A 112089-nucleotide genomic window follows, 5' to 3' on the forward strand; every position below is an offset into this window, starting at 1 on the left:
TGTAAGCAAAAATGTGCCATAAATGTACTATGCTATAATTATAGTTTATATGTTTGCATTCTTTTGTAGCATCATATACTTGATAGTCAATGAGTTAACTGAATATGAATATTTTTTTTTTATGTAACGAATTGGTGCTGCTGATGTCGTTGTTATGTTTCCAGTGTGCCACGTCTTATAAGCTGTGATTTTTAGTGGAACACTGTTTTCCGTCGTTTTGATTATTTACTTGTTTGTTGCCATGACAAAATGAATTGTTTCTTTTTATGACATCATTCGTGCATGTATACTTTATATTGCATTTGAGGAAAAAAAACTGCCCTTATCAGACGAATGAAAGACAAATCGACAATTTGTATACCGCTTTCAATCATGTTCTCTTTTTCTTTTCTTTTTTGATGATGGAAGTAAATAAACTATTGAATTGAATTGAATTTTAAAAATACGCTGTGGATATGTAATTTTGACATTTCACAGGTTTCATGAGAATGATACATGTATTGGTTGAATGCAGCCTTCAAACAAAAGCCAGCACGGAGTTAGCTCCGATACATTGCCAGTGGCGGATCCAGAGGGGGGCGCAACCGGCGAACGCCCCCCTTTATTTTTCGATAAAAACAAAAGAAACAAAAAGAAAAAAGGAAATGAAACCCGGAAGTGGCACCAGAAATATTAGTTGCGCCCCCCCCCCCTCCTTTACAGAATTCCTGGATCCGCCCCTGCATTGGTACAAATTTTGATATGGCTTTTCTTTTTCCACAGTTATTACCATAATTCGCTTTCAAATCGACATACTGTAGATATAGTGCGTATATAACGCTTGTCAAAAAAAAAAAAGAATACAGTATAGGCACCAAGAATTCATGTTCAAATAATGAATGAACTTTGATGCAAGCGTATTATAGTAGACCAGGTGAAAGAATTAGAAGAAAAATGGTCCGTCAAATACTCAGAAACACTGGGAAGCATCCCATTGTTTCGCATCGATCATTATACGTTAAAATCAACATTTTCTATTAGTGATAATAATTATATATGCAATGGCGATGCAAAGCTTGCTGTCAGGTGGATGTATTATGGCTATCATTGCAGGCATCATTTATAGGGTCACATGAATAATCATTATATTACAGATTATGAGATTTCTTAGTGAATTCAAAAACTAATATAGGGCCTACTGCTTGTGCACATGATCTGTACTCATTAATATGGAAACTGAAACTCCACAGTGGCTTATTAGCTGGATGACGTTGATTAGCCACGTTCCGATCTGCCAGTCAAAGCGCGCAAAATATCATGAATATATTTGGTCGATTTACTAACATATGATATATGCAACCATTGGCCCTGAAAAAAGGGGGAAAAGAAAACTACTGCGTATATATGCATGCTTGCACTATGATAAAAATCTGGAGCAAATGATATTATAATTATTTCCTTTTCTTCTTGTGCTTTAATTCTCACAAACACGTGAACTGGTTTCAATTTGTGCAACATTGGGAATAAACGTTTTGTTTGATTTTACTTCAGTTTGAATGAAATGGAGCAGCTCCATGCTTTGACTGATCTTTGTCACATTTGCCATATCTTAAATTGGCAACGTAAGATTTGCCCACTTTCTCATCTCTTGCACAAGTTCTATGTTCAGTCACTAGTACGTGTTGCTGCTAGTGCAGCTTTCCCGTACGTTTTTTAGCGCGTTGTTCCGACCAGCTGACGAAAACCAACTTGGGAGGACAACTTCATTACATCATTTTGGAAATGTCCATCTGCGCCTTAGGTCGTGTACTCAAATTGTTCCGAAGAATAGAAGACTACTACTCTATTTTATACATGCCTCTTTCGAATCTGATCGAGAGGAATGATGGCCACACTCACAAAAAGTTCACATTCAGGGACTGAAAATGGGACGACCAAATGCAATGGAGCGCATGAAGACACTAACGGTTCCACGCAGTGCCCCCAGAAGCCCGGGGTGGGAACGGGCGAGAAACTGGTCGTGACCGTAGGACGATACTGGAAGGCCTTGAGGCCGTGGTCTTTCAGCGCATCGCTTACCGCAGTGTTACTTGGATCAACACTCGCGTACAAATCCATCGGAACATTGAATCCCATCGTCTGCCTTGCCTCGTCATTTGCTGTGCTGTTCGTCCACGGCGCTGGCAACCTAGTGAACACATACTATGATTACGTGAGAGGAGTGGACAGCAAGAAGAGTGATGACAGGACACTGGTCGACCGTCGCCTGGAACCAAACACTGTAGCAACCTTTGGAGCAGTCTTGTATGCGCTCGGATGTGTTGCCTTTGTTGTTGTTGCTGCCTTCTCACCGGCAAAAATGGAGCACATTGCTCTGCTTTATTTCGGAGGCCTCTCCAGTTCCTTCTTGTACACGGGAGGAATCGGGCTGAAGTACCTCGCTCTCGGAGACATTGTCATCCTCATCACGTTTGGGCCTCTGTCAGTAATGTTTGCATTTGTCAACCAAGTGGGTCAGTTAAACATTAGCCCTCTGTTGTATGCGATTCCACTTGCACTTAACACGGAAGCCATTCTTCACAGCAACAATGCACGCGATATGAAAGCAGACAAGCGGGCTGGTGTGATTACGGCAGCCATTTTGCTCGGAGAAGCCGGATCATATGCCTTGTACTGTTTTCTACTCTTTGTGCCGTATATAACATTTGCCGTCGTAGGGCTCAATTTCTCGATAGGTCTCTGCCTGCCTGTACTGACCCTTCCTATGGCTTTTTCACTTGAGAAGAAATTTCGCCAAAGAAGACTGATGAAACTGCCACAAGATACAGCCAAGCTGAACCTGCTTTTTGGGATGTTGTACGTGATCGGCTGTTTTTGTGCTAAAACAGGGGCATTGCCAGGATTATAGCATTTAAGGATTTAGAAATTTCTATCACCCAGTCAATTAAGGAGACTTTAAAACTGCAATAGCACTCAATGATATTTCAGTATTTCAGTCAATCATATGTTTTATTTGTAGAGTACATTTGTAAATTTATGTGATGGTAAAGTACGTCTTTAAATATCAACCAGATGATGTGCACTGGAAAATGCTTGCCCTGTTTGTCTATAATTATAAAGTGCTGAACATAAGACTTCTTGTGATCAGCTTATTTCAGTCCGGGAAACCCGCTCATGAGGACCGCCCCCGCGTACGAGGATGGTCCCTCCTCATGAGGACCTCCCCCCTCCTCATGAGGCCCCCCGGGGAACGCCTCATGAGGCCCCCCCTTCACTTCTTATTCATCTCACATCTGACGTATAAATTGTCGCAACTTTGCACGGTGATTTTTTGTTACACACACATGTCCACTATCCATGATGAAAAGAAGAAAAAATCCTGTCTGTTTTTTTTTTTTTAAATCGAGTTTTAATCACCCGATGCAGAGCGCCCATCAAAACACGGGCGCCAACGCGTTCGCACAATGCAAGACTGCCGCACCTAGCGGCCTGATCCGACTAAATATTTTCGATGCTTTTTTCTGCGGCTCTCACCTCTCCGCGCACGAATTAGCCTCGTGAAGCTGAAGTCTGACATCTTTTTACACAAATTCGTAACGAGAAAAATTAAATCAGTACTAACCTGATCTTGTCCATATATTCCAAATTACTATTCCACACTGATAGAGTAGGTGGGTAGATGACATACTCCAGTTTGTTAGCAAAATAATCACTTTGTAGGTATGACGAGTTCACTTTCTTCGTCAATTCCGCCCACGATTCCGCCGTTTGGGCGCTTTTTCTGGAATCATCCCGCGACGCGACGTACGTCGCATACATCACGCATCCAGCACATACTAAGTACCAGACTGGTATGTGCTGGATGCGTGATGTGATGCGACGTACGTCGCGTCGCGGGATGATTCCAGAGAAAGCGCCCAAACGGTAAGCGGGCGGCGGAATCGTGGGCGGAATTGACGAAGAAAGTGAACTCGTCATACCTACAAAGTGATTATTTTGCTAACAAACTGGAGTATGTCATCTACCCACCTACTCTATCAGTGTGGAATAGTAATTTGGAATATATGGACAAGATCAGGTTAGTACTGATTTAATTTTTCTCGTTACGAATTTGTGTAAAAAGATGTCAGACTTCAGCTTCACGAGGCTAATTCGTGTGCGGAGAGGTGAGAGCCGCAGAAAAAAGCATCGAAAATATTTAGTCGGATCAGGCCGCTAGGTGCGGCAGTCTTGCATTGTGCGAACGCGTTGGCGCCCGTGTTTTGATGGGCGCTCTGCATCGGGTGATTAAAACTCGATTAAAAAAAAAAAAAAACAGACAGGATTTTTTCTTCTTTTCATCATGGATAGTGGACATGTGTGTGTAACAAAAAATCACCGTGCAAAGTTGCGACAATTTATACGTCAGATGTGAGATGAATAAGAAGTGAAGGGGGGGCCTCATGAGGCGTTCCCCGGGGGGCCTCATGAGGAGGGGGGAGGTCCTCATGAGGAGGGACCATCCTCGTACGCGGGGGCGGTCCTCATGAGCGGGTTTCCCGGACTGATTTTATACGAGATAAGCAAACATTGCCAAAGTTATTTTAAAGCAAATGTAGGTGGCAGAAATCAAAACTACATACGGTACACGTATTGTATTGCAGAAAAATATTCATCGTATTGTGCAGATGTATGTGTGTAAACAAGTATTTATTTGCTCCTCTTTTTTTTTCTTCTTTTTTGAAGACACCATGAAATCTTAGCTGATACTGTATCTGTCTCGGATTCAATACAATCTGCACGTACGTGTAAGCTGGTAATCTGTCATTTAAATTTTATAATAAAGATAAAGTATGTGAGATGAAAAAGATTGAAAGGGGAGTGCTGAGTCAAAATGTTGGAAAGTATCAACTCGGTGTACAATTACGATATGCAAGAACAGACCAGTTTCCTTTAACAGTATCATGTTGTACACTTGTTTTGTGCAATAGAGGGTATGTCCTCTTGGTGATCAACAATAGCCTTGAACTTTTTGCTGAAAATATCTGTTTTGCCAACAGAAAAATAAGTTTTGTGAGTATCTTTATTCAAATTTGTTCCTGACAACCAAAGCTTGACTGAAACAGCAACAACCAATTCATGCACACAGGAATCCATGAATTTGAAATGCCTTTTAGTACAACATAGATCAAAATAGAAAGCCTTGTTACTAGTCCTTGTGTAGGTTCTCAATAGAAAAATAGCCCCCCCCCCCCCACACACACACACACTTTTTTACCCCAGAAGTGGCACAAAAAAAAAAAATAAAATGACACCTTTTTTGAGTGCAGGAAGGCATTCGTTTTTGCACTGAAGGCCTTTGTTGTTGTTGTTTTTTTTTGCTTGTTAGCTCATGAAACCTGGAAGTGGCCCCACCCCCCGAAAAATGTGGCACCAACCATGCATTGTACATCACTCATCCACAGAGATACTGTAGACTAGGTGCAAATAGTGGATTCTGAGTAGTCATTACAGTTGTACATGTAGAGCTGTCAGCCAAAAACATTATCATCTATTAAAAGTGATTACCTTGAAAACTGGTCTCATGTAAGGCTGTAAATTGTACAGTAATTGTTTTGCTCACTGTCTGTAACACAGGCGTATTGATGTCATTTAATACCGTACTGTACATGGTGCTGGAGATGACCTTGTGTATTGATTAATTTCTACTTTGTACTCCTGTAGGCCTTTGCTCTCCTAAGATGTAGAAATCACATAGCACAGGCATAGAAAGTTAGTCACAGCAGCGTGATAGGTACGTTACATTGTAGCAACTGACTGGTACACATACTACTGTACATGTACAATGTGCATTGGTACAAGTATGTACTCCATCATAGTAGCTTTCACATTGTGGTCACAGTGTGGTACATAGCGTGTATAGCTTTGCATGATTTAGAGACGGCAGTACCATTTTGATGTCCTGTTGCATGTTTTATGAGGTATGAAAGGAAATGAGATTTAAATAGCAATGCCCACTTGTTCTGTCTCAAAACCTGGTGGTAGAATGACTGATTTCCTAAAAGGATTATGCTCCAGTGCCTACATGTATTAATCTAGAGATGATAGTTTGTAGAAAGGAGGAAGTCTTTGTGAAGACACTGCTCTGTTTTTAGTGGATAAAGAATAAAAGAATGTGGCCATGTAATGTTCTATGGACACTAGACTGTCCATCCCCTTGTTCAAGTCCAGTCATCTGTCATGTAATGTGATGCCTTCTTCTGATGGATGATAAACATCAATTGTTGTTTATGTTGTGGCAAATACAATGATGGAATACATATTGGTATATGATATGTTATTGCTCTGTATTGTATATTGTGTTGTGGTCCTGGAATCTCCACTGTTGAATGTTTGATTCTGTACGGTACCTGGTAATGATTTTGCTGTGTTTAATCTGTGTTTAAGCTTCATCTGCATTTAAATGTACAGGAGGAACAGTGTATGCATGGACATGAAAGGGTGAAACAACAAAGGTGTGAATGCATGATCTATGTTTTGTAGGTCAATGGATGCACATGTACCAAACTTCACTGCCTCAGCTTCAGTTCATAAACATCTATCCATAGCTTGACATGTACAGTAAGTATTGTGGCACTGAGAACACTTTGGTCACTCTCTACAATTTTATTCAGCCTTACACAGTCTCTGCAACCCCGTACGAGTGCACAATGTAATCACAAATTAATGCCAAGACCTCCCTGGACATCCTGGCACATTTCCACAACAGAGGGAGTTCGATGAGGCTTTCTTTGAGTTTTTTTGGAGGAGGGGATGAGGGTGGGGTCAGAGTAAGAGTCCAGTTTGAATGAAAGCAGGACTGCCAGGTCTCACAGATGGAGCATGATACTACATAGCACATTTTTCCCCCCATGCAAAATTTCATACTGATCACACAAAATCTAATGTTTGAGAGGAAAGTGAACACCTTTTGCAATTATAAATTACCAGTCTCTGATCAATCAGAGGCTGACCTCTTCTTTTATCTTATATTCCAGGAGAAAATTTTAGGTACATCCATTGCTTCAAATCTTTGGACAATATATGCCTTATAAATTGCTATGATTTTTGAGACTGTATGGACCGAGTCTACACATTTGTATGTGTATGCCAAAAACAGTTGCAATGCATAGAATGCACGTGGCTGCACCATGTTAGAACGAAAAGTTCAGTGGCCCCATGATACCCTCATTTCCTCCCACCCCACCCCCTCATCACATGACTCTGAAGTCTTGTTTAATGATGTGGAATCCCAAATAGGAAAAAGAATGATGTTTTCTATGAAAATAATACCATGACAATATAACCCCACATTGACAGTGTATAACGGTGTCCTGTAAGAGACACTGCATTTAAATGTACAGGTACATTACTGGCCTATGGCTGATGGACAAACATGCAACATTCTGGCAATTTTCCTATATTGGTTTGTTGCTATGGTTTCACAAAAGTCGTGTGACATTTTGATTGTTGTTTTTTAGACTACACCACTGTAGATTCACCTTTGCCATGTTCATTTCAAAGTTGTCACTGTTAGTGTAAGTGGCAGTAGGGCACAAGGCTTTCTGAACTTTTGAACCAGCAAAAAAACAAAAAACAAAAAACTTTCCAGTTTTATGCATCACTGAACACAGTGTGGTTACAATAGCTCTCTCATTAGAGCTCTATACATGAGACATCTTTGGGTTTGCTATAGAATTCAGTGCAATGTCGATGATGTGAATGCATAACATGTGAGGTCGTGTATATATATTTCAACGTATAAAGAAACCAAAGCTCATTTAACATCCTTCTTCCGGTAAATTTGATGAACCATTGTGATGCAAGTACATACAATGTACAGGGGATGTAGGGCCTACATCTGGAGGTCAACCCCAAAAGGTGTTTTCCCCTGAGTGGTCCAAGACCAGGATATCGAATGAAGAGGGAGGAAAACAGAAATGTTTTTCTTTTTTTAATACAACATCATGAGAAACACATGCAATCAGCTCAGATAGCTCATCCTATGTACAATGTATGTAGTGTATCAGCCAGCTTTCACTATTTGCTTTTGCAGTGGGTGTATGCACTGTACACTTTTAGCAGCTTAAGCGTGCACCAATTCTTTCAGATGATCAAGCTTTGAACTCCCACCAGTATACTTTAAATCGGAAAATAAAATAAAATCAAACATCACCATGTCATCACCATATATCACTGACATTAGACCCCCCCCAAAAAAAAAAAAAAGAGAGAAAGTGTCAGACTCTTAAAGTTTCACAGATTTTGTCAAATACAGTGTACTCCAATGACAACAACGAAATTTCTTGATAAAGTAAAATTGCAGGTCCCCAAATTGTTATGTAAAGGTATTTCATTTGTTTAGTTTTAGATAGCAAAATTGCAATATCATGAAAGAAAATTGCCAGTCCTGACTCAGGGTTTTGTTATAATGAAAGTTGCCTACAGTGGTGATGACAGTCACTATGACCCATCATGTAGCAGATGAAGAGTTTGTTCACAAAAACCGATAAGTCCATATTTGCCAAATGGAGATATTTGCGATTAGAGGTCAAGCAAAATAAAGAGAATAATAAGAAAATTTTTGATTGTTTTGACCATAACTTCAAAAATGTACCTTTATATGTAGTGGCCAATATATCATTTAAAAGGTATTATTTTGTACTTTATGACAGAGACCGTACTTCAAAATCTTCAAAAATGGACAAAATCGGTTTTTGCGAACAATCTCTTCAGATGAAGATTTCTTTAGGTGATGAGTTAATCACCCTGTCATTATCCTAGTACATGTACTTGCTGCCCATGAATTCATTTTCATTTATGGATGCAAAGAGAAGATGCAGTATACCATAATTTGCATCAAGTCATTCTGTGGGGACATGTCATGACTGATGACTGGGGGAGGGGGATACTTGAACTGAAAAAAATTGCAGATACATAAACTTGAAATGTGCATACAAGTCATGTAGGCCTACTATAGCCAGTGGGAGAATTGTAAGGCAATCGCATAAGCCAGGGGCAGATCCAGGAAATTTGGAAAGGGTTGGGGGGGGGGGGGGGCGCAAACAATATTTCTGGTGCTATTTTTCTCTTTATTTCTTTGTTTTAACAACAAATAAAGAGGGGGCGCACCCGGTGCACCCCCCCCCCCCCCCCCCCCCCCGTATCCGCCACTGTAAGCAGCAGCTTATAGTAGATGACAGTGATCGTGACTAAAATCAGTTTATTCAGAATACATGAAAACCTTGCAAATTTTATGCCCTTGAAGCTACGTACATCTTGTACAATATTAATCAGTATTGTTTAATAGGCCTAATGCTGCAGAACAGTCATCTTATCTTTATGTGCTGTTCCTCATCAATTAATTGAAATATGTATCAGACACAGAATCCCCACTTGTGTAGGAGATACGCCTAGCCATTTTCGTATTTCAACTAGGCACCTAGGCCTATGTTTATTTTGTCTCCATGATACCTGTGTATTATGAAATTTCAGGAAAATATCAGTGTGCTTTCCAGTGTAAGACTTTGGGGTTTCAGTATGGGCTTCCCCATTTACTTTCATTTTCACTTTTAATTGATGTGACTTGATACGATTGCAACATAGTTGTAGTCCTACCTTGTATACATACTCAGTACATGTATGTTAATGTGATGCGGAACATATTGGGGGGAGGATCGAACAGTATCTGACATAATTGAGCTCCTGACCTGTAACTAATACATTAATTATCAACAGCAACAGTTGATGCGATTGAAGGAAAAAGGAAGGAAGGAGTGACATCCAACATCAAATGAATTTACATTGTACGTGTATTTTGGTAGGGCCAGTTTACACGCGATCCCATGATACACAGATAGGTGTAACCCTGCATTATCACGTGAATGATGTACAAACACAAGCATTGGTAGTGGGTTTAGGGTAATCCCCACTATAATAAGACAGCTCCTTTGTTTTAACTATCAGATACGAATAACTACCACTTACTGGTGTCGCTGAAATTGATTAATACGTGTCCAGTTCGTATCACGTGTTTCTTCGTCATTGAGCCACTTCGTGTGTTTTTTTTTTTTTCAATGAGTATCTTTCTCACATATGTTTCTCAGCGCACAGCTATTAATATTCAAAATCATTTTCCAGGAAAAATGTCACCCCCCCCCCCCCCGAAAAAAAAAACCATATGTACTTTAGGATGTACAGGCCTACCTGCTTAGTATCTGCACTTGGAGAGATAAACATTTTGATACAGACATATGCTAATAATTTGACACTCAATTTCACTGACGTTTAATACAGTGTACCGCCAAGAAATGTTCCCCGAGTGTTTCTCCGCTCTTATTGCATGCGTTGAATCTGCGTCTGTGTTTGGCCGAAACTTTACCCTGTCATTATGTTACTCTCCCTCACTGATGTGAAATACTCACTTTCTCAAATCCCCCTTTTCTTTTCAAAGTCCATAATCATAATCCGTTGATGTTATCAATGTGCATATAATATATCCATAATATGCCGTTGATTATAAATGTCATATTTGTTATATGAGTATTATTTATAAAGACTCGGTCATTGTCAGTCGTAGAATGAGTGTGGTTGTACAGTGACTGTTTTATCGGATTGTATTAATTGATACAATGTGTCCGTCGGTTACGGTGAAATACTGTATACATAGGAGCTTTGCAATGCGCAATAGTAATATATATAGGCTATATATAAACGATGAGTATGTGATCATTTTAGAATGGTTTGATTTGGTCTACTAAAGAATTGTGTAGATATCCCAAATGTGGAATATATAAATGTCATGTATGTGCTTTCCGAAAGCAATCATTAAAATAAACGAAGGATTCTCGAGCTATATACTTCTATAGTTATACGGCTTGTTCTTGAACTGGCTGGTTCTAATGGAATAGTGCATAGGTGGCGACTAGCGGGATTAGGGGAATGCAGACTGTTTTAATATTATTCCCTTTCCCTTGATTCCTGTCTTCCCCTTTTTTCCTTCCTCAACCTCCATCTTCTTTTCGTCCCGTTTTTTCCTCTTCTTCCCTTTCTTCCACTTCTTTCGTCTAGTTCTCCTCTGTCTCCACCCTATCGCTCCTCTTTTTCTTTTGATTTTTTTTTATTCTTTTCTCTTTTTTTTTTTTTTTTTTTTTTTGGGGGGGGGGGGGTAAACGAGAGTAGGCCGACATGATTGTATTCCTTTCTAGCATAATACATGACGTGCGATATTTCTACTCGTAACATCAGGAGCTTCTAAGTCGCGGGTTTTTGGTGTGTGTGTGTGTGTGTGTGTGTGTGTGTGTGTGTGTGTGCGCGCGTGTGTTCGTGTGTGTGTGTGTGGTGGGGGTCGGTTAATTTCAGGTATTTTGGCAAAATGTCAAAATCCTACTTTGTTGGCGAATCGCCGTAAAGCCTACTTCCTGTATCAAGCAGCAAAGCAGACTACTTTCATTTGTGAGTCGGTGCATGGTATATACAGTGGAAACTCGATATAAGAAGATCGAATATTTCATTTCATTTTCATTTCAATTTATTTTCATATTTCTCACATATATCACAATAAAGTATATAAATACGAAAATTATACAAAACATAATTTAGATGAGACTTCATCAGAATGTACAGAAGTTTGATTTGGTATAAACACGAGGTCTGTATGCATGCGAATTAAACTGTGGTCATAATGCGAAAAAATATGATGGGGCCTGCGTAAAAGCATTAGCTTGGACAGCCGCAGGTCCCGTGAGTAATCAGATTAGGGGAAGTTTAAAGTACGGATGTTTTTTAAGACCAACTATATCTGGGGAAACCAATTAAAACAAACAAAACAAAAAATCCAATTAAATATATGTCACTAAATAAAAATACAGAAAACAGAAAGTATATACCGGTAATAAACTACCTGATATAACAAACCAATTTCTCCGGACCCAATTAATTTTGTTTGCTTATTTGTTTTTAATTCCGTCTTCAGATTAAAAAAAGAAATACGCACAAGTTGCATATACGTACAGTATGAAGAAACGGGGGGGGGGGTTCATTATTTCCTTTGCTGTGTTCTGTCAGTGACTACTGATATAACAAAATATCTGATATAAAGAAAAAATTGTCCTGGCCCAAGTATCTCGTTATACTGAGTTTCTACTGTATTTGTATTAGTCTCATGACTAAGTTGTTATTGTATTCTTAATGACCGCAGTTTACATACTTTTTCGGTTTAATGATGTTTAATGCCGCAACTATTCGCCAATGAGGAAGTGCGAAAATCAATGTAAACATACCGCTTCATGTTCAAGTTGACAATGAAAACAAAATAGAGGCAAATATAAACAAGCAGAATGGGAGAAGTCTCATGAAAATACGTAAAATAAGGAAGATGAATTGGAGAAATTTCACAGGTTTTCACAAAAGCAGTCATATAAAGTGTTCATGTTTATGATCACAAAATACTGTGAAGTGATGATCCGTGAGCGTCCCACGCGCCTCCCATATAGAATAATTCGTTTTATTCAACACCTGTATTATTATTCAAATGAAGTTATTGTAAAAATGTGGGCAATTATTACTTTAAAGGAAATTAGGGTGTTAGTGAGATTTTAATCGACTAATAAATAGTATGATTAGTGAGATTTTAATCGACTAATAAATAGTATGATTAGTGAGATTTTAATCGACTAATAAATAGTATGATTTGCAATACAATTCAGAGGGGAATTTGAAATGACGTCACCACTCCCTCTATTTCATATACGCCATAATAATAGTTCGTCAAAATGACCTTCAACTTGATGATTGACGAATTGCCCCTGATCGACGTAAACAATTAAGAGCCGATTAGTCAGTGTTTATAGTAGCCATGATTTAAACAAATCATGGGCATTCATATCCTGGTGGGATTCGAACCCACGACCTCTTGATTGCTAGACAGGCTTTACTTTTGACTACCAAGCTTCCTCCAGTACTATTTATCGTTTTTTTATCCCTTTGTAGCAGCTTGTACTGCATAGATCTATTTAAATTGATGGATCTTGCGTCGAGTTGGACAGAAAAAAAAATTAATGAATACATATGTAAATGAATAAATGTAACACTTTCGTAATTATCAGTCGGCTCTCGAAAACATGAACACCACGAAATACTAGCTTATGCCCACACTGTTGCGACCAAGCAATCATGAAGTATGTGAACCTTCAAGATCTCATAAAGTACCTTTTAGGTTCGGGTCATGTGGAAAATTTAACTCTTCATTTCGCGTTCGATTACTCCCTGGAATTACTTGCTATTGCAGGTGGTGAATACTTGTCATCATGACGTTTCTTTCTGCCTTTTCGGTGAGGTTTTTGACTTTTGAGGGTTTTTTTTTTCACGCGCAGGATATTGACGAAATTCAGACCAACTCATTAACAACAGGAACGACAAAATGTGAATCGAAGTTAGGCTACACCCACCGCAATTCCCCTGGTGCAGGACTCAGCGAGCACGCAGACAACCCTAGCTGCAGTCCAGTGGGAATCGTCCCCACTGGCCGGAGCCCAAGGACCAACAGATGTGCTCCCGCAACCCGCAAAGACTCAAGGGTTCTGAGTCACTTGTCCTTCCTTGTTCGAGGCTGCCGAGCAAATCGAGGAAATTAGACAGTCTGTCTCGTCGAAGTCGGTCTCACTCAAGTCGAAAAATTGGATAGGTCGAAGAAAGATTCCACCCTTGGTGGATACGACCATGTTTCAATTGCATCGTCAACGGATTGTATGAGTCGAAATTCACGTAACCCGAAGGTTTTTCTCAGGCCCCTCGCATCCGACTTAGGCGAGGTTGACTGTAATTCGAAGGGACGGGGGAGAGTTCTTCCCAAGTATAGACGGTGTTTGAGCGGTTCCTCACCAGTGTTTGAAATTCTTCCGAAGTCAGGTCTCTAAACTTTCTTACTTTTATACATTTTCTCCTCTATCCGACTGCTCCTACCACATCCCCCACCCATCATCAAAAGCTTTTTGTGTCAGTCTATTCATTATGATAAGAAAATCAAAGAGAGAGGGGTGGAGGCGAAGGGACCCCCCCCCCCCCGACCTGGTTAACTGTATATCAGTATTCAAATTTATATCCCCCACCCCACAATAAACGCGTAAGGATATGTAAACTAACTTGATTAGCTTTTAAAGTTATGTAGTTCTTTTCTAATTTGTATTTTGTGGATGATCTATATTGTATACTATAGGGGCCTATACTCTCTAAAAGAAAATCGAGTGAAAATTTTCACTCTAAAAAGAGTGAATACAAAAAAGAGTGAATTTTGAGTGAAATTGGAGTGAATTTTGAGTGAAAATGCTCATTTTCACTCATTTTGGAGTGACGTCAGGGATCACTCGAAGATTTTGGAGTGATCCCTGACGTCACTCCAAAATGAGTGAAAATAGATATTTTCACCCAAAATACACTCCAATTTCACTCAAAATTCACTCTTTTTTGTATTCACTCTTTTTAGAGTGAAAATTTTCACTCGATTTTTTTTTAGAGAGTACTTGTTTTTATTGGACGGACAAACTGAAAAACACGTGACTGATGCTAGGACGTAAAATGAATGAATGAATGAATGAATGAATGAATGAATGAATGAATGAATGAATGAATGAACGAACGAACGAACGAATGAATGAATGAATGAATGAATGAACGAATGAATGAATGAATGAACGAATGAATGAATGAATGAATGAACGAATGAATGAACGAATGAATGAACGAATGAATGAATGAATGAATGAATGAATGAATGAATACACTTTATGTACCAGCAAAATAAATGACACACCATTGTTACGATGTCGGCCAAGCTTTCTGAATTTCAGGATCAGCCTTACCTTAGTATTTTCGCGTGCATAAACCTGAATAATGACTGGATTCGACCAGATTAAAGACTTTATAACAAACAAACAAACCAAAAAAAAACTGTCCATAATGCACATCAATGTAAAAATTTTCAATAAGTGACAATGAACTCGGAAAGGAAACCGCAAATACCGCGGACTTTCGATAAACAACCGACGCATGCGTAACCTTCATCTCAGATCACTTACACGGATCTTATTTCTTCTCGGAAAACCCGTACGTGTCTTTTCCTTTTTCTATTCTTTTTTTTTTTCCATTTCCAAAACAAAAGAGAAAAGGAAAGAACACGTCCTGTTTTGAACATGTTGAATCATATACACTATAGCCAAGTCGTCAACCATGTTTCCGTCGATCTTTTTGATAAGATACATTCAGTGACTGCTTGACTCAAAAGGTGCATACATTTATGACTGTGTCCTGTAACTGTCTTCCCGCAAAGTTCGGTTTAGGTAACCTTGAGATCTCAAGATATATCCAGTACTTGGATGTGCGCGCATGCGCACATGAATATCTGAAAGCCAGTTCGGTGTCGAAGACCTCACACTTGGTATCCGCTATCGCCATCCCACCCTGCCTCCCCTCCCCCCCCCCCCCCCCCCCCCCCCCCCACCCCGGGAGGTGAGGTACCTCCCTGCTTCTCCCACGCCAGTCTTCAACTGCCCCCTCCCCCAACACAAACAGACATCTCAGGACCTTATCAGCCATTTATAACAATGCACAGACATCGCGCGATAACTAATAAAACATTAGGCATACAATTAGCTTGAAAATAATGAAGGAGAATTACTATTGATAGAAATCGACAAAATCTATAGAAGGCTCAAAAAAGCAACTTCAGAAAAAAAAGGACTCAAGAAATGTTGAAAACGACTAATGCCACTGAAATAATTGATTTACAAACATTGCTTGAACCAACAGAAGTTTTTTGTTCAGTGTTTTAAAAAAAGATTTAAGATTGCCGCAACTTAAAATGAAAGTTTTAAGTTGTCTTATTTCCTGTAATCAACGAGCCTATATGACACGTGGGCTCACTGCTGTAATTTTTCAAAGTAATATTCTGTCTTCTGTCGTAAGTGGGGTAGTTGCAGCCATCTTTGGCCTTTTGACGAGCTCGAGTTTTTCAAGGGCAAGACGCTTCAGCAGATACGGAAACGGGAAAGGAAGTGAATCAGGGCACGTTCTGTAATACCGCTATGACAATCTGCTCCATGGGCCACGGAACGATCTTTAATCAATATATCGGGGGTAGAGGGGGGGGGGGGGTCGTGGTAGTGTCAAAGGATACCCCCTCCCCCCCCCCCTCCACCGCTTCGACAAGGCAGGATGTATTTTTAATCTTTTCGGCTATAATCATTTTCTTTTCTTTTTATGAGCCAAAAATGTGTGTGTGTGGGGGGGGGGGGGAGGGGGTAACGTTGCCCCTATACTGTTTTGTATCAGCAAAGAAGCCAAAAATCCATGCATCTAAAGAAGGAGGTTGCTCCATGATGCCTTTTCAATTGAAAACATTTGAAAAGTAACGTGATGGCGGTTTTTATATCAAACGCTCTAATACTAGGCCTAATGTAGGCCTATCTTAAAATCCTTAAGTGCATAGCGCTGAAATGTATTTCGACCAAAAACAATTAAAGGCTCAGGTCTACAAAGTCACATGGCTTTGTAAGTAATACTAGAAAATGTCACTAACATGTTTAAAAGTATTGCAAAGTGCATCGTCATAGATTATCAAACATGGAAACGACGTAAAACATAATACGTGTTTTAGTCATCTTAACTAAATACACTTGTACACTACAAATCAATTGTTATTTGCTATGAACGATTTATTGGCCCTTGGCCCAAGATCAAACGTAAGTCCAAATGCTCTATTCTGGTTGGTTGAAAATCAACTTGTGTATGCTTTACTTGACTTGCGCTTGATCGGAACTTTTATGCAAAGGGACCCTGGAGCGTACTGCTGAGCTAAGTCTCTGATGCACTGAGCGTTCTCTGAACGTAGAGGGCGCATTCTGCTTTTGCAGCACATGCGTGTCTCCTCATGATATTGGAGTCAATGGGCCTGAGCTTTCGATCCTAGCAGAATCTTCGTCAGAGGCAAAAATGACAAACAGGTAGGTAGAGCAATCATAAGGACTTCGCATAACAAGAATAGTCAGGGACAGGCTAGGGACACAGAACAAAGAAAACAAAAGGAGAGGCCGGGTAGGAGGTCATGGGCACGGAGCCCAACAGGTAAAGGGAGGGGGATTAGAGCTGGAGGGTGGACAGACAAAAGGCAGAGGAGGGTCAGTAAGGATCTTGAGGACCATGGGGGCAACCATTTAAGGAAAAGGATGAATAGGTAGGCAACATCAAACAAGATAAGGAACAAAAGAGGGATAAAGATATGAACTCCTTTCCTTTCTTTACAGATTTTATCCCTCTGTTCTTGTTGTGGGCAATAGCTGCCTGTTTGTCATTTTGCCTCTGACGAGGATTCTGCTAGGATCGAAAGCTCAGGCCCCCTGACTCCATTTTACTCCATTGGCTCGCCACTATTGGATAAGCAGTTTTCAGCAGCTTTTTTTGCTACACATAATAATATTCCGAACAAGTTAGAGTCAGCTTGGCTCGTTACACTTGTGCGACAGAGAAAACAAATTAGTGGAAGTAACTGACCTTTTCGGATGTCTATAACGTCTTATTCACAATCAAAGTTGATGCCTTCCGAACTTATTGGTAAGCGAAAGATTGGATTTTGCAATTTGATGCTTATGACCATTGATTAGCCTAATTTGGAGCTCTCTTAGGCAGGGCCATCTGAAATCTAATAGCTATTGTTTGCTTGTGCACAATAAAAAAAAAAAAGACCTGCGCCATGTCCAAGATAAGATGTGCGAACTGGTTGCCGGACTCGTGGACGACGTCGATGAAAAAAAAGAGCCACACGATTCTATTGATGAACACTTATATTTTGTCGTTTTAATGTGTAACAAAATGAAGACACCTGCGGAGGAAAGAGTTGTCCTGTATGAGGCCCATGCACGATACTACTCCAAATTTTACTTCGTGCAACAGCTTCCCCCCCCCCCCTGCCTATAGTCGTCAACTTCTGTAATCAGCAGTTATTAGTACGGATGCTCTCAAGACGTTTGTAACATTTAACCTGAAGGAAAATATGAACACTTTGAAGGCATTACAAGCAGCTCTACTAGTAAAAAGCGATTAAGATGTGACTTTGTCGGACAGCCAAAAAACAAAACAAAACAAAACAAAACAAAACAAAACAAAACAAAACAAAATACTTGACAACAGATTTGTATACTGTCTTGATTTTCCGTTCTTCATGCATCCGATAATTTCCGATACATCTCGTTAAGCCAGATTATCAGAAAATCCAGTTTTAAATGGGAAAAAAAAAAAATCTCGGAGAGTTGTGTTCGATAGAGCTCTGCAGGAACTGTGGTTAATCATAAAGCTACCAAAGAGTATACTCCATGGGTTAATATTGATCACAGAAAGGAGTTCTTGTGACATGTATTTCGTTTCATTTGATAAACATGGACATGATTATCTGCATGTTACGCATATTTACCAGATTGCCATTGTAGGTCATCTACGACCCATCGATATCACAGCTGCAGGTGTCGATGACGCCAGAGAGAGAGAGAGAGAGGGGGGGGGGGGCAGGTAGATGAATAGAAAGAAAGATAGATAGATAGATAGATAGATAGCTAAATAGATAGATAGAGAAAGAGATAGAGAGATAAAGAGATATATAAAGAGATAGACAGTACATAAATAGATAGATAGATAGATAGATAGATAGATAGATAGATAGATAGATAGATAAATAGATAGATAGAGTGAGCGATAGATCGAGGAAGAGATGGATAGATAGAGATAAATAGTAGATGGGAATAATGAGTAAATGGCTGTAAAGATAGATAGGAGATACTGTAGAAGATAGATGATAGATAGATAGATGGATGAAAGAAATAGATAGTAGATAGATGGATGGATATTATATAGATAGTGATAGAGAGATAGATAGAAAAATGGATAGATAAAGAGGGGGAGAGAGACACTAAGATAGCATTTACCTTAGATTTGTAGACCCACATGACGCATGGGCTGTTTACTCACGAAAACTTCTATTCCCACGACAGGTCGTTATAGTCAATGACTATACCCCAATTATGCCATCGTCATTAAGACGAGTTCTCGAACGACGAGCAGTTAACAGGGACAAACACAGAACAATAATCCCTTGAGTTCAAATTTAGTACTTGCGCCCTTCTTGACCAAAGAGACGAAAAAAGGAGTGCATATGATTCAAACAATTTAGTATTCATGAACTCTGAAATACACAAATCATACATTTTTTTCCCCGGTATCAATTATTTTTTTCTCGGTTAATGAGCGACACGTTACGTCAAATGTGTTTTCAAAAGACTTTTGCAGGCAGTATGCCTTGTACGCCATTTTCATTTTCAGATTCCGACGCGACAGTTGTGACATTAAAGGTCGAGGAATTTGTGGACCGACATTCCGTAATCTTCTTTGAATAGATCCCTTATTATGTAGCCTGTCTTAACTATTGGGGCGCCGTTCATCTTATAATTCACCAGTTCTCTCATTATCAAGCACTTAGATTGCTTCAAGATCATCAGTTTTCATCGGATTGACCCAGTTGTGAGTGAGTGGCTGATGGTCCCAATTTGATTCAGCCTGTGAGGATGCCCTGTAGCGGAATGCATTCTTTTAAACCTGCGTATAAAGGTAAAGAAGTTGTTGACGATTACAAAACGAAAACAAGTCGATCGCATCCGTAACTCATTCCGTTCCAAAGCAAAGTGTTGTTTCCTCCATTTTACAGCGTAATATCACTATCGAGCGGAACACGATACGTATTGATAAAACTTCAAAAAGAGCATCTCTGAAACTTGTTGTTGTTGTTGTTTGGGTTTGATTTGACGATACCAGTGTGACATCACAATGGAAGGCTCATGCGTTTACATTATCACAGTTTTTACTCTGCAGTTGGTGATTGGCTTGCCGGCTAACGCGCTTATTGTCGTAATCTTCTCACGGAGACCTTCTAAGACGACCACGGACTACCTCGTCATCGCTAAAGCCGGTGTCGATTTGATAGCTTCGATCGTGGCCCCAATGAACATGGCCGGTGCGACATCCCAGTCGTATGGAGGAGATTGGGTTAGTAAGGCAGCGACAACGATCATCAGCGAGTTCCTCTGGTATTCATCGATGTCATCGTTCGTGGTCTTTGCCCTCGACCGTTACGTGGTCCATTGCAAGTCAGCTGAGGTGACATCGTCTAAGCACGGAGCCGTGATGGCGGTGCTAGCTTATCTTGTTTTTTCTTTTGTGCTTACGATGATCTCGACCCTGGACGGAACGTCCACGAAATTTTCCGCTTCTGATGTCGGTTGTCTTCATCCATTGTCTGAAGTAAAAAACGTTGCCGTCTGGGTGAAAACGACACTTTTCATGTTGTCGAGTGTAATCACGGGAGTCCTTTACGGCATGATTTACCGCAGTATTCTGGTCTGGACCCAATTTCGTTGTAGGTCTTACGGCGGAGAAATTGACAGGAATCTCGTCTATCGTCGCCGTCGCACTCTCTCTGTCATTAACGAAAGGAAGAAGAATTCCGCACACAACCCGACAAACGTCACGCTGATCGAAGTCGAACCGGCATCGTCATCGATGGCAGTAGACTTTATCGTACACGGCCACGAAGACGAAAGCGGAAGAACGCACAGAATGCCGGATGTTGAGAATCGCGCCGACTTGGAAGTAGACTGCCGCGCCAATCTTCCAGACTTCCTTCTAAATGCTTCAGACGACAGCAGTACACGTGCACAGTCTTCATTTATACACGACGACGCTACACAGTCGACCCTAGAGCACGGTCGCCGCTCCCAACCAAGCGCCGATCCTCCGCGGCGCCCGAAGACGAGTAGTGTACATGGTCGCGAAAGACGATCCATTTCCGTGTCGGTCGTCTTAGACAGAGGCGTACGGTCTTCGAGCTACGCGCATTGCGACGCGTCGGTCAGCAGCAGTCGGTGCGCAGATACGAATCCGCTGCCGAGTACTCGTAGTCACGATCGTCCGCAAAACCACGATGACCAGGACGGAAAACAAACCACTACAATGCTTTTCGTCGTCAGCATCCTTCTAATCGCCTTCTCTTTCCCCACTGTTGTCTTTTATCATCTCTCTCCCTCAGTCGCTCGTCGTACTTCATCCGTGATGTCTGTTGCTATGACTCTGCCTCTCTTGCACCACTTTACAAATTATTTTGTGTACATTTTGATTAATCGTCAATTCAGGAAAGAAAGCAAGGACGTTTTGAAACAGCTGAAAAGGTCTTGGAGGCAATGAGATTACCACCCCCCCCCCCATCTCAGATTTTTGCTTAGCTTCTAGCACAGATTTGAGCAAAAGTTATGAGGACAATTGCAAAACTTCGTTTGCAGTTAGGTTTTAGTGTACCAGAATTGTTTCCTCGACAAGGCAGGCATGTAAGATGCAACATGCATCAGTCAATTGATCAAACTGTAAATCAAATGTACCCAGATTTTCACCAACAGGGAACGAATAATATTGTATGAGCGGAAAACGTGAAGTCTTTATATGAACTCCAAACGCACTGGTACCGTTTCAAACTTTCACTTATTATACAGTAGTTCTATGATTTGTGCCATAATAATCATAAAAATATGCATTGTGTTTACCATGTTCATGACAGCAACGAATGCATGTAATCATAATTTTCATGATTAACACATGCTCCGTCACCGTCCACATATCCTATTTGCAAATGACCCGATCCCACATTTTTGTTTTCCACAGGAAAGAGAGAAGGGCCAAGAGAGAGAGAGAGAGAGAGAGAGAGAGAGAGAGAGAGAGAGAGGGGGGGGGGGGAGTGAGCAAGAGAGAAAGAAAGTCAAATTTAGGTATTTGGTTGTGTTGATGATTTACAGTTATTCGATGTCATTTGTCGTCAATTAATAGTTTCTTTCTTTCTTTTTTTTGGTCTATTTTTGTCCACAACTGCAAAGTTTTATGAATTAATGCCTCGCTTAAAATGATAGCAAAAGGGTATTATTTTAGGTCTCACTTATCAGAAGCACAGTGCATTTACGAGTGAGACGTAACTTTCCGATAAAGCACAATCTGTAAGATAGCATAATAAGTGATTTATAATGAATGTAAGTAGATCAATTCGGGTTTTTTTTTATGACCCTAAAAGAATACATCGTTCTTCGCCGGCTCCTACAAAGATGTCCCACATGCTAAGACGTTTGCCTACTTGTAAGCCGACATTGAAGTTTCCACCATCCCGGGCTGATTATGTTGACACTTTGAAGATACAGTACAATGTATTTAAGCTGCATGATAATACACTACATGTACTTGTCAAATAGTTTTACCAATCTTAATTGGAGTGTATCGTTGTTGGACAAGACAGATCCCCGGATCACTGATAATAAGTTCACATTTTCTAACCCTTGCATCGGGGTCATGTAATGAGCTCTAGACACTCACGAGTCACATGATCCATGACGTCATATGGCTAGCCATTGAAAAAGGCCCATGAGTCATACACCCATGAGTCTTATACATGTAAAACACATAGTGTTTAGTGTTCAGCTCGTGGGCTGTATGACTCGTGGGGTCGAGGTCGTGACGTGCACCCGATAAGCCTTGCCCGAAAAAAAAAATATATATATATTTCAGGAAAGACATTTATACTCGTGCAGGTGTAATTACGCTCAAAATACTGTTAGATAATATCCCCGGGATGATATTGCTCAAACTGCCACATAAAGGGGTATTATTAATCAAATCATCAATACAATTGGATCGACTGCCAATGAAGTTATATTTCAATTCAGAGCGTCTTTGCCTGAACGATAATCGTGATAATTTTCGTCATACTGAATTGTCATTTCAGTAAATGTAAAGATACTCTAGTACATTGAAACCACCTTGTGATGTTTTATATCTGAATACTATTCTCCCTCTTCCTAACTGTTATTGCATGCTGGTTAACAAAACCATTTATTTAATGAAACTGAATAAAAATGTTTTCAAGAGGCTATTTTGTACACTCAGATCACATACGTCTTGCTTTCGTGAGACAACAAGCTTCATATCTAACGCTGTTCCCTCAAAATCACAGGGGAAAAAGAAAATACTTTTCAGGCAAGAATGACCCGCAGCGTCCTGGTGAAGTGTTTTTTTTTCAAATGAAACTAATCATTGCTCACATTTCAGCCAGATTTGCCGTCGGTGCATGTTAATCTTAAGCAAGGCTCCACATTAACTTTTATTTTTGGTGGCCCGATTACCAAAATCATTGATTTTTATTTTTTGGTGGCCCAAAAGTAAAATCTGGTTGCCCGAAAAAAAAAATCAAGAAAAACTAAATTGGTCCTACTAAACGTAGAAAAATAAATATAAGTACATGTATTACTGAAGTGATACAAGTACCCATGTCTAAAATATAGGCAAACATCCGACTTTTTTTTGGTGGCCCAACCGGGCAACCAAAATCTTCATTTCTGAAATTTTGGTGGCCCAAAGTGCGTTTTGGGGGCCCCGGGGCCACCGGGCCACCGTTAGTGTCGAGTCTTGTCTTAAGGATTGACGATTTATGGATGGAACTCAAGATTTAAAGGGGATGGCTAGTAACTGATCAGTGGGAATCAGTGGGAATGCTGGGGGATGATTGTTCCCATTCTTGTGGGATTCATTTAAGAGTACATTATATATCTATTGTTGTGTGAGAATTATTTGCTTCAGAACGGTCTCATATTCATGTAATGTGCAGTTAATGCCCCATCACTGTACAGGCATGCTAACCTGGAAACATTTTTTAACTGCACAATTCTACAAGTTGGCTTGATCTATATCATAGTGTGTAGCCGTATTCACATACATGTGTATTTTCCTAATTTACCTAGGGGATTGGTAATAATTGTGATATTGACTGGCCTTGAGGGAGATGCCAGATAAATATTGCCCGCACTGAAACAATATTTTCTGGTATCTCCCTCATAGCCAGTCAATATCATACAAATGTCTCCTCCGTGTTACATTGGTGCAGTTCATTATTCCGAGGGTTCCTCAATCCCAAAAGGAAATAAGGTTAGTTGTTATAAGTCTGGTTTATCCGAAAAATGAAACAAGGTTCGTCATTCCGAGCGTTCGTCAGTCCAAAGGTTCGTCATTCAGAAGGTCCGCAACTACGCATCTTCGGATTAACAAGCATTATGTACATGCATTTCATTTTTTGACAAACAAACCTTGTTTCATATTCTGATACGATGAACGAACCTCATTTAATTTGCGGAATACCGCCACAAATGTTCGGACTAATGAACACTACTTCCACTTTTGGATGAACAAACATTTATAGGGAAAAGGAATTTGTGTGTTTGAATAACGAATCTTTGGAATAACAAACCTTACTTCATTTTCGGATTAACGAATCTTCGGAATAATGAACATCACCTTATCTTACATCTCGGTGCATAACCTTGATATGATGTGTCATTCGAATAAAACTCTGTTTGAGGCTACGCTGGTGTGAAAAATATCTGCTTTTGAGAATGATAGTTCAATCTTCTTTTCGTATTAAATCATTGTACAGTAATTATATACGGTATTCAAATGCATTAACACAACATTTTGCAATTTCACTTTGACATACCACAAAATGACACTAAAAATGTTTCTGTAATCAGTATACGGCTTTAATGTCCCCGAGACATTCATGTATTACGACAACGGAACAATATTAAAAACCGAGGCAATGCAGGCCTTTGTATTGACAAGTGCATTGTACATGTATTTCAACTTTCTCGCACAGAAATATAGAAATCGATTTTGTTTTTAAGATCAAGATGTATAACATACTATGATAAACTCTGAGCAAAGTAAATGCTGATAAGTAATGCTTTCCACAATAATATTATGCACACGCACGCAGTGTCAAGTCTATGATTTTGCATTACACTGTATACACTGTTCAATGTGACCCGATTTTGGAGTCGTAACACGATCACAATACATGTACTTGCACATACAACTGTACGTGTATTGTAATTTTATCAGAGCAGTGACGAAAAACCTTCGTAGGCCTATTAAAATCACTGTATTACCCACCCCGTTGTATTGCATCATACGAAAGAAGAAGATTCTGAAAACATAACAGTGAAATACAGTACTACAAACACAGGGCATTTTGGTCACACTTCCGTGTTGTTCATGCTCTTTTGGGCTTTGCCACATGATATGCATCCTGTCACGACCGATATTCAATGCGCTGATAGAAAGTGGCTTCGCTATTTCGACCTTAAACAAGCCAAATTTCGAGTACAAAGGTGAGGTTTAAACACTACTAATTAGGCAAACATTTTTAAGCATGGTTTGTTTCAATACAATGACGGATCATGCATACTTTGCTAAACATGATTTTTTTTCCTCTGTAGCAATTCAAAACAGTTAGAACTTACTTATGCTCTGAGAGAAAGAGAGAGAGGGAGAGAGAAAAAGGGCAGCAAAGTTCTTCAAAAATATGTGTATACATGTAAGACTAGCAAACAAACGACGATTGTGATTTTCTTTCTTTTAATCTCAATCGAGTCAAATCGGAAAGGTTAGCTTGGCAAGCTATGGATGGCTAAATGCTTGGTTTTGCAAGGGTAGACACACACAAGACTTGATGTGTGTGTCTGTGGGGTGTAATCTCAGGACTGCAGTACATGCTAATCATACAGAAAAATGAAGATGCAAACGCATTTGAAGCGAGGTTAATTTACATTGTAATCTAACATCAGACTGATTGCTCAGATAAGAGCACACATATTGACTGCCTATAGCCTAATCTACATCCATCTGATAGCCCCCAAAATGTAATAAACAAAATATCCCATTTATAAGTTTAAATACACAAGTATCATTTATGTGCCCATTAAAATGTACTGTTTTTAATATTCCCTGGTATACTCCTATTAAGATTAATTAAGTTAATACTCCTTCCATTTAACCCTCTGAGGACAATGATCTCATAAAGCAATTGACAATGTACAATGTACAATGTACAGTATATGCAAACAATAAACCATTGTTCCTGACCGAGATTATTCTTCATGAAATGTACAGTAAGACAGATCAATCGCCAATAAAATATTTGCATACCATTTGTCAACAAGTAAATGTTATACAGTAATAATTATATCAAAAGTACATTTTCACTCATCTTTTGTGGATTGTGGACTTTCAGTTGTCTGATTAAGTGTATTTCCGCCTGCCCTTTCATAGGATGGGCCGCTGTAGGCAGTCACATGGTTTGAAATATGACAACAACTCCAGACTGAATTGCTCTAAAGAACTTATGAAATCTTGTGGAATGACTTGAGATAGATTCATCAACATTAAAGACATAAAAAAAGTCCTACCAAATATGAGTATGTACATGTTTTCAGTGTGCAGGGATTACATGAATCTGGCAAAATGAATTACTCCTTGAACAGATCGCTTCGTCGATCAGGATCAGGACGAAAAAGGCGAGAAGGTAACTTGCATCATATAGTCATCTTGAAGCCAAAGCAAGTAACAAGTTTCCCTCTCGCCGTCTTACACCAGAACAATGTACCTTGGTGAATTTGAGCATGAAACCCTTTGGCCTTCTCGTCCTTTCCTTATCAAGCACGTGGATGCCTTTCAGGAAAGTTGTCATCTCAACTTTTCGTCCCGAAGAAGCCATCCGAGCGAATTTGAATGAGATGCAGCAGCACCCAGGCATTACATATTCAGCACATCATCTTCTCATACTTTTGTCCTGAACACAATGCCCATGCATACACAGCAAGTTGAGCATCTTAAGATTAATTTGGTGATTTAGTTGGCTTTGAGTACAAATTCTAATCCACACGACTGATTTCTTTCTTCATCACTGGCAAACCGCACAATATTGCTGCTGAATGTGATGCAGTTATCATAGTTTCAAATAGCAGACATCCTATACAGTAACGATGGCAAAATAAGATTCAAATGCGACTGTAATTTTTCCAACAAGTTTATAAGAACTATCCCACCTAATCTCCATAATTAGTCTCGATCAAATAAATAACTTTACATCTTCATGCAAACAAATGATATATTGTAAGTGCTCTCAGGTTTTAACTGTATGCACATACACACATAACCAAATAAGATTGCCAAATTCTACAGCCTCTGTGGTTTTACAAAGCAACAGTGTAACTTCCAAACATAGTACAAAGATTCATAAATATGACTGCTAACATGTTACTATACACAATGTCAACTACACATACATGTACTTGCATTTGAAACCATATCACACATCCACTCAGGGTGTGTGAGAGATAGAGAAAAGAGATCCAAAACATAAATACATGATTATTGCCAGTTGAGTACTGATATCTTTCTAAAGTAAGCCTGCCTAGCACTGCAAAAAGTCAAGACAACATGATATCACAGCCTCTTAAAGCCACCTATGTGTACAAAATGCACAAAAGAGGAGAAAAATTGAATCCCTTTGTCAATATATAACATAGTGAAATCAGGGATATGTAGAAATATAAGTGTGTCAAAGCGATTTAACTATGCACGATTTAATAATTTCCAAAGTCAAGTCAACCATTTTCATCTTTTTAAACTAAACAGACACTAATCAACACACTCTGGGGTGCATATAAGAACCATTCCTCTAATTTACTAAATTAAGAGATACTATACCCCAGGACATATTCCTTACAAAAATGCTTCTCTAAATGTATTTAGTGAATGCAGAAAAAGTTGTAAAACATGTTACAGAGAGAAGTTTCAGTTTGACTAAAACAGTCTGTTCTATCTATTCAACAATTATGAATTATTTTGCATTTTCTGACTGACATTGGTGTGTGTGTGTGGGGGGGGGGGGGGGAGGGGGGTAAGGGGTTGGTTAAGTTTGACTAATTCTACTTTGATTCATGCTATTCACACCTCACCTCTGTAAATAAATATAAAAGAATGAATGAATAAATAGATAATGGAAAACTGTCTTTTAGACTCAAACCAAGACCACATTAAATCATTTAATTCATATCTCTCTAGATGAATAGAAATGAACAAATAGTTTAAAAAAAAACATTGAAATGGAAATATCAGCCTCAGCGTACAAAGAAAAAAAAATCACTTTCAACTCTTAGATAAACATTCATCTATTATGTCTATGCAATACTTAACAATACAAGAATTTCATAAGACATATCTTTGTGTCGGCATTTTCTGTTGTTGTAGTTGTTAGCTTTTTGGTTCGTTTCTCTCCCAGTCATTACTGACATTTCATGAATAACAACTACAAGGGCCTAGATAAGTGGCAGCACTGCACTTGCCTTTCACAGACAAGTTTCAATTCAGCAGTCAAAAAAGAAATGATAGTTCTAGCCATGCGATAAGTCCGGTACCATAGCAATACATGATAATTCTACATATGGAAGTTCTTAAATGGAAGACAGTATAGTATATGCATAATCATTACCACAACCTCGTGTGAATATCAATTACCTGATATTTCATATTTGTCATTTCTGCATATCTAGTCACTTTGGCAATTATTATTCAATTCTACTTTCATTTTTTTCTTGTTTAACACAACAGCTGATATGCTTTCAGCTGGGGATATTTATCGACAATAGTTGGCTACAATTTGTTCCATTCCAAACACATTCAATCCACATGAATCCTGTTCATAAATAAGTGAGGTCAACGGGTCAAATTCACGTCTCAACAGATGAGGCCCTCAGCTGTCATCTCCAGGTTAGCTTTCGTCCTTTTCGACCTGTACAAAGAGATGCGAGCGGTGATTGTATAGTGTTAATTTTCTATTTGACACAAGTCATATTTCTTTGTGGTGGAAAAACATATCCAGTTTATCTATCAACTAAAGAACCATGACTGAATCTGCGACTAGATGTCACATCACCTGTACACAATTTATGTGTCATTTTTGCAACAGTTTTTTCTACAGTAGGAACAAAAATCATGATACTTTTTATGTCAACTCAGCTAATATGGGGTTTTGGTATTTTCTGAACGATTATCCTGTTGTGAAGTTTTTTGTTGCATTTTGTTTTCTTGGTCATTTGATAAGCAATAAAGAGACATCTCTGAATGATGTATACCTTTTAAAAAAATTTTTAAAATGTCACAATATTTTGCAAGGCTGAAAAACTTATGTTTCTCAACACCATGTATGAAATCTTGCAGTATAATACACATCCAAGTTTTCAGAAAGTGAAATGGAGAATACGCTCCCCTTTGTCTTGAGAATAATTTTTTGAAATTATTTTTTCAATGGTCTCGATAAATTTCCTGGAAAACCATAGCACATTCTCCATCCATCATATGGAATTGTCAAGTTACAGCAATATGATAAAATGTCTGAATTACCTACCTTTTCATCATACCAGTTTTTAAATGGAATAATAATAATAATAATAATAATAATAATAATAATAATAATAATAATAATAATAATAATAATAATAATAATAATAACAATGATAACAGTTTATCATCATTATTATCATTATCATTACTACAGTGTACATGTATATCTATAATCATAACAATTGCAATGATAGTTTTTTCTACAGCTCACAGGACCACCTTTCAGTGCTTACAGCGCTTCAAGTCAATCTTGGCATCATGAAATTAGCAAACTCTGCATTTTCACATCACATATTACATATATTGGAGAAATGCAGATATTCAATAAATCTGGACAAAATTAACAAAAACAGAAAACTTGCCTCTTTTAGACATGATAATTTCAATCATCTCAAATATAATGCCAATTGTAGGACTAAAGTTACAAATCTAGCCACTTAGACATTTTAGTTAATTCCCAAAATTCATTTTTTTAAACAATATTATGACCAAAATGGTGATTTTCACTCTACCTTTATGATTTGTGACCAAAAAAAAAAAATGCTAAAGATTATAAGAATTATAAGAAAAGACAGACATAGAAATATGACAAATGGGGATTGATGGCAAAAAGACCAGTTTTATTACGAAATTGACCTCCAGAGAATTGCCAAGGCTGTAAACCAAATTATGCTGCAGGATTTGTATGATAATTGCACTTCTGGGAATAAATTATGAACACAACTGAAGGGGGGTGTGGGTGTGAAATGTACTCATGGAGCATCAATTTTGATATAGATTTCAAAGGATTTTTTCACTTGTTTTTCACAGATATCCTCGGAATTTGTACATTTCTGCTGTTTGAGTGCCTTCATTTAACCTAAGCTTTAACACTACTTTCATCCTTTTTTTGTTTTTTTTTTTTGTTTTTTTTTTGGGGGGGGGGGGGGTTACTGCAGTTTATGTACAATTCCATCTGTCACAATTTTTTTAAAGTGGACTTACTGCCTTTAAAAATTCTAGAAGAAAAATGTGAACTGACATTTTCTTTCAAATATCAATGCAAGAAAATCAAAATTGATATGTTCTTAGAAATTTATGAAGGTCACAAGATCAATGAGAATTCAGCTTTTTAAAGAGGAAATATCTGCGGCTGAGAACCAGAAAGGCATTATTGCAATTTTGGGGGTATTGAGTTATTGGTATCATGTTGAAGAGCTCAATCTCCTTTACATTATGACGTCAATTTTAAATTATTTTCATTGGTAAAAAGTTTGAAATCAACAACACAAGGACACTGTTACACTTGATATTTGGAACAATGTTTAATCTACCCACTTTAGAGTTGAAACTTGTATTTCATAAAATTAATTGTTTCATTTTCATTTATGCTCAAATCTCAGAATGCAATAGCCCCCTTCTGGTTTTAGGCTGATGATATATTCTCAGTTTGAATGAATAGATAGTTTCTGAGATGATTAATTTTGCACATTAGTGGTTGCAAGTACAGACTATATCACATGAAACATGTTTACAAAAATGGTAAAAGCAAATATATCAGTGTTGATTAAAATCCTTCTTTTCCGCAAGCATGTTACATTACATGTAGACAATGAATGTACACTGTATTAAAGCAATATTATTATGGACACTGACACAAGACATGAAGAGAATATTAAAGCAAACAAAAGTCAGTTTCATGGGACATCACTGAAAGAACAAACAAAAGTGAGTAGCAACACTAAGCTCTAGTCATGGTGAGCAATTATTGCAACTGCAAAAACAATTACACATGGACGCTTGTACAATGCTGTTAAATTACATGTACATGAGAAACGACAAAACATGCAAACGAAACATAAAATAAATAGGAAAACACAGAAACACACTACAATACAATACAATACAATACAATATGATAAAATAATCAATGATAAACTCTTCCCATGAGGCTCACAGCACTCACAAAACTACAGAAATGGAAAACCTAGAAACAGAATTCAGACTGAAAAAAAAAAAAATTGACCAACCTTTATCAATCCATCAGTTCAGACACCACACAACAGATCCACACAGGCAATATGTACACATACGTACACAATTCATATTTGCATAATACACATACACCTGTAATACACAAGATACATACACATAAACATGCACACATACATGTTCAGAGCTGGAGATTGGATTAAAGACTACATACATAAGTTTTCAAAGCTTTTCTTTTAAAGGAGTTTGTGGATACAGACTGCCTATAAATGATCAAGGAGAGGTTGTTCAACAGCTTTGATGCAGTAGCTGTGAAGGTCCTACAACTGTAGTTGTTACCAGCTAGATTTTGAGTTACTGGGTAGCCGAGTTGAAAAAAAAAGCTTGTGATTTGATGATCTGAAATTTCTGCTTGGAGTGTACATATTTAAAGGGGTCGTACAATTTTCGTTAAGACCTAAATTCAGGTTTCTAACATTTTTTGGCGAGATAATGAGAAACCTCTTATAAAATAGGAAAGAGCATGTAATTCTATGAGGAATTCAGCGTTTATTTGATGAAAATTGGTTTTGAAATGGCTGAGACATCCAAGAAAGAGCGATTCCAATAAAGTGTGGGACCCACACTTTATAACTATTGCTTTGTTTTTCTTTGTTTTTGGATGTTTCAGTCATTCCAAACCCGATTTTCATCAAATAAACTTTCAATTCCTCTTAAAATGGTATGCTCTGTACTATATCATAAGTGTTTTCTTGGTATCTCGCAAAAATTTAAAAGCCCAATTCTCATCTCCACCAATACTGTACCATCCCTTTAAGCACTCAGTTACATGTACAGTGTATGTACCTTTGGGCATGGTTGTTGAAAGATTTATATTCAATAGTTTAGTCTAAAGCAGTTAAATAATCATACGCTGTTGAAAAAGTAAAGCTATAGTGAAGGGGATGGAGTAGAAGCTGCGAAGGATGACTGCTCCTCACTTCAAACACAAAAGACGTGCTGTCTAATTCTGAAGGCAATGCAGATGGTTTATAGGAGACTTAACCCCTTGAGGACGGGCTGATTTTGCTACAGCACATTTCCCATTTATAGGCACTTGCCCAAGTATACCCGGGACTCGTCCTCATCAGGGTAAGAAAAGAGGAAAGAAGTCTGCTACGATAATCCAGTCTGATGAGAAGAAACAAACAAACACACAAACAAACAAACACACACACATGCATAAATGCAAACACACATTACAAACAAATATAAAGAAATCGAGAAGAATCAAAAACAAACACGTACATCTAGCATGCCAGTTGGTCAGAGGTATAGGACTTTCTACTGCTGGTGGTTGGAGTATGCATGCAGGAACAGAGGAAGATTATTGGAGGCAAAAAACATAAAGTGGGAAAAGGAGATGGTTAGCATGCATAAATTCACAAACATGCATTTTTATATGCCCGATGGTATCATATGAATAATAATAAAACACAAATTATGCAAGCTGATGACATAATTAAAGCAGAGCATAGATAACAGCAGAGCTGAAGGAGAGCATTGGAAAGTGGATGCTGGCAAGCGATGGGCTTCATTAGACAAAAGAACATTGTGGTGAATGTTTTGACTGTACATTCATGGATGTCGCTGAAAAATAACAAAATAGCAATATAAAGCAATGAATAATTCTAACAGTTTGCTGCCCTCATATGAGATCAGTTGTTTTTATCTATTTAAAGCCATTTAAACTCTTGTCCACCATGAAAAGGTTAACAAAATACGAAGCATCTTAAGCAATGATATCCTTTCAGGGGCAACATATAGAGTTCAGGCAGGCCATCATCACTCGAAAGAATTTGAAAAACGAGGAAATTCTACTCTAAAGCACGATGATTTCTCTGCAAAGAATGTTATTTTGCAATTGTTACATTAAGCAGCTTTAGTATGAGAGATATTCTCTATTGAACATGTCCTCCATTATCAGAGGGGGGTGGATGTGTGTGCCAAGATATGCGATGTACCACTATCCCTTGTCGTTTCTTCAGATGCAAACAAGGGCCAAAAAGTAACTGGATGACTGTTGTCACACATGCTTCATATGCTAAATTAACCAACAAATAAGTAAGTAAGTGAATAAATAAAGATGAAAATGTGCATGCACTGTAATTACAATGTATAGTCATCTTCATGGTTTGACACCTATTTGATTTCAGTGTCATTTCATTTTTTTTTTTTTTTTAATCAACAATACCTACACCAGAGATTAAAATGCAAAAAGGATGATCATGGCATTTACATCATTCTTGACAACAGGGAATGTTCAATGTCCGCATTGAGATCACTGAAACTCAATGTGGCCAGGGCAAGTTCATCATAATATACCATACACTGTAGGACTCACATCAACTCTGTTAGACAAAGGATAAATAATATCAAATTGGAGGGGGTGGGGGGGGGGGGGGAGGGATAGAGAAGACCCATACCATCTCGGTAAAATTTCATGAGCTATGTATGATAATGGTTAGTTTTACAGGGTGAATTTCTATTTCAAAATATACCTCGTTTGGTGGCTGGGCATGCTTTCTTTTACACTGTCAGGAAACTGTATTCATTTTGTCATAGATTCAGAAAACAAATGACTTTTGAGCGGCGAAACAGGAAAAAACATTTAAAGACTCAAGTGACACAAGTTAGTTTACTGGTACACTTGCGTTTGAAACATCAACTTGTTAAAGACACTGTTGAATCTTTCCTGCATTTCAAATTTTAGGATTTATGATTTTAACAAGCTTAGTGTATCAACCAAAAAATACAGTTACGAGACCAGTAGAAAGACTGACGGTGTGCTTATAATGGTTTACTTTGCTTAGATACATGGCATGTTTAGGCAGATGTATGGCTTGAATATGCAAATCAGCTTGATGAATGGCTGGTTTTGCTGGGTTTCATACGGCTTGTTTAGCTGGATAAATGGCATGTCTTGCTGGATATACGGAATATTTAGCTGGATGTATGGCATATTTAGCTGAATGTATGGCATATTTTGCTGGATGTATGGTTTGTTATGTAAATTAGCTAAAGCTGGATTAACCTGCTTGAGGACGGTCTGGTTTTGCGACAAAACACATCCCCATGGACCCCTGCCCGAGTATCCTCGGGACTTGTTTAATGGCTGGTTTGCTGGATTCCATATGGCTTGTTTAGCTAGACTTTTTCTTTAATGGCTTGTTTAGCTGGATGATTGGCTTGTTTCCCTGGATATATGACATGTCTAGCTGGATGTATGACATGTTTAGCTGGATGTATGGCTTATTTTGCTGGATGTTGGGCTGGTTTGCTGGATATATGGCTTGATTTGGATTGACAGCTTACTTGGCTGGTCTTCGCCTCCTCGGTCAACTGGAGAGATTGCTGAAGCACAATTTATATAATGGAGTATAATTTTTTAGGCAATGATGCCATGGGTGCACATCACGAGACCGACACCCACGAGTCATACAGCCCACAAGTCATACAGCCCACAAGTCAAACAGCTCACAAGTCATACAGGCCATGAGTCATACAGCCCATGAGTTTGACAATAAGCTAACAAGGCCCATGAGACCGACACATAAAGCCCCATGTTGTACAGTGTATCTGTCTAACTCGCAGGCTGTTTTTACCTAATGCCGAACTCATGGGCTTCATTTGCCTAGTGTCGAACTCATGGGCTGTATGACTTGTAAGCTGTATGACTCATAGACCTGTTTTCAGTGCAATGTTGAACTCGTGGGCTGTATGACTCGTGGGTGTCGGTCTAGTGGGATGACCCCGATGCCACACACTATAATCTGAACTAGATCTAAGAAAAAACAAACAGACAAACATGACTATAGGAGAGCTGTTGTACTTTTTTTTTTTGTAGATTTATCTTCAAATTCCATCGCTGGCAATCTTACCCATCATGCCTCAAATTCTAACTGGTCTGAAATGGGAACAGTGTGACCAGCAAGAAATTAATTAGGTCCCTGGACACAAATTTGCATATTTTCACTTAATGTGGGAAAAAATAATCAATATCGTACTTTGTTTGCATAATATATGAGGAACATTATTGAGAGCAGCAATACAGATTCACATTGGCCTATTAAACAATCATTTGCCTTTTCGACCAGAAATGACCTTTTGAACAAAACAAAATAAAAACAAATTCGAACAAATCCAAATGATCTGGATTATGCAATGTACACTGTACTTTTAGGAGGGCTGTAGTTAATTATTATATGTGACCCGCTACAACAAAAAGGTCCTAAAGTCGCGCACGGTCGAAGCCGTGAAAATCGAGTTTGAAGTCAGAGCATTAAAATTGGTCAAAACTTACGATTTTCTGATTTTGATACATTATTGGAGTCTAACATGTCTTCTATCATCTGTCGAAATTTTGAAGCAAAATGATCAAAGGAAAGACCCAAAACTAGCGTTTTTCTGAGCCATGTTTTTTGGCGTTTCAACGAAGCAGAAACTGTTCGAAAATTTGGATTGAGCGCCACAGATAGGTTCCGCCCCTAACAACGACCAGAGTGATCTCATTGGTCAGTTTGCTGCTTGCTGCTGACCGAAGCGTGAAACTCGCACACTGCCCAGTCGACTGGTGCGTGCGGGCGGGGTCCCTGAGATCAGTGAGCGGGGTGCGCTATGCTCAGCCGCTTCTCACATCCTGGTCACTGATTGGTTGGTGAGGACACCGCCTACGCTGATGTGCTTGAATGAACTCTTCGGGGGTTGCTAGGACTTACCTTCTATCGTCCAGAGGTGAAAACTGACTTGCGTGTCCCTGTCGAGAATGCGTTGAAATGAAGACTTTTAGGGCGCTTTTCTCGAAACAGTGATTTTCCAGACGCCTCGACATGCTCTCTTTCAAACATCGATATCTCCGCAGCCGATTATTTTTATAAAATATGTTATATATCAATTTAAAGCAGAAAGATTAGGGGATTATATCATGCAATTTTCAAATAATCGACCTCCCCCGACTTTAGGATCATTTTGTTGTAGCGGGTCACATATTGCTACTAATGTTTGTGTGCATGTGTGTGTGTTATTTGAAATAATCTCAATTTACAGCATGCATCTTCCATTAACTACAAATGATTTACATTTCAATGTAAACAACTGAAAATACGGCAATTTCAGCTTCAGGCTACATAAATTCTTGCATCAAAGCTTGCAACAACTCTTCTGTTCACCCTTATAAACTCTAAATGGAATATCTCACTGAGTGGCTATTGTTTGTGAATGTAGCAAATTTTAGTTTTCATCAGGTTTTGTACTAAAACATTAGCAATCAAATTTCTCAACAGTTGCAATCAAAATCTTAAACAATTTTCATGACTGAAAGCAGTTGTTTTTTCTTGTCACAAAGAAATTTCGAACATGTTCAAAATTTCTTTGAGCAAGGAAAACTGTGATTTTCATTGTAACTGTTTACAAACTCTGACATAACCTAAAATTTGATAAGTTTCCAAAACATTCCCCTTAACTGAGAGAAGAAAAAAAAATGGTGGCTATCAATGGATATTTCATGCAAAGTGTTGAGTGATTGAATTGATTGAATATCAGCATAAGGCAAGAGTGCTTAATAGTCTTCTTCTACTTTCTTTCGTCTTTATCTTAGACTTCAAACAAACTGATGAGTTAGATGTAATGCGAGCGGATTTATTTAATGTTACTGTATGAGAATATAAAACACTGGTGTCAGTAGATCTATTTGTTGTTGCTGTAAAGAAAAAAGCACACACATGTAAACATATAGGTTGTGATATCATGACAGATATATGAAAACATGATTTCTGTCATGAAAATCCATGCAAGAATTACTGATAGTGCATGCATATCTATTGAGACGTGATTTCATGCAATCACTTCCACTGGGTATATAGGATATACCTTAACCTCCCGCACCTTAGGCTTGTCTTGAGACTTTGCCTATAAGCACAGACAAAATGGCAATATATAATGATAACAAAGGAACACACACTGCTGTAGATTACTGTATAAGTGGACTTTTTTTGTGCAACTGGTTTTGTGCTTTCAGTCTGGCAAGCGTGGTTTGAGTTTTACTGCAAAAACGTTCTCTTACAGTATAAAGACAGTGAGATTCAAATGGACAAAATGAATTCAAAGGTTTCTGAATGTCTTTTTTTTTTCAGCTTGTGACCCTTGCCATCAAGTATGCAGAAGCCACTTAAAATTTCACGGAGAATTTATTGACATAATAACATGAGTTTAAAGTTAAATATCACAAAGCATTGCATGCACAAAGATTTACACACTGGGAGATATTAATTTCCCAGTTGAAACCACCAAGCTCAAAACCCACATAAGAGTCCCAGATTAGGATTTTATACAATGGACCAAAATATCTCATTTGGATTGACCAACTTAAATCTTTTCAAGTGTAACTTACCTGGGAGAATAATTTTTCTACTTATCTGCCTATTACACTTTTAAAGTTTGGCTGTTTACTAAAAACAAGACTGAAACCGGGATAATAGAAGTTTTTCCTTTACCATATTTGGGAGACAGGTGCTGCTCCACTTGGAAATTGATAATTTGTGCACAGCATGCCTGAGTGACCCTTATCTTTATAAAAATCCTCTTTTCTTCCTTTTCTATGAAACTGCACCTCCTACAAGTTGTACCTATATATCTATTCATGAATTTGGTAGGATGGTCCAATTTGAACAGGTTGTGTATATCACCTTCAATCTTAGAGCTTTCTTTAACTACATGTATGTAGAAAAGTAAAAAAATCTTTTTTGGCCTTTCGATGTGGGTTTTGAGCTGGGCAGTCACATTTGTGATACACGTACATTGTAGTTGTTGGTATTAAGAAAAATATGAATCATGAGTGGTGTAGAAGGGTATTCATGCATGGATCCATATATCTTTCATATCACAGATGATCCACATGATAAAATGGAAACGTCTATGCCCCAATATTCACACACTGGAATTGACACAAATGACCCAAAATAAAATGGCACAGTTTTTATACAAATCCGTGATATCACTAAACATAAATACACTTCAAACATAGAAGAAAAAAAACCTGGGGTAGCAAAATTCTTATGATGGGTAGAGGTGCACATTGAATGTGGATCCATTCATTCAGCATTTTGGCATATGTTATCTTTACCAATAAATCAACATTTGATAATTACTGCTGCTACGGATGCATGCTTCACAATAACCAAAAAAAAAAAGAAGAAGAAGGGATTATGATAACTTTACACCACACATGCATGTCTTAGACTGCAACTAAGAGTAACCAATTACCAAACACTTTTTCTACTTGTCTATTGAAAGCCCACCCACACCCTCCCTTTTCTAAAGACATACAAGAAACAGCAATGGAAGAAACTGGATGAAAAAATGCCGAATCGTAACAAAATCCTTATAAATAGCAATTATATACATAACAGAGTCACAGTGTTGCTCATGATGAAAAGCCAATCCACGCCGACACAAACTCCAAAATTTGCTCAAGGCACTCTGATGTCCTATAAAACTTTAGGATAATCTATAAATCCTCAGGTAACAAAGTTGAGGCATATGGTACTATTTTGTACGTCAAGTTTATATTTCCTCAAAGTTTGACTTCAAGCACAATGTCGATCTCTGCCTATTAACTCTTAACGTGCCATGGTCGCCGAACGGCGACCTTAGTCCTGACATGCCATGGTCGCCGATCGGCGACTAAGAAGAGCGAGAAAAGCATTGATCATTTAAGTCCTTATGGTACCGTAATGCGTTACACAAAGAAATTGCCAATGATATGTACTGGTAGCTAATTAGTATAGCCATCGTTTCCACTAAAAATATGAGCATGCTTACATTGGAAAATTTTGAGTAAATACATGATTTTTCAGCTAGATGTATTTTTTTCGCGTCGGGAAAATCCTCAGCGAGCGCACCCTCTGTAAGATGTGTATGGATTAAAAGTCTCATTGGTACACCACGCGTGTGTATGCTATTGAATCTGCGTGTATTGTCTATGCGGTTCCACTCGTATTGTTCCGCTTGGACGCTGTCCTGCGGGAAGCTGCTTTGATTTTGTCCCTCAAAGAGGTTCAGCTTAGGTCAGCTAAGGTTCGTCGGTCAAGTCTTTCATCCTTTTGTTTTGGTGAACGTCACTAATCGTCCCCACGCTAGCCTATAAGTAATTGCATGCGGACAAAGGCCTGCCGATTTCAATAGAGTACCCCTCCAGTGGTCCCGTTAGACAAAAGGAGGATTAGTAGGTTCTTCCTTCTCAAGTGGACAAAAGACACTCTTGAAGGGCCCGGGACAATCACTTTAGTTTCAAATACAGGATCTGGGACTAAAGGACTCAGATTTGGGAATGTATTACTGAATCAGAAAGAGAAATTGCTAAGACAAAATAAACTGCTAGTATCTTTGGAATCATACAATTCTAGAAGGCAATTTTGTTATCATTTGAAAGAGGAGATGTTGCTCTAAAACTTTCTCACAGAGTCAAGGGAGCGTTCTTTTGAAGAAAAAACACGACTGACTCTTTTTTTCCATACTATACAAAAATTTCGAATAGTTTTTTTTTTGATGTATCAATTATTTCTGCAATATTTCAGGTTCAGATAGATATTATGGCAAACTGACTACATGACACGAAAGAACAAACATTTCTTGATATATGTTGTGTAGAACTCAATTCAAAACAGTCAATAGTTTCAGAGATATGGCGGTTTTAAATGTCATTGTCAGTCCAGTTTCGAAACGTTCTGACGTTAGATAAAAACCTCTGGCACGTTAGGGGTTTTAGGCCTGGCACATTAAGAGTTAAGTTCCAAGCTGAGCTTGCATGGCGTAAAGAGTCACAATCACTCTCTGAAAGGCAATCATCATGAGCAACACTGTCGGAAAAAAAAAAGATAAAAACTCTGACACAAACAGACAAGCACCAAAAAAAAAAAAAAAAAAAAAACTAACCACCTAAAGCATAATAACCAACTTTGAGCAAAAAAACAGAAACAAAACCATCACCACTGTTAAAGGGGAGTGGGTGCACATCTAACCGTCATACCTGGAATTCCTGCAATGCTTGTTTGCCCATGTAGGCCTCCCGCTTTATCTTCACCTCCAGCGCTTCTGGGATGTCGGGCACGACGAAGTCGATGAACCGCGAGACCCCAAATACGAAATGCTGATGGGACAAAGATCAGAGAAAGACAAGTACTACATTGATGACCACGAAACGAACAGCAGTACATCAGCTGAAAAAATTCGAACTTTCACAGTAACAGAAGAGCAAGTAACATTTGTGTTAAAATATATTGTCAGGTTGTTGCATAATGTACTTGTTTTGGGGGAATGACTGACATTCGAAACGGGGTGAAGTCCATGGTGAAGTCACAGAAATTTAACCCTTTGAGGGTGGACTGATTTTGCTAGAACACGCATTTCCCATAGACACCTGCCCGTGTATACTCGGGACTCGTCCTCAACAGGTTAAGCAGAAAAAACAAAAACAAACTGCAAAATCATAAATACAAGAAATCTTCTGCAAAGAAAGCCAAAGCTGGTATCCTTATCATCTCAGAAGGGGAAATATTTAGTTCTGACAATACAGATGCTATGATACATGAGGTTTCATTGACTTTCTTTCTTTCTTCTTTTACTCTATATCTTTACGGTAGATGACTGAACAGCATTTATGAGTGATAACCACCTCATGCATAGAATGATTTATAAATCATTGCCAAAAAAAAAAATCCACAAAGACCCCAAATTAAAGGTCCTGCTTACCTTTGGGAGCTGCAGTGATTTCAAAAATATTCAAGATATCACATTTGATGCATATGTGTAGGTCTGTTGTATCGCAAAAAGACCCTAGAGTATAAATTTTTCGCAATAAAACCTAGAATAAAAGGTGATATCAGAATTTTTCTCAATAAACCATAACTGTAGACAGTTTAGTCTGGAAACATTTTTATCATAACTATTGTTCACATTTTGTGTATTTAACAATACTTAACATCAATTATATGAATTCAAATTTTTACAGTGGTTGTTTCTATCCCTAACTGATATTTTAGAACAATTTTGAAGCACTAATGCAGGGATTTTGTTTCATCTGCAAATGTTAAATTATGCCTTTCAGAATTTCTGGGAGTCAGGTCAGTAGTAAAGGCTGAGAGGTCAGTCGTCAAGGCTTACAGTGAAGAAGGGAAAAGAGTGGAATATTGTTGAGATGCTACGATCTATATCCTCACCTCAAAGAGGATGACGAAGCCGAGTTTGACACACAGGAGCTGCCAGTAGAAGATGGTGGTGTTACCCTCATCATCCCGATAGTCTGTATACCTGGAGGATGACAAGCATGAACATATATGTGTATACAGAGATCGATGATCACTCTTCCCCGGAATGATTTTGACATTGCCTAGATCTGTAGCAATTGATACTACTTAATCATTTGCAGAACATCTCTGAAGGAGGTAACAACAGACCCAGAAATTGGTTAGAGTGTTCTTTCTCTCTTTTTCTCTGTTCTGACTACTCTTTAGTTCTCTCTCTCTCTCTGATATATATTCTTGCAATATTTTATCAGTTTTATTTGAGGGAATCAAGAAGAAAAATGATGAAATTGGCTTTCCAGGATGTTAAAGGTTTAAACACTTTCACATGATAACAGCTCTGATTTACACTTGTGCACAAATTTCTGGACAGGATTGACTTTTGTTTAAATGCTTTATCATTCAATGAGGTTTCACTCCATTTGATAAATATAACAGACAAAAATATAGCCAATATTATGTTAAAGGGATATTACAGTATTGGTGGAAATGAGAATTGGGCTTTTAACTTTTTGCAAGATACCAAGAAAACACTTATAATATAGTACAGAGCATACCATTTTAAGTGGAATTCAAAGTTTATTTGATGAAAATCGGGTTTGGAATGACTGAAACATCCAAAAACAAAGTAAAACAAAGCGATCATAATAAAGTGTGGGTCCAACACTTTATTAGAATCGCTATTTTTGTGAATATATCAGCCATTTCAAAACCAATTTTCATCAAATAAGCGGTGAATTCCTCATAGAATTACATGCTCTTTCATATTTCATAAGAGGTTTCTCATTATCTCACAAAAAAAAGTTAGAAACCTGAAATTAGGTCTCAACCAAAACTGTACGATCCCTTTAACATTCAAAATGAATCTTCTGATTGCTCAGCAGGCAGCAGCATTGAACATCATCATCAAAGGCACAAGTGCACCTGTGAAATTCTTTTATACATGTATAATACATCAATAGAAATCTGACAACTGTTTTGAATAATTACAGCCTGCTGGAACTCCAGCTCTTTAATTTCCTGGATTATATCTTTATATTAATTATCTTTTGACAAGAAGCGAAGTTTTTTTTTTACCTGCATGGTGCCTCTGATGCGTTCTTGGGTGCGTAGGCAAGGGTGAAGTTCACATAGCCATCGAGACTGAAGTTATATTGGTACTGATACAGCAACTTGGGAAGAAACTCTGAAGTAAATGCTATGAGGAATGCCTACAGGGAGAAGGAAGGAAAGAATCTGAGATGTGTTTTGTATGTTTCCAGTTAAATGTGAATAAATTTCACAAAAATATGGTCTGCTGTATAGAAGATTGGAAATTATCAAACACATTACACATACCAATGTCAGGGCAGAGTTCATTACTGACAATAAGTTTCATCATCACATATAGAGTAGAAATGTCTGAAAGATACATGGATATACTTTTACTGCACATCAACAATTCAATATTCTGTGATTTCATGAGTACTTTACCTCTCACACAGCAGTAACAGTTGTGTAGTGTCTAAATGATCCTATCACTCATTAATTATTGTAAAAAAGAAGGTACAAAAAGGACAAGCAGGCCAGCAGGAAAGATAAAGAGAAGTTTTACACTTGCAAATACACTTTAATATTTATGGGCATGTTTCTTTTTTGACTTGTTTTAAATAGAGTTACAAAGTGTTAAACTAGAAATGTCGCTATGGCGACTGGTATGCCTCCGCCATAATGCATGATTCTCCTAATAGGGCTAGATAGTACATGTGGACAATGTGTGATTACATTTTCACAAAACTGGCAAAATATTGAAATGACAAGTTTGTCAGAAATGTGTTGAATGTTCACCTTCCTTGAACTTGGTTTAATTGATGAATAGGAGAGCATGTATTTGGGGATTTAAGGACTTTAACTTGACTTTGACCCATTCATACATTTATGCATTGAGTAATTTTCATGGTACCGGTATGGAGAAAAAGTGCAATTTCTGTACTGAATAGTAAATTGTTACCATGTTCATCTGGCCTTAGACCCTAAAATTCATAAGATAATCACTTTCAGGTAGAACATGCATAGATATGCAGTAAGTTTCACGATACATTGAGCCACTTCCGAGATATGGAGGAAAAGGTTAGTTCAGCACTTTCACTTGATCTTTGACCTTTTGACCTTTGAGGCAATAAAAAAAGAAAAAGAAAAAAAACTCTCCAGAGAATTTCTATTAGGTTACACATGCATACACCAAGTGTAAAAAAAAAAAAAAATACTAATCCTGCTGGCATTGCATGAACATGAGGGAAATAGTAAAATTTTGAAGTGTTGCACTTGACCTTTGACCCCTGACCTTTGACCCCATGAACCCTACATTCTCTAGATAATCACTGCCAGTCAGTACATGTATATATACTATGTTCCATGAAGATACCTTGAACAATTTTCCAATTTACAGAGAAAAAAAAGAAGTTTTAATACTTTTACTCGACCTTTTGACCTTTGACCTTTGACCTCACGACCCAAACTTTCACCAGAGAATCTAAATTGGGTAATACATGTATACACTAAGTTTCAAGAAAATATCTTCAGGCATTGCATAGATATGGTGGAAATAGTGAAATTTTATGTATTTGACCTTGACCTTTTGACCTTTGACCTTGAGCATGTGCACCCAAAAGTTGATAGGCACAACTTCACCCCCTAATACACATACATGCCAAGTTTCATTAGGATACCTCAACAGCTTTTGATAGTTACCTTGTCCACAAAATTCATTACGGACGGACGGAAAGACGGACGGACGGAAGGACGGACGGAAGGACGGACGGACGGACGGACGGACGGACGGACGGACAACCCGAAAACATAATGCCTCCGGCACCACTTCGTGGCAGAGGCATAAAAAAAAGTGTTATAAACCCCTTAGATGACAATTTATTGTAAGGAGCGAATCTTTTCTCCAACTTCCTAAAGATTCAAAGATCTATTTTATATCTCAGTGCAAATTAACCAGTTGAGGATGAGTCCCGAGTATACTCGGGCAAGGGTCAATGGGAAATGCATGTTATAGCAAAATTAGCACGTCCTCAACAGGTTAAGTTGCCATTGCAAGAAATACAAATGTATGAATTAGTGGCATGCAATATACTGGTAAATAACAGTGGTGTATTCACCAATCATGTTTTGTATTGAAAAGGCAGCAAGGAGCACAAGTCGACCAGGTGGCACTCACATTACTAATGACCGCAATCTGTGCTGTGATGTCCAAGATGTCGAACCAAACACCGATGTCCTGGGCTCGCTCGGCCACCGGTCGCCGCAGCTCGCAGACGAACTTCTGGGCATCCAGCCGAATTTCCAGCCAGTTGTTGAGGATGGCGAAGAGCGGGGCGAGCGGGAAGGCGGCCACAAAGATGGTGATGAACCCAAACTGAATGACTGAGAGTCACAAAAGTGGAGGAGGATACAAGATTTGTTTGTTAGCTACTTTTGTATCGTTATCTACTTTTTTTGTATGATTGTCAGTTTGTGTTTGTGTTTTGTGTCCATCTTGATGTAATATTTTATATTGCCGGGGTTAAAGTGTCACAAGACTTTAAAGTTCTTTTTGTTGATCCCCATTGACATGAAACGAAATTTTCGAAGTTTGTATAGTTGTATAATATGTCCTTGTATTTTTATGTATTTTTATGACGAATGAAATAAACCGAACTGAACCGAAAGGTCATACACGGCTGGCTCAATTTTTGTCATGAAGATAGGTAATTTCGTATGGGAGCGTGATAAGCCCTGCACAAAGTCTTTTTTATGGATGTTTGAGGATCTAGACTGTAAAACATGATATATTTGCAGCATAAAAATTTTGCAAATTGGAGCCGACGACCTTTCTCGCGGCATGAAATTTATGCAAATCGCCACTGGCATCCAATGCACATTGTGTATACATAGGCAGGAACTTTTTGTGTGCATTTTAATTCTGTGAATGTTGGCACCCTCGAAATTTGCGACATTAAAATGCGTGCCAACATTCCTCGTTTTACAGGTACATGTGTCATAGAACAGGCTAAGTTGTTGGGGTGTGCTTGTTTTTAAGCAGAACAGGTGAAGCAAGACAACATTCTCAAGTTAAAATTTGCTGGAAGTTTACATTTTCCCCTAGACACTAAATTGAGTCCCTAATACATGTATGATGTGCTTTTCTATCACAGATTTATATGAAGAGTTTGTTTGCAAAAACCAATAAGTCCATTTTTGAAGATTTTGAAGTACGGTCTCTATCATAAAGTACAAAATAATACCTTTTAAATGATATATTGGTTACAAAATATAAAGGTACATTTTTGAAGTTATGGTTAAAAGAAGCAAAAATTTTCTTATTATTCTCTTTATTTTTCTTGACCTTTAATTTGGCAAATATGGACTTATCGGTTTTTGCAAACAAACTCTTGTTGATGAATACAACAGTAGCTTTTTTAAAATTTCACTATTTGTATATATATATGCCTCAGGGTCCATACATGTATATCAAATAACTGAGGCAATTTGCATTTCAGTTGGGAGCTGCACTGATATGCTGGCATGTACACACAAAATTATAGTATCAACAGCTAGCCTAATATAATCAATATTATTTTTTTGTATGTATTCATTTATTACTTTTAATGTGGGTTGTTTTGAAGTACCGGCCGGTATAGAACTGACTGTGTTTTATTGTTGCATTTCATTCTCTTAAACAAAATTGCTTCCTTATAGTTCATCCTCAGTGTAGCATGCACTGCTAATGAACACACACACACTCACACAATTTTTCTAGTTAATGTAACAAATCAATGTTGGCATCTCATGTTTCTGTTACAAAAAGGAAACAGCTTGATGAAAATCTCAGTCATCAGTCCCACTCACTCATTTCCAAGTACTCCTCAAACAGGCCTTCGTTGGGGACAAGCTCATAGTCCTCCTCCCAGCGACTGATTTCCTCCTCCGTCCCAGAGAATGAGCCTTTCACCTTCCACCGGATGTACATCTGTTTCAGCTTCCTGCAAAGGCGAGGACCAGAGAAGACATACAAATAGTGTTAAAGGAACACGTTAACTTTGGGAGCAGTGATTTTAACAATTGTTTGAGTTACATCTGATGCATACCAATATTGTATGTGTTGCTCAGTTGTATCACAAAACATCTTAACATAGACAAAAAATCCAATAAAACCTAAAGCATAAGGAGATATCACTATTTTTCTCAATCAACCATAACTATGTACTCACATGGTTTAGTCCGGCCAGAAACAAATTCATTATATTGTTGACATTTTCTATATTTAACAAGACGTAACATTAGATTATCCGATTAAAATCTTACAATGTTTGTTTCTATCCCTAACTCACATTTTCAGAACTATACGTATTTTGAAGCATTAAAACTGAGTTTCTCTTTCATCTGCAAATGGTAAATAATGCCTTTAAACACTATGTGTGCCACATAAAACTCCCTGGTAGTGCGTGTGCCACATCATCCTGAGACTGCAAGGTATTATCAGCACTTTAGGAAAACGTTCTGTTTCTTGAAGCCATGTATAATTTTTTTTTTTTTTTTTTTTTTTTGTAGAACTGTTATGCTAGACAGGCGATGAGCAAAGTTGCATAGAAAATTTCAAGCTTAATTGCTGTATAAATTTAACTCTCATGGTAAAGCTATGATTTTTTTTTCTTTTTTTTTTTTCCTCAGGAGAAAATTTTTTCTTCAGGTAATTCATTCTTGGTATAAGGAGTTTACCGGTAGTAAGTTTATGCATATCTTCCTCAGTAGATAAGGTAAGTCTGGGCCAAAAAATTTGAGAAAAATGAAAATTAGTGACATTTTGTGAACACAATAAATGGAGATTGAGCTGCTCCATGCCTACATGTATGTCACACAGAGTTGCCAGTTTGTCTGTTTTACTCTCTAAACTTTATCAGTTCATAACTAATGGGCATGTCTGATTTTCCCCCAAAATGTTCATTGATTTTCCGTTTTCATGCAAAGTAACGAACTAATATCACAATGGACTTTTCCTTTATTAAACATACCCAAGTCAGGACTCCACGACATGCCGCACCTCCAATTTCAATGTTCTATGTATGTGATAAGGACCACACCTCCAATTTGAAAGTTCTATGTGAGGGACCAAGTGTTTTTACCTCTGAAAAGGGACAGTATGATTACACACAACATTGTATGCTCAGCTTGACTCCATGATGGAAATCAAACCTGAGTCCTTTGATTGCAAGGCAGATGCACTCCTGACTACACTGTAAGTTGCATGCTGTATCACTGCCCTATGTACCTCCACCATTGCATGGCCCTGTCTCATACTAACACATCTTGACCATTGCTGTAAAAGCTGTTTCTTTTGCCGTGGTTTTATTTTCACGCTTTTCGCGCTTTGAGGTTGAACTGCGAATTTAACATCACATGAAAATGTTTTGAACTCGCCGCTTGTTACAACGCTATTGCGCACATGCACACACGAAGATTCCGCGCATTGAGTGTAATGATGGTCAACACACGAACAGCAATACTGCGCAATAATACAAGCGTGTTATAGGCCTAAAGTACTCGAGAGACGGGATTTCCGGTAAACCTGCATTCAATTTTAATTTCTATCTAATAAAAGAATAATTGGATCATAGTTTGGGTTTTCATGTGCAAAATAAAACAGTTTTTGCCGACTGCGAATTAAAACACACGCGAAAAAGTTGGCACCGATGGAAACTGCGGAAGTATCTATACGCTAAAGAAACCACTTTTACAGTACACTTTGGAATTGCATGCAGCATCCCGGACATGCAGTTGCCATGGTGACTTACGGAATAGCGACTTCCTGGACGTTGTTGATCATCTGCTTGCCGACCATGATGATGAAAAGCTGCTGAGCCAGCTCAACCAGACATCCTCCGCTCCCACACGCCTCGTCACGCAGACCAAAGAAGGTGTTATAGTTGCCAGGGTAACCCAAAAATCTGCAACACAGAAAAAACCAATTTGAAAGTTGTTGCTTGGTCACATTTCCGAGAACAATAATCACCTTATACACAGCTACCAACACGTCTGTGTACGATTTACTAATTTAACCACTCTAAGCAAAAACAAAAATTACAGTTGTTTTGCATGTAAGCACACAGCCATGCTTCATATACATGTATTCAGGGCCGGCGGAGCATTTTCAAAAGTGTGTTTGCGTGGGGGGGGGGGGGGGGGAGGGACACATTTCCGGGTTTCATGTGCTAACAAGAAAAAAAAAAAGGCGCAAAAACATAACCTTCCCGCGCTCACACTTCAACATCTCTATCTATTTCTTTTTAGTGCCACTTGCAATGTACACACTTCCGGGTTAAAAAATAGTCGGGGGCCCAAAGTGATGACACCTTATGCATTCATTTGTATGATGCACAAAAAGTCAAAAAGGGGGGGGGGGAGCCCCCCTGGCCCCCCTGATTCCGCCGGCCATGATATTTATTAAAAAAAAATACAAACATGCAGAATTTTACAAGGCCAAAACAACAGTCACATGCTTAGAAAACTAATTAAAACTTTTCTTACCAATAGTTGCAAGCTGTGCGTATGATTATCCTCATTCATAAAGTAAAGTACCGGTACAGAACTAATTTCATGTGTGAGAGACACATTGTCAATGAGTGCAATGGTCATGAAGGTAACATATAATGGCCAATTTAACCTAAGAATCTTCGCACATGAAGGAAATTTCATTATAAAGTTTTGAGATATACCCTTATCAATATGTACGGCCCTTTTTTCTCAACTACACAAAACTTACAATGCCCTTCATGCATGTCAGAAGACACTTCCAATAAGAAACAAGGAAAAGTAGAAATTACGCGGTGCGTAATATATATAACCCCGCCGGAAGTAGCATTTTGTAACAAAATGTGCAATATAGGTAAAAAATCAAGGTCAAAGGTCAAAGAAGTCAAAGGTCAAAATTCTGTGTAGAAGTTTTGAAGCCCTCACCTAGTGCCATCACATAAAGCAAATGGAATCGAAATTGGGTTAGAAATGGCGAAGGAGTAGCATTTTGTAGCCAATGTACAATATAGGTCAAAAATCAAGGTCAAAGGTCAAAGAAGACAAAGGTCAAAATTCTGTATAGAAGTTTTGAAGCCCTCACCTAGTGCTATCACATAAAGCAAACGGAATTGAAATCGGGTTAAAAATGGCGAAGGAGTAGCATTTTGTAGCAAAATGCACAATATAGGTCAAAAATCAAGGTCAAAGGTCAAAGAAGTCAAAGGTCAAAATTCTGTGTAGAAGTTTTGAAGCCCTCAACTAGTGCCATCATATAAAGCAAACGGAATCAAAATCGGGTTAGAAATGGCGAAGGAGTAGCATTTTGTAGCAAAATGTACAATATAGGTCAAAAATCAAGGTCAAAGGTCAAAGAAGTCAAAGGTCAAAATTCTGTGTAGAAGTTTTGAAGCCCTCACCTAGTGCCATCACATAAAGCAAACGGAATCGAAATCGGGTTAGAAATGGCGAAGAAGTAGCATTTTGTAGCAAAATGTACAATATAGGTCAAAGGTCAAGGTCAAAGGTCACAACTGAAATTCTGTGTAGAATTTTTAAAGCTCCCATGTAGTGCTATCATATAAAGCAAACAGAATCAAAATTGGCTCATAAATGACAGAGAAGTAGCAAATTGAACATTTTGATCACACACGGACGCACACACGGACGGACGGACGGACGCACGGACACACACACGTACGGAGCCCGTTTCATAGTCCCCTGCTCGAACTCGTTCGGCGGGGACAAAAATGTCAGGAATTTACAATGATTACCATGGGTAACAAATTAACATGAGATCAAGTTCGAGACACCTTTATCCCAGGAGGCATACTGGATAGTAAGAACCAAAGTCTTGCTAGAAAAGAATACATAAAACAATTTGAATAAGTTTTCAAAAATGGTCTACTGTCCGATGTCAAACATGGGCTAAATTTCTTCCATTCCATTACTCTATCTAGCTATAAAGTTGAAAGGCCACTACGCTATTTGTGCCTGAAAATCAGTGCGGATTGATGGTGCTAATGGATCTGTATCAATGTTGCCAGTTCAATGCAAGTCATTTTATGCCATAGACGCAGATCTGAGAGCGCTCACTATGTGATTCTGCTTGCCTGCGAACAAACATGCCTAAGCACCAAAATTTTGAATGCATTGAAAACTAGGTAACCGCTAGGCACTCCTGTGGATGCTAGTCACAGGAGGAGGTGAAGATCTCTCTAAACATTGCAATAAGGCACAAATTGCAGTCTGGGTACTAAGTTTAACCCTCTGCATGCGATGTTTGTGTGTGGAAAATTGTGCCTATTTGACTCATTGGCATAGAAAGGGTATAGATGCATCTTGATCATGACATGGCATTTGGACTATTCAAGAGAAAGGTGACGCAGCTTAATTAAACCTACTTTCCCTTGAAGAAGGCGATGTAGAAGATGGAGGAGAAGAAGTTCATGAACTGGAAGATGAACACTTTGAAGGTCAGGTTGTCTTCATACTCAGTCTGCGTCCTGTGCATTTCTGTTTAGGGAAATATTGGCAAGAATTCAAGAAAACAACAAATTAATTCCATCCATGTTATGGTTATATTTAAAATGCACAACATTATCAGGAGGGAAATTTAGGTTTATATGATAGACAAATGATGTAAAGACTCAAAAAGTGTTTTAAGAGTTTCATAAGACCCACCAGAATTGGAAACAGCGAACTACTAACGCTGGTGGCTGTCTTTATTTTTAGGAGACACCAAGATGGCTAATATGTAACAATGAAATAATGACAACTAATCCATAAAAGTCGTCATTCTACTAAGCACAACTTATTCCCCAACAGCAGCATGTGAATAATGATAGTGAATATATGTTATCCTACTGACAGACTGCTGCTGATAATATTACTACATGTATATCCACTATTACTGCTGCTGCTGCTGCTAACATTACTACATGTATATCTACTATTACTGCTACTACTACTACTACTACTATTACTACTACTACTATACTACTACTACTACAAACTACTCCTACTACTACTACTACTACTACTACTACTACTACTACTACTACTACTACTACTACAGTCACTACTACTACTACTACTACTACTACTACTACTACTACTACTACTACTTCTACTACTACTACTTCTACTACTACTACTACTACTACTACTACTATAAAACTACTACACAACTATTATACTTTACCAGTGTATTATCATTTGTGACCGTGCACCACAAAACAAACAAAAAGTCGCACCCCTTGATTTTACGTGAGGACTCAAAACAGGTGAAATGGAAGGGTCAACTACGTCAATCTTGAGTTTTTAATATTTTCTGAAAGAGCTATCTTTCTTCTACATTATTCTTCAGTTTGGGGTCATAACACAAATGGGAAAGTGAGTTTTCAGCAGTTTTTCTACAACCCCTTTTTGGGGAGAGTATAGAATGATCAGGTAAGTATCCAGAGGCCCCTTTTCATTTCTTCAAATCACAAGTACACTCTTCACTCTCAAGTCTAATAACTTTTGAAAGGATAATGCTACTGCTTTGTAAGTTGGCATTAATCATGAACAGAATGTGTTGATAGAACATGCTCAATTCCAGCTTAATCTGATAATCCCTTCATTATTGTTGCTCCAGTGGTTGACATCCTGTGTTTTGTCCCTTTCATCCCACAGCTAGCGCGGCTTGGTGAAAGATCAAGCGATTGAATAGACCCTGTACTGCAGAGCCTCTTTTCTCAGTTCACACTTTTCCAGAGTGTGTGCTTTCTTTCCAGTATATAGGTAGGTTAGGGCTGTCCATTTGAATTGAGTTTACATCGTTTTAAAGCTTAGAGTTTGTTCTTTCAGAATCTGCCCTTAACTAAAAATCCATGTCTGGTGACTTTTGTTGGTTTTGTGATGTAGGGTCACATTAACTAACAATATTATATAACAGTAGTAATTACAACAACAACAACAACAACAACAATAAAAACATCATCATCATCTACCGGTAAGAGCAGAGTTTGGCTGCTGCAACTCCTTATACTCACCCCAGTCATTGAGGATGACAGCTAGTTTCTGGTAGACCTGGCCCAGCACCATGATGAGGATGAGGTTGAGAACGGCCCCAGTCATGCTGGCTATCGTCTGGGCGTTGGGCCTCAAGAAGGCGTTCTGCGACAGCGGGATGCTCACCAGCACCCGGTACATGATGACTCCCACCAGGAAGATCAGTACGAGGGAGACCTGTGAAGTTCATAAAAAGAAATAAATCAATGATAAGCCTCAGCCTGAGGAAGCTTTAATTTCACATCATGTTCAAATTGACTTTTAACACTGATATTGAGTAAAAACGGACTACAAGATTGTAAGAGGTTTTATCAAACTCGGGCCTAATATGTGAAAATTATGGAACTTTGATGTCTGACATGTTTATGCAAAATAGTTGTAACCACATACACTGTAAATGTGCAGATTGAGGGTGGTGATATCCTACAGCACTATCACTACCTTTAAATCTACACAAAATCTCAATCATTTTCCTGATATAAAATGATAAAAAACACCTGCATCATTTGCATCAAATCTCTAGTGTGTTGCTACGTCATGACTCAGCTCTGATGGCCATTGCATATGCCATATATTTAGCGAGTCAAATTTTTTGCAAATCTGGACTTTTTGGTAATTTTGCAGTCATGGAATACAGTAATGAAGGGAGTTATGTATGAGTGCATGTCATATTCCTGTCAAAGTCTGAGTTATCAATTTTGCATGTCATTAAATTTGCAAATAGCACTCGACTCGTGAGTCTTGTGAAAACCTTGTGAAATATATGACACATACGGTGTCAGCTTGAGAAAAAAATAAATAACAAGAATACTTGAAGAGTTTGTATGCAAAAACCGATAAGTCCATAATTGCCAAATGGAGATATTTGCGATTAAAGGTCAAGAAAAATAAAGATAATAATAAGAACATTTTTGCTTCTTTTGACCATAACTTCAAAAATGTACCTTTATATGTACTGACCAATATATCATTTAAAAGGTATTATTTTGTACTTTATGACAGAGACCGTACTTCAAAATCTTCAAAAATGGACTTATCGGTTTTTGCAAACAAACTCTTCACTTATATATATGTTCATATGTTTGCAGGTGTCTATCATACGTGTACTGGCTCACCATTCCAAAGAGAACAGCGATACCGGTCAGCCATCTTCTCTTGCGCATGTCTTCCGGGAAGTAGGGCTCCATGATACCAGTGATGGGGTTCTCTTCCATGGCTGGAGCCTTGGCTGCAAACTGCGGGCGTGGTCGCTCCTAGAGGGTGTCGGCAGGGGAAGGTCAGAAGGATTGAATACTTAACTAGTAGATCAGATCATGATAGTTTAGTTATTATGCAGTCTGAGCCACATTGAAATTCTCCTCATTTTGTCCTCATCTAGCTGCGATTGTTGGGGGAGTCAACTTGGAATTTTGATGCAGGCTGGTGTACTGATTCGTAATTGGCTTGGCTCAAAACCCACAAAACGTAGGCCAGAATGAATTTTCACTTTTCTACATACTTTAAAGAGTAACTATGCTCTCAGCTTTAAAATTACATCAGTTGTTGATCTTGGACCATCCTAACCCATTCAAAAAGTGACTGAGATGAGAAAGAGTTAGGAAGTGCAGATTCATAGAAAAGGGAGGAAAGAGGATTTTAATCAAGATTAGTGCTGATATTTTACAGTAAAACGGTCTGACTCGAAGATAGCCATTTTGCCATGTAAGACATCACTGATAGCACCGATCATTTATCTCTGTCTTACGATAATAAAAGGATAAAAAATATCTAAAAAACAAAATGTTTTTGAGACAAGCCAATGTCACTAATGGAAAGAGTAGCTAGAATTAAGTAGACTCTGAAGTTATGATTGCCTATGATTGCCTATGATGTAATCTAAAATACCTTGAAGTTAATTTTTCAAAAAATTATCATTTATGCTAAATTATGCTAATTTATGCATAATAATGCATGAAATCAGACTATTTGGTATAAATCACAAAATAAAGCTCAAAACAGGCACATTTTTTGTGTTAATATTCATTTTAGTGTCCTTAGCAAATGTTATAAAAAAATTGTGATATCAGAAAAAAATTCTTAAGTATTTTATTGTTTTTTGAATTTTCTTACGTATTTCTTTGTTTTTTTTGACTTTATGTTTTCCATTGCTTTTTCGATGAAATTTGTCCGCGACATTGCTCCGAACAAGAAAATAAGTTATTCATTGATTATAATCAATAAAACACCAAAATAATCATGCTTTTATGAATTTTGTCTGTAAGCACAGTTTGCATTGAAATTTTATACGAATTCACGTTTTTGAGCAATTTTTGGTCTGACACGCATGTACATATTTATGCATAACTTCGGAACCGCGCGCCTGAGCATCGCAAATTTTGTGTCAAAAGATGCGCGAGACTCGAAAGAAAAAAGTCATGAAATGTCGTGGCGATAGCTTTATGCGATTGTGATACATCGCGCGGAACGTCGAGGGGGGGGGGGCCTTGGAGGCCCCCCCCCCCCCCCCCCCCCTGCCTAGTTAGGTTTAAAGCACTAATGCTGGGTTTTCGTTTCATCTGCAAATGGTAAATTATGCCTTTAACCCATTGAAGACAGGCGGATTTTGTTATAACATACAAATCCCACAGACACCTGCCCAAGCATACTTGGGCCTAGTCTTCAACGAGTTAAAAGGCGACACAGGCTTACTTCTTCCTCTTCAAAGTTCCAACAGTCCCAGTGATGTGCCAGGCTTGCCTGCTTCCTCTTCCAACTCTCAAGGAAAGATACCGCTGTTGACAAGGGATGAAACACACAACTCAAAAGCAACTCCACATTTCAAGGAAATAACGTCAAATAAAATGTATGAGTGCATATGTGACTGCATGACTAAATTCAATAAAATGTCACACTAAGCAATCATGCACAAAGACTAGAAATACATGAAATGGGTCAACCCAGCCAATTCTTTTACATAATTTCTAAGTTTGGAATAATAAGATGGATGGGAAATTGTCTCCTTTACAGTTTTTCTAGAACACTTCTCTTTTTGGTCTGTGTGATTAGGTATGTCTTGCAGCAGTCCCCTTTCAACCCCTTTTGAGGACGAACAGACTTTGCTGTAACACACATATTGCGTAGACAGCTGCCCAGGTATGCGTATAATATACATACTCGGGACTACAATGTTTGTCATCTGACAAACCCTTCACACACTGCTCAGTAGTTTTGAATAGACTGTACCTATTGAGTTTGCAAAATTTCAGCTTAATCTGATAATCCCTTCCTCAGTGACTGCTTTGGACTTTAAGTTATAAATGTCCTTTTTTTTCTTTTGGTCCCATTCATTACACAGTCAGAGCACCACTGGGTGCGAGATTACTCTGTAAGCACTTGAATAGACCCATGGATAAACTTCAAAGCCTCTTTCATCATCGGCAAACAACTTTCCGGAGGATGTCCTTTCTTCATTATTTAGATGGGTTAGGAAAGCCCATTTGTATTAAGGTATGCCATTCTAAATCTAAGAGTCTGCTCTTTCAGAATCTGCCCTTCATTGCAAACCCATGTCTGCCGACTTTTAGGTGGTTTTGTGATGCAGGGTCACTTTAATGATAAGCTAACTACATGTATCAGCACCTGAACAACTTTCTGGTGTTTATTTTGTCACAACAAGGTTTACTCAGTCACCACTGATTTGATTCTCTGTATTTCTTTTCTTTTATAGCAGAAAACTTTCTGGTGTTTACTTTGTCACAACAAGGTTTACTCAGTTAACCACTGAATTGATTCTTTGTATTTCTTTTATTTCAGTCAAAAGACCTCCTGGATCCCACTGGAGCTCTACATACAGGCCCTTCTCTAATGGAACCTCTCCTTAAACTCATGGGTGTTTTACTGGCTCCCATGTTGCCTATTTAAAGTGGAGAGGAAAATTAACCACTTGAGGGTGAACTGATTTTGCAATAACACGCATTTAGCAATGACACCTGCCCTGGTATCCTCGGGACTGGATTTCAACTGGATAATTGACATATTCAGCAATCAATACAAGCCTTGGAACTGAAGTCAATCAAACATTTCTCAGACAATTGGCTTTGCACACAAAACATTGGCAAGGAAGAATTGTACAAGCGATTATAGCCACATTGTTTACTGAAGTACACCTGATTATTTTGGCCACTGCTTCATACTCAGGTGTAGAAATATAAATGGTTGTATTCTGAATATTGGGCAATGCATTGTTCAAATCTGAGTGTAGTGGTTCAAAATTCATGTTCATTCCTAGGAGTGTGACAACTTTTAATAGAAGTGTGATAAATACCTAGAACTTCTACAATGTATTTCCGACAAATGTGTGTAATCTAACCAATATATGAAAGGAAGTCCAGTTTTGATTGGTGGGTTGAAACAGGAAGTCAATCTGTCTTGTTGTTTATAATCATGACTCAGAGACCCCAACCCCAAGCACCTTCTGATCTGGAGATTCTCCCGCCCGAAACCCCTAGCAAACGGGAGACTCCAAGTTGATGTGTGCGAAGCGCAAAGTTCCTAGGATTCTAGATGTTCTCTGGTGCTATCTAAGGCTTATTTTCTCAACATACTATAGAAATAAGTAAGAAATCCTTTCCACCGGGAGACACAGAGCCAGGGCGGGAGAAATCAAATCTCGAACGGGAGAACGGGAGATTGTGCAAAAATGGGCTTTCGGCGGGAGATCTCCTGGCGAAAACGGGAGAGTTGGAGTCTCTGATGACTTTATTCATGTTTAAGGTAATGTGAATGGAGCACTATGATATACCTCAATACTCGCATACAAAAATCAGGTCCATTGTTTCATGCAAAACAAATGACAGGTTAAGGCATGTAAATGAGTCACATAACAACCATTGAAAGTTACATTAATACTACCCAAAGACAAAATAAACATACAGGTGTATATCATATCACTTACATAATACTCTTTAATATCTAAAACATCACTCTATTACAATGACAACTTTGATATATTCCTCCACCAAAGTATCCCAGTAGCAAATCTCAATACAGATATCAAGATAAAACAATATGGGGAGATGAGATTAATTGCAAACATATTTTTGTTTATTCTGTTTAGACTTACCCCAAAATGACATGAAAATGGCAAAGAAAACTGTTCCTGGATTGTCAAACAGGTAGGCAATCTGAATGCAAAAAGAAAAAAAAAAGAAAAAAGAAGATAGAACATATTCATATAGCATAGCATTACAGAAATAAACATGAATTTCAGCAATAAATACATGCACTCTTGTCTACATTTTGGGAACCTGGTATACCGGTTTCCCCTAATATATCAGTTGACACCACAAGAACTGTGTATACCATGTTCCTTAAAGGACAAGTCCACCTTCATATACATAAGGATTGAGAGAATGCAGCAATATTAGTAAGTAAAACAAAGTGGTCTGAATAAAAGGTGGGACCCACCTGTTATTAGTATTGCTCCGTTTTGGGTATCTCGGCCATTTCAACACCAATTTTAATCAAATTAAAGGACAAGTCCACCTTCATATACATAAGGATTGAGAGAATGCAGCAATATTAGTAGAACACATCAGTGAAAGTTTGAGGAAAATTGGACAATCCGTTCAAAAGTTACGAATATTTTTAGTATCTGCGCAGTCACTGCTGGAAGAGAAGACTACTACAGTGTATGATGTCACATGCGTACAACTATATAAGGAAAATAAAAAGAGAATTTCACAAAACTTTACTTTTTGAATAAAGTGCACATTTCTTCGACTTGCTACTGACGTATGTTAAGGGTAATATTATTCCCCCTGCCTTCTGAAAGAGAGAAGTCGAGTGCTCTTTTGTTATGCGAGAAAAATGGAAATTTGTTGAATTTTCTTTATTCTTTCTTTATATCGTTGTACTCTTGTGACATCACAAGCTATAGTAGTCTTTTCATCCAGCCGTGACTGAGCAGAAACTTCAAAAATTCATAACTATTTAACGGATTGTCCGATTTTGCTCAAACTCTTACTGATGTGTTCTACTAATATTGCTGCATTCACTCAACCCACATGTCTATGAAGGTGAACTTGTCCTTTAAGGAACTGGTTAAGTCCATAAGACAAAGCACCTGACAGGTCTCAAACCTATTCAGGTGCAAGATATGACATGTATGCATGGCCAAGAACCATCATTCTATCTATAAAGGAAAATACAAGATGTTCCTGAGTAACAACTCACCTCAGATTGGAAGCAGGTGTCTGAGAGGTTCCAGTAGGTGCAACCAATGGACTGGTCACACACTGGACACATCTTGAAGTCCGCACCACTCGCACAGATCTGCTTCCTATGGTAGCACACAATAATAATGATAATAACAATAATAATGATGATGATGATGATGATGATGATGATGATGATGATGATGATGAAGATGATGATGATGATAATGATAATAATAATAATAATAATAATAATAATAATAATAATAATAATAATAATAACAATAATAACAATAATACAATACATTTATTAGGTGCTTAATACCGATGTTTCTAAGTGCACAATTTAACGGAAAGTTATGACAATGAAATACTAGGAACATGATTGAGGCTGTCATCTATTGAAAAAACAATTAATACACAAAGACGGATTTATTCCACTGCGCTTATATACTCTGCCCACAGTATGAATACATGATGTAAACCAATTCTTAACTTGAATGCTCAAATTTAGATCATGGCCATGATACATAAAACAGAATACTTTTTGTGGCTTTATGCATTGGTTCAGTGTAAGTCCTTGTTTACAGACAATCACGTGAAACACAGTGGAGTACAATGTAAGGTCATCAGTGATTACTTCACAAATCTAAGAGAAAATCAAATGGTCTAGTTGCACAAAAGGAGAGAGAAAGCATGTTTCTTTTTCTTCTGTTTTTTTTTAAGGCGAATCTTACCAGCCGAATGTTCCAAAAATGCAATATATCACACTGGAACTTGATTGATCCTCAAATCACAGTCTGGATACTTGTGCCTTGTAATCGTTAACCCGTTGAGGACGGATTGATTTTGCTACAACACGCATTTCCCATACACACCTGCCCGAGTATAATCGGGACTTGTCCTCAATGAGTTAAGGTGTTCAGGCACTAAGCTGTGACCTAGCTACAGTGCTGTTTTTTTTTTCTTTTGCTTTGTTTGTTTCTTTTTCTAGCATTTGGCTTAGTCCTCCAAACTTGACCTATATTTAGTGCAAGTCAACCTGCCCACTCAGGCGTATGTGTCAGCCCATCCAAATGGCCATGGTAACAATATGTGAGGCTTTGAGGGGACTGGAAATCTTGATTCAATGGTAGTTGGTTTTAAAGAGAGCTCTTCAGTGGATATATTACCAATTCGTGAGTACAGCACAGTAGGGGTTTATAGTGGCTGCATTATGAAGTGTGGTGGTTTAATTCTCTCATTTTTTCTTGGTATAATTCTTTATACTATACTTTTTTTGTAGCATGAAGTGTCAGAGACTGTTGGGAGACTTGGAGGTTTAAAGGCTGGGGGTTGTTTTCATTCTTTTGGAGCAAACGATAAAGGCTACCAGTAATCAATTTAATGCACAATCCTGAAGTCTCCATAGATGTTGTACAGAACCTTTAATTAAGTTCCAGTGGCCATGATATATGGTTTATAAACTCCTACATAACTGCATTTGGTAATCAATAAGCACTGCATTTAAAGGCATGCTTTCCTTTCAAATGATACAGATGTCCCCAAAAATGTCGATGAAAAGGAATTTAAATTCTTAAAGTACCGTATCAAACTTGAAGTCACGTACAGCTGTTGTAGCATTAGGGCAGAGTGACTTTATAATGATATAATACTAAAGTCTTGTATTCAACACCCAGATAAGCCTCTTCATTGTTACTAAACTGTTTTTCCAGAGGGCTCTACAATTTATTATCATTACCCCAGCACTGTCAGGTGCCCCATTTTACATCGGGATCAAGTGGGCGTTGAATTGAGGGTAAAAATCATCTTTCTCCAAGGAGACAAGCACCTGGCAGGACTTTTGAACTCAAAAAAATCTCTTCCAAATTCATCGCACCCACTTTACTATTAAAGTACTGTCAGTGCCCCACTCTGCTTAAAGGGCCTTGAAGCTACATGTAGGCTTTGGTTGGAGATTATGGGAAAATTCTGCAGATAGAATAGTGGGGTAAGATACAGCACTATAGTTATAAAGAAAGTGACATTACGGCATAGCTATATACTTACGCCACAGGGTTGAATGGCAGAGTGATGAGGCCATAGATGAAGATGAGGATCCCCACTAGAGATGCCGGTATCAACCATCCAGTGTATAAGCCTGTTTGGGGAGCAGCGAAAAAAACAAAAATCCTCTAACTTATTGATGAGTCATAGATTTGGACTTCATCTCTGGAGAGGCTAAGACAATGTAACATATTGGTCAACCTATTGTGGTAATGTGAATGATTTTCACAAATCTTAACAAGACAATTTCATGAATGGTTGATTGATTTTGCCATCCAGGAGCACAAGTAACAGAATGACAAATTTGTTTTATTTCTCATTAAGGAGAAATGTTGGTTATATCCTGGGGAAGATATAATTGTGAGTTATATTCATGTTAGTGGAAGCATAGTGTGCTCTTTATTTCTACACCTATATCAGCTGACTACTGAATTTGTGTGATAATATGAAATGCATGAATATTCATCATCCTCATGAATATGCATGACTCCCAGGGTAGTCATTCAAGTGTGAACATAAATGTTCATACATCACAAAAACTAAGTTCTTTGGTTGTGTGTTCATAAGTTTGTAGAATTATTGTTTTGTAAACAATGATTCATCTGTATATAATAGTTGATTTATATTACAGAGTTTATATGAAACAGTGGAGTTTTAGAGTACAATGCAAAGAAGTTTAATTGTACAAGATGAACTGTTCACTCTGTGGAGTAATATGGAACACTGGGAGAGCTTCAGTAGTAGCCAAGTACTGAGAGGTGGAACCTCCCAGGAGCTCAGGAGAGCTGAGTAAGTTTTGTAAATATTTCTTTTATTACTTCCACTACATGTGTGACTTGTATAAGAAATTAAGCACAGACACATCCTGTGTGTAGTAGCCACATACCCAGAGAAAGGTACCTAGGCATGTAGCAATTTGTTTTCGTTGTTTACAGTAGGTTCAGCTCCGTTGTGTGTGTAAGCGTAAAATGTGCATAGTGTATACACACGCACACACAGGAATGTCGTTCACTGCACAGCAGTCAGAGTGCATTGGCATAAATGTATCAATTTGAAATGTATCATTTTTAGAGCTAGGCATTCTTGCAGCATGTGTGTATGAAGTTTGCAATACACTATACACTATATTCATAATCACAGAGAGTATGTGAAGTTATGAATGAAAAGTGCAATGACAGTGTGGGAAAGAATTTGTGGCAATGTTTATGTTGACAAAAAGGGGAAAGACCTATTGCAATGTTTATAGTATCATAGTGCATTGTTGCTACTGAGTATGTTAGGATGTATACACATTATGCATAATAGTTATACAACTTGCACATTGCTAGATACGATTGTCAATATCTATATGTGATATGTGAATAATTTCTCAATATATTCTGTATAGATTTAGATGAGAAATTAATGTAAAAAATGTAAACACGAGAAATATGTGTTTTGTAATATTGTATAGATTTTACATATAGGCTTATATGTAAATTGTTATCTTTTTGTAGATGAAGGACTTGGTTACTCAGCTGATTGGAAAACCAGAGCGATGAGGAGACAGTTGGGTGAGTCAGGATGGCTCGATGGTTCATATGTATATATAGAAATTACAATGTACTTTCTTGACAGAATACAGTTTATGCTTTTGTGTTTCACAAAATGAATATGACAGAATGTTAAAGCATGTTATTGTGAAATTTTGTACAGTGTTGATGCATTGAATATCTCACAGAGAAGAAAGAATAAGTTCCATATTGTTTTATTGAAATTGTACACTGTATGAACAAAGAAATCAATACTCTTAGCATATTGTCATGCTGTTTCTTTGCCCTGTTTCTGATTTCTTTAAATCTCACAGGGGTCTATTGTAAGGACAAGGTCTCTTCTCTTGTTTAGAGGTCATCTCTTTTACGAGTGAACAAGGTCTCTTTTAGATGATCATCTCCTTTAGTGGACGTGGTCTCTTCTAGTGATCGTTGTCTTATATTCGTCTTTTAGTGGACGAGAACTTTGGATGTCAACTTTTAAAGGACGCAGTCTTTAAATGAACGTCGTCTTCAGGTCGTCTCTTGTGTAAAGGAACATCTCTTTTAGAGGATCATCTCCTTTAGTGGACGTGGTCTCTTTTAGAGGTCAACGTGTTTACCATAGTGTTCAAGCGGTCCATTGCAGTCTTCGAAACAGACTTTACCACAGCGTTTACCAATTCATATGTTTGACAGTCGTCAACACAGTCTTAGGTTTTTGTGTTACAAGTTTTGATCCAGAGTTTGTTATCAAATTGTAAATAAATTCAGCTATTTCAGTTATATCCTACATTAGAGTGAAAGTGTAGTGGTTTTACCGTCCCACGTGAAAGCCGGACTACGACACTATGTACATATATAAGTGTACCCATTCCTTGTTATGCCAGAGGTGTCTGCATGTAACACAGTCTTTGTATCAAAAACAAAAAGGTGGCATAATAAATGTTACAATTGGATCCGTAGGTATGACATCCACAAAAAAAAAAAAAAATATATATATATATATATATATATATATATATATATATATATATATATATGCCATATATTCAGCGAGTCTAAATTTTTGCGAATTGGGACCAACCAACAATTTTGTGAGTGGTTTAACTCGTGATTGTGGAGTACTAAGCTGTACTTAACAGAGAAATGTAGGGCCTACGGATGCACGTCACATTCATATTGGGATGGGAATTAATATTTCGCATGTTTTTAATTCGCAAATAGCACCCGACTCAGAAAATTGGTGAAAATAAAATTCTCGCAAAATATTCGGCACATACAGTATTACATTGAGATAACTAATCAGTAACCAGCCTACATATTTTTTAGAAAAGAATCATGGGTATATAATGTATACTAGGATGGAAAACTCACCAAGCCATGCAAAGTAGAGCCCTATCTTCTCTCCAAAATACTCCCGAATGTGGTCCAGCGGCTGGTACTTGTACCAGGTGCCCCATCGGGCCCAGTACTTCATCAAGATCTGGCGCTTGTTCCACTTCTTGACGTCCACGCTTTGGGCTGGGTACTTGACTGGTCCCTGTGAGTGTATTGAAATGAAGATTATGATAGCTTTATATAGACATGTGTAGGTATGACTATCATGCAAGGTAATGCTTACTCACGCTCACATATACATATCAGTCTTGTACAAGCATACATATATTGTATATACCCTAAAAATACTTTCATGCTATGTATCAAGACTACATATAAAACAACTGGAATTTTCATATGCCATCAAATATAGAAAGTGACAGGACAAGAATTTCATTCAAAAAACTTACACAAAAATGTGATACACATACATGTACACCTGGAGAAAAAAAAAAGTGAATATGAAAATCAGCCCCTATATCAATGCAATTTGCTAATAATCGTTCTTAAACGTTGTTGCAGGGTTTTTATATTTTTGTATTTTTCATATTTTTTATTTTTATAAGGGAAAATAGTGAACACGACATTATGGAACGTAAAACAGAAAGTTTTTAGATAGAGTGCTGATTTGAGTTTATGCTTCTAGGATGTACTAAACTGCTTCAAAAAGTGCCCAATACCAGAAATCAACTTCATATTATACCCAAAACACAAACATTGACATTTACTAGGAAAATGAATTAGGTAATTCTTTGAGGGTTTGTTATGTAAGATCCTAAATATATACCCACAAATGTGGTTGTAGGAAAGCTACTGACTTGAAAATAAGAAACAATTATCATGCCAGATGTCATTGTTCTATGTCATCGTCAAACCAGCTGTCTAGCTGCTTTTGACTATCTTTCACTGTAAAAGAGGAACAGGTAACTTGCATTATAATAGAGTCCTCTGGACTGCCAGTTTTCTTTTGTTATATCAAAACGGTGAAATATATAAAGATACAATTATGTACATGATAATTTTGGGACCTGAATTTGTGCTTTGCCTTTAGGAACAAGAAATTCGTTATGACTGTGTTCGCTATAACAGGAGTACACTGTATCAGATCTGAACCTTAACCAACTCACATTGTAGAGGGGATAGGTAGCATGGAAAACAGCAAAAAAAAAAAAAAAGCCCCCCAAAATATAGATGCTGAATTTGGGGACTTGAATTTTTACTTTGTTGTAAAAAGAATTTCATTATAATGTAATCGTGTTCATTATTGAATTGAATTTCGTATACAAAAGTAAAGTATCAATGATATCTTATGTATATTTTTTTTCACTATGTTCGGGGGAATGCACCCTACAAGCATTGCTTCTTCAGCATTCCTCCCCATCTCCTGCATTTTCTAAACTTCAAATTGTTTTGTGCTTTGTTTTTTCCACCCTATCATTTGTTTTTCCTTAAACATTATTTTTCATATTTTGTAATTGTTGACACATATATGCACTTATGTTTTCTGTGATAAAAAAATGTGTAAGTTCTGTTGGAGATGAAAAAATAAATGAATGAATAAATAAATGAACTAGAAAAGCGCTCCGAGAGCGCAGACCTCCGCCAAGCAGTTACTTTCCATCGATGATCTTGCTCTTCCATATGGAGATCAGTGATTTCCACCCACTGAAAAATTGCCAGAGATCCCCAATATAGAAGCCTTTGTTACGTCATAAACCCTCAGATGCGCGGCGCGCCTCGCCCTAGCAGAAACTAGGGCACGCACTTTAGTGCGCGCATGCAAACCTCAAATACACCCAGCCTGAACTCCCAAGTTCGTTGACCCTATCTGCCAAAATATCAAGAATCCTTCATAAATTCCCTAAAAATTCTTGGATCATTACCAAAAGTTAAGCATTTGGTACTTGTGTCATTGTCAACCTTTCCTGCAAGTTTCATCCCAATCTGTTAAATACTTTTTGAGTTATTTTGCGCACAGACAAACGAACGAACGAACGAATGAACGAACGAATGAACGAACAAACCAAAGGTAACGAAAACATAACCTCCTCCCTTGGCGGAGGTAATTATTATAACGGGTGTGCACTGTACTTGATCCGAACCATAACTGACTCACATCGTGGAGGGGATAGGCGGCATGGAAAATCTCTTCCTCAAGCAGTCGGCTGATTCCGACCTCTGCCCTCTTGCGCTTGCCGTACGTGGTGGTCTCCAGAATCTCGTTGACCACCCGGGAGCGGTCCACGTTGCTGAAGAACTGGCTCCTGTTGTCGCAATTGATGAACCTTTAAAGAGTATGGAGATAAAGGCTAACGGTTCAAGTCTCACGTCATGTCACAGTTATGATATGAGCAACGACTGGAGGTTTTGTTTCTTGTTTCATATGGTATTTCCTATTTGTTCTACATGTATATTCATATTTTGTACTAACTATACACAGCCCAAGTGCTGTAAAAACGTGACAGGGCTGTACCAGGATGGTCCACAACACAAAGCGAACGCAAAGCAAACATGCCAATCACATTGAGTTTTGATACTTGACATCATTTTTGCCACCTCAAACTCATCAAAGACAATCTTCATTTCTTGAATAGACTTCATGTCCATGTTATCGATATCGACATACACAATTCATGTTACTTACCAAAAATAAAGGTTATAAGCAGTGTGTGCGAATCTGGTACATCATCTTTCACTGACGGTCATTTTGAATAATCGGAAGTTCTCGCGATCGCAGCTGCACTAGCATGACCTTTAAAAGCACATGCAGCTCCGACTCAACTGGCATATCAAAATATTTTTTTTTTAAATCCATAAATCTTACTAATGTTGCCTACATTGTACATGCAAAATTCTAAAAAACAAATTTCTCCTAAGTCACGTATTATTTGCAATATTGAAATATATATCAATTCCATAGCAGAAAATAGTTTACTCTTCTCTCGAAAGAGTAGTGTTGCATCTAAGCACATTGTAGGTTCCATCATATTTTTTCATATTTCTTTAACATTTATGTTTATTCTCAGATTCAAACTTTTATAGTTTGACTCCCATGCTGTATATATGTTTGCAATATTCTATCATGCTTCCTTGCTGGATGTTATGTATTACTTCATTTTGTAATATTCAATGCACTTTTTTACTGAGTAATATGAAAATAAATTGAAATTCAAATTGAAAATTGAAAAAGGATTATTACATATTTCTCATTTTGTTGTTACGGTTCACGATAACGACTTTAAGCACTTGCAAAACTGATTTGTAAGTCATCATCTGTGATATTTATGTAATTGCAAAGTTTTGTGTAAATGCAAGCAGTAGGCATGAATAGATATTACCCACCGTGTCTGCCATACTGTAAAGTTGCTTGTGCAGGTTTAGTGTGCAAAATGTAGCCTACACTTAAACAGGCTGTTTGTTATCCAATGGTTAAAGCCCTCAGTGGGCCTCCAGTACTCTATCTACATACAGACATAACTTGCTAGTGCTCTTGTATTGTCGCCCCCTCTGCCCCACCCCCCCCCCCCCCCCCATCCAATATGCAGCTACAATACGTACACCATAGAGTAAACTCTCTCAGGTGTAAAACATGCTTTTCAGTAGTAGACAAAGGATATTGTGCTACAAGTAGGGATTATAGCACAACATCTCTCCTCACAGCCAGATATACATGGTCATATGACATTTTTGCTGATCAGTAGAGCGATTGCCGAAGGATTTGGTAGTCGGACCAAAGAGTAAAAAGACTAAGGAAAGTGAAATCAAATGGAAGCTTAACTTTCTATGCACCACAGTCTAAATCCCTTGTGTGCCACATCATTATGAAACCGCAATGTCATCATTCTTTAGGAAAACATTCTGTTCTTTAAGTCTATGTAACTTTTTTATAGATTTTTGTTACATAGGACATGTAATAGACAAAGATGTAGAGAAAATGATAAGTTTTGTGCTGGTGTAAATTCTATGAAAATCTATGATTATTTTTCTTTCAAACAACGAGTAACCTTATCATTTTCAAGGCATGGCTTTCGTTCACTGAAAAATGACAGAAACTTAGAATTAATTTGCAAGTGCAAGAGGTAACATTGCCTAAATTGGAATCCTGACACCAAATAATGCACAGTACATCTGACAAATAAGGGATAGGGTGTGGTGCTTTCATTGCACTGTGGTATTTGGCGATTTATTGCTCTGTTTGGGCAGCACGTTTGTACGTTAAATTTGAGCAAAATATGCAAACTTGGCATGCCGTCAACTGAGTTGAGTGTGCCAACGTGGCACATAAAGAGATAACAGACATCTACACGTCATAGGCATTGGGATTTTATTAGTGGGAATCATTTCTCGCTTTTAATAGCAGAGCAGACAACCGGCTGGTCAGATTTGGCTATAGAGCAAGTGCACGTGTGATCAAGCTAGGTCTGGACAGGCAATCGCTATCTGTAGGAAGCTGAACTTACTTGTTCAGTTTGGACTTTTTGAAGCTGCAGGTCATGTAGTCCGGTGGTTGGTTCGGTATATCCAGCCTCATACAGTTCCTCTTTATACCCATCCTTTTCAGTAACCGGTCAGATGCGTTCTTTGGCGGGTTGAGGGTCGCCTGTAATGCAAACAGATTTTTCATGAACATCTTTTAACAACATGTACACATTTTCAATCATGGATTGAGAGCCCTGTCAGCAATAGTAGTTTTAAAATGGGTCCAATGTGAAGCAAGTACAGAACATATTATAATTACTATGAAAAAAAAAAGCTTTACAGGTCGAGATTATATCATAAATATGGAGTTCAAAATTACAATGGTAAATCATAAATTTCATTAACATAACTCGTGAGAACCAAAAAATTGTACCATAACCAATGATCTAACTTAATATAATGACACAAGGAAAAAAATATTGAAGTGCCATTAAGTACAATTGTAAAATATAAAAAACTAAATACCTTGAAACAGTTACTGAATACATACTTATGTTCAACATAGAAAAGAAAACAACCTGACAAGGTATAGAAGATTATTTTGGAATACAAATCATAAAATATTTGTATAACAAAATTATGTAAACAATCAAGAGGGAAATAAAATAAGTCAAACCAAAGAAAAAAGAAAATAAATTATATCATGATCTACTGTGCTAGTAAAGGTACAATTATGGTTGAATTGATGTTTAGATTAGACATAATTTCATGCTACTTTGGCATCCATAAAAATCAGTTTACTAAAATCATTTTGGTATTCCTAAGAGATAGCAAGAGACTTAAACTGCAGGTTTAGAACTGCTTCACATGGCTCAAAGTTTTCTCTAATCATGTCTAGATGTTTTATTGTCACACATTACCAGTAATAGCTGTTTGTCCAATGCACTAGCAGATCCCAAAATCTCTAAATTAAAAGTGTCATTTGGTCTTTACAATTCCTGTACATATGTACACATTAATTCTGCTCTCTCCTACACGTAATGGAATGGCTGAAGACTTGGCAATCTGCCAGGTCAAATCTAGAAATGTACAGAATGTAAACTGCGAGCAGCCTTTGTTTTTGTCATGCACTCGTATGCACATCTGACCTTGGTTTGCTTTTGAAACGTAAGTTTTGCCATGAACATATTTTTGGCATACGGAAGAACCAAGCAAAGGGATCTTATGCAAATCATACCTAACAAAGAATGTGCGATGTATACCAAGTTATACAACCACAAACGAGAGCAATAGAGATTATATGCCTAATTGCTTGCCAGGTGCGACTATGGCACAGAGGGAAGAACTTACCATACAATCTACAGAGTGTTGTTTTTGTTATTGTTTTGTTTTTGTTTTTGTTTTTATTTTTGCTTCCACATTGTACTCTGTACATGCACAGGATTGCTAATCTCAGCTTCCGGGCTCCTGAATAGATTGTGAATGGAAGAGATAGACTAATAGGGCATGTGATGACAAGACTTAAACCAAGGAGGTACAAATTGTACTAGGTAAAGCCTATGCATGTACCTCCTTGCTTAAACTAAGAGTCAGTTATTGTTTGATGTACATTCAGTTGCTTAAAACATCAGGTACTGTAAACTGGTACACTTAAGTATTTACTACAATTTTTTTTTCTTTATATCCCTTTGCGCTTAGAATTTCTGTATTGTATGTTGATTCATCAACTGAACTACAGCTAGGGTACAATTTTGTATCTCATGCCATACAGTATGCTATCTATTTTGCAGGAAGTTTAATTGTGAATTTTTGTGTGTTCGGTGCTATTTGCTAATTAAACATGCAAACATATCAACTCTGATCCCGACATGAATGCGACACTCATGCATGTACATGTACTTGTACAAATCTAGCAGTATACAGTGATACATGAACAAGGTGTGTGATAATTCAGCTGCACTCCCGAGTTCACAAATTTATCTGCTTGTGATTAGTGAAAAAATATAGACTTGCTATGAAAAGTATATGACATATTTTCCAGACAGAGTGAATATTTTCTCTACTTAGTCAATACAGTACTGCAAACAAACTAAACCCCAGCCAGGAAAGCTAAAAGTTTTATTCAACAAGATCAAAGGAGCAGTCATAAGTCACAGCACATACTGAGGACTGAATTTCTTAAAGCTCTTCTATTGCCTCAAACTCAACAAGCATCTGCTGTTTATTTCCCCATCAATATTTGTGGTGGTATATCAAAAAAGTTTTAGATTCTGTTTACTTTGTGCATTCTGGGAAAGGTACCATAGCCTTCAGTGTGCCGATACTCTGAAGGTTTATATATTTTTCTTTGCATCGCCATATACACCATACCATGCCTGTTTTGAAAGACATTTTACAAAAGATCTATACAGGCTGAAGCGAATAACCTGAAGAAGACAGAAAAAAATCAGTTTACATTGCCGGTTTAGTGACTTTGTACAATGGTCTGCACTGAATAATCCCAGTCACACAAAAACACAAAAAAGGTGCATGCCTATACCCCATGCAGGCAGCTTTTCAAGTGGACACTTAATACCATCAATACAATTTGGTTTTGCAGTGTATTGGTAGCATATACAAAGTGTGTGGAGTTTCATAAACATCATCACAAAAATGTAGGTTCTTACAAGTATTAGAATGGACTACATTGTATTTCCATAGCCCTATCACTTTGTCCATACCAAGGATACTAAAGAAAATCAGGGAAAATAATTTATCATATCATATAACAGAGACCCTTCATAGATGGCAATACCAATAATAAAGCTGTGGTTGATGAAGGTGAATTCCTCTATTAAAGAAAATGCACAGCATTTGTGGGGCTAGACATACTGTCTAATAAAATCAGAGGTTTATCGGATCACCACGATCATCTAAATACAATTAGCATGTGCAGCTCGTATCATATTTTGTCTTCACTTGTACTCATTGAATCCCCTTTCACATTTTTTTTTTCTCTCTCTCTGTTTTCTGGCTCTACTCTGGTTTACTATCAGGAATGCCCAGTATTATAGAGACATTGCTTAAAGGCATAATTTAGCATGGAATTTACAGATGAAATAAAAACCCAGCACTAGTGCTTTAAATTAGTTCTAAAATGTGGGTTAGGGATAGAAACAACCGCTGTAAGAATTTGAATCAATATTATCAATATACTTGTTTAATACACAAAGTGTGAACAATAGTTATGATAAAAACGTTTCAAGACTGAACTGTCTACAGTTATGGTTTGTTGAGAAAAATACTGATATCTCCTACATATGTCAGGCTTTATTGTGAAGATTTTATATGGTAGGATGTTATGTGATACAACCGACCTACACATAATGTACATATGTATCAAATATGATATCTTGAAAATTTTTAAAATCACTAGCTGCTCCCAAAGGTAAACAAGACCTTTAAGGTGTGATCTTCCTTTAATATACAGGGATCAGAGGTTGACTGTAGTCATCACTGATCAGTGCAATGTGCCATAAATGAAATCTGGCAGTGGAGAATATGACAATTTCCCACAGGAGTAATGTCGATGAAACACATCCTTCAATCTTAACAGTACAGGGTATCCCATAAACCCATATTATTTCATTATTTCGATCAAAAAAAGAAGAAGAAAAGACTGAGAACGTGACCCACTGATCACTGCAGATCTTGGGTCTCATTACTCAAAGTCTGATTCTACAGCACTTTGTATTGAGACGGAACGAGTGGCATGGTAGCTGAAGGCCATTCCCCGAAGATATCAATAAGTAAATTTTGTTTGGGTTTGACAGTATTCAATGCATTGTAGATTGACAAAAATGGGGAATCTGCTGACAACAGCCTCCTTTATATTGAAGAGCATGCACACTGCAGATTACTGACAGTATACTGTAGGTATGCGACGGGACTTCGATTTTGCAACAAATCTTGTCAGAATCAAACCATCACAGTTAAACTTTTACTTTAAGTTGGACTGCTCAATTTCTATCTTTAATGTGATCTCAAATGAAGAGTAAACCCTTGAAAGTTCTGTTTCTTTGTTTGTTTGTTTGGAGGGGGGGGGGGGGCGGCAAGATCTTGACTATTGCTGGCATTTTCACAAATCCTTTGAAGCCAGTGTAAAGCTCAGTGACATTTATTCCCTGATGGGAGCTATATAATGCCTAATTATGCAATAAAAGCTTTGCCAGTGCGTTCTATAAGTAAAATGCTGCTTTGCACCAAGGTTTCCACCATAACATGTCGCCTGAATGAAAGAGCCCCAAAATCCTTGAACAATAATTGCACTCTTTTCTGTATTATGTTGTGCGAATGTGTGCTGAATGACACACAACATTTAGGTCTACCAGAGAGAGCACAGTCTGCCATATGCCCACATTCTTTTATTTTTTCCCCAAGCTATAAATGATTGCAGTGATTTGATGTAGTGTTTTGTAATCCCAAAGCAGTAACTCCAGCCACAGGCTGCTGATCAACCATTCCACATTCCACACAAAAATCACCCCTTTTCACCACACATTCTAAAATTTGAAAATGCAGGAACTTTGAATATCTGGAACTGCCAAACCAAATACAAAATAACTACAAAATAAACCAAAAATGAGTGTGTCATGGTGACTGTGAAATTCATGTTGAATCACACATAACCAAAAGGCTGTCATTTCCCCCTAATATAAAGATGAGCCTTCTCTGCCAAATAATAACCTTACCCCTACCCAATGAGGTATGCAAACTTCAGATATTATTGACTGATAAATCAATGTTAAAGGAATAATTTACCATTTGCAAATGAAACAAAAAGTCAGCTTTAGTGCCTCAAACTAGTTCTAAAATATAAGTTGGAGATAGAAACAATCAAAGAAACTAGAAATGTCGCTATGGCAACTGATGCCTCCGCCATAATGCATGGTTCTCCCAATAGGTGTATAGTATAATGTCTTCACAATGTGAGATAACAGTCTCACATAACTGGCAAAATATTGAAATGACAGGTTTGTCAGAAATATCTTGAATGTTCACTTTCCTTGAACTACATTTGCTAAACAGAAGTAAAGCATGATTCTATGAAAAATAACAACACATTTCCAACAATCAAATACTTACTCAGTTTTTCAACATTGTACCATGTAAAGGTATTTTTCGCGCTGCCAATGCTCAAGATGCCAGTGAAAGAGGTTGCTGAACTATCCCATGACCTCAAATCGATGGCACAGATTCGAGAAATGTACATTTAGATGGTAATTAATGGTGTAATTAAGCTTTCTGTCAGTTGGTGGTAACGTAAGTTACATCACGTATGTTACACTTGTGGATTAAATCGTATAAGTTAGCAACATAATAATGAATCTTTTGCCAACCATGGGTATGAGGACAATCTGCTCCATTAGTCTCAACTCTAGAACAATCATTCAGAGCCATGCACCTTCATGCTTTTTACAAAGATGGTAACGTATGTTACTTCTCTTAAATCTACCTTTTTAAAATCTATATTTGCGAGATAAGCAGTCGCATGTCTCTTGAAGCTGAGTGATAAAATATTTTTAAACATAAACTTAGACCCCTTTTGGTCAGAAAAACAATACAATTGTGTAGTACTCACTGTAATAACATATCCAAGTTTGCCGTACAAAGATGGTAACGTATGTTTCAGCAGATCTGGCGACACATTTCCATCAGGTATTTTGTTGTTACAGAATGGTTAATAGCTTAAAAAGTTGTGTTAGGTTTTCATAGAACATTAAGCTACTTTTCTGAAACTGTGAGTAGCCTTCTTGTTTATGCTCAATTTTTCTCACAAAGTTGAGAAAACATAAAAAAATATCGTTGGCGACATGCACTCTACAGCCTGTTGGCTGAACTTAACCCTCCATCAGTGGCTTAGTAGTATAATCTCGCCTTCGAAATGATTTTAGTTTTTGTTTATATGTCCCTTGGCATCATATAAAATAACAGGGGCATTTTGAAAGAGCTTTTTATCTCTCCTAGGTGAGTAGGAACATAAGCGACACGATTTTTGACCAATTGCGCCGAAATAGTGGTTTTGGGCCAACAGTACATTTAAAGGGAAGGTAAACCCAAAGAGCAATGTGGATTGAGTGAAAGCAGCAAAATTAGTAGAACACATCAGTGAAAGTTTGAGGAAAATCGGACAATCGATGCAAAAGTTATGAATTTTTAAAGTTTTGGTGTTGGAACCGCTGGATGAGGAGACTACTAGAGGATATGACGTATGAGTGGACAACTATACAAAGAAAATATAAAGGAAATTCAACAAAAATTCACTTTTCTAGAATTATGAAAGAGCAATGGACCAACCGCTTTCAGAAAGCAGGGGGAATAATTGCTACCCTTAACATATGTAAATATCAAGTTGATGGAATTTGTAATTTTCATGAAAAATGGATTTTTGTAGTATTTTCTTTATATTTTCTTGGTATTGTTGTCCACTCATACGTCATAACCTCTAGTAGTCTCCTCATCCAGCCGTTCCAACACCAAAACTTTAAAAATTCATAACTTTCGCATCGATTGTCCGATTTTGTTCAAACTTTCACTGATGTGTTCTACTAATGCTGCTGCTTTCACTCAATCCACATTGCTCTTGGGGTTTATCTTCCCTTTAATATGACATCCTCCAAATGATCACTGAGTATACTCAACATCTCCCAAACCCCACCAGGCTCAAACACACAGCCATCAAGGCTGCATATGAGAAATAAAATCTGTGCATTTTTACAACTAGGATCTTCCTGTAAATTGATAACCATTAAGATAATCACTTGAACACATATCCAATCTGACCTATAGATTTCTTCCCAAATTTAAGCTGGCAGGCATGACCAGCAAAAATCCACGAACCGGAGATACGGTTACAATCTCAATCAGGTACTCAATAAATCTTATTCGCTTTTACAGCCCATAAACCAAGGTTTCTTTGATACACAAAGCTTGGTATAGACAAGATTAATTGACTTGTCAGTACAGCTTTATGATGACAGCTAAACTGCAGAAAAGGTTCCTTTACCAATTACTACCATATGATTCTCATCAAGCAACCAGTGGCATTTGCCGAAATTTTCCTGACGAGGGGCAGAGCATACAGTCTGTAACATTGACCTATATCAATGAGCCCAAGTTCTTCACAGAACTACATCTATTCTCCAAAGAATACAGCAGTCCTTCCCAAGACTATACACACACATGATTTGTTTTTGTTTTTTGTTTTTTTGTTCATTCTAGATTTTCCTGTCATCTACTCACTATGCAAATACAAAGAAAACATAATATGAAAAGATGAATTGCATGGGTTATGCACAATGTTGGTATCTGGGGCTGAAAAAGAAAATTTATGCTCTTCTATCTGAAAGTTCAAATTCTAGAGCATGCATGTTATATGCTGGATTGAATGAATAGAGTCAAATCAGAGAATGGTACAGATTTCATTGACTTTACAGTGAGAGAATCTGAATTTTTTTTCTGTTGTTTCTCACATTTGTTCATAACATAGAATAAGTGATATTTACATGTACAAGTGTTAACTAGCATTCCATACATCCATCTATCAATCTTTGTGTGAAGATAGTAGCAATCATCGCGGCACCAAACAGCATCATGTTGAATCCCATGTCTGTGTACAAGTTGTACCTTTAACCCTTCTATCACTATCAACAATCCTGTTTCAAGATGCAATGTCCAATGGCTTTTTGAGCTGGTGATTGTGAAAGGGTTAACTTTATCATTATTGTGAAAACAGACACTTCCATCACCCACTTATTTTCACAACACTTTCTGTTTGTTCTGTGGGAACCACTTAGAGATAAATACTTTAATTTTTTTTTTTGTGGGGGGGGGGGGTGTGTGGTTTTTGTTTTCATTTGTCACATAGGCCTACAATGCATGTGATGTACACTATTTGCATGAACCAGCGTGAAAATAAATGCACGCAAATATTTCTGTTGGTTTATGTACCACTGTGTAATGTCTTGATTTTGCGGAATTAAAAACGGGCGAAATTCGTCTTACTTGGCAGAGCATGAAAAAAGTATGTGTACTCACACACACACACACACACAAAATATCCTCTTATAAAGTGGTAGTCCATTAATACCTGTTACCATAATCACACCTTCACCCCCCCCCCCCCCCCACACACACACATACATGCCACATTGGCAATGAGAAGTACAGTAAAGGTTGGATTGCCCAACCAACCCACCTGCAGGGGTGCCTTGAGACCCAGCTCCTCAGCGAAGAAGGCTAGGGTGTCCCAGGGGGCGTGCAGCTTGTAGTAGGTGATGAACTTCTTCTCCGTCTGCACCACGTCCTCCTCGATCTGCACCCCGGCCCGCTGGATGGCCTCCATGAACTTCTTGCGCCATGCCTTGTGCTGCTGCTCCTGGGCGTCCTCCTCGGTGGGCGGCAGGTTGCTGGCCCGCCGCTCGCTGCGCTCCTTCTCCTTCTTCTGCAGCTGCTTCTCGCTCAGTTTCTCCTCCTCGTAAACGACCACAAAATCTGGTAAAACAGAGCGACATCAGAATTTGTTCGTGGGAAAGTTGGCATGTACTGTACTTCGCATCTTCTCGATCAGTGCATCCATGATATCAAAAGGCATTAATTAGGTATTCAAGTGCAGTTATACCACACATTACTCATATTTGATGGACACATCTGAGCTCCATTGCACTATCATGCCTTGCCAAATATCTCTGTTCATCATCTCCCCTCCCATTTCCAGATTTCTTCAGCTGACAAGCAAAAAACAAAACAAAACAAAATAAAACACAAAAGGTCCTCAGCTCATCTCTCCCCTCTCATTTCCAGATTTCTTCAGCTGACAGGCAAAAAAAAAACAGCTCATATACTATCTCCCCTCCCATTTCCGAGTTTCTTCAGCTGACAATCACAAAAAAAAAAAAAAATGGTTGTCAGTGGAAAAAACATCGCCTTACCGCGATCACACTTCAAAATCTCTATCTATTTCTATTCAGTACCACTAATGTACTTCCAGCTGGAATAAAAAAAAGTGTGGAGGCCGAAAGTGATGACACCTTCCTTTGTATGGTGCACAAAAAGTGTGGGTTTCTCTATGATGTGCAACATCTTTCAGCACTCTTGCACTGCTTCAAACAGCAAGAATCTGCAAAGATTTGACAATCTAAAGATTATAGACAATCAACTAGAAATTGTAATGATAATTTGATACAGTTGTAATTATGACAAAATAATCATTAGTGAGCTAATACCAGTAACATCACTAATGAGTGTGAACAAAATCATAATTTTGCTGACAACATCGCTGCTGCTACTATTATTAGTCGTCATCATCAGCAATGCTGTTAATATTAGAATCTGACATCATAATTCCATTGGAAACATTGGCATAGATCTGTAACACTGCCACAGCTGCAGTAGATGTTGCAGCTATGGCAGGAAAAGACAAATCATCACCTTCACAATCATCATCAATATTACTGTGATTATCATCACCATTACCACTACTATCACTCCTCTTTTAATACTGATTCTATTTTCATAACTTTAAACTGTATTTCTTCTGCCATTTCTACAACTGTCTTTACCATTACAATGGCTCATATTGCCAATCATATTTCAAATGAGGAAATGAAATATCCAACAGGGCCACAGAAATTGGGTACTGACTTGGTGAAGAATGGTCCCAGATCTACTCACTAATCCTTTATGTTCACAAAGACAATGTTTGTGGAGTTGTATCCTCTGTTTACATGTGTCACTGGAGTGAATCACCCTTTTGCACTTTCAAATAAGCAACTAAAGCAGTCCCAATGACGAATGCCCAAATAGAATTTAATGATAGTCCAGCAGGTAAATCGGTTCTTCCAGAATACACTGACACTAACACAAAATGTCAGCTAATATTGTTAGAATGCATGTGAGCAGTCTGCATGATCAACACTATTATCATGCTCAGAAATATGATACTTCAAATCAATAAAATCATTTTTGATCATTTAATCTATTTCCAAACAATTACGAACTAAAAATGAATCACTTTTGTTAAGAAAACAGTGGACTAAGAAGTTTGATTAAGTGTCAACATAATTTTTATTTTCTACTTTGCCTAGAGGCAGACAATAGGCCCTATTTATTAAAGGGATGATACAGTATTGGTGGAGATGAGAATTTGGCTTTTAACTTTTTGCGAGATACCAAGAAAACACTTATGATATACAACGTACACACATTGTAGTACAGAGCACACCATTTTAAGAGGAATTCAAAGTTTATTTGATGAAACTCAGGTTTGGAATGACTGAAACATCCAAAAACAAAGTAAAACAAAGCGATCGTAATAAAGTGTGGGTCCCACACTTTATTAAAATCGCTCTTTTTGGATATATCAGCCATTTCCAAACCAATTTTCATTAAATGAATGTTGAATTCCTCAAAGAATTACATGCTCTTTCATATTTCATAAGAGGTTTCTCATTATCTCACCAAAAAATGTTAGAAACCTGAAATTAGGTCTCAACCAAAACTATACAATCCCTTTAAGATACTGCACTTGTCATGATATAGTTATACTGAATGAAAGTGTCAAAATATAGTACCTGGTAATTACACCAAGGAATGATAGCCTTCTTTCCAGTCTGAGAAAAGAATTGACTGGGCAGATTCATATTCTAATTAGTGGGCAGAGTATTAGAATATAGTTCAGAAAAATTGACTTAATGTCAGACTAGTTTCTTACCAATCTTTCTCTTGCCATCGTTGAAGAAGGTACCGGGATGATCATTGGTGTTTTGCTGGGTGAACAATACGGTGTCTGAAGCATTATTTTGCTATGCAAAGGAAAAAAACAAACACACAAAAATGATAACAACAAAGTTGACAATGCAAGTCAAACTTCAATGTTACAAAGATCCAACTACATGTATATCCCCTAATGCCACACAATGCATTTTTTTCAAAACATAATTGACTTAAGTATGAAAAAGCTTCCTCCTTTTTCTAATAATCTGAAATCATCAGCACCTGAGTAGATATCGTGAAGTTTTGGAATTACATGCTCTTTCACATAAAATGAGAGGTTTCTTGTTTAAATATCTCACCCTAAAATTTAAAAAACCTGAAGTAGGTCTCAACCAAAACTATACAATCCCTTTCATAGATGGACCCTGGCACTGGTAAGCACTTTTTAAAGGGTGTTTAAAAAGTCCTCAAAAGTTTTAACTGATGTTTTTGTCTGTAGACAAAAACTATACTGCCACTCAAACTCACTTTTACGAAGCAGTTAGCACAGAGTGAACAATAACAGAAAACTTCAACAATAATGCCTTCTATTGTCTTTAGCCTGTCTACAGACAGAAGGACATCTGTTAGTAAGAAGCCTGCATACCTTGCACGCATGGATTAGATATTGCCTTTTTATCAAAATGTTCATAACAACTTGGAGTACAGCTGTCCTTTCAAGCTATATTGGAATGGGTTATTTTATAAACTTCTATGGAGAATGCCACCAAAGACAAATTACTTTGATTTAATCATTGATAGTTTTGGATTAAATCAGAATAGGGGTCTACAAGAGAAGGAATGGCATTTGAATGTCGGAATGTTATCAAACATGGGCTTCGGTATACAAGGCGAGTTGAAAATGGTCATGGGACTGTGATGTCATAGCTGCCAGTGGCCCTCCATTCATTTTATTACAAAAAAAACCTGATTCTTTTTTAAGAATTCTGTTCATGATGCATGACACATTTCTTAACATTTTCTGAAAGAGAACAAAATACTCATTAAAAATGTAACTCTAATAAAAAGATTTTTTTCTACAAATTTTGTATGCAATTTATATGTGCTTCTGCAACATAAGGTACAAACAAAATGCTACAAAAGAATGTATGTCCGCTAATTTCTCCATGATGCCAAACACTTTAAACACCTTTTACCAAATGTCACTCCTAGCAAGACGAACATTAGAAATGCTGACATATGGTTGTGTCATCTGGCAGTGAAAGTGATGTGTAAATAGGAACAGTTACGCTCCATCAGCAGAGCATCCTTTGGGCGCCGCTTTGCCCCCAATCATATTTGTGAAGTGAAGCATCCTACACTGGCATCACCAGAGTGCCTTGAAAACACATGTTCTGCACGAAACTGCAAGGGGGGGGGGGGCGGGGCTGAATTTTGGAAAGGAGAGAGTGAATTCAGAGGGGGATTCCTAATATTGCTGTGCATTGACAGTCAGTAAAATTCTTTTAATTACTTGTGATTATATTCAGATACATATGTTAAACTTGAAAAATGTTTTTCTGATGACAGACTGATCTGACAAGGTTTAATGAAACCATGTCAAGTTTGGAAATCAGACAAGAATAGCAATGTTCAAAAGTAAAAATTATAATAATCTTATTAAAAAGGCATACACTGAAATCAACTCACACATGGGATAGAATTGCACTTTACCAACACCAGGATGCATTATCCATAAAAGTATGCATATTATAAATTATTTGATGTTGGCATTGTTGGTTAAAGATCTATGTAGTAATTACACCTAGTCTTCTTTTCAGACTGAAGACAGTCTTTTCCCCTGGTATTAACCTCTGATAAGGTGCAATTCCACTCTTATTTTCAAAGCAGCTATGACTATATACCTATGTTATCTTGTAATTATTTGTGTTTATACTGTGTTATATTGTAATCATACATTGTACTTAATTGTATATATGACTACAATACAATTTTGAAGTAGTATTAAAGTCAGCTGCAAATTGTATAAAATCTTTCAAGGACTGTTCTGTCCCCTTTTATGATTTTTTGAAATGTCTAACAGCCTGAAACAAGACCAAGAAGCAAAGAGACTGTAAGGCACAATACACTGTATTGCTGTACCAGTAGAGGCATTAAATCATGAAAAAGCATGTCTGAGTACTCGACTATCGGTAATACAGGTAGATCTTTCATAACTCATTCACTGATGCTTTAGTGCACAAAATCACATCAGGAATGAAAGACCAGCAGTTGGAAGGGCGCGCTTTTTCTTCTGGCCTTCACACACTGTGATTCTCACTTTACAGTTTAGTACATTGATGTATACTACAAAGTTGACTAAATTTTCCACTATCACACAAGCAGATGAGAGGCCCTCTAAATACATACTCGGGGTTCTTTTGGGGGGCAAATCAAGGGTGCATTATAAATGCTGAAGGCAGAATCAGCGTTTTGAAAAGCTTTCAAACAGGCTGATTCAAAACGGCATTCATGGGGTTACTGTACATTTTAAGCTAAATATTTTCAAGCTCAAGAAAGAGCTGATAATACCTGATACCACAAAAATGCGCTGCGTATTGTGGAAGTCCTTTTTAAAAACCCATATTGTAGCGAACTGTTCAGCATACATGTCTACTCATTGTGAACCTGAAAAGCATTGAGATGAATCATAAACTTCTGTTTGGCATTTACGCTTCCCCTGTTCATGCGATAAGAGCAAAACACTGACCGTAAATGCACAAACTTGTGCATCAAGGAATCAGCATTTTGAAACATAACTGTTTGTATCAAGGCGAGTCGGGATGCATCATGGCATATCTACATGTATATTTTGCTCTAATCCCACACATAAATGCTGATTCTGGCCCTGAAATTGAGATTATTATGAGGTTATTAAACCTCATACTGTACATATGTGGAGAGAGTTGAACTTCTATTGCTGTCATGTACAACCAACATCAGAGAGATCTGGAGGGTGGATTTGTGATACTTACCTAGAGCAGATATAGAGTGGTTTTAATACGTACAGTAGCTCTTTATCAACGTCATCAGTGCTTTTTAATAGAACCTGATGTGGGGAGAACTGAGTTTTTATCTGGCAACATGTACACATCTTGGCTGATTTGAAAGGAGGAAGGCCAATTTTGTGCAACTTCAATATTGGCCCTTTTTCAGGAAATCTCTCCTTACACAGAATAGTAAATTCATGCAAGGATTTGAGAACAAAAGCTAACTTTGCATGCCAATCTTAAAAAAAAACACAAAAACATTGTGTATGACTGAAAAAAAAATGAATACATATCTCAGCATGCATGCCTATCAGAATTTCCAATACTCACGAAATTTCTATGTACAATACCTTGTGTTTAACACCGCTTTGGTGATGTCTTTTGCAAATTTGATAAAACATGTACCAAACAAGAGAAATTGAGAATTTGCACCATTCTGAAAGTTTTCATAAAATGCTTGTCAAAACAAAGAAATAAAATGTCAAAGCAACTTTTAGTAACTGACAAATGTCTTCATTTCATATATATGCAATATATGAGCTTCCATATAAAATGGGATCTAACATCTATATAGACAAATCAAAAGTGGATATTAACCCGCTGAGGATGATTTGATTTTGCTACAACACTCATTTCCCACAGACGCTTCCCCGAGTATACTCGTCCTCAACGGGTTAAGTACACTTGCATGCAAAAGTGCTGTCACAGAGTGCAGACCAGAACATTGCATTCTGCTTCTTTACAGCAATGTGAGAAAAGTGAGTTCAGGAAATTATTTGGTCTGGAGATCTGTTATCTGCCAAACCATTAGCTGAAGAGGGCTGACTCTTCCATTTCATTGCATTCTTAGTCTCTTTGTATTTAATTCTTAGCCTCTATACTTTACTTCCTAGAAGGTGAGATATTTCATATTTTGTTTTATTTCTGCAGTGTAAAATAAAAACATTATTCTTTAACCCTTGCAAAATCATATCTAATAGGGGGATGTACATGGTCTCTTTGGGTTGGTAGGAATGGAATACTGCACAATACTGCAGATAACATCAACAACAACAAAAAAGCTGCAATTAGTGCAAACAAATACAATCAATGTATCTACGGGACACTTAAAAAAATCTTTATGATTTAAGTATTCACTTTGTATAATTATGATAATCACACGAATGACTGAAATTATACATTCATGCAACAGATCACGCAAAAACCACAAATAATTACAATAAGAATATGTAACAAAAAGGTGAAAATCACATTCACTCATTGGCTGAACAGCAATGTGGGTTGCAAATCACCAGAACGATCATGGGCACTTGATTTTGGACAGGGATGATCATACACATTTATTGTATTATGAATAGCATACAATTTCACAGTATATGTATGGAGTCAAACGACCTCTGAACAACAGCCAAGTATCCGAGAATGGTTGAATGCTGTGTATCTAGCTGGAACTGCACAGCTGCACGCAATTGTAAAGCTACCGGAACGGAATGGTTTGGTCAAAATTAACAACCAACTGCATGTGATACACATCCCCCCCCCCCCCCCCCAGCCAAGCCCATCATGATTAATCAAGTGTAAAGTAAATGCCACCAGGTTAAAATGATATATCATGGCAGCTACCATATGAGAGACTGCAAAATCGTTGTGGTTGCTGTTCATTTATTTGCTTTGCTTTTCCCTTGTTTAAATCAGACCAAGACTTCACTCGTTCTCCCATTCTTGGACTACACATGTAAGTCTACAAGTTTGCAAATTATGTACATTTGTAGGGTCCATAAGTCTCCATGAATGATAGACATCTCATGTATCACAGGTGGGTTGTACATGACAAATTGTACAAATCACCACTGTTGAATAAATGATTTATTGCTTAAAAATGAAATCTCCTCTTCTAGACATACAGCTGTGTCAAGAAGAGGTCTGTCAGGATCCTAAAAAACAATATTGCCGGTCAACTGACACTGATTTGCACTCATTCATTGCTCACTGCCAAACAGGTGGCAAACCAAATCATACTTTGAAGGGATCTTTATCAATTTGTTTAAATAAAAAACATTTATGGAAACCTATGAAATACAATTTATCCATGTTGGCCTGTATTGACTCATTAATCATAATATACCATAATCACTATTTATGTGGTAAAAAGAATATCATTTTATATGTGTCATATGTATACAGATTTGAACTTATATTTTTTTTGACCTGTTTTGACTAATTAGTCAAAATGTACCCTAATCACCACTTACAGGCTGTATGTGGTCAAAAGAATATCTATCAAAATATGCATCATATACAGATTTGATCTTAATATACTTTTTTAACCATTTTTCTTCAAATAACATGTTCTACCAGATGTATGTTTGGATTTATATGCCAACAATAAAAAGCCTCCAAACCATAATTCTGTCAACAACATCATCAGTCAATCACTGGTAAAGAGATAAAATGCACCTTCCCCTAGATAGAGCATAGCTTGTGTGTTACCCTGCAATGTCTTTTGTTTTTATACTCATATGAGTAACAATGCAAGCTACATATTGTATGCTTTGTCTAGGGGAAAATGCATTCCAATATAACTTTTGTCAATCACATCTTTACTAAGTAGCAATTAGAATGCCAAATTGGCATTTAACTTACTCAATTTCTGCAAAGCACCTGTAAGCTAGCATGTTACACAAGAGTACTTTGTTTCACATATCATGCATTTTCTAAGTGAAGAGAGTAATCAAATATTGCCTTGTTAGTAAGAACATTTATTGTGACAATTATTCATTAGTGTTCCACACATAAAAATGGGTGAATTGGCCCAGTGGGAGAGACCCACAAAGACAGGTGTTTTTGTTGTTGTTTCAATAGCTGCAAAATTTTCTACATGTTTGCTTTTCATAATTTCTGTCAGTGCACGTAGAAGAGGAGCATTCAACTTTGACGAGTTGTACTGTATTTGAAGGCTGAGGATTTCAACAGTCCAGACTGTGACCTTTACTGAAAAGTCCTTCGGTGACTTTTTTATGCTTTTTGTGATGCAAAATCTTACGGGGATCAAATACATAGTGTACACATTTAGCAACCAGGAAGCATGCAGAGTGAATAAAAACCTACATTGATTAAATGCCATTAATTATGGATGAATGGCTATGATGAAAAGCAAGAATCATTTAAGTTCTTCCTCGCAATTAATTTTTCCAATGCTATTCAAATATAAACATGTTGTGATTCAGGGAATGCTACACCTGTATAAAGGTCTTGAAGAAATCTGCACAAGGCCTGAAATCCAAAGGACATGACATTTATATATTGACTGGCCTTGTGGGAGATACCAGAAAATATTGCCCAAACTGAAAGAATATTGCCCAAGTCGAAGACGAGGGCAATATTCTTTCAGTGCGGGCAATATTTTTTCTGGTATCTCCCTCAAGGCCAGTCAATATCATGATTATTACCTATCCCCTAGGTAAATTAGGAAAATATGTGATTACGGCTATACACTATGATATAGATCAAGCCACATTGAATACCTGTAGATCATCACCAACGTGTCAAATAATTGCAAAATTGTTCATTAATGTACATCATTCAACTCCAACTTCCAAGATAAATGTAGTTGTAACAGGCAAACTTCAAACATCTGAACGTATATAACTTACACTTTGTTTTTGCTTCTGTTTCAATTTGGAGAGTTGTAATACAATGGTCACAGTGCAGTTATTGAGCATAAATGCACAAAGTACTCGTCATTGTTTGACGCGTAGTGCTGCTGGAAGTAGTCAACCTTGTATGAGTTGATTTATTGGCGTTCTTCTGTGATGCGTGTGTCCCAGATTTGTGAATGCCGCCTATCTGTGATTGACTGGAATGTTTACATCTAAAGTGAATGGCAAGACCCGGATGGAGGGTGATACGCACTAATATTGCCCGCTGACCTCGACGACTGCTCAAAATACCAACTACAATTGCCCTGCAAAACTACCTCATATATATACCTAGGTAATAATCAGTATTGTTTGTAATCACAATTATTCCAACGGACATCGATGATACAAATAGGACATACACTGTAGGGACAGTATAACCTGATCATGCTACAATGGAGGGGGAAATAGCTTCACAAGCCACGGTATTAACTGTTGTATACTACAGTAGAAGCTGTGTGACTGAGGAAATTTTATGAGTTGTTCTGACATTTAGTGATCTGGGACAATCTGTTATGATTGACAGATGATTTCATTTGATGCACTTCATGTTCAAACTGGACCCAAGCTATTAAAGATTACAGGGATGGTACAGTTTTGGTTGAGATGGGGATTCAGTTTTAACCTTTTTATGAGATAATTAGAAACCACTTGTATTCACTTGTATTCAAAATATCAATGAGCATAAAATTTCAAGAGGAATAAAATGTTTAAATGAAAATTGGTGTTAAAATGGCTGAGATATCCAAAAGCAAAGCAAAACAAAGTTGTCCTAATAAAAGGTGGGTCTCATGTTTTATAGGGACTAAAACTTTGTTTTTGGATATCAGCCATTAAAACCCAATTTTTATTAAATAAACTTTTAAATTCCTCTCCAAAGAATTGTATGCTCTATAATATTTCATAAAAGTACTCAAAGTCTCTAATTATCTCACAAAATATCAAAACCTAAATCCCCATCTCAACCCAAACTGTACTATACCAAATAATCTCTAATACTAGTAGTAGCCTGGCTTGCATGCACCTACTGCATACATAGCACACATTTTTTTTTTCAAACATTTGCAGGTCCATGCTTGCTCGGAAATATTCAGACATTAAAGTTAAACATTGCCATGTTTGAGCTTTCCATAGTACTGCATGTGCTGCAATGAAAAGTCTGAAGATTTTTGCCACCACAATGCATGCATTAATGATGCAATTAGCTTGGCAGTCTGCTATTGGCAACTTTAGTATAATATCTAATGATTTGCAATACTTGTAGCTGGCTGGCTGAACATTTTCTGTGTGGACACTACAAGAATGAATGCCAGCACAAATCAAGTGGACATGACAGGAAACATTGCAAATTTTTCTGTGCATGGTGAGCAATTCTCATTTCAAAATGCCAAAGCAAAATTTCACCAAAAGTTTCACTAAATTGTACAGTTGAAGGCTGCACTGCCCCTTTTCTGGCTATGTTAATGATGGCTCTTAGGCATAACAGTTGCCGAGCAACAGTCATGATTCTACATGGGTAACGTGAATGGTCCTTACATTACCATCTTCACATGGTTGTAAAATATGGAACTTAACCGAGTAAGAAGCTTTGTATAACAGCAGACTGTATCCTGTTCCTGCTAGAGACAGCAAATATTGATCCACACATATATGAGGGTAACTCAACCTGTTGTCAGCCCCCAAAACAGGTGGTGATCTTCCCACAGGGTCCCACTTTCCCTGGGCTGTCACTATAGTATTACAGTGTAACTACTCTAGATGTAAATCATAGACCTCTGTACATTCTCTATCTGATATGGCAAACCTCTGCACACTGTACCTAAAAAATGTCCACTACAATTGTAGATGCCACTCTACAGCAAATGCTTCGATCTATTTTTGTGTTGCATTATTCTGAGTCCACAATGCATGGACACATTTGGAAAACATTCTGTGTTTCAAAGCCATGTATCTGATCATAGTTGAAGCTTTACGCTCTAGAAATTCAGCTTACATGTATTGCAGATCTATAGGAAAGTTACAGAAGAAATTGCAAGCTTTACTGTGGTGTCAACTTTATGACAAATTTTGGAAAGAGTGTTTACAAGTACAATGCTATGAGATTTGCTGTGCCAATCGGCACATAAACGGTTTAAGGAAGTTTCAAACACATTTTGTTTTAATGCAAAATAAATGAAACAAATAACACTGGTTGCTTTTACACTTGTAAATCACATGGAAAGCTTCCTTCTTTTTTCTTTTTCTTTTTTTTTTTTGCTCAAAATTTGAACTTTGAAAGTTCATGATCAAACTCTAACTCTCTATATTTGTGGTAAATCTGCCCCTACAAGATGTATAATTCTGAAATCCCAGTAGACCTGTACAATGCTTCCCATGTTCTCTCAGACAATGTATTTACATCAATAAGAATGAATGGAAATGAACAGGATCCTATTTTACTGGCAATTATCTGCCATCTCGATCAAACATATATTATATCTATATATGCATGTTGCAATGTCCAACTGTTTTTCTTTCCATGTATGCACATGGACACTCACCAGATAGTCCTTATTGGTCAGTGTAGTAGTCTCGCTGGTTGCCCCGTACATATCCATGGGAACGGCCACACCGTTCCGCTCTGAAGCTGAGGATGACGACATGACACGCTTTTCCACTCAGGTCCGACTCTGCTCGCATCTGTGATGCGCTGTCATCCCACTATCATCCCTTTCTGTTTACACAGCTCTGTAGACATTAAAGACAAACATCAATGTGAATTCCACAATTCACACAATCATAACTTTGCAGGTCTACTGTAAGTTTACTCATGAATTCCTCTCATAGTTTAGAACTAAGTCATATCAGGGTTAGTGAGTGAAGTCTTGAAAGCATGGTAATTACCAACACATACCCAGTCGACCTATTGAAAAATATTGTGCATTCACACATTAATTATTGTCATGAATGTGTTCTGCCCACTGAGCTACATTTGTGCTCATTCCTTCACACTCGTCTTGCTTTGAATTATGGCCAGTCACCGACTACACATGAGGATGAAATCAGGACACCACACCACACTCAGCCAACTGCAAAACAACATTTTGCTTTTGAAATGTTGGTATTCAAATAAATAAAAGAATGACCCTGCATGTATGCAAGTATACCTGGGGCAAGCATTTTATCATTGGGCCCAATAGGAAATTGGGCAAAATTGTATGTTGGTAGGGTACATCAAATTCCTTTATTTCAATTCAAAACTTCTTTTTCCCTCTGTCACTTGGGAAAGTCCATATCTACATTCTTCATTACCTGTACACTTGTACAGGAATTCTTTCATTAGTTTGAAAACATCAATGGTGAACAGTATAATGTGGACCCTGATGCAAAGGTACTAAAGGCTTACCCACTATCCACATTTTATGGGATCAGGTCCCTGTTGCATAAAAAGATGCATTCAAACACAAACGAAAAGCAAACTTCTTAAACTTTGGTTAGTAGCAGCCAGTCCTTGAGTACATGTTGTACTAGGTATTCAGAGACTTTCGTTTAATTTTCCCAACTTCTTCTTCTTCTTCTTCTATAATCTTCAAAGGGCTATAAAATGCAGCCTATCACGAAGATGAATAACTTGATCTCAGCTTTTACACAACATGGCTCTGAGTTGTAATTTTTTTGCCTTGATTGGAAGATGAACTTAATACTATCATAATAATCACAATCACAACATCTACAACCTGCCATGTGTTACCCTCAGAAACCAAGAGACACAGCACTTGTTCATGATCAGCTGATGTACAGAATTGTTTTCATCTGGGACATTATTGGAAAAGTAGCACATTAAGGGTGCAGACTGTGTTAATTTTAGATAATAAACCCTTTGGAAATATTTTGGACTTTACTAGTAGGCCTACAACTTAATAGAAGAATCATCTGTGGAATATACAAATTTATATCAAAACCTCAGTTCATTTTCTGTTTAAATTCAAAAGGTGCAATAACTTTCTTGGATCTAGTCTAGTCAATTTACAGTAATACAATTTCAGAAAGTCTCATCTCAGACATTGATGTTTCATTGATTTTTATATCAACAATTTCATATTAACTGCTTGAATCCTGTAAAATTTATGTTGTCCAAGACATTTCTTCAAGTGCTATCTTTGACAAAGTTAAATTCACAACCTTTATTCGAATACAAGAGTGCTCTTCAGTATCAAATGGTAGACATCTTACTGTCAATATCACCTCATATTACTGAAAAAGTATAATAATCCTAAATGTGCACATATATACCGTCGATACAAAAACATCGATAAATATGAAATGTGGATCCTTTTCTTGTCTCTTCATAATTTTCTGACTCACACATTTAATGAATCGATAATGAATTAGTCCTGAAATCTGCCTTACTGGGATAGAATGCAAAACTAGAGTATATTATTGGTCTGCGACTAGTAGCACTAACTATCATTGAGATGTCTGTGTCATATTCAACTCGCAAATTTCGATTAATGACTTTAAATTTTACAACTTGTCTTGGTATTGGCCGACTGTTGTTACTTTCAATGAACAAATGAATAGAAAAGTATTTTTCCAATGAGTTTGTGTGGGGAAGAGAGTAAAGAGAAAGACTGCCGTTTATTGCAAGTCAGAGATGTAGCAAAATCCATGTGGAGCTGAAGGTGGCCGGAAAGAAGACCGAAACTCAGGCAAAATGCGAATTACAAGCTGTATACTTCTCGCTCCCATTAAAATCTCTGGACAGGCGCGGATGGAAGTCTGCGCTTAACATTGCGGCGCCTACTTTCCTGCCAGCAGAACCAACCTGTCAGCCGGTGGTATCACACCCACCCGCCCAGGGCGCGCCCCATCGAAGTCCATATAGCCCATCCAGTGTGTGTCCCGTAAAACTAAAAGTAACACATTTAGACCACTGCACTAAAGGAATTGTGCTGAATGAGAATTTGACAGTCTGGAAGATTCATAAGAAAGCATCAGTGAAACATAAACATCGTCCCTAACAAAGACTTACCGATTGTGAGTCGAAAGTATAAGCGAGAAAGATTGGTAATAAAAGTCCGGTAGACTCCACAACTTTCCTCAGAAATAACAGTGTAGGAACTCACACGCACTTGTTGTGTACGCCATAGCCTGTGTGTGTATGTACTCACCACTGTGCGTGTCGCTTTATACACTGACGCACACACCTAAACACACTAATAAGGTGTTACTTCATTTTTAACGCGGCTCACATCGATTTCTGTGGCTTTCGCTATTCTCGGCACACACTCTCTTGTTTGTGTCGATTCGAACAACTTGGGGAAAAAAGTTCTCAAGGTATTGTTAGTCTGCCGCCATCTCGCAACCAGAAAATGAGAATGACCCACTGACTCCCAGGGAGGTGGATCATAGAGCTCACTGAAAGAGCCCTTATGACTAAAATCCAAGGAGTTGCAGAAGGAGAAAGTTGTTTCGTCATGACTTTATTCAAATTCAAGGCAATACGAGTAGAACATACACAAAAACCAGGTCCACCGTTTCATTCAAATTAAACGAATGGCGGGTTAAAACAAGTATAAGAGTTATAAACTGTTGAAGTTTACATTACCACAATATTAATAACACTTGAATATACTACATCTTATCACACACAAACTGCCGAATATCAATCAATCAATCAAATGTCAATAACATCACTGCATTACAATGACAACAGTGATATAATATTCTTCCACAGTATCAGTACAATAATTATCACTTAGAAAATGGTAATGACAAAAAATGATACAAACATTACAAGCTTACCGTCATCATAATCATAATCATCATCTCATCTTAACTTCTCATCCGACCCTTTGCCCCATCAGAACCCCCTTCCGACAACACACCAAAAACATTTAAGCCCACCTTTACACGTCAGTGACATTTTTAAAAATATAACAAAAACACAAACAAAAACTACATCGTTCAGTTGACCCTTAAAGGTCCTGTTTACCTTTGGGAACAGTGATTTTAAAATTTTCAAGATATAACATTTAATGCATATGTGTAGGTCTGTTGTACCACAAAACATCCTATCTTATAAAATTTTCGTGATAAAGCCTAAAACATAAGGAGATATCTGTATTTTTCTCAATAAACCGTAACTGTAGACGGTTAGTCTGGAAAATTTTTTATTACAACTATTGTTCACATTTTGTATATTTAACAATACTTAACATCGATTTTACCGATTCAAATGTTTACAGTGGTTGTTTCTATCCCTAACTCACATTTTAGAACTATCTTAAAGCACTAATGCTGGGTTTTTGTTTCATCTGCAAATGGTTAATTATGCCTTTAACATTACTAGCAGCAATGAATTAGTGTATAACAGTTGTAAAGGCTAGGAAACTAACATGCGCAAAATAAGTTGGCATCAGTAAGAAATACAATTTTCTTTCTTTGAGAGAGATAGAACGTAAAGTCCATATCATTTTTATTTGTGCAGTCACGAAAAATACAGAAAAAAACCATGTTAATAACTTTAAATTCGTTCCTAAACGTTTACATAAAAAATCTTGCCATTATATCATTAAAAAAAGATGCGTTGAAATGCAGCTTGTAACTCAATGAAATCTGGCGTTTTCTTCTTCTGCAAAGTTCGTCTTGGAGCTAAACGTAAGAGCGGCGGCGATCATGGCTTCAAAGGGGAGGAATGCCAGACATCCCACTGAAATACTGCAGAACCAAAACATGTGTTTGCATGGATTGATTACGAAGAGTTGCTACTCCATGCATAAAATCATTCTAATGAATTTTGTTCTCTTGTTCGGTCCCTAGACTCATCCCATGCAATCGGACTACCAATTATGCATAATCATTCAACGTGCTTACAGGTATCCATGGTCACGACCACACCATTCCGCTCCGAAACTAATGAGGATGACAAAAAATGGGCTTCACGTTTAATGTCTAAAACGCACAAGAATAATTTGGTAGAAATATGAGTGAGCCAGATGGAAAAAGGATATTGCGATGACTGCTGATAAACGTCCTCAGAGAGTTTCAAAGAAGACAAAATAAATGCGACCATATGAACACTTAATGTATATGCGGGTAACCATGGTTATGGCAGTCTTTTGTATAAGAAAAAACATCAATATTAAACCAGTATACGACAATGGCGTTATGGGAGGGGAGTGGTCATTCATGTTAGGCCGGTTCATCACCGTGATTGCTGTTTTAATTCGTATTTATGACATTACAGGGTGGTTTAGCATAGATCTACCACACATGGACATACATCGCTCGTTTATCAATTCAAACACCTGTTTCTGTGAAAAGCGTCGGCAGGTTGGTTGTAATTTGTAATCTAACATTTTCCCATTTTTCGCACATTGTTTCAGAGTAAACATGGACAGTAATGGTAGACGATATAATTATGGCATGTACGTATGTCTTACCATTAAGCTGATCCATGCGCGTCCACAAGCGTCCACTTCAGTAATTACTAATTTTTTAACACGAAATTTGTCATGATTTGAGTTTCCCTCCCCATCATTGTCGATTTTCCAAAGGCAGTTCATAGTCTCAAAAGGCACCTCAGCGAAATAAAACCGAAATGAGGGGAACGGTTCTTTTGTCAGTGACGATGACGATTACACAGTCGTCATTTTCCAAACATCTAAATTTTATTATACTCATAAAGATGCACATAATCAGGTGGCGGCGATGCAGGTCGGATCAAAGAAAGACCTCTGTTAATAGTCCATGTGTGTAGTAGGTCCACAGGTTTAGTCACTTTTTTGTTTTAGATATTGTTTCAGAAATTGTGGTTCAACTAAAACAAACTCAATACTACTTTTACCCAAACGAGTAGTGCAGTTGATTATAAACTGCATTATTATCAAAGATTCTCCCTTTGAACCATTGTTCTCTCAATCAAAATTATCAAAAGTTGGTGATATTCATACTCTTTCCGAAAAGAAACTGTTTGCACAAATACATATTCAACCAAGTTCCTTCGGTGTTCAATGATCTTCTTATCTCTAATTCCAATATCTATCTAAAAGTCGACGTCCATCTGATTATCACCCTGAAAACCCAAGAATGATTGTTTTAGCACAGAAATCTTTAAAACATCATGGCCCCGATGTCTGGAGTTTTTTTTTTCCTGCCAACACTAAACAATGTAGATTTATTAATCTATTAAAAACAGCTTATTATATTATGATGTTAAATAAACTATACGTCTGATTATCAGAGCATGTTGCTATCCACCTGTATGCTATCATCACTATCATTAAACAAAGGTCCCAAACTGAAAGCACCTGCACAAGAAGACCATAAAAGACGCATTCATTATCACATACCCACAATATTCATCTCCACACAAACACTTCACATTTATTTTATGCACAATGCACCGCTGCACCCTTTTGTCTGATTTTTTTCTCTCTCTTCACCTTCACCCAGTGGGTAGTGACTTAAGTATATCACCTTGATATATCATACTGTTTACACAACTGTTTATGAGGCCATTATCCTCTTGAAGCGTTTGCCTGGTGGTCTCCTGTATTTCTGTTATGTTTAGAGTTACTTTAATTTGTCTTTAAGGGCAGGTACATGTTTGAATCATATCTGCATAAATATTACCTGCTCTTTTTCATTTTGCATTATCTTGGAATAATGTATTCTTAAATTGATCACTACCTGTTTAAACAGAATACTGTATACCTTCAGATTCAAGTAATATTGTGCTCAGGTAATTTGTTCAATTGACTTTGTATTTGTGCATGAAAAAATCATTAGATTATTGGATTACATAAAACCCAAACCTCGTTAACGAGGATGAGAAATCCATACCGCGATTTCGTAGGCATTGTGAAAAGTAAAAATAATGATTTATTAAAAAAAACTTGATCGACGAACTTCTTTTCGGTTAATATGATTTTTACCACCTTATGGTTTAGCGCCCTCTTGGTTAGTCTATCGGCTACAAAATTATCATTGCCACAGCCTGTAATATAACGTATTAAGCCAGTTTGCGGTTCCACTTATAGAGCATGAGCAGAAAGAGGTCATCTGTACCAGCAGAGCATGTTGGTTTTTAAATTCACTGAGATAAGCATTTGTTATATGAAGTGATCCTTATCAGGGCTGCCAACATTGGAAACTAGTTGAGAGTGAGACTCCCACAGGCCAATGCTATGATTTAGGGGTCAAAATGAGTGAGATCAATAGAAATGCATGCAAATGAAATAAAGTTTTAGAGTGAGAAAGGACCAAAATTAGTGAGTCTCAGTCTCAATGAGTGAGAGTTGGCAGCCCTGCCTTATACTGGTGCTTGCCAGCACATCCACCAGTCCTGACAGCAAAAGATTCTTTTAATATTGTCCCTATATACATTCAATGCAAAAAAAAAAAAAAAAAGAAAGAAAGAAAAAAAGTGAAAATGGATAATTTCCAAAGTGGTATTTGATTGATCATTCTGGTCACCTGGTCTTCGCAAGTTCATCCTTTTTTTTTTTAACATGACTGATGAATTCGACAAATTGTTACGTTGGGCAATTCCGTCACTTGAAAACTACATGGTGCCTAATCAACTGAGAAAGAAGAAACTTGTCATTTGAACCAATGTGCACATGAGCTACAATTAACTCCGTTGTACTGCATTGAAGGCAAAGTTCATTAAAAAGAAGTTACATCTCACAACTTGGATGTGATTCTCTTTTGTTTATAGGGTTCAATTATAAGTTTTATTGTAAGGAAGTCAGGGTTCCGTTTAAAATCATGAGAGAAATCCGAATTCAGCGCAACAGCCATCTCAAAGCTTCAGTTACGCCTATTGTGTTCAGCTCTGTTTCCATCGTCGTCGTCATCACAATCATCATCATCGTCGTCGTCATCATCATCATCATCATCATCATCATGGCATTATCATCATGATCATCATCAATGGAGTGTAGGCTGAAGGTCCTGTCGGTATCCAGGTATTCCAGTGCTTGCATGAGTATACTATATAACAAGCGTGGGCGTGGATGTCAGACAATTTCAATTTCGGTTTCAAATCAGGTAGATTTGGGACAACATATCTGGGTGGATTGGCAGATTTTTTAAAATCGATTTTATTAGCTTACAAATAGAAAGTTCTCATATTTCGCCCCCCCCCAAAAAACCCGAATAACATCAAGTACATGTGTGAAAGACAAAAAACAAACAAACATGGGATTGCGCTGAGAAGCAACTTGGACAGTTTTCACAACACTGCTCTCGAACATGTCGAAAACCAAACGAAGAGTATCTCGTACATCTCTCCGGTAAAGGTATATCAAAATTCTGAACGAACTGAGATTTCCCCCTCACTTTTCCTTCTCTACACTCTGAAATGAAAATGATTTTTATTTCACACACACTCGTTCCTTCCTGACCCTCATTTCCATGTAATATCCCTATAAAATTATATATGAAATATATATCCCCTCCCCTCCCTGCCGTAAAAGAAATTGTACAATAATTACAATCCGGGCAGGTGAACGAATATGGTTTTATAATTATGTCAGTGGTCTTATTGAAATCATCTACCTACAAACACAATCATGCTCACGAGTGGGAATGAGAATGGATAACGCCAAAAAGAAAAGAGACATTGAGTATAGAAAGAGAGAGGGAGGGAGGTCCCGAGCGAGGAAGGGATGAATGGAGAGAAAAGAATAATCCTCCAACACACATTGAATCACTAATCTTCTGCCACCTCACCACACAATTACTATGGAAAAAAAATTAATCCATTTATTCAAATGAATAGCCAAAGTATTCATTACTGAGACTACTTCTCTTCAAATCCATATTTTACAGTGACTCTGATTGACTTCTTTTTCTATTATTTTTAATGATGTTGCGCAATGATATCTGTAACACGTGTTTTGGTCCACAGAACTCTTGTGGTTTGGTCGCACACACGCGGTACACGTGTGTGTGCATACACTGCTATGCTGTACACTGTATTTACACCTGAATTGGTCTGCGTACACTCTCACGCTGTATTTTACGGCCTACAACATTTTTCGGAGAGAGTTTTCTGTGAAATGGCACAAAACACATCAAAAACCGATCTGTATGACGAGGCAGCTGCAGTGATTCAGAAGGCCAAATCCAAGGAGAAATCCCTCAAATCGATAGTATATGATAGCAACTCAAAGGTAAGGCTTGCGAGATGTCCTTTTCATGATAGTCCCACACGTTGAATATCTTGTTTGTTCAGGAAATCGTTATTTTCAGTGAGTAGATAGACGTAGGCTAGCCAGGGCAGGGCCTGTGCGTGTAAATTTACACAACACGACAGGCGTGCTTCGCACGGCGTCTGGTCGGGTTATACTGTCCCATGGTTAATACTGGCTATCTACTAGTGACATTTGTGTAATAATTGTCTTCTGGCACTGCAGAGTGAAACAAATGCCTAGCTAGACAACCAGTAGTATGCGCATGCTCCTCATCATCTCATATTCTCAGTAAATTTAAAACAGTAAGTAATTTCTAAGATAATTGACAAAAAATAATGATGATTGCAATGAACAAGGTTTTTCACTGCCGCCGATCCAGTGTTCACCCAAAAACACAACTAAATTAATTACCATTTAATAGATCTAAACAGTAAAAAAATATATTGGTGTATTAATAAGAACAGATACATTGTACTTTGCTTTGTAGGCCTAAATATAGATCATAATTGAGCTATCTCTACACCACATCTGATGTCATGATCACAGAATTCCGTACAACATTCATGGTCATGTTGCCTCTCAGCAGTTGGGTATAGATAGTATCCTTCCCAAATTAGAGTGAAAAAGTGAGAATGTAGAACAGTCCATTTAAATGTACCGGTACACGTGTGCACGTGTGTACGTAACAATAACTTGTGTATGATTTTAGTCCCATTTGTCCTTTCCAGTTAGTGCACTTGTACAGTTACAATATATGTTGTCTGCAGGTTTAATTCCTGTGTTTTCACAAGATAAGGTGTCATTATCAGCCTTAATTTTTTTTTTCCGCATACCTTAAAAAAACCCAAAAATATATACAATGTATACATGAATGTGTTATATATTATATACAGTATATATTATATATATATATTTTTTTTTTGGGGGGGGGGAGGGGGGGGGGGGGGTAATGTAGCTTGCATTTGTAGGGCTGCAGATGTCTTGTTTAATGCACTCACCATCTGTACTATAGGCCTACTTTTCAAAAATGTTCCCCAAAGTTTTTGCGTAAATTGTCAATGCAGAGACTCCAACTCTCCTGCTTTCAACGGGAGATCTCCCGCCGAAAGCCCATTTTTGCAGAATCTCCCGTTCTCCCGCTTGAGATTTAATTTCTCCCGCTTGAAATGATTTCTTACTTAATTTCATTGTATGTTGAAATATAAGCCTTAGATAGCACTAGAGAGCATAGAACCTTGGACCGCAAGGAACTTCGTGGAGTCTCCCGTTTGCTAGGGGTTTCAGGCGGGAGAATATCCCGATCAGAAGGTGCTTGGGGTTGGAGTCTCTGTCAATGTGATAATTTACTCACTGTAGAGTGTAATCAGCTTTTTGGTGAAGACTTGGTGTATTTATATCATAGTATGAAGCAATTTCTTCTGTGAGCCATGTGTATGTATTTTACATCACATCAGTCTACGTCATGAGTGGATGCTACATTAGGAAAGTCTCAAACAAGTCTCTTGTCATGAATGACCACTTTTGTCTTTTTTTGTTCTAAAGCTACACATGCAGCACTTTGGAATAATAAACTAGTCTATTCATTTGTCATTTCCTTTCTTGTGTATGACTCTCCGTCCCTCCTGCAGAATATACGCCAGCTGTATGCCCTTGTATGTGAATCTCTGAGGTATGGCAGTGTCATAGACAAAATCTTGGAAAACACTGCCTTTCTCCAGAAGGTTCCATGGATGAGTCGGGAACTTGCACTGGTAAGAAAAGAGAAATTCACAAAACTCTAAGCAGTGCAGCTTTTATGTGCGGTATTACCGGTTGTGATGTGTATCTGAAAAAAAAAAACTTTCCGTTTTCATATTTTTTGTCTTTACATGTAACTAGGAAAATTCATTATGTGTTAGCAAAGGCAGTGCATGTTGTCGAGACAGATAGTGTAATTTTGCAGTGAAGCAACTGGACTTCAGAGGCGCAAATGTGAATTTACAGTGATTAATACCAAGAGCTTCTGGGCAAGTCCAAGATAACACGCATGTTACGTATGGGACATTCAGAGACTTTTATGACCTGAAAAATAGTGTTAATGGCTTTTGATCATATTAAACTTTATCATGGTGATTGATATCTAGGAGAAGTATAATCATGCAAAAAATGGAGAAAAATGACCTTCACAATTATATTCTAGAAGAGAAAATATGTGCCGTTACGTATGGGACCAGAAAAATTTTGTTTTTTTGAACATTTTTTTCAACCTCAAAACTCTCTGAAAGTATTTCATTCTACAACTTGTAACTCACTGTGATGAAAGTCACAACACTCAAGATTATCACAGGTAAGTTTCGTGTCATTAGGCAAAAAGCTCTAATTACAGGTTCTAATTAAAGACAGACATGACGTGTTACGTATGGGACAGTTACGTATGGGACAGTTTGTCCCCCATTAGTCTGGGTGCCAAAGCCACTTTTTGGGCCTAACCTTGTTTTACCGTCCACCCAATGTTGTTTGATGGTTTGACCCTATTTCGAGGGTGCTGAATCCGAATCTGGATGATGCAACTCTTGCATCCTTGAGGGTTTTGAGATATTCAAGATGGCCGCCAAAATGGCCGCCAAAACCGGAAATTCTCACGTATTTCATTCGCAATGGTGAGAAATTGAAAACACTTGACGGTTTTACCCTATATCGAGGGTGCTGAATCCGAATCTGGATGATGCAACTCTTGCATCCTTGAGGATTTTGAGATATTCAAGATGGCCGCCAAAATGGCCACCAAAACCGGAAATTCCCATGTATTTCCTTTTAAATGGTGAGAAATTGAAAACAATTGATGGTTTCACCCTATTTCGATGGTGCTGAATCCGAACTGGATGATGCAACTCTTGCATCCTTGAGGGTTTTGAGATATTCAAGATGGCCGCCAAAGTGGCCGCCGAAATAACAGCCAATTAAAACAAGAAATTTCGATGTATTTCCTTCTATATGGTGAGAAATTGAAAACAATTGATGGTTTTACCCTGTTTGGAGGGTGCTGAATTCGAATCTGGATGATGCAACTCCTGCATCCTCGAGGATATTGAGATATTCAAGATGGCCGCCAAAATGGCCGCCAAAACCGGAAATTCTCACGTATTTCATTCTCAATGGTGAGAAATTGGAAACACCAACCACCTTGATGGTTTTACCCTATTTCGAGGGTGCTGAATCCGAGTCTGGATGATGCAACTCTTGCGTCCTTGAGGATTTTGAGATATTCAAGATGGCCGCCAAAATGGCCACCCAAACCGGAAATTCCCATGTATTTCCTTTTAAATGGTGAGAAATTGAAAACAAGTGATGGTTTCACCCTATTTCGATGGTGCTGAATCCGAATCTGGATGATGCAACTCTTGCATCCTTGAGGGTTTTGAGATATTCAAGATGGCCGCCAAAGTGGCCGCCGAAATAACCGCCAATTAAAACCAGAAATTCCAATGTATTTCCTTCTAAATGTTGAGAAATTGAAAACAATTGATGGTTTTACCCTGTTTGGAGGGTGCTGAATCCGAATCTTGATGATACAACTCCTGCATCCTTGAGGATTTTGAGATATTCAAGATGGCCGCCAAAATGGCCGCCAAAACCGGAAATTCTCACGTATTTCATTCTCAATGGTTCAAAATTGAGAACAATATGGTCCTATCCTATTCCGATTCCAAAATGGCCGCCCAAACCGGAAATTTCCACGTATTTCAATTTTAATGTTTCGCAATTGAGAACAATTTTATTGATGATTCTACCCTATTTTGATCACTGTGCTGAATGCGAATCTGGACGAAACCACCCTTGCATCATTGAGAGTTTGGAGATATTCAAGATAGCCGCCAAAATGCTCGCCAGAATGGTGAGAAATTGATAATTGATGGTTTTACCCTATTTCAGGTTTTCATCAATGGCAAAATCTAAACCCAACCATACTCTGCTGATAAACGAATGCATATTGTACATCCCAGTTTGAACTTGCTGTACAGTGAAACCAATTTTACCGGATATCTTGGAGTTTGTAAGATACAGCTGTGCCAGGAATGAATCCTGCAAGACTACAGATGAGGTTGAATATTTGAAAGATTATACTGTTTCATCTACATATCATGGATATGTTTTGAACACTAACAATCAGTGGACAAGACATACCCATCTCGATCATATTGTGATAGTGATGTAGAGAAGTTTACTGAGATTCCCAATATTACCTGTTTTAATCCATGAACAGTTTTAATCGTTTCATCCATGAACACTCACTGGTGGTCTTGATGACATTGTCGAAGACAAGAGTTGGACATTTTTATAGTTCTGCTTCAAATTTTTCTTCAATATGATGCAATATTATATATATATGGGGCGACAAACCTCGTATCTACAAAATGTCACATGTTCAGGAGAGGAAAACAAAAACAAAAACAAAAGGTAAACAAACATGGTAGCCAAAGCACTATAACAAATGAGAGAACCTTTCCTTTGACATACCATGGTAGCTTCATTTTGGGGGTAAGACAGCAAAGGTTTGGACAGGACATCATTAACTGATTATCTGTTTATTCAAAAATGTCATTTTCACTAAAAATTTTAGATACAGGGTCTTGTCGCCCAAGCGACGATATCATATATACACACGAGGGGATGGAAAAATCACAGGTAACGCGCAGTAAAACAAACAAACAAACAAACAACAACATGTAAGGTAATAGTTGATAGTCCAGTACTTACGAATATCATAATCACGCAGAGTGCTTTTGAAATTACCTTTATATTGATATCTACTATAGTGGTCATGGATGCAACCATTTCTAGTGACGTAATCAGAATATGCCACAAGTTTCATAAGAGTACGCGGCGAGACTCATACGAATACAAGACAAATTTGAACACCAAATACCAGCAGGCCATAATTTAATATTACTCTTATAACCAAAAAGGATTAACTTCACATCAGTCTGTGGAGCCCTTATTGGCTACCACAGGCATTACTTTATAACAATTGTGCATAAAGAAATTTTCAGTCCTATCTTTGTGTTTGTACGTTTCAGTATGATGTCAATATCATTTTTCTTTCCATTACGTGTTAAAGTTCCGTTTGAGACATATCGGAATATCTCAGTATATTACAATACCATTGTGACAGCCATTTTTGGATGCCATTAATTATTGGCTGATTTGACAAATTTGCTCAACCGAGTTGAATTCAAGAATACGGATTATTGCTTTTAATCATTCGTTTCACGTGATAGCACAATATTCCACAATTTATAAGAAAATATCAAGGAATTTCCGTTTATACAGGACATTTGCAAATATCTCAAAACATTCAGCACCCTCGAAATGGGGAGGGATCATCAATTTATTTTCAAATTTTCACCATTAAGTAAAAAATATTAACATTGGAATTTCAATTTCTGCCAATTATTTTGGCGGTCATCTTGGACATCTCAAAACCCTAAGGAACGCAAAAGTGGCAACAACAAAATGTCGAGGGTGCTGAATAGGGTCTCAAAAATTTCCATATTATTGACAGTTATTTTGGCGGTCATCTTGGAATTCTCAAAAAACCCCAAAACACAAGAGTTGCATCAACCAGGTTCGGATTCAGCACCCTCAAAATAGGGTAAAACCACCAATTGTTTTCAATTTTACACCATTTAGACCGAATTAGGGGGCGTACATGGGAATTTCCGTTTTTGACGGCCATTTGGGGGCCATTTTGGCGGCCATCTTTATCATCTCAAAACCATTAAGGATGCAAGAGCTGGATCCTGCAGCTTCAAATTCAGCAAACTCAAAATAGGGTAAAACCATCAGTTTGTTTTCAATTTTACACCATTTACAAGGAAAAAGGGGGTCTCTACTCTACATGTGAGTTTCCATTTTTGGCGGTCATTTTGTTGGCCATCTTTATTATCTCAAAACCCTTAAGGATACAAGAGTTTTATGAAGATTATGATTCAGCACTCTCGAACTAGGGTAAAACCATCAATAGTTTTTCAATTTCTCACCATTTAGAAGGAAATACAGGTGAATTTCCGGTTTTGGCGGCCATTTTGGCGGCCATTTTGGCGGCCATCTTGAATATCTCAGAACTCTTAACGATGCAAGAGTTGCATCATCCTGATTTGGATTCAGCACCGTCGAAATAGCTTCGAACTATCAATTGTTTTCAATTGCTCACCACTAAGAAGGAAATACATAGGAATTTCCGGTTTGGGCGGCCATTTTGGCGGCCAATTTGGCGGCCATGTTGAATATCTCAAAATCCTCAATGATACAAGAGTCGCATCAGCCAGATTCGGATTCAGCATCCTCGAAATAGCTTAGAACCATAAATTGTTCTGAACTTCTCACCATTTAGAAGGAAATACATAGGAATTTCCGGGTAATTTGGCTGCCATTTTGGCGGCCATCTTGAATATCTCAATATCCTCAAGGATGCAAGAGTCGCATCAGCCAGATTTGGATTCAGCACCCTCGAAATAGCTTAGAACCATCAATTGTTTTCAATTTCTCACCATTTAGAAGGAAATACATAGGAATTTCCAATTTTGGCGGCCCTTTTGGCGGCCATCTTGAATATCTCAAAATCCTTAAGAATGCAGTAGTTGCATCATCCAGATTTGGATTCAGCACCCTCGAAATAGGGTAAAACCATGAATTGTTTTCAATTTCTCACCATTTAGAAGGAAATATGTGGGAATTTCCGGTTTGGGCGGCCATTTTGGCGGCCATCTTGAATATCTCAAAACCCTCAAGGATGTAAGAGCTGCATCATGCAGATTCGGATTCAGCACCCCCAAAATAGGGTGAAACTTTCAAAAAACATTGGGTGGACGGTAAAACAAGGTTCAGCCTTTGGCACCCAGACTACATTCATTTAGTGTGTGAAGAACCATGTTTTGGGGTATTTTGCATAATTATTGAAGTAAAATCAGTTGAAACTACTCAAATACTGATCCAGATTGTCAAGGAAGCAATATTCCCCAAATATTCACCATCCTAATCATATTCAATCATATTTTTATATTTTTATGACCAACCTGAGTATGCATGCCCTTTGTCCCCCATTCGTTTAGTGTGTGGAGAGACATGTTCATGGGTATTTTGCAGAGTAATTTTGGAAAATACCCACAAACAAATTTTTGCATAATTATTGAAATTGAATCAGTTGAAACTACTCAAATACTGATCCAGACTGACAAGGGAACAATATTCCCCAAATATTTACCATCATAATCATATTTAATCATGTTCTATATTTTTATGACCAACCTGAGTATGTATGCCCTATTTTTATCAGGATAGTTACTACTGAAAAATTGAATAGTTTAAAGTGTTTACTATCATTGATGAAGGGCAGTTTGCCATTTCGTTTCAATAAAAAACAATTTGACACAAGAAATATTAATTTTTATAAATAAGCAATACCTGCTGCGTGGAACCCCAGTGATCGAGTAGATAGATGTCTGTCTAGCAGTCAGGTCATTGATTCGAGTCACACCTCAGTATGTGTACCCACGAATTTTGTCGTGGCTATTATTGAAACCTGAATAAGGACAATTTGTGTATCACTTGCAATAAAAAAAAAATCATTTTACTTTATTTTTTTTTAAATATTTATATCACAACCATTTCAAATTGGATCTCCATCACTAAACTTTGAATTCCTCTAGTCTTAGGATTGTATGCTTGTTAGTAATTCATATAATTGGTTTCCAATCATCTCATTAGATGTTGAAAACTGAATCCCAATTTTTCTGCAAAAAACTATACCATCCCTTTAATGCTGATTTTTCATTGTGTATTTTGCCACTTTCCCCTCCCCCTTTCTGAAAATTGTTCAGTCAAGTACATGTATTGTTTAAAGTGTCTATAACTCAAAAAGTAGCTAAAATGTTGGGACGCTTTCTTCAGGATGATTGACCATTTGTGTACTGAGAGACCTTCCCAGCTAGCTACATGCATTCACATGCATTATGTATGAGGATGTCCCATACATAACGCATTTGTCCCATACGTAACATTATTTCAATGCCTAATAAAAAATATTCCTTTTACTGTTTTTTCTTTTTTCTATGGTATTTAATTTCTCTAAACAATAAATTAGAACTTTCCAAAAGGGCATTAATATAACCTTAGCAATTTCAGAAAAAACTTTAAAAATTGACCTCAATTTGTTACGTATGGGACATCTCATGATAGGACACGAGCTAATTTGCATAATCATTTGCATAATCCCTAAATTTTCATACCAAGTTAAACTATTTGATGAACTTCTTATGTCCACATATTAATCAAATATCATTTGCTCTCCTTGGAATCAATATGAATTTTTATAAATGTCCCATACGTAACGCTGTGTTTCACATTTATGCAAATGAAGCCCTTAAAATTTGCATAAATTTATGTTATATAATTTTTTCCTCCATGGAAATCAAAACTTCAACTCATAAGCTTCAAAATGATACCAAACATGCCAATATTGAGCAAAGATGAAATTTTGCCTTCTGAGGGGACCTTATCTTGGACTTGCCCTTCTATGTATTACTAGAAGGAAAGTAAATGATATTAAGTAATCCCCAACTTTCTGTTACCTATGAAGTTAGCCCAAATGTGGAATATTGACCTTGTTTCCATTGTACCAGGATTGTTTAGAATGATTTCAGTGTATATGGGTACCAAGTCTATAAAGCATCTTGGGCAGCATGCCAAGTGATGAAGCCTACCCCCTTGCTGACTACAATCTAATTAATTACTTGTCTTCCATGTAGGTCCTCCTCTACGACTTTCTCTTTGGTAAGAAGCTCACTGGAGTGTGCTCGGGGAAATACCGTAAGGCCGTGGTGAAGCAAAAGACGGAACTGAAGGGGGAGCTCCAGCGGTTGAAGGAAGAGAAAGGCGTCCAGAACTCTAGAGATCTCCTACCAAGTGACATGAAGGATGAAAGTGAGATGTTTTGCTGGTGGGAAGAGCCTTCTTGCAATTTCAAATTATGTTCAAGTTGCACAATTTGACAGACTGGCTGCTCATGTCTTGCTTGTGTGTTTTACCCTTGCGTAATAGCCACTGACTCAATAGACGAAGAAAGGGTGTAGGGACAAAGTGCTGGAAAACCATACTAAAACTTTTTTTTTTTAAATACTTGTAGATGTGTCAGTAACAAGTGATATTCTTATTCATTGCTCCATTTTAACATCTGATTCAGAGCTGTGTAAATATTCTGTCTTCATGTCCTGACAAAGGACTTTAAAAGCACCCTGATTTGAGAATCATTTTTGCCCAGTAAGATGCATGTAGCATGCAAGTTATTTCCCTGATTGCTCCTTGAATATCCCTAGTAGCTCCTTGAATATCCCTGGTTTTGACGCATGTAGAGACTAATCATCACCAATTTTCCACCAGTCCTGATACCTAGGTATGTACGGGTCAACCTGCTCAAAACCAGCGTGGATGAGGTGGTGGATCATTTCATCAGGGCGGGATACACCTGTGTGATGACACCGGAGGAGGTAACTGTAGAGAGAAGTGGCAGCAGTGCACAACACATCAGGTAGGAGGTGACTTCTAGGGTACCATATTTTCAGGCAACAGACTGCTTCTATGTTCTGAAATTTATGGGCATTCCATTATGTCTTACAGCCTGGTACACTTGTCAGGAATGAGGGTGAGAATCAGGTAAGGGGTTCAGAAGTCGATTGGAAGAGAAAGATGAACCAGAAAGGAGAAGGTTTGAAAATCGTGGAGATAATGGAGAGAAATGATGAAGATCTTACATTCTCAACAATGTAGATCAGAAAACGAAGCAATAGAAAAACAAAACAAACAAAAAAAGGTTATAAGCTTTATATCATCTTTAACGACTGCACTTAAATCTTATTATTTTGTGACAAAGGCTTCCAAGAGGCCATATTGTGCTTATGAGTAGAATCCCAACAATCAATAGTGCCATTTTGTTTCATTTTTCTTTTGTTTTCTTTTTAAAATTTCAACGAAAAAAAGAGAAAAAACTAGAGAAGCACTCTGAGCACACCTCCACCAAGCATGCAGCTCATTTCCATCACTGATCTTGTTCTTCCGTAGAGATATCGGTGATTTCCACCCATACGTACTTATACTATAGCATGCTGAAAGTGTTTATAATAGTGTGCTGCAAGTCTCCCGATTTCCCAATATAGAAGCCTTTGTTACGTCATAAACCCTCAGCTGCACAGCACGCCTCACCCTAGCAGAAACTAGAGCATGCACTTTAGTGCGCCATGCAAACCTCAAATACGCGCAGTCTGAACTCCCAAGTTCATTGACCCTCCTGCCAAAATATAAAAAATCCTTCATAAATTCCAGAAAAATTATCGGATCACTACCAAAAGTTAATCGTTTGTTACTTGTGTCATTCTCAACCTTTCCTGCAAGTTTCATCCCTATCCGTTACCTACTTTTTGAGTTATTTTGCACACAGACAAACGAACGAACGAACGAACGAACGAACGAACGAACAAACTGACGGTAACGAAAACATAACCTCCTCCCTTGGCGGAGGTAATGATAGAACAAAAGTTTCATCAGCATACATAAAATCTGGCATGCCTATAGTTTGCACATTTTGGAACATATTAGGGATTGCATTTATTCATTTTGCTGAAATTATATTTTGTTTTAATTATGCCAATTAGACTTCTAACTGGCACGTTATGATCAGGACGATTGAGAGATACCGGATAACAATGTTTTTTTTTCGATGTTCTTGCCAAATAATCTCTGGAAAGCTAAAATGAATTAAAATACAGCCTTTTCAAAATATGTAGCAGAGCCTCAAAGTAAAAAAGCTATGATGGTTCTCACGACCTTACATTAAATTATTTGTATGATTTGCTATTTTTCCTTGTCTACATCTTCTCAAAATCACAGTTGTCTGAGTGTAAATGTAGCCAGGACTCTAGGAAAATATGACTTTGCCGCTGACTTGCACCTTGACGATGTCCTGGTGTTTGCTGCCGGAACTGACTTCCATAACCACCCCCTCTATCTCACTGGAGACATTATACTCATGGACAAGGTATGAATGCAAATAATTGGACCACATTCATTAACTATAGACTAACCTTAACCCTGTCATCAGCAGAAGTACCTTTCACATACAAAATCAGTTGCCTTTTAGATAAAAAGACAAAAAAGGGTTGAATGTTTTAGTGTTTTCGGGAAATATAAGCCCTTGAAACCTTCTTTTCCTTTATCTACCCCAAGAGTGGGAAGGCATAGTGTATATCACAATATTTTGCTGTTGTTTCAGAGTCAAAGAAGGTATCAAATACTCATGGGATTCATAGCATCTTTCAAGAGAATGTTGAATGTTGGCTTTAATTGTCAGACAAGGACAATGGTATCAGTCTTTTTAAAATCAGATGTAAGTTTAGAAAGTTAATGATGTTACATTTTTGTATGTTATTGCAGAACTGTGAGGATGGCCAAATAATACAAGGTATACAGTACATGCTGATTACATTACTATGATGTTGTCATCAGTTCACAACTTTCCTGTGGATTTGTTCACTGAAATATCATGTAATTAAAATTTTTGGCCAAATGTGTATCAACTACAACCCTTTCCCCTAAAGTCATAATTGTTAAGTGATATCAATGCCATAGCTTTGATGTGATCGATTTTGATTCTTTTGATTGTGTGATGATATATAAAACGTAAATGGAAATGATCATTAGCACTCTTTCCTGCAAAAATACTTAACTTTCAAATTTCTACACTTTCTTATTTCACAGCTGAGTTTGGTAAGTCTTGTACCAGCCCATCTTTTTGACTGTTTTTTGTCTTTCTGAAATTCAAGTTGAACATGGAAAGGAATTGCAGTTTTTGAACTGCAGTAAATGAAGTGAATCATGGACTATGTATGAATATGTGTGTTTTCATCATTATTACTCGTATTGCCATTGCCAAGCTTAAAATGTCACTCTAACCTCCTCAGGCCAGTTGTTTTCCTGCCCATTTGCTGTCTGCCAACCTTGGATCTCATGTGATAGATGCATGTGCAGCTCCTGGTAACAAGACAAGCCACATGGCAAGCCTGCTGAGGAATCAAGGGTTTGTACATCTCACATTTTCTCATCTCTTCCGTGTTAAAGGAATATCATGCTATCAAATCAGATGCATAATCCTTGCTGACATTTGGCTATTTTACTTGCAAAATTTATATCTATATATTTTTTCTTCATATATTTGGTGTGAGAATTTATTCTGATTTTGATAATTTGACTTCTGCGAGTCTGACTTTTGTAGAGGTGACTGGGTATATGACACTGTGGACTTGTTTGGAATATTCAATACCATATTGTTATACAGTTGCAATATTCATAAATGAAACTGTCTGATGAATAAGAGTGTTTGAATTGGCATCAAAAAGTGATTTTTTTTTTCACTTGTGGCTTTTAGAAGTTGCTAGGCAGCTACAATTGTACATACTATACATTCTGTAATAAAAAATTCAAAGGAGCAAAAGAAGAACAAAAACATCTCTCATGTTTTTGTATTTTTTAAACTCCATTGGTCTCTTGCTGGTTAATGCCTTATGAGTGTTAGTTCACTGTTCACACGTAAAAAAACAACAACAACGAAACTCTGTTTTGTTTGTTTCGGGGATCATGTTCCTATTTCATCTCTGTTCATTCTATGCACCAGGGTCCATGGTTAAAATCTTACACCTCTTAAGGGCTTTTTACACTTGTAAATTTTTGCTTAGTCCCGTACCAACGGTGCCCCACTTAGCCCCACTGTTGTTATGGGACTATCTGTAGCCCACTTTCTGTTTACACTCGTTTTTGCCAAAGTGGGCTAGCCCCACCGATAGTCCGGTACTATCTGGCCCTGCAAAATAGCAGGGTTAGCAAGTGAGTGTAAACAGAACGAAAAAATAATCCTGGGCTAAGCGACGGAGACCCTCACTGACCAATCAGAAACTAGGTAATCAAGTGCTGCCAGTGCGTGCGTGTACGTGTACAGTACATAGCGTAATCATGAATATTCATGTGGTTTGGAAAGTCCGGGGCTAAGAAATACGAGTATAAAAAGGTCAGTTTTCTCCTTAGCCCCGGACAAGAGATAGTACGGGACTAATTGGCGGGTGTAAAAAGCTGAAAAAATTGGTACGGGACTAACGATAGTCTTGGGTCAGAGAAAGTCCGGGGTTAAGAAACACAAGTGTAAAAAGGGCTTTACATCTTCTGCATCTTTATGGACATAACTCATACTATCACATGCTGCAATACTAAGTTGGGCATGGGCAATGCTGGCCAAACAAGCAATGGCAAGCAAACTGGAATGTAAATTGTAAAGATGTTTGTCTTCCTGTGTAAATGGGACAAACATGGATACATTAAGAGTAGCTTATTGTACGACATACGTAACACAAACAGTTGTCTTACTGTAGGAACTGAATGGGATGAAGGAGGAATAGTACAGTACCTCATTGTGAGTGAAAAAAAAACAGTCAAGGACCTAAAGCGATTTGACAACTCTTCATGAACAATGGGAACATGCTTTACTTTCTGTCATATTGGTTATTGAAATATATGATGTCATCTATTTTGTGCATCTTTTATATTGACAGGAAAATTTTTGCTTTTGACCTCGATGTGAAACGTCTTGGAGTCATGCGATCACTGCTGGATAGGGCTGGCGTGACATGTGCCGAGACCATCCACCAGGACTTCTTGACCTCTGACCCCAACAGCCCAGACTTCAGCCACGTCGAGTGTATCATTGTGGATCCCTCATGCAGCGGATCTGGGATGGCCAATCGGAAAGACTACCTCGTTGATGAGAGTATTGGGGGTGACCCGGGTCGACTGCACTCTCTGCAACAACTCCAGATCCACATCCTTGGACATGCCCTGTCCTTTCCCCAGGTGAAGAGAGTGGTGTACTCCACCTGCTCTGTGCATCGGGAGGAGAATGAGGAGGTTGTTAACGCTGTGCTGAGGCAGCGAGAGGGGTTCAGACTAGTGCCTGCCCTCTGCAATGAATGGGACCATCGCGGATCGTCAGAGAATGATGTGGGACCAGCATGCTTGAGAGCATCGCCGCAGGCTGACGCGACTAACGGCTTCTTTGTGGCGCTCTTTGAGCGTGTAACAGAGGAGGAAGGAAAGCAGGTGCAGGTGGAACAGGTTCCGAGGTCATGTCTTCCCATTGTTAATGGAATCAGCAGCCATGATGATAGACAGAATGAGGTGTTGATAAAGAAGAGCAAGAAGAGGAAACGAGCAGAATCTTGTGTGAACGGGGAAGCCATAGTCACATTAGAAGCAAATCATACTGTGCAAGCGGAGCCAGAGGCACAGTCTACGAAGAAAGTGGAAGGGAAACCAGAAGTCACTGAGGACACAGATTCACTCTCTGAAAGAACAGTCACTGTAAATTTTGACAAATCAAGAAAAAAGAAGGGGAAGAAGAGAAGCAAGAAAAGGAATAATGAAGAAATTGAGAATTGAAGCAACAAATGTAAGAAAGACTTACTGTTGACTGAAAATAAAGGACCATCACAAATCCTGATGTAGGTGTTTTTTTTTTTTTGATTATGAAGTTCTTTGCATAAATTAAACAGGTATCACTTGTTAAGAATCATTTCAGCTGTCCTAGCCTAATCAAAATTAGATAGATTAAAAAAAATATAGATTTTTGATAGTACACGTCTGTACTAGATCTCTAAAAAAGTTTGCAGTTTTATGTCGAGATTGATGATTTTACCTGCCGTAGATTATGTTGTAACGAACTGTGCCATGGTAATTACACCAAGCAGTCTGAAAGTTTGTTTGGTCAGAATATACGACCACTCTGAAGAGGATGAGAACTCTTATGCCACCCTCATATGTCACCGATTCGCACCACGCACTTCACAGCATCCAACTCAAACCTACTATTTCATCTTACTCTCGCATAACCCTCATCACTTTACCGCCCACTAACAATCGAATAAGAGTTGTCTCATGCTATATTATGTCACCTGTCCTTACACACCTGTGCACGCATCTGCTGTACCTTATTTTCCCGCATGTATCTCCTTGTGGTGACAAGTGAGTTGGTTTGGTTTCTCAAATTGTATT

General features: G+C 37.7%; 2 protein-coding genes and 1 pseudogene across 2 annotated transcripts; 2 read left to right on the top strand and 1 right to left on the bottom strand.

Annotated features, from left to right (window-relative positions):
- Window positions 1-1730: 1730 nt before the first annotated feature.
- LOC139744946 (ubiA prenyltransferase domain-containing protein 1 pseudogene) lies at window positions 1731-3071 on the top strand (annotated as a pseudogene).
- Window positions 3072-40387: 37316 nt separating this feature from the next.
- LOC139744963 (anoctamin-7-like) lies at window positions 40388-90918 on the bottom strand. Its single transcript, XM_071655373.1, has 20 exons — window positions 90795-90918; window positions 88324-88510; window positions 79055-79145; window positions 76541-76836; window positions 68346-68485; window positions 66002-66170; window positions 63883-64048; window positions 60998-61088; window positions 58968-59073; window positions 57856-57916; window positions 55443-55525; window positions 53870-54007; window positions 52736-52931; window positions 51104-51215; window positions 48485-48637; window positions 46542-46675; window positions 44872-45077; window positions 42744-42877; window positions 41583-41673; window positions 40388-40513 (listed from the first exon to the last, which is right to left on the bottom strand). Exons 2-20 carry the CDS (start codon window positions 88423-88425, stop codon window positions 40388-40390), a joined length of 2595 nt encoding a protein of 864 aa, XP_071511474.1. The 5' UTR covers window positions 88426-88510; window positions 90795-90918.
- Window positions 90919-96831: 5913 nt separating this feature from the next.
- On the top strand, window positions 96832-111477 carry LOC139744952 (28S rRNA (cytosine-C(5))-methyltransferase-like). The gene is made up of 7 exons (XM_071655362.1): window positions 96832-96945; window positions 98595-98717; window positions 105753-105927; window positions 106384-106531; window positions 107887-108034; window positions 108957-109072; window positions 110595-111477. The coding sequence occupies exons 1-7, from the start codon at window positions 96832-96834 to the stop codon at window positions 111475-111477; spliced, it is 1707 nt and encodes a 568-aa protein (XP_071511463.1).
- Window positions 111478-112089: the final 612 nt, after the last annotated feature.

Source organism: Diadema antillarum, unplaced genomic scaffold (genome assembly GCF_040938485.1).
Source record: "Diadema antillarum isolate AM-2024a unplaced genomic scaffold, OU_Dant_1.0 seq00001222_RagTag, whole genome shotgun sequence".
In the NCBI taxonomy this organism is placed as follows: domain Eukaryota; kingdom Metazoa; phylum Echinodermata; class Echinoidea; order Diadematoida; family Diadematidae; genus Diadema; species Diadema antillarum.

What these genes read in the sequence shown, in the direction of transcription:
- LOC139744963 (XM_071655373.1), bottom strand. Translation starts at nt 88,425, where the DNA reads ATGTCGTCATCCTCAGCTTCAGAGCGGAACGGTGTGGCCGTTCCCATG. An exon ending in AGATTGCGGTCATTAGTAAT is followed by an intron (nt 42,878 to 44,871) that starts GTGAGTGCCACC and finishes TTCTCCCTGTAG; the next exon opens with GCATTCCTCATAGCATTTAC. An exon ending in GCTTCGTCATCCTCTTTGAG is followed by an intron (nt 40,514 to 41,582) that starts GTGAGGATATAG and finishes TTGTCCCATCAG; the next exon opens with CATTTCGTATTTGGGGTCTC.
- LOC139744952 (XM_071655362.1), top strand. Translation starts at nt 96,832, where the DNA reads ATGGCACAAAACACATCAAAAACCGATCTGTATGACGAGGCAGCTGCA. An exon ending in TATATGATAGCAACTCAAAG is followed by an intron (nt 96,946 to 98,594) that starts GTAAGGCTTGCG and finishes TCCCTCCTGCAG; the next exon opens with AATATACGCCAGCTGTATGC. An exon ending in AGCCTGCTGAGGAATCAAGG is followed by an intron (nt 109,073 to 110,594) that starts GTTTGTACATCT and finishes TTATATTGACAG; the next exon opens with GAAAATTTTTGCTTTTGACC.